Source organism: Entelurus aequoreus, linkage group LG11, assembly GCF_033978785.1.
Source record: "Entelurus aequoreus isolate RoL-2023_Sb linkage group LG11, RoL_Eaeq_v1.1, whole genome shotgun sequence".
In the NCBI taxonomy this organism is placed as follows: Eukaryota; Metazoa; Chordata; class Actinopteri; order Syngnathiformes; family Syngnathidae; genus Entelurus; species Entelurus aequoreus.
This window is the reverse complement of record NC_084741.1, coordinates 35,397,208-35,541,386: the sequence shown is the minus strand read 5'-3', so window position 1 is coordinate 35,541,386 and position 144,179 is coordinate 35,397,208. Positions and strand designations below refer to the sequence as shown.

Genomic DNA, 144,179 nt, shown 5'->3' with positions numbered 1-144,179 from the left:
AGGTAACATAAGAACTCCCTTACCCAGCATGCCACAGTAGTGAAGAGCATTCGCAGAAACCCCGTGTAGGTTGTTGACTCGGGATATGTTTGATGAGCACGCTCTGGAGTAAACTTTAAAGGCCTACTGAAACCCACTACTACCGACCACGCAGTCTGATAGTTTATATATCAATGATGAAATCTTAACATTGCAACACATGCCAATACGGCCGGTTTAACTTATAAAGTGCAGTTTTAAATTTCCCGTGAAACTTCCGGTTGAAAACGTCTATGTATGATGACGTATGCGCGTGACGTCAATGGTTGAAACGGAAGTACTCGGACACCATTGTATCCAATACAAAAAGCTCTGTTTTCATCGCAAAATTCCACAGTATTCTGGACATCTGTGCAAAGAAAGAAAGCTGTAGGTGGGATCGGTGTATTAGCGGCTGGCTGCAGCTAGACCTTCACTCTCACGTTCCTCATCCACAAATCTTTCATCCTCGCTCAAATTAATGGGGTAATCGTCGCTTTCTCGGTCCTAATCGCTCTCGCTGCTGGTGCAAACAACGGGGAAATGTGAGGAGCCTTTCAACCTGCGACGTCACGTTACTTCCGGTACAGGCAAGGCTTTTTTTATCAGCGACCAAAAGATGCGAACTTTATCGTTGACGTTCTCTACTAAATCCTTTCAGAAAAAATATGGCAATATCGCAAAATGATCAAGTATGACACATAGAATGGATCTGCTATCCCCGTTTAAATAAAAAAAAATCATTTCAGTAGGCCTTTAAGAACTCAGCCAACTCGCCTCGCCTGCATCTTTTATGATTAGACAAGACAACACATATATCTGCAAGGTCATTTTCAAGAAGGATATTTAAAGAGAAACTACATCTTGTGAGACCATCTCGGCTAACCCCGGAAGCTCGCTCAGCTGTCGATGAAATGTGAGTTCAGATATTGTATTTCTTTATTTTTTCATGTTTAAATGCTTTTTGCAATTTTAATTTTGACAGTACCACATAAGATATGTGTTTATTGATTTTTAAATGCGCCAGAAAATAACCCTGTGAAAGTCTTTCTTTAGTCAGGGTTCTTTCTAGACCACAAAGACCGGCACAACCGTCCGATGCAGCGTTTTCAATAGTCTTTTATTTTTCCTTTCTCACAAAGTCTCCTGTTGCTTTTCAGCAGTCTTTATCGTTTTCCTTTTTTTAAAGTCTGGAGTTTGCTTTTCAGCAGTCTCCTCTCCCTTGCTCTCCAGCCAACCCCCTCCTCATGGTCTCCGACGCTGCTAATAAAGGAACAGGTGATTAGATAACTCGTTCCAGCTGAGATATCCACTCACCTGTCTGCTTCTTCATGGCCGGCCCCTGCACACACCCCGCCCGCAGGGAACGCGTGAACCACGCCCCTCTCCACAAACCCGTTTTGTACGATGCCCAGTAGTGCGTAAATGTGTTTCTGTATTGTATTTCACCAGCAATGGTCATGTGTGGATCTCAATTATGGTATTTTGAGAGGTAATCATTGAAGTTGGACATCACTGAAGGCCTAGGTGGGACATCACAGAAGGCCTAGGTGGGAAACGCACGGCCCACCACTGGACGCCGCAAAATATAATGTATATATAAATAATAATAATAGATGTGTATTTTACGCACTTTTTATTTAAATAAATATTAAAGTTCTACAGGACAAACCAATATTTAAAACAATAAAACTTAGCCATTAAAACAGATTAAATACTAATTGGAAAACACTATCAGTTAAGCATAAGAAACGTGCAAAACAGTGGGTTTTCTAACAGTGTGTCTATTTATTTTAGTTATTTTTAATTTGAAAAAACTTGGTCAAAGGATATCAGTCTGTGTTTAAGTACTTTTTGAGCACATTCAACAATACCGCAATAGTAATAATAACCGTGATCATTTTGGTCACGATACCAAATTTATATGATACCACTAATTATATATCATATAACAAAAATTTAAATCATCAGTCAGCATACACAAAAAAACGGACCAAAAACAGATGTTTTTTCATATTCCCACACTGGAACCGAAAGTTTCTATTCATGGACTGGCCTGTTAAAAAACTAAACAAAAAAAACAGTGTGGTGGGTCTGTGTACCTCCCGTTCATTCGATTTCGAATTCTCAAATGCAAATCAAAAAACTAATTTCGGGCCATTTTTTTCAATTTTTATTTCTGAAACAAAAGTTGGACAACTATTTAATGACACATTTTTAAAACGACAATAGGACTCCTGCTGAACAAAAGGTGTAAGCGTTATGCTAAAAACATACTAAACGCAAAAGGGACAAGCGGTAGAAAATGGTTGAATGGATGCTAAACGCAAAGGAAAAGCTATAAATATTGCTTCCGGTTCAATTTGTCATCACACAGATAAACACGCATTTTTGCATTTTGGATAAACAGGAATTGGATTTTTGTGTTTATCTGGAAAAATAAAAACCCATAAAAGGAAAACAGCACAAAATCAAATTGTATGGCAATATTTTATTGAAAATCAACCCTTGTTAGTTTTTTTTTCAAATCTGCCATATATAGGAAATATCGAAAAACGGCCCTAGCTTTGTTTTTTGATTTGCGTTTCAGAATTGGAAATAGAATGAACGGAAGGTACACGGAGCTACACGGACCAGGGACTGTTATATATGGTCTGTCTTGTATATTTGCTCAATGGCTTATCATTTTTTGTTGCACACATAAAGGCTTGTTTGATTCTGATTGTAACTATCCCTTACTTATTTGGGAAAATCATATTACAATAGCACACCTGCACTGTGCACACACACTACACACACACATACACACCTACATGTGTGAATTTCGATTGGCATCAATCAATTTCTCACACTTGACAGCACATATAAAAAATAAAAATAAAAACACCCAGGCATTATTTTTTTCTCGTGTTACTGCAATTTCTGCATCATGGCATGAAGGCTGTTTTCACACTGTCACGGTCAGTCAAGGATGGCCCACATAAACAGGAAATAAACCCACAGCGAGAACATGGAATTTATCACTTTAGCTGTGAAAAGAAAAAAAAAAAATCAAAATATATTGTAGTTCCTGCACTTGTGTAAACAGACCCACTCCCACTTGTTATGCCTTCTCTAAAGCCTTACTGTGCTGCGTCTACGGCGTATTTGAGCAAACACAAGCCTGTCTAATGCCAACTTTAAGATTATAATAATAGTGAACATGAAGCACACAGCGAGGACGTCGCCTTCATGCTGCGTCTGTGAATTATGCTTGGCGATTCGATGCTAACTTACCAGGTCCAATGAATAATTCACAGATGCCTGCCAAGATTTGTTCTATCGAAAAACATTTTGTCTCATTAGCACATTCATTGGTACTAGGAAATTATGTGTCAGGCTAAGTGGAGGGTGCTGTTAAAATGACTCTCTCTCCCCCCGACACAGCTCAGATGGTACCTGCCCCCTCAAGCCATCTGAGCATTGCAGACATCTGTGAGCATTAACCTGCCAAGAACAAGTCTAATGTAAAAAATATGAAATATTCTGAAATAGAAAGACAGGCCGAGGAGGTCATTCTGGAGGACTGCAGAAGGTTTTCATGTACGTACGAGTGCTGTTTTTCTAGTGTCAATGTCCAAGTGGGTATGTGTACACAAGAGGGGCTGTGCCGCTGTTTTCCAATTACCTGGCATAAAGAGAACTGGAACGGCATAATTTAGCCACGTTAGTCAGACCCAAAACCTGCCCTTGTAGCTGCAAAACAAAAGGAACTGAAAGTGAAACGACAAATATGGGACAGTCAAAATGAACCGTCTTTAAACTAAAGTTAAAGTCAAGTTAAAGGCCTACTGAAATGAAGTTTTTTTATTTAAGCGGGGATAGCAGATCCATTCTATGTGTCATACTTGATCATTTTGCGATATTGCCATATTTTTGCTGAAAGGATTTAGAATAGAACAACGACGATAAAGTTCGCAACCTTCGGTCTCCCTACCGGAAGTAGCGTGACGTAGTCAGTTGTTCGCCTCCTCATATTTTCCTATTGTTTTCAACGCAGCTAGAGCGATTCGGACCGAGAAAGCGACTATTACCCCATTAATTTGAGCGAAGATGAAAGATTCGTGGATGAGGAACGTTAGAGTGAATGACTAGAATGCAGTACAAGACATATCTTTTTTCGCTTTGACCGTAACTTAGGTACAAGCTGGCTCATTGGATTCCACACTCTCTCCTTTTTCTATTGTGGATCACGGATTTGTATTTTAAACCACCTCGGATACTATATCCTCTTGAAAATGAGAGTCGAGAACGCGAAATGGACATTCACAGTGACTTTTATCTCCACGACAATACATCGGCAAAGCTCTTTAGCTACTGAGTTAACGTGATAGCATCTGGCTCAAATGCAGATAGAAACAAAATAAATAAATTCCTGACTGGAAGGATAGACAGAAGATCAACAATACTATTAAACCATGGACATGTAACTACACGGTTAATAATTCTCAGCCTGGCAAAGCTTAACAATGCTGTTGCTAACGACGCTGAAGCTAACTTAGCAACTTAGCAACCGGACCTCACAGAGCTATGATAAAAACATTAGCGCTCCACCTACGCCAGCCAGCCCTCATCTGCGCATCAACACCCGTGCTCACCTGCGTTCCAGCGATCGACGGCGCGACGAAGGACTTCACCCGATCACAGATGCGGTTGGTGGCTAGCGTCGGCTAGCGCGTCTGCTATCCAAGTAAGTCCTCCTTGTTGTGTTGCTACAGCCAGCCGCTAATACACCGATCCCACCTACAACTTTCTTCTTTGCAGTCTCCATTGTTCATTAAACAAATTGCAAAAGATTCACCAACACAGATGTCCAGAATACTGTGGAATTATGAAATGAAAACAGAGCTAATTAGTATTGGCTTCAATGGGCTACCGATACTCCTGTTTCACTGGCTACGTCACGCGCATACGTCATCATCTAAAGGCGTTTTCAACCGGAAGTTTAGCGGGAAATTTAAAATTGCACTTTATAAGTTAACCCGGCCGTATTGGCATGTGTTGCAATGTTAAGATTTCATCATTGATATATAAACTATCAGACTGCGTGGTCGGTAGTAGTGGGTTTCAGTAGGCCTTTAAAGTACCAATGATTGTCACACACACACTAGGTGTGGTGAATTTTGTACAAGTTGCAGCACTTCGGATGGTGTCCAATGTCAAAACACTTTTTGATTGCGCTGTTCAGGAATGTTTGGATGGTTACAAACTTTTCTTTGTTCTCTTTTCGTGCCAAAGCTTTGACCTACTTTTGAGCGACAGTCACGTGGTGTTTCCCATTGCTATGTCATTTAGGAATCCTGAGAACCTTGTGCATTCTGACACGAGTGTGCGTGCGCACTTTGACGGAGGCTTTTGGACTATTTTTCGTTAAATGTCGCGTATTGATGGTGTCTGTGCAGGAAGCACAGGTAAGGGAAGTCTATTTGTGCAATACATTTGTGTTTAGCGACCAGTTGTATCCTTGTCAGGCTGAGAGGCGTCGTCCCTATGGGCGTCACTTGTCTGTTGGTTTCCTATAGTGTCACAAGGACGTGGCTACGCGTTCAGTGCTTGCAGTGTTTTCAAGAGCACATCAGTGGGAGCTTGAGGGGTCGTCTACTGCAGATTACTTACCAAACCCACTCGTTTACAGTGCATAAATACGCACCGCAAAACTGCTTGACGACAAAACTGCCCACGGCTCTAGGCTCTTTAGCGCCGCCCTCGTGGCTTCCTGGAACTCTTTCAGACATGTGTTGGAATGGAAAAAGATGAAGAAAAAAAAAATTGTTGTTTTGATATATTTTCTGTAGAACAAACATGACACAAACCTTACTAATTGTTAGAAATCCCACTGTTTATGTTATACATGCTTCACTGATGAGAGTATTTGGCAATCACCGTTTTGTCCTACTAATTTAAGCGATCCTTGAACTCATCGTAGTTTGTTTACATGTACAACTTTCTCCGATGCTGCCACAGAAAGACGTGTTTTATGACACTCATTCTTTGTCTCATTTTCTCCATCAAATGTTTTATGCTGTGCGTGAATGCACAAAGGTGAGCTTTGTTGATTTTATTGATTTGCTGGAGTGCTTATCAGGCATATTCGGTCAATCCATGACTGCAAACTAATCGATGCTAACATGCTATTTAGGCTAGCTGTATGTAAATATTGCATCATTATGCGTCGTTTGTTTGTATAATAGAGCTAATTTAATTTTGTTTACTTATGTCCTCTGTGTATTTAATTTATATTTGCATGTCTCATGAAACGTTATCTGTATGTAATATTGTCTGCATTTCTCATAGTTGTTTGTGTGCCATGTTGTTCCAGAACACAGCAAACGTTACCCAGCTTGCAAAGATTGTAATAAATCCATTAGAAGAAGACAGCCTGCCGTTTCCTTAAACTTGGACAACACACATCTATGTCTTTGGCTATTCTAAGATTGTCATTTCCAGAAGTTATCTCATTCTGTGAGAAGCCTCCATCTTACTAATGTTTTCCAATGTTGTAAAAATGTGTAGAATAAAAATTAAAATACAACATTTCTGTCAATGAAGATTTGCGTCAGCCTTTGATAGTAGGCTAATATAGCTAATATAGACACTTAAATTATGTGTTGCCTTCTTATAGAAGGCTTTTAATTTTTTGCGGCTTCAGACAGATTTTTTTTTTTGTATTTTTGGTCCAATATGGCTCTTTCAACATTTTGGGTTGCCGACCCCTGGTATAATCAGACAGGTGTCGTTCTTAATGGGCAGGCATAGATAAGTTACTCTGGTTTGCTGTAATTTGTGGTGTACTACTTAACAGACAACTTCACTGCACTGTTTCTTTTTTGCTGTAGCCCAATTAAAATAAATAAATAATAGCTGTTGGGTGGTTGAGGCTTACGCAGTCAATTGTACTCATTGTTGCGGCCTTTTTGGTACACTGCATGTTTTTTTGGCCTTGTGAAGATTCATTTAGAAGACATTTCGGCTAAGCCGAGTCTTAAAAAACTTGATGGATGCACTAAAGCTCATCTGTTCTGTATTGCTTCTCACTATAAAATACTGTTCTCTAAACAAGATAAAAAGCAGAAATTAAGGCCTACTGAAACCAACTACTACCGGCCACCCAGTCGGATAGTTTATATATCAATGATGAAATCTTAACATTGCAACACAAGCCAATACGGCCGGGTTAACTTATAAAGTGCAATTTTAAATTTCCCGCTAAACTTCCGGTTGGAAACGTCTATGTATGATGACGTATGCGCGTGACGTCACAACGGCAACGGAAAATATTCGTACCCAATGTGTCACCATACAAACTGCTCTGTTTTCACCGAACAATTCCACAGTATTCTGGACATCTGTGTTGGTGAATCTGTTGCAATTTGTTTAATGAACAATGGAGATTGCAAAGAAGAAAGTTGTAGGTGGGATCGGTGTATTAGCGGCTGGCTGTAGCAACACAACAAAGAGGACTTACTTGGATAGCAGACATCTGTGATCGGGTGAAGTCCTTCGTCGCGCCGTCGATCGCTGGAACGCAGGTGAGCACGGGTGTTGATGAGCAGATGAGGGCTGGCTGGCGTAGGTGGAGCGCTAATGTTTTTATCATAGCTCTGTGAGGTCCGGTTGCTAAGTTGCTAAGTTAGCTTCAGCGTCGTTAGCAACAGCATTGTTAAGCTTTGCCAGGCTGAGAATTATTAACCGTGTAGTTACATGTCCATGGTTTAATAGTATTGTTGATCTTCTGTCTATCCTTCCAGTCAGAGATTTATTTATTTTGTTTCTATCTGCATTTGAGCCAGATGCTATCACGTTAGCTCAATAGCTAAAGAGCTTCGCTGATGTATTGTCGTGGAGATAAAAGTCACTGTGAATGTCCATTTTGCGTTCTCGACTCTCATTTTCAAGAGGATATAGTATCCGAGGTGGTTTAAAATACAAATCCGTGATCCACAATAGAAAAAGGAGAGTGTGTGGAATCCAATGAGCCAGCTTGTACCTAAGTTACGGTCAGAGCGAAAAAAGATACACCCTGCACTGCCTCTCTAGTTCTTCACGCTAACGTTCCTCATCCACGAATCTTTCATCCTCACTCAAATTAATGGGGTAATCGTCGCTTTCTCGGTCCGAGTCTCTCTCGCTCCATTGCAAACAACGGGGAATTGTGAGGAATTCTTCCTCCTGTGACGTCACGCTACTTCCGGTATAGGCAAGGCTTTTTTTTATCAGCGACCAAAAGTTGCGAACTTTATCGTCGTTGTTCTATACTAAATCCTTTCAGCAAAAATATGGCAATATCGCGAAATGATCAAGTATGACACATAGAATGGATCTGCTATACCCATTTAAAAAAAAAAAAATCATTTCAGTAGGCCTTTAAGCATGTGATGCACACTGCTCTAGCTGAGGCAATTATTCTTCCTCTTGTTGGCGCTGTTTCCCATTGTGCAGCCGCACCACTTGACTCAGATGTGCGTAAATTAGCGCTAGAAGTGGAGATTAGACGTATCGCATTTAAAGAAAAAGAACTTCAGCATAAATTTGAACTGCATAAATTGGAATTGGAAGCAACTGTCCGACGACAATCTGACAGCGAATTTGATGGAAATAAATGCATTAATACCAGTGTTGGGACTAACGCGTTACTTTGTAACTCTGTAACGCCGTTAGTTTCAGCGGTAACTAGTAATCTAACGCGTTATTTTTTATATTCAGTAACTCTGTTACCGGTACTACATGATGCGTTACTGCGTTATTTTACGTTATTTTTTATGTAGTATCGGCTAGAAACAGAAGCTTCTTCTGAATCTTCCTCTGTCACAAACAGGAGAGAAGAAAAGAGGCGTGTGTGTGTGTGTCTGGGTGTGGGGAGAGGAGGCACACACGTGATCCGCGGTTTGATATATGAAACAAAAAAAAAAGTTGTTTGCACGTTCAGTCACACAGCGTAGTCATGGCGAGCGGAGTAACGGAGGAGCTTGACGCCCCGTGTAGATTATGTTTATAGGTGCATACTCGGTTGTGCAAAACAAGGCTTTTAAACACATACTGAACGTGCTTGAGCCACGTTACGACATCCGTCGAGCACCCACTTCAGCTGCCTACTCATAAAGCTCATACATGATGTCCCAACGAGGTGGAACTCCATTTATGATATGTTGGAGCAGCATGCAGCTATATACTCTGCATTGACCCACAAGACCCTGGAAACAAATGTCAAAGACGTCATCACCCTGTCTGATGATGATGTGAGAGTGGCAGAGGAGGTCCTCCAGGTGCTTAAACCCCTCAAAACTGTTACATCTCTACTGAGCACTGAAACTTCACCATCTGTGTCAATGATCCTGCCACTGAAAACAAGGATTCTACAATCCATGGCTCCAAGTGTGGAAGACAGCAGCATCACTCCAGATGTCAGGCTTTATTTCACTATCTATGTTTCAAGGAAGATGATGTGCCTTCTTATGTTGCACTTTAACTTGTTTTTTATTAATGGTAATTGGTCCAAGTTTAAAGAAAGGAGAAATGCCTTTTTATGTTGCACTGTTTTTCATTAAAGGCCTACTGAAATGAATTTATTTTTATTTAAACGGGGATAGCAGATCCATTCTATGTGTCATACTTGATCATTTCGCGATATTGCCATATTTTTGCTGAAAGGATTTAGTAGAGAACATAGACGATAAAGTTTGCAACTTTTGGTCGCCGATAAAAAAAGCCTTGCCTTTACCGGAAGTAGCGTGACGTCACAGGTTGAAAGGCTCCTCACATTTCCCCATTGTTTACACCAGCAGCGAGAGCGATTCGGACCGAGAAAGCGACGATTACCCCATTAATTTCAGCGAGGATGAAAGATTCGTGGATGAGGAACGTCAGAGTGAAGGACTAGAGTGTAGTGCAGGACGTATCTTTTTTCGCTCTGACCGTAACTTAGGTACAAGGGTTCATTGTATTCCACACTTTCTCCTTGTTCTATTGTGGATCACGGATTTGTATTTTAAACCACCTCGGATACTATATCCTCTTGAAAGTGAGAGTCGAGAACGCGAAATGGACATTCACAGTGACTTTTATCTCCACGACAATACATCGGCGAAGCTCTTTAGCTACGGAGCTAACGTGATAGCAAATCGGGCTTAAATGCAGATAGAAACAAAATAAATAAACCCCTGACTGGAAGGATAGACAGAAAATCAACAATACTATTAAACCATGGACATGTAAATACACGGTTAATGCTTTCCAGCTTGGCGAAGATTAACAATGCTGTTGCTAACGACGCCATTGAAGCTAACTTAGCAACGGGACCTCACAGAGCTATGATAAAAACATTAGCTATCCACCTACGCCAGCCAGCCCTCATCTGCTCATCAACACCCGTGCTCACCTGCGTTCCAGCGATCGACGGAGCGACGATCATAGATGCGGTCGGCGGCCCGGAGACGGATGAAGTCAAGGTGAGGTCGGTGGCTAGCGCGTCTGCTATCCATCTCAAAGTCCTCGTGGTTGTGTTGCTGTAGTCCGCCGCTAATACACCGATCCCACCTACAACTTTCTTCTTTGCAGTCTTCATTGTTCATTAAACAAATTGCAAAAGATTCACCAACACAGATATCCAGAATACTGTGGAAATTTGAGATGAAAACAGAGCTTTTTTGTATTGGATTCAATGGTGTACCAATACTTCCGTTTCAACGATTGACGTCACGTGCATACGTCATCATACATAAACGTTTTCAACCGGAAGTTTAGCGGGAAATTTAAAATTGCACTTTATAAGTTAACCCGGCCGTATTGGTTTGTGTTGCAATGTTAAGATTTCATCATTGATATATAAAGTATCAGACCGCGTGGTCGGTAGTAGTGGGTTTCAGTAGGCCTTTAATTATGTTAAAAGGAAAATAAAAATGCATGTCAAGTTGATCAACAGATTGTGTTATTCTCCAGTGCAATAACAGTACTGAAATGAAGGCTAAAAGGGCATTAATAAGAGCTTTAAAAATAAAAAAAAGAAGAAAAAAATAAGTAACTAAAGTTACTTTTCACAGTAACGCATTACTTTTTGGTGTAAGTAACTGAGTTAGTAACTGAGTTACTTTTGAAATTAAGTAACTAGTAATTGTAACTAGTTACTGGTTTTCAGTAACTAACCCAACACTGATTAATACCCACAATGGAACCTCTAATCTCAACTGTCCGTGAGGCTATACAATTTTTGTGAAATATACGCCTATGAAGGCGCATAAACCTACATTGTTCTAACCACCGGCATGAATGACGTCACAAAAGATGTCAGCATATTACGCAGCTCAAAGGACTTATTTTATGTACAGGCCTGCCTTTTTCTGTGGCTTTTTTGTAGCACTAATTTCCACAAGAAGCCAATTTAATTGGTGCTAAGAGAAAAAGAGGAATATACAGGGATATACATCTACAGCATGGCAATTATTTGTTTAATATAACTGTAAAATACACCACTATAGGGCCAAAGAAAATGTTGAGTGCCAGCACTTTGATTAGGAAGGTAAGAACCACTATTAAATTCAAGATAGAACTTGCAGCAACGTACAAAAGTGGCTCTACCACCTCCCACTCCCTCTATACTCATCGTCGTGTGTCCTGGGCATGACGTTAAAGTGCATCCGGCAGTGGAGGCTCCTCTATGGGGTCTTGGGGCACTAGGAGGTTAACTCCTTTACTACTGTTACCCCAGGTGGCCCTTGGCAAAGGCCTAGTACCTGACTGCCCCCTAGCCAGGGATGCGGTGAAGACCTCAACGGCTGAGCAGGCGGAAGACTGTAGATTTAAGAACTACCACAACGGTTGCAATGGAGGAAGAAGGCTGCAGCAGAAAAGAGTCCACAGTCGTCTTGGACTACTTGCCACTGGACCCTGACCCGATTCTGTCAAGGATCGTGTGGTGACTGTCTGTGCACCAGTCTCCCCACGTAAAACAAAGTCATGCAGCATGACTTTGTTTTACGTGGGGAGACTGGTGCACAGACATCCTCCATAGAAGGATACACCCCTACCAGCAGGATCCTCATACTCGTTCGAGTGACAGCCGATGATGATGACTCATCGTCGTCTTCGCCATCAAGGGTCTTCAATAAAAGTAAAGGTAATGTCAAACGTTCTTTTATTCACTCATTCAAAAGCCGTCTCTCCACGTTTCTAAGAGAGACGTGAACAAATATATTGTCCACGTCTTATTTTGTCTTATTTGAGCGGGTGGCAACGACCTTAAAATGGCCTAAAGATGTTTGGCCACTTTTATTGCAGTGTGTTTTTACGGGTAAGGCCCAGGAGGCTTACGTCTCTCTCACCCGAGTCTGGTTGTGATTATGAAGAGGTGAAGACTGCAGTGTTAAAGTCGTATGAACTTGTTCCAGAAACTAACAGGCAAAAGTTTTGCCAATTTAAAAAAGCAGAAGGGCAAGGTTATGTTAAGTTTGGGCGTGAAAAAATAGCGCCTATTGATCGCTGGTGCTATGGACAAGATGTCAAAGAATTTGAGCAACTTCGCAATCTAGTTTCCATCCATTTTCTACCGCTTGTCCCTTTTGGGATCGCGGGGGGTGCTGGAGCCTAGCTCAGCTGCTTTCGGGCGTAAGGCGGGGTACACCCTGGACAAGTCGCCACCTCATCACAGGGCCAACACAGATAGACAGACAACATTCACACTCACATTCACACACTAGGGCCCATTTAGTGTTGCCAATCAATCTATATCCAGGTGCATGTTTTTTTGGAGGTGGGAGGAAGTCGGAGTACCCAGAGGGAACCCACACAGTCACGGGGAGAACATGCAAACTCCACACAGAAAGATCCCGAACCCGGGATTGAACTCAGAACTACTCAGGACCTTCGTACTGTGAGGCAGATGCACTAACCCCTGTACCACCGTGCTGCCCGCAATCTAGTTCTAATGAAGGAATTAAAAAATTGTCTTTCAGACAATATCTCAACATATTTAAATGAACAAAGTATTAATACTGTGTCTGCTGCTGGTATTTGACCCACAAACTCTATCACAAAGTGGTCCGATCACAGCCAAAGTACGGCCCATGTTCACATACTTCAAGCAACCTGGTCATTTAAAAACGGCTGTTTCTTGTTGAAGATGACCAAACCAAAACCAGTAGTGCTGGTAAAGTCCCTTCAGTGCAACATTCTTTTAAAAGTGAGAGTGCAAATCTGGCTATTTTTTATTTCCCTTTTGTTTAGAAGGGTGCTGTCTCACTGTCTGATAGTACCGTAAAAGTCTCAGTTACTATTTTACGTGATACTGCATAACGAGCTGGTGCGGTGCTATGGAAGGAAATTTGCTAAATTACCCATGCACTCTCTTCAGTTCAAGTCATACTTGGTGTCAGGTCCTGTTTCGGTGGCTGTGTGCCCGGTTTTGCCTATTAGAGGTATTGACTTCCTCTTAGGGAATGATTTGGCTGGAGGAAAAATCTTAGGTAATCCGGAGGTTATTACCGTGCCCCCTTTTCCAAAAACCTTGATGAATTACAGACAAAATTTCCCACCCTGCCTCCTGTGTGTGAGGGGTTTGAGGATAGTTTTATGGCAAACCTTAAAAGAAACACACCATCCAGAATTAGAGCTCAAAACAGCCAGGTAGGACAAAAGTCTCACAGGCTCTTCCCGAATTTTGGCGTTCTGCACATGTCTCGGAAACATCTTATTTAATTTTTTGTTGTTGTTGTTTATTCATTTATTTTTCTGTCCTGTCCAGTCACTCAGGCAAATCATATTGTTGATGTAGATGCCCAAACCTGCTGTACAGATTTACTTTACAAAAGAGAAGTGTGAGATACTTCTCTTGTTGCCTTATTTGTATTTGACTTTATTAAATGGATTTAGGGCAGCACGGTGGAGGGGGGTTAGTGCATCTGCCTCACAATACGAAGGTCCTGAGTAGTCCTGAGTTCAATCCCAGGCTCGGGATCTTTCTGTGTGGAGTTTGCATGTCCTCCCCGTGACTGCGTGGGTTCCCTCCAGGTACTCCGGCTTCCTCCCACCTCCAAAGACATGCACCTGGGGATAGATTGATGGGCAACACTAAATGGGCCCTAGTGTGTGAATGTGAGTGTGAATGTTGTCTGCCTATCTGTGTTGGCCCTGTGATGAGGTGGCGACTTGTCCAGGGTGTACCCCGCCTTCCGCCCGATTGTAGCTGAGATAGGCTCCAGCGCCCCCCGCGACCCCGAAGGGAATAAGCGGTAGAAAATGGATGGATGGGATAAATGGATTTATATTAATGTTTGGCGTAGCCGGACAGGAGCAGGAGAGGATAGAAAGAACAAAAAAAGGAAGACAAAGGGGGAAATTGCAGGTACAAGAGGGGTATAAGACCTAGAGACAACAACAACAATAACATAGAAATGACAATGAGCATAATTACACTACAAATGGAGCAATAAAAATAGCAATATAAATAGCAATATTGATTATGATTAATAATAATTACCTCTATTATCAACAATATAATTGTTGCAATTGCAATGATACATATATGTAATGATAAGTTGAATTACAAAGGAAAGCAGATAAATGGAGGGGAAGAAAGAGAAGCAAACTATATTAACCTTGTAGATTGTTATAGTAACAATTGGTTTAGCTTGGTCAGTGTGCCGTGTTGTAGCCAGTTTCCTCTAGGGCAAGAATGTTAATATATGTTTGATGAAACGTGATTATATGCATGACTGTATGTATGCATATGTGCTTGTATATGTACAGTATGTGTATATGCATGTTTGTATGTCTGGATGTATGTACCATGAGTATGTATGTACTGTATTTGTGTGGGGGCGTATGTACCTACAGTCGTGGTCAAAAGTTTACATACACTTGTAAAGAACATAATGTCATGGTTGTCTTGAGTTTCCAATAAGTTCTACAACTCTTATTTTTTTGTGATAGAGTAATTGGAGCACATACTTGTTGGTCACAAAAAACATTCATGAAGTTTGGTTCTTTTATGAAATTATTATAGGTCTACTGAAAATGTGACCAAATCTGCTCGGTCAAAAGTATACATACAGTAATGTTAATATTTGGTTACATGTCCCTTGACGAGTTTCACTGCAATAAGGCGCTTTTGGTAGCCATCCACAAGCTTCTGACAAGCTTCTGGTTGAATTTTTGACCACTCCTCTTGACAAAATCGGTGCAGTTCAGCTAAATGTGTTGGTTTTCTGACATGGACTTGTTTCTTCAGCATTGCCCACACGTTTAAGTCAGGACATTCTAAAACCTTAATTCTAGCCTGATTTAGCCATTCCTTGCACTCAGCATCAAGGGTTGGAATTGGGGGTTAAATCACCAAAAATGATTCCCGGGCGCGGCCACCGCTGCTGCTCACTGCTGCCCTCACCTCACCACACCAGTGTGTGTGTGACAATCATTGGTAATTTAACTTTACCACTTTTGACATGTGTTTGGGGTCATTGTCCTGTTGGAACACCCAACTGCGCCCAAGACCCAACCTCCGGGCTGATGATTTTAGGGTGTCCTGAAGAATTTGGAGGTAATCCTCCTTTTTCCTTGTCCCATTTACTCTCTGTAAAGAACCTGTTACATTGGCAGCAAAACAGGCCCAGAGCATAATACTACCACCACCATGCTTGACGGTAGGAGTGGTGTTCCTAGGATTAAAGGCCTCACCTTTTCTCCTCCAAACATATTGTTGGGTATTGTAGCCAAACAGCTCAATTTGCCTTTCATCTTACATCACATGGACAAAGATAAGACCTTCTGGAGGAAAGTTTTGTGGTCTGCTGGGAAATAGGAACAGGGAGCTTCCCTAAAGACTGTGATTCTGCTTCAGATTCAGCTCAAAGAGGACAGCAAAACTCTTGGCCTCGGCTACACCCCGGAGGATGACAAGCTTCATTTCATGGTAGGAGTTAACTTCTCCAAAAGGAAAAGGAAAATGAGACTGGGCCAAGACCTTTGGCCAGAGCTGGTGAGAGCCTAGATCCCAGGCCCACTGACACGATGAGAGTTGATAAACCAAGTTTCTGGACTGTATGACCCGATCGGGCTGACGACGCCTGTAAAGCAGAAAAAAGGCCTTTTGATTTGGAGAGCATTTCAGGAGGCCAAAACCAAATGTAGCACTGTCAAAGACAATTGGGACCTTGCTCCATCAGAAAAGCTCAGGGAATATGTCATCTGCCTCTTTGAAGAATATGATCGGCTGAGCAAAGTCAAGTTTCTTAAAGTCCTGACACCATCCGGCGCAGCAGCTGAACCGGATGCAATCACCTTCTCTGATGACAGTGAGCATGCTTATGGTGCCGTCCTGTACCGGGGGGCCTGTGACCAAGATTCGACAGAGAGACTGGTGGAGTCCAAAGCTAAATTGACTCCCCTTGACCACAAAGGGGAAGCAGGCAAGGCAGAGCTGTGTGGAGCAGTATTTTCCGCCCGCTAAAAGAAGTATTTTGAGCAACACAGCCAAATTCAGGTCAATCAGTGTAACCACATTGTTGACAGCCAAACAGTCCTGGGTGCAACTCAACATGAGAGCTATGGTTTCCAGATCTTTTTTGTCAACGGGATTGGCGAAATCTAAAATAGTACACACCTTCAGAATTGGTGGTGAATTCCTGGACCACAGAACATAGCTGACATCATTACTCATGGAGCTGGCCTAAAAGATTTGGATTAAAGGTCATCATGGCAACAAGGATCAACGTTCCTTAGTCTTCCAGCTGCCGAGTGGCCAATTAAGTCTGCAAAGAATGTATCAGCAAAGAGTGTTGGAAAGATGTAGAATAAATAATTTGCTGCTGTACTCACAAGGACTCAGAGTAAGAAAGAGCCACCATATCTGGAGCACTGGGGGTGCTGCTGTCTGACAACTGGTGGATGAAAGACGGTTCAGCAACTTGACTCAACTGGTTAAGATCTGGGTCTGGAGGGCAATGAGGGAGTGGCTGCAACTCTACTGAAGAAAACCAGAGTTAGAATATGTCATCAAGTGATGGGTGATCTGCCTCAAGAGGACCAGGCCAGCGGCCCCATTTGAGTTCACAGCAGTTGACCTGTTTGGACCTTATCAGATAAAAGATGATGGGAAGCAAAGAGTAAAAATGAAGGTTTGGAGAGTTGTATTCTGTTGTAAGGCCAGTAGAGCAATTCACACAGGGCTGGCTAACACTATGTCATTGAAAGGTATCTGATGGCTTTTTAAAGGTTCACGGCAATTCGAGGGCACCCAAAGAAAATTTGGTCAGATCCAGGGACCAATTTTGCTAGTGCCTGTTGTGGAGGAGTTATATCAGTTTCTGGACAGGTCTGCTGTGGAGAAGACTTCAGTTCACAATGGAACTGACTGGCTCTGGAAAGTCCTGCCAGCTGATTCATCTAATTGAAATGGCTCTCCTGAAGATGCTGTTCGGATTGTGAAAAAGGCGGTCCAGAGTCCGGGGAGAGAGTCTGGGCTCAGTTACAGTGAACTTCTGTCAACACTTCAGCTTGCTGCTAATCTTGCAAACAAACATCCTGTTGATGCCAGGGTGCAGAGCCATGAAGACTTGTGCGGTACATCACACCCAACTCACTCCTGCTGGAAAAGGCATCATCAAGTGGTGACTGCATAACATATAACTTTTCAAGCAATCCCTATCAAAGACTCTAGCAAATGCATCACCAGGTCAAAATATTCTGCAAGTCTTGTAGTGAACTACCTGGTTCTAATCACTTTGTAAGGAGTAAATGGCACACTGCACAGAGGAATGTTGCAGTTGGCAATAATGTTTGGCTGTGTGGCCAAAATGCTTTGAGGGGCCATTTTAAGCTTGGGAAAGTCATCAGTGCTAACCCAGACTCCAGAGGCATTGTGCGGGATGTGAATGTCAGAACCGTGGCAAGTTCCTGCCCTGTGGTGAGACTCGCAACATCAGCATCCAAGCATACTGCATCTAAGTGTCATGCATCCTGCCTCAAGCATTCAGTGGGATCGTCAGTACACAATTCTTGACCAGAACGTGCGTTGGTGGTCTGGAGGAGCAGACAGTAAGCCCAAGAGGAGATCTCTGACCGGACTATAAGGCGCACTTTGCCATGTGCGATCTTTCCAGCCGTCTCCTTGGGAAGAAAGAGTGGGAGGTGTTGAGTTGAGCGGCAGGCCGTGTCCCTCTCTGCCAGAGTGCATCAGGTCTGGGTGTGTCTACAATGCAAGTTCATTTCAAACATGCATTGTACATATCATATTTGTAGATGTTGCTCTATTGTTGTTGTTGTTGTTATTGTTGTGTTTGCTGTTGTTGTTTTTGTCTCTCTGTCTTGTCCCCACAATTTCCCCCTCTGTCTTCCTTTTTTTCTCTTTCTATCCCCTCCTGCTCCGGCCCAGCTGCACTAAATGATAATATAAATACATTTATATTAAAGTCAAATACAAATAAGGCAACAAGAGAAGTATCCCACACTTCTCTTGTTGCCTTATTTGTATTTGACTTTCTTAAATGTATTTATATTATCTTTGTATTATCAAAATTGTAGTCACTCAGGTCCTTATTTTTCTCTATTCTCTTGTTGTGGAGCAGACTGGCTCATACATGCACATGCATCCTCCTCTGTTGCCATTTCTAGTACAAAGTGCATATAGTTCTAACTTATATCTGTCAGTAGACTTCATATGAAAGCACTAAAACTACAACATGGCTGACGTGGAGAAGACGCAGTCAAAGGGAACTTGGCCTGGAGAAGGAGCGCAAATTAAGACAACGCATTCTGAAAAGACTGCAAAATGTTCACCAAAAAAACACTATTACATGTTATATAGAGCACAAGGAATTATTATTATTGTTTTTATTTTTTTTGTCACAAAAAATACAATCTTGTGTGCTTACGGACTGTGTCCCTGCAGAATGTATTGCTCTATATTGATATATAATGTAGGAACCAGAAATATTAATAACAGAAAGAAACAACCCTTTTGTGCGAATGAGTGTAAATGGGGGAGGGAGGTTTTTTGGGTTGGTGCACTAATTGTAAGTGTATCTTGTGTTTTTTATGTTGATTTAATAAAAAAATAATAATAATTTGAAAAAAATTGTGCGGCCTAGTACCAATCGATCCACAGACTGGTACCGGGCCGCGGACCGGTACTGGGCCGCGGCCCGGTGGTTGGGGACCACTGATGTAGACCACAAGGAAGTGTTTTACATTTAGAAAAAAAAAAATAATAATATGACTCCTTTAATGCGCCCTATAATCCGGTGCGCCTTATATATGAAAAGAGATCAAAAATAGACCATTCATCGGCAGTGCGTTTTATAATCCGGTGTGCCCTATGGTCCGTAAAATACGGTACTCTATTTGTTAAATTTCCTGTTAATAACTGCTTACTTTCTGTTGTGACGTGGTTCCATCTAGACTTCTTCAACTTTACTAAGCACTTATTTTTTGCTGTTGTTTCAAGCTAATTTAGCACCTTGAAAACAGTCTGCAAAACATAATCTATGCCAAATTTTGACCAAAGAACCACTATTACATGTTATGTAGACCACGAGAAAAAAAAATTATATCGCCTTTAAAACAGACGTTCAAAAGACTCTCTCGTCCAGCAAAATGTATTTTGTTGACGTTCTTAAATTGCCTGTTTTGTTTGCCTAAAATCGTCCTGTGTTTTTTTTCTGATTATAACCATGATGTGTGTTTATTGTTTATCCATTGGTATCGATAATAGTCGATAATTGGGTCGACCCGAAAACTCTCAAACTGACATAACATCTACCTGCAACTTCGTAGTCGCCTCGCATGTTTATATGTGGTAATAATCACGACATTTTCCACCCCTAAATGTCAGTGAATTTGCTTATTTATTGAAATATAAACTCAAACGTGATCACGCAACGAGAGAGTACGAAGTGTTTCAAACAGGGTCTGACCGGTTTGATGGCCATGTTAAAATTAGAAGACGTGTGGGAGGCAAGCTGTGTCTGCGCCACGATGACGAGGCAACTATAAATAGCTGAATTATTATCACTGACAAAAATGACGACCATATACTGATAATGTCCTTTGCGTGGGCCTAGCAGGTTACTTTTAACACCGGGAAATAACATTAAACACCTGAGATGAGACGTGAATGTGGTGTGTAAAGTGTAAAAAATGTTGATTTAACACCAGTTTGCTGCCAGTCACTTACTGTTTTTAGATGCCTTTGTGCCGGAATACAATTATTTGCTTGTTTTACGTCAGCTTGCTGTGTTTTTAGCAATGTTTTGAGCATCGATGCACTAAAGTAGTAGTTGGAGCGTACACGCATCCAGGACTACATTGAAAAGAACACGCTGCCCTCTACTGGTTGTTTAAAGTACTGCACCCAAAACACCAATGGTTGCTGTAAATGTTACTTTTCTGGAACAGATCCATTATAACAGCATCATCCACATCTACAAGAATAAAAATATTGTATTTTGTCAATAAAAATTGTTCATATATAAGATGTTATTTGTGATATGTCTCTATTGGGTCATATTACATTGAATCGGTAGGTATAAGTGAGTAGTACTGAATACACTACGAGGGGTATACTTTTTTTTAGAAACATATGCAGACTATTCCCTTATCTACTCTTATTTTGTATATCAATGCAAAGCTATGCCATAACTTCACATTTCACCTCAGGCTAATACAGTAAACCAGAGGTCCCCAAACTAAGTTCCGTGGCCCGCCAGCGTCCAAAATCCGGCCCACGGGAAGTCCCAAGTTTAAAATAAAAAAAAAATATATATATATATATATATATATATATATATATATATATATATATATATATTTACACTGTTTAATCCAATATTATTATGCAGCCTGAGGATGAGTCAATGAGTGGCCAAGATACTTAGTTTGGTCTCATCTTGTGTCTAATGCTACTGCAGTAGTATTAATATATTATCTCATAAAGTCATTGTTATGCTTGGAAATGCTTCATTTTGGCCAAAAATATGTAGAATGTGCTTAAAAACATTTAAAAAAAAACACAACAAAAAATCCGCAATTTGTCACTGAAGGCATCAAAACTATGACACCTGTGAAGTGAAAACCATTTTAGGTGACTATCTCTTGAAGCTCATCGAGAGAATCAGAATCAGAATAGTTTTATTGCCATTGTTTGAGAACGGGTTCACAAACTAGGAATTTTTCTTGGTGCAATCGTGCAACATAAAACACATATAACACATATTTGGTAATAAAAAGAGCTGTAACTGAGCTATCAGATCTTGTTATAGACTTAGAAGGAATTCAAGGAATTGAAGGAGCTACTGTTAGGAGTTATTGTTCATGTGCCTGATGGCCGAGGGGAAAAAACTGTTCAGGTGGCGGGAGGTGTGGGTCTGGATGGAGCGTAGTCTCCTGCCTGAGGGGAGAGGGGAGAATAGTTTGTGTCCAGGGTGAGAAGAGTCAGCTGTGATCCGACCCACACGCCTCCTGGTCCTGGAGGAGAATGCCAAGAGTGTGCAAAATAGTAATCAGAGCAAAGGGTGGCTATTTTGAAGAAACTAGAATATAAAACATGTTTTCAGTTATTTCACCTTTTTTTGTTAAGTACATAACCCCACATGTGTTCATTCACAGTAAACAGTAAATAGTCATGAAAATAAAGAAAACCCATTGAATGAAAAGGTGTGTCCAAACTTTTGGCCTGTACTGTATGTATATATATATATATATATATATATATATATATATATATATATATATATATATATATATATATATATATATATATATATATATATATATATATATATATATATATATATATATATTATTTTTATTTTTTTTATTTTTTTTTTATTTTTTTATTATTATTAATTTATTTTTTTTTATTATTTTGAGCACGATTATGTCACGTTATCGATGGGAAAATGCATTTTTAGACAGTATGATTTGCCTGAGCGGCTAGGAGACACCGAGAGTAAGAAGCGGTGGAAAACGGATTAGAAAGGATAGATTTAATACATTATAATAAAAACATTTTTTAAATATAAACTTTTCTTTTCTTCTTTTAACTTGCGACTTCCCGCGGGCCAGATTTTGGACGCTGGCGGTCCAAAGTTTGGGGACACCTGCTATAGTCAAAGATCCCGCAGTGGTTCCTAACAAGTAAACGAAATAAATATCAATTTAAAGTGCCCTTTTTTGGGATTGCAATATTATATTATTTTTATATATAACCTGATTTAAACATTATAGAATATTGTTTTTTCTGGATTTTTTTTTGTACATTCTTTTGCTCAGTTACAATTAACATACTGTCTATCTTTGTAAGGGGGTACACTTACATACAAAATGATCCCTACTCTACATACATTTTTACAATCCCAAATACCCCACCCTGGAGTGCCTTCAAGTACCCCGAGGGTTACGAGTACCCCCATTTAACATCCAGTGCCCTACCTGACACCAGAACTCTGTTGCATTTAAGGACCCTTTTGCACAAACACTAGTCATATATATGTTATATGTCATTACTATTTTATTCAAACACATTAAATATGACACTATCAGTCTGATGTTTTAAAAGAGTGATTGCAAAAGATCACACTAGTCAAAGATCCTCTATATGACAAGGTCATTGCTGTTTTTAAACACCTATTGCAAAAATGCTAGTCAAAGATCATATGTATAACAGGAGAGTTCTGATGTTTTAAAGGACTTACTGCTGTTTTTAGGAACTACTGCTTGAAGGGTCTCTTTAATACAGACAACCTCAGCACTTATTTAATATTTCTGGACCTAAAAATTATGTCCACAGTTAAAATTCCTTCAAAAAAGACACAGGCCTGTTTAGAGTTTCAGTACATTATGGAACGACCGTTTTTAGCTCTAAAATGTTGGCATCAGCCTCCTGACGTCACTTAAAGACAACTGGAGGTAATTTCATATCGCGTAGTGTATGTTTTGGTCGCATCTTCATCCTGAATCACAATATTCTTAAGCCAAATTTGAAGTAATGATAAAATATGACTGCCAGATGCCTTGCTGCAAGTTGTCGCAAAACAACTAAAGAAGGGGTCAGCCTGCAAACATTTCCAAATGATGGCAATATGAGGAAAGTATGGACATCTCCACTCAAACTGACTCCTGCAAAACGAAGGAGTGTAATTTGCAGTCATCATTTTAGTGACCCTGACTTTGAAGAAGAAGGGTGATTAGATGGAAAAAATATAACAGATCCCGAAAATCAGGAAAACCCTCAAGGGAAGAAAGACTAAGTCAGTACCTAAGAAAAACAAAAGAAAAATTATGTAAGCCATAGTATTCCATTGTGTGTCCTCTTCTACTGATGTTTTCCTGAAGGTGCTTGAAGAAGCACAGGCTCGGGTGATTATGTAAGAGCAGATGGAAGAGCAGGGAAGTCTGGAAATGGCGATTGTTTTATATTTATTTTGCTCATAATGTTAACCAAATCAGTTTTGAAGCAATTATGGACCTTCCACCCGAATGCAGCTGGGCTAGGCTCCAGCCACCCCCGTGACCCAAAGAGGGATAGGCTGTAGAAAATTTACCAGCTTGACAAAAACATGCATTTAAGTGATCAAAATAATACTTTTACACAATTTTATCCACAGAGTCTATGCGGTAGCATGGGCTCCAGATCTGTAGATGATGTCAAACTAAGAGGAGGCAACATATCGAGTCTGGCAATGGAAATGGGGCATTCCAAGTAGTTAGTTATTTACGCATTACTCAAAAACTCATTGATTTTATTAGAAATTACTGTCAGGTTTATTTCCAGTAACAAAATATATAAAAAATAAAACTTGTTCGTGAAATTTCAGTCATCTGGACGCTATGGGTCTTTTACACGCTAGTCAGAGATCCTATAAATAACAGGAACAATCAATCAATCAATCAATGTTTATTTATATAGCCCTAAATCACAAGTGTCTCAAAGGGCTGCACAAGCCACAACGACATCCGCGGTACAGAGCCCACATAAGGGCAAGGAAAACTCACCCCAGTGGGACGTCGTTGTGAATGACTATGAGAAACCTTGGAGAGGACCGCATATGTGGGTAACCCCCCCTCCTCTAGGGGAGGCCGAAAGCAATGGATGTCGAGTGGGTCTGACATAATATTGTGAAAGTCCAGTCCATAGTGGATCTAACATATTAGTGAAAGTCCAGTCCATAGGGGATCTAACACAATAGTGAGAGTCCAGTCCATAGTGGGGCCAGCAGGAAACCATCCCGAGCGGAGACGGGTCAGCAACGCAGAGATGTCCCCAACCGATGCACACTGGACTCACTTCAAAATGCCTCTATATTAGTATCATTCTGATGTTTTTAAGGATCAGTTGCAAAATCACTAGTCAAAGATCCTCTAAATGACAGGACTGTTGCCTTTTTCTTTACCAAAGATCCCCTGTGTGAAAGGTGTAACAATCCTATATATGAAAGGATCATTCTGATTTTTTAGAGGAAAGAACCCGCTGCTTTAACACTTGCCAAAGATCCTCTATTTAACAAAAATGCTACCTACTTCAAAATGCTAGTCGAAGATCCTGGATATGACCTACTACATTATACTTTATGCCTGGTATATACAGTAAATTGAGTGTTCTGATGTTTTTAAGGTCTCGGTCAAAGATTTATTACAAACCCCGTTTCCATATGAGTTGGGAAATTGTGTTAGATGTAAATATAAACAGAATACAATTATTTGCAAATCATTTTCAACCCATATTCAATTGAATGCACTACAAAGGTAAGATATTTGATGTTCAAACTCATAAACTTTATTTTTCTTTTGCAAATAATAATTAACTTAGAATTTCATGGCTGCAACACGCGCCAAAGTAGTTGGGAGAGGGCATGTTCACCACCGTGTTACATGGCCTTTCCTTTTAACAACACTCTGTAAACGTTTGGGAACTGAGGAGACACATTTTTTAAGCTTCTCAGGTGGAATTATTTCCCATTCTTGCTTGATGTACAGCTTAAGTTGTTCAACAGTCCGGGGGTCTCCGTTGTGGTATTTTAGGCTTCATAATGCGCCACACATTTTCAATGGGAGACAGGTCTGGACTACAGGCAGGCCAGTCTAGTACCCGCACTCTTTAACTATGAACCCACGTTGATGTAACATGTGGCTTGGCATTGTCTTGCTGAAATAAGCAGGGGCGTCCATGGTAACGTTGCTTGGATGGCAACATATGTAGCTCCAAAACCTGTATGTACCTTTCAGCACTAATGGCGCCTTCACAGATGTGTAAGTTACCCATGTCTTGGGCACTAATACACCCCCATACCATCACAGATGCTGGCTTTTCAACTTTGCGCCTATAACAATACGGATGGTTCTTTTCGTCTTTGGTCCGGAGGACACGACGTCCACAGTTTCCAAAAACAATTTGAAATGTGGACTCGTCAGACCACAGAACACTTTTCCACTTTGTATCAGTCCATCTTAGATGAGCTTAGGCCCAGCGAAGCCGACAGCGTTTCTGGTTGTTGTTGATAAACGTTTTTTGCCTTGCATAGGAGAGTTTTAACTTGCACTTACAGATGTAGCGACCAACTGTAGTTACTGACAGTGGGTTTCTGAAGTGTTCCTGAGCCCATGTAGTGATATCCTTTACACACTGATGTCGCTTGTTGATGCAGTACAGCATGAGGGATCGAAGGTCACAGGCTTAGCTGCTTACGTGCAGTGATTTCTCCAGATTCTCTGAACCCTTTGATGATATTACGGACCGTAGCAATAGCTGGTTGAGAAAGGTTTTTCTTAATCTGTTCAACAATTTGCTCATGCATTTGTTGACAAAGTGGTGACCCTCGCCCCATCCTTGTTTGTGAATGACTGAGCATTTCATGGAATCTACTTTTATACCCATTCATGGCACCCACCTGTTCCCAATTTGCCTGTTCACCTGTGGGATGTTCCAAATAAGTGTTTGATGAGCATTCCTCAACTTTATCAGTATTTATTGCCACCTTTCCCAACTTCTTTGTCACGTGTTGCTGGCATCAAATTCTAAAGTTAATGATTATTTGCAAAAAAAAAATGTTTATCAGTTTGAACATCAAATATGTTGTCTTTGTAGCATATTCAACTGAATATGGGTTGAAAAGGATTTGCAAATCATTGTATTCCGTTTATATTTACATCTAACACAATTTCCCAACTCATATGGAAACTGGGTTTGTATACAGTATGAAATAATGCTACTCAAAGATCCTGTATATGACAGGAGCACTCTGATTTTTACAAAACACGCTTGTAAAAAAAACCTAATTTGACAAGTTTGGAACTGAACTGATGGCAGTTGAACAGCCCTTCTACACACTATTTATATTACTCTTTTACTAGGATACCTTCCCAGATTCTTACTGGGTGTATTACATAATACTGGTGAGAGTTTTGGTGAAAAGAACAAGGCTCACAGTGATTAGTCCAGATTATACACAGATTTGTCATTGTCATAAATCCACAGCTGTTCATGGTCTCACATTTTTTTTTGTCACTTCAAAGCATTCTTTTCCAGCCTCTTCTTAGTTTACTGTTAGGCTGGCTGGACAAATGTCTTCCTTCTTGTCTCTCTTTACACGTTTCCCACAGCACCACTCTTCAAATGTCACAATGTCTTCACAGGATGCGCGCAGCTCACTAGGGGTATTAATCCTGCTTGGAATAATTTGAGACTCATTTTATTTGGGATATTGTTACTTGATGCTATCTTGCTAGCAAGCTGACTGTTAGCATATCGGCCAAGTGTGTAGGTATAAAACTAAACATTCACAGATATTAATACTTGGCGCTATCTTGCTAGCAGATTAACACTTAGTAAGTTTACATTTTAGCCAATTTTGTGGGTCTAAATCTCTAAGTCATGAATATTACCACTCTGGCTAGCATGCCAACTTGGGATGGGAATCGAAATCGGTAAGTGTATCAATTCCCTAGAATCGCTTGCCATTTTCTTAAGCTATTCTCTTATTGATTCTTCCGGGTGGGGATGACATCATTATTCAACATGCATATAGCGTAGTGACGTCAGATCTCGAAATGGCGATGCCCGGTCGAAATAAACACAAACATTTTACAAGGAAAGATTGCAATAGCGCTACTTTTAATTCAAGATTCAAGATTCAAGATTCAAGATTGTTTATTGTCATATGCACAGTTAAACAGACAGTTTGCCGTACAATGAAAATCTTACTTTGCTAGTCCACCCTTCAACAAGTCACACGGTACTTAGATAAAAATAAAAATAAAAATGTATATACAAGGCACAGTAAGTAACATAACATTATTGCACATTCTGATTGACAGTCAACAGTATAAATATGGAGGTGACCTTGGGTCACAGCAGCAGTTAAAGTGTCTTTAGTGATCAAAGGTGGAAAGTGTCTACAGTGATGGTTCACAGTTCGGGGGTGGTCATGGTAGCTGTCTTTTGTTCAAAAAGATAACAGTAAACCGGGTGGGGGGGGCTAGCATTCACAAGTTAGCATTCACAAGCCTGATGGCCTGTGGGTAGAAACTGTTTGTCAGTCTCGTAGTCCTGGATTTCAGGCTCCTGTATCGTCTGCCTGATGGTAGGAGGCTGAAGAGACTGTGCTGGGGGTGTGTACTGTCCTTTATGATGTTGTGTGCGCTCCTGGAGGCCCTGGTAGAGTACATGTCCTGTAGTAAGGGGAAGGCTGCTCCTGATATGTACTGAGCAGTTTTAATCACTCGCTGGAGAGCCTTCCTGTCCTTAGCAGTGCAGTTTCCATACCAGACCGTGATTGAGCTGGTAAGGACACTCTCAACCGTACTTCTTTAGAAGTTGCTGAGAATTTTGGGTGGCATGCCAAATTTTCTCAGCCTTCTTAGGAAGTACAGTCGCTGCTGGGCTTTCTTTATTGTTTGTTGGGTGTTGTGATCCCAGGTGAGGTCCTCGCTGATGTGGGTCCCAAGGAATTTAAAGGTTTTCACCCTGTCCACCTCTGTCCCCCCTATGTACAGAGGTGTGTACTGTGCACTCCTTCTCCGTGGGTCAATAATCATCTCCTTGGTCTTGTCTGTGTTCAAGGAGAGATTATTATCCTGACACCAGGCCACCAGTTCCGCTACCTCCCTTCTGTACGCTGCCTCAGCTCCCCCGGTGATCAGTCCGAAGACCGTAGTATCATCTGCAAACTTGATGATACTGGTGTTGTTCTGGGAGGCCACACAGTCGTGTGTGAAGAGGGTGTACAATAGGGGGCTCATAAATATAATGTTGCTATTTAATTAAGAAAAGGACATGCGAGTGATACGCTAAAACATTTGAACACACAGCATGCAATAATTATGAATGAAAGTCACAATTTTGAACCACTTCGATCACATCCCAGGCAGCAGTAACGCTAGCACGTCATCTGAAAACAACAGGTATTAAATCACCGCTTATTATGTTAGTACTATTAATTGTCAAATTTAAATGAAAGCCTTCTCATTTGCATGAGCATGACGAGAAACAGATCTTGACTGGCTTCGCCACTTGCCTATGCATGAAAAGGGCTATATAAAAAAAGTTTGATTAAATTTGAGAAGTGCAAACTTTTGCTTTTTCTTTGACTTTTGTAACCCTTAGACACAAATAAGTTCAATAATGACTCATTTATCAAGCATTAATTAAAGATCCACCGTTGCCACAAGCATTGCTCCTTGTAATAAACTTAAGAGCATTTTTTGATTACCGGTATATGTTTAACAGAGGTTAACTTCTTTTTACCTTGTGTAATAACGAGAATATATAACAACAAGGAGATGTGCAAGGTCGAATCCTATTTGCATGACACCTTCCTTCATTGTTTTGTCATTAAAGTTGAGAATGTACCTTTTATTAATTATGATGAACTTATTTTTACACTTGTAAAACCTTTAAAACAAGTTGACTTTGTATGCTTATTTGTGTTTCATTGTATCTATTAAACCATATCCAATTGTATTTACAATCCGCAAAGTATGTGAAAACAGGTTAAACATCACAAAATGCCACAAATTTAGTCAGCCATTTGGAATATTCTGCTTCGAATACCTTCGGCACTCTGACCATGTTATTAGATCAGTCATACTGGAAATATGCAAAAATTGAAAAGAGATGTGGTGTTTATCATTCACAATCCTTATTTAAGACAAGAACACATATGCTTGGCTTTTTTATGTGTTCAAAATCGTAAATAAATAGCTAACAATTGAGTCAACAGATTGAGGGTTCTGTGTTGTGCTCGTTATACCCTCTCTAAAAACATCCAGAAAGCGCCTATAATACTCCATTTACATGTAATAAAGTTGCATCCGCCTGGTAGCACTCGGCTTCTAAAACTTCATCCTCTTTGTGTCCTGGATCATTTCCCAAGGTCATCGTTGTTGGCGCTTACAAACTCGGCTTGATTAGCATTGTTGTTGATAGGGAAGGGATCTTTGGTTCTTAGCGCGACGTCACGCAATCACGTGACTGGCTACCTCATTATTTCTCAAAATGGCTCAGGAATCTCAGTGAGATTGATACTATTTTGATCATATCTATTTATTTGCACATTTTGAAAGTCTTTAGGTGTCATAAATCAGATATATATGATATTAGCTTCGATAGAGAGGCAACTTGTCCTTCCGCTCTACTGATACTTTAACCTTTTTGACCTCGGGGTCCAACTTTTCCACTATAGGGGACCGGGACCTACTTTAATATTAACACTGAATTAGTAATCTTACGCTTGACTTTAATAGTATTCAATAATTATATTTAACCTACAGTTTATCAAGATAGACCTTGTCAAATGATATAAAAGCGTTTGGATAAAACAATGTCCAAAATATTTATTTTAGTTGTTTATCTTGTGGGCCCAAATCTAAACTGCTCTGAAGACACATTTAAGAACATACATTAAGGTGAGTTGTGTTATGATCCGCTGCCAGGATCATAGTCTGTTTAAGTTTTTTGAGTCACTTCCGTTAGTTTTGGACTCCTTAGTTCCTGTTTATGCACCTCTGAGTTTGTTACCATGGCTACTTATTAGTTTCACCTGCCTCTTGTGTTCCGGACGCACACCTGTTTGTAATCACTGACATTATTTAAGCCTGCCTTTACCAGTCAGTCGAGCTGGCTTATTTATTTGTTTAGTTTTGCTTGTCTCCTAGCCCCTGCTAGTGATCCCTAGTCTGTGCTAAGTAGTAGCCTTAGCTTCAGGTGCGATCGGCACTTTATTCCGTCGGTTTATTTTCTGTTTTGTACCTGTTTTGTGTTAATTTACTATTAAATCATGTCCTTACCTGCAAGTCCTGTCCGGATTCGCCCATTTGCATCCGGGGAGAACAAACCCCGCATCACCATGCGACCCGGTCGTAACAAGTTGAGTTCAGAGTTTGACTGCACATAACTATTAACTGTTACCAAACAACACACCAGTCATTGTTTTTACTTCAAGCTATAGATAGACACTGTTTATATTTACTGTATGCAGAAAAAATGAATAACATATAGGGGTGGGCCAAAGAAAAGGCACACTAAAATAAATGCATACAGTGGGGTGTGGGGACCCCCAGAGGGAGTTGTAGGGTATCCCCTGCTAAATAGACTTAGACTTAGACTTAGACTTAGACAAACTTTAATGATCCACAAGGGAAATTGTTCAACAAATGACAGTTAATAGTAATGGACCCTTATTGGGGCCATTTGCTTCCATATGTACACTCTCAGTTACATTAACATTATTACCTATATAAGTGTTACCGAGCATGCTCATACTGTCATTCCCTCCGCTCAGACCGTGGCCACGCACCTACACAGCTGCGGGCAATCTGCAATTGGCGCACCTGGATCTGATGAGGCTCGACAGTATAAGGACCAACACAGCCAACGAATCCAGCGCCAGAATGTAGTTCTCTGTCTGACATATCTTCTGTCGCCTTGGAAGTGAGCTGTGCGCCTCACTTCCCTGGATCTCCCTCTGGACCCTGACTGCCCCCTTCGATCCTCGACTTCCTTCGCTTTGGACCCGGATCTCAGGATGCCTCTCTTCAGACCCCACGGACCTCCCGCTTGTATCACGGACCTCTTTCTGCCCAGTCCCTTTGGACTTGTTTGCTTCTCCAAACAACACACATTTACAACAAACTCCTGGTAATCCTATTTTGTTCATTCCTGCACATAATCTTGCATGCACACACATAGCATACACTCCACTCACTCATCAAAACTCAATAAACCCTGTTGTCGTACATAACAATAAGAACTTAAAATGTAGAATGTTTGACTCTGTTCCACCGTCAGGAAAATATTTTTACTTCAAATATGTTCAGTTTTATTGATTTCCATTCATGTAAAGATGGAGTTTGTTAAAGGGGAAGTGCACTCTTTTTGGAATTTTGTCTATCATTCACAATCATTATGAAAGACATGTCGACTGATGTATGGTTTTTTTTATGTATTCTAAATATTAAATAAATGCAATCAAAAGTCTGCTTACAATGGACCCGAAGAGAGACGCTCTATTCTGCCTAAACACCTCCATTAAGGTTTTATATACATGATGTAAGTATATATGTAATATAGTTACAGGCACATGTATAATAAGATGTAATATTTAAATATTTTGATCATTTTAAGCATACGTGCACATTAATTTAAAAAACGCATCACAACGTATGCTTTTTTTTACCAACAACATAACTGATTATTATTCACTGAAGACTTCATGAGAGCCAACAAACAAACATAAAACTTCAGTTACTGTATAAGGTCTGCTGTCATTAGGATGTCGACTGATAGAATGTTTATATAATCCCGTTTAGATGAAGAATGACTTAAAATCCTTGCGAAGAAAAGGAAGGTGGAGCCAAGCGTATTTTCGTGTTGATCTTGGGTCTAAATTGGCTGTCAAAATGTACCAACTTGTTGGAATTTGCCTCAGCCTTCTTCTATCCAGGTGCGATTCATGATTTATGATCTACAATAAACTTACAAGGCGCAGGGAAACGAGGAAACAACTGACCACTCGATGATGTAAACCAGTGGTTCTCAACCTTTTTTCAGTGATGTACCCCCTGTGGACATTTTTTTAATTCAAGTACCCCCTAATCAGAGCAAATTATTTTTGGTTGAAAAAAAGAGATAAAGAAGTAAAATACAGCACTATGTCATCAGTTTCTGATTTATTAGATTGTATAACAGTGCAAAATATTGCTCATTTGTAGTGGTCTTTCTTGAACTATTTGGAAAAAAAGATATAAAAATAACTAAAATATTGTTGAAAAATAAACAAGTGATTCAATTTTAAATAAAGATTTCTACACATAGAAGTAATCATCAACTTAAAGTGCCCTCTTTGGGGATTGTATTAGAGATCCATCTGGATTCATGAACTTAATTCTAAACAGTTCTTCACAAAAAAAGAAATCTTTAACATCAATATTTATGGAACATAAAAAAAAATCTAGCTGTCAACACTGAATATTGCATTGTTGCATTGTTGCATTGTTGCATTGTACTGAATGGAATAGCCTACTTGATTTGATGTTCAGTTTATGAACTTACTTTCATATTTTGTTGAAGTATTATTCAATGAATATATTTATAAAGGATTTTTGAATTGTTGCTATTTTTAGAATATTTAAAAAAAAATCTCACGTACCCCTTGGCATACCTTCAAGTACCCCTAGGGGTACGCGTACCCCCATTTGAGAACCACTGATGTAAACATAGCAGCATAAACTGGTGATCACAGTGCCGCTATAAATAGTTTGTCTGTGTTAGCGCTTATAATAACAATATCACTAATACTTGGTTAATATTCAAGTCACGAAATGTAAATTAAGTATTGTTGGCGCTTGTACATTGTACATTAAGTTATATATGTTTGGGGGCGGCATGGCGTAATGGGTAGAGCGGTCGTGTCAGAAAACTGAGGGTTGTGGGTTCGTTCCCCGCCTCTTTCCATCCAAATTTCTGCCGTTGTGTCCTTGGGCAGGACACTTCACCCTTTCCCCCATGCCGCTCACACTGGTGAATGAATGATGAATGAATGTGGTCAGAGGGGCCGTAGGTGCAAACTGGCAGCCTCGCTTCCGTCAGTCTACCCCAGGGCAGCTGTGGCTACAAATGTAGCTTACCTCCACCAGGTGTGAATGAATGATGGGTTCTCACTTCTCTGTGAGCGCTTTGAGTATCTAATAATAGAAAAGTGCGATATAAAATCGAATCCATTATTATTATTATAATAATAATAATAATTATTATTATTATTATTATTATTATTATTATTATTATTATTATTATCATTATATTTATATAATATAGCTTTAATGTAGCAAGCTACTTTTCTCTGTGGTTACTAGGTTACTACATTTTCTAATTAGCTTGCCCATCACTGGTCATTACTGCCATAAGTGGTGGAAAAGTGTATTACAACTGAGTACTGTGGCCCCTACAGACCTCAGTTGAGAAACAGATATGTTTTTGCAGCCCTCTCGGGCTAACTTAAAGCATTTCTTATACAGTTCATTAAGGGTTTGGGATGTCAACATCTTAACCCTGAAACATATAAATTTTATTTATTTATGTGTCTTTAGAGTTGAGGGTTTTTTTTTCCAAGAAATAATGTATTGTTAATATTTTACAAGTTATTTTTAGATTTGTATTTACTATAAATAATAACATACAAACAATAAACTAAAATACTATATTGACAATTACAATTAAGTTCAATCCAATGTTCAATAGACATGTGTTTATATTCCAGATAATGTTCAAAGTTTACAGTAAAAGATTAAAAAAATAGGTTTATAGATCCAAGGAGAAAGAAAAGTGTTCGATATCTCCTGCCACAGTGAAGCTAATTCAAAGCCGCTATGCCACTTTGGTATGAATTGAAAAAGTAAACAAAACACAAAAATGGGCAAACGCTATTAGACATTATCTTTGGGGATAAGGTTTGGCTACAATATAAACTTAAATAGTACGGTCGTTTTAGAAATACGACTTTAACTCTGTCACGATGATGGTGTTCCAAGCAAGGCTAAATAAGCAATCATCTCTATGTGCTTTTGAATAGATGCGGTTGTGGTGCTGCTAAACGGAACTACAACTACAACTACTACAAAGTACATGTTGACTCACTGTTGAATAAAACTTTAGCAGAGACAAAATATAAGTGTATCCATGAGGAAAATCAGTGCATCAAAGTAAAACAAGCAAACACTAACACGTTGATAATCAACTGTTCTGAGGTGACTTGTTGTCGTAATCAATCGGGGTTTTTTTGTATAATTTTTTATCATTTATGTATCCATTGCTCAGTCCGGCCTACCCTTTTCTTCCCAAATGTTATTTTGTGGGAACTCTTCAGTTCCAACTCAAATACCTCTGTGAGAAAGTATTCCCACTGGGGTTTAGTGTGGCCTTCACTAAGTTTTAGCAAGATTAGGAGGACTTATCCTCAGCAGAGACCCATAGCCTATTCCCCTAAAAAACAAACGTACATAATAGCTGCAACAACCTCCTGTACTCTTAATAATGCCTCGAAATATGAAACTACCCTGGAAACACTCATTCTTTCAATAAAACACAATTTTGCAATGCTAGTAATCATAACCATATATGGGTCTGTATACGTTATGTACTTAGAGGCAGGAATTGGATTTAAACTTCAGTATAAATATCAGCTTTGATTGCTGAAACATGGTCATATTATTGATTTACACCAGCGGTTTCCAAAACTTTTCTTTCAAGGGCTTCATAATGAAAAGTCCAAGCATCCGGAGCCTATTTTTTTATTTTTTTCTAATATTTGTTTTAAAAAAAAGTTCCCAAAAAAATTACAAAAAAATATTACATTGTTATTGTTGTTTTAATGTTTGATCTTCTTTCAACAATATGCCGCATGCCAACAAAAATGTGTGACCAAAATTAGATGTGGTGGTCCCACAGCTCGTTTTTATTAGCCTTTAACACAAAGCTGAGATGTAGATGTTTTGTTTATATAGCTTAGCGTTGGGCAATAAAACGAAACCAACAAATATCGCGATAGACACGTACTCGATATCAGTAAAAAAAAAATGTTTCTTCCTCAGAAGAAACCGGAAGTTGTGCAGCAAGGTTGGTTGCATGTACAAAGGCACTCACTCTCTGGTAACCAAGCAAAGCAGGAAGTGATCACTGGTAAGTGGGAGTGACATGCAAACAACCAATCAGGTAACAGTGTCAACTATCAATTTTGGTTGCGCAACTTGTTGTCTCGCAGGTGGTTCTTTGCATGGAGTGATAAGAGAAAGTAAAAGTGAGAGCTACAGAGAGAAAATTGTGCATTAAACAGAAAGAGGTCATCTCGACAGTAAGGGAGTTTTTTGGATTATGTAAAGCGCTCATCCTCACCAAGACCAGGAATACCACACCACCTTAGCCGCGCTCACACTTAAGAGCACAGCTGTAACTTCTTGGCCCTAAACCTGCAGAAAATAGTTATTCTCAGGTTTCTCTCTGTTTACATTTTCACACTTTGCTCTATTTTGTTACACTTTATTAAGCATTTTTACATTTTCCCTGTTTTTGCACCTTAATTTTAAGAGGTCATTGTTGTAGTTATAGTAGTTAATGTTTATTGTGATTTTAGAATTCTGTTTACATTGATGTTTTGAGTGTTTTCCATGGTTGTTTTGACAATTCCTTTCCTTTCTGCCATGATAGCCCAGGGGATTATAATCAGACAAAGGTTACATTTTAAATAATAATGTTCACACTTGACATATTTTTCTCCTGGTCCTTATTTTCAATAGGCCTTAAAAAATACAAATAATTATGGATATCGACCAATATGACTCATACTTAACACTTATATCACGATACAGTTTTCAACCATATTGCCCAGCCCTCATATATTCACCTATACATCGGATTATTTTAATATCATTAATGCACAAAATGTATCTAAGTGTCCCCAGATCCTTTGATTTTTATGAAATGTGAAAGTTTGGCTTAAAGGGGAACTGTACTTTTTGGGGAATTTTGCCTACCATTCCCAATCCTTATGTAACAAAAGAACACTTATATGTTTAAATTTTTTTCTGCATTCTAACTTGTATATAAAGTGAGCTAACACTGTAGTCAATGGGAGGTCCTCTACTCCACCCACCAAGTACTCTAAATAACCACCCAAAAACAACAACAATTCTCCATTTTTAATGCCACTTAAAATTAAATGTAATGCCCATGTCCTAATGCAGATAGTTATTATATATAGTCAAAGCTTACAATTTTTTGTATAAACAACAGAGGTGGGACCAAGTCATTGTTTTGCAAGTCACAAGTAAGTCTCAAGTCTTTGCCCTCAAGTCTCGAGTCAAGTCCCGAGTCAAGACAGGCAAGTCCCGAGTCAAGTCCAAAGTCAAGACTGGAAAGTCTCAAGTCAAGTCCCAAGTCCTGCATTTTGAGTTTCGAGTCCTTTCAAGTCCTTTTAACCACAGACTAATATGTTTACACAGATTGTGTATGCTTTTAAAATGATGTATTTATTTATTAAAACAAGTGCATTTGAAATTGCAGGGAAAAAATGGTGTTGACATTGCACATCATAATAGCACTATTAACCAGTCATTTTAAACATTTAACTCATTCCTTTACAGAATAAACACATTTGAAAAAACAAGTGCAACTGTACTTATTTGTACAAAAGTGTTAACATTGTATTTCCATGGCATATTGCATTGTAACTCGTTCCACAGCAGTTTCTATCCTGTTCTTACCTTATCTCATTGATCTCATCTCATACTGTATGTGTGTTTATGTGTGCATACACATTAAAAACATAACAAATACATGAACATAACAATGAACAGAGTTGTACTTTTTAGATGTCAGGGCCCTATGCAATATGTACACATATTCTTAATATAGTATACATTTTAACTGACCTTTATTTGACTATGTTTGTCTTTTGTAGGTGGTTAAAATATGCGGTGCTGCTGACCGCCGTCTAACATTACGTTACTGGGTGTGATACATTGACTAACGTAACGTTATGTGTAGCTACCTCATGCCACCCTGCTTAAAAAAATCACTTGACAAAAAGTATAAATAAGGTAGCGAACTGCAGTGGACGCAGCAGATTGCCGTGTTTGCAATGACGTTATAACCATAGACATCTTATAAGTAGACGCAGCATTGGCTGCTGTGACGCGAGCAATTTGGCCGCCATCTTGAAGTGGTGATGAGGAGCCGGCGAGCAGCCTAAACTGACAGTTGACAGGTAGAAAACAAAGATGGTTGTTGGTGTTCAGTGTTTTCCTGCTCAAATGAGCGGACTGTTGAAAATAGGAATCGGGGGATTACTTTTCACAAGTAAGATTTAACATTAACGTACAATTGGTTGTATTTTGTGAAAAGAATATTGCCACAGAGTTGAGAAGGAGCAAAGATCTTCAATATTTGTATGTGAAAATCACAAAGAAATCTTCTGGGGGAGGACGACCCCCCTACAGGGGTTTGGTTTACAAACTTTCAGCCCCACCTAAAACAAAATTCACCAGCCGCCACTTTTTTTTGATTGATTGAAACTTTTATTAGTAGGTTGCACAGTGAAGTACATATTCCGTACAATTGACCACTAAATGGTAACACCCGAATAAGTTTTTCAACTTGTTTAAGTTGGGGTCCACTTAAATTGATTCATGATACAGATATATACTATCAAATACTATCAAATATATACTAACATCATAATACAGTCATCACACAAGATAATCATAAGAGTATATACATTGAATTATTTACATTATTTGGGATATGGAGGGGGGGAGGGGGGTTTGGTTGGTATCAACACTTCAGACATCAACAATCCACATCAACAGTTGCATCATCAGAGAAATGGATATTGAAACAGTGTAGGACTGACTTGGTAGGATATATATAGCAAGTAGTGGACACTGATTATGATGTGTTCTCATTTTAGGCAAAGTATAAGACAATACTTTCTTAACAGTATAATTGTAACCAGGAATAAGTCTTCAAGTATCAATATTCAAATACTAACATTGTTGGGTAAAACAGAATTTGGTTTTATTCTGAATCCAGTGAAACAAATTGGTGGTTTTGGCTGATATAAAGACTTTCAGGTGTTTATATATGTTTATGTTAAAGTATTTGGCAGACGCTTTTATCCAAAGCGACATACATAAAAAATACATATAAAACAATTACTGTAAACATTATCATTTAAGGGAAGAATGTAATACAAAATATCAATACAAAGTGTCAAGACAGAATAAACTCTCTGCTGCTGCAGCAACAGAGATACAGTCTATAAGATGTATAGATATCTAATGTATTCATACATTGTTTATGTAGGATATATGCATGTATATATAACCTAATCATATTGTTTCTTGAATTTAAAAATAGCTGACCATTTTTTCCCCCTTCTCTGGGATTTTATTCCCAGTTTTGATCTCGGACGTCTGGTCACTTATAGCATATAAGAATATTCTATTACTGTTAAGAAAACTTAAAAACTTTGAATAATAAAACACGCCAAAACATGTATCCTTTATCATAGCTACACGTATGACAAAAAAAGCGCGTGAAAATCAGTGGTATTCAGTGAGGTAAAATGAATTAAATGCGCTGACAGTTCATTGCTCCTGCCAAATGAATTGCACTGAGTGGAGCGGATCACCACTCCAAGATGGCGCCCCCGCGTCGCGTCAGCGCCAGTAGACAGTAGCGCTCGATGCTGCGTACCCTTAGAAGATGTCTAAGGTTATAACGTTAGCAGTGAGTTTACAGCCTCACTGATTTAACTACACAGAAAATAAAAGTTACGTTACTTAGCCAATAAACGTTAGCTTACATTAGAAACTTACCGTTGTTTGCAACTTCAAATGTCGAACGAAGTTGGAAGTTGTTGCAATTTTTTGTTGACCAAGTCGTAGTTTTAATACCCGAACGAAACTATCTTTGGCGTCATTTTTCCTCACTGGCACGTTGTTTGAGAGCTATTCTTTGTTGGTTGTTCTGCAATTTGATTGGATGAATGCCGTGGGACGAAAACAACATGGATCTAATTTGATTGGCTATTGTACTGACAGACACAAACGCTGACAGAGCGCACACTCCCTGACAGACACACACACGTACATTTTGGAAGATATGGAGCGCTCCCGAATAACTTTTTAATCGTTGGGTTTTGGGAAAAGTAGCAAGTCATGTCAAGTCAAAAGGTTCAAGTCCAAGTGAAGTCACAAGTCATTGATGTTAAAGTCCAAGTCGAGTTGCAAGTCTCTTTACATTTTGTCAAGTCGAGTATAAAGTCATCAAATTCATGACTCGAGTTTGACTCGAGTCCAAGTCATGTGACTCGAGTCCACACCTCTGATAAACAAAATTGTCAGCATTTGACAACGATAATCTTGAATAGCTGAAAGTTTTACATTAACTGTTAATCTCTAGCGAAGTAGAACTGACTCACAAGACTGTTTAACGTGAGAATTAATTTCTATTTTCATTTATTTTATTCAGCAGAAGTTGCTTTGTTGGTCACGTCAAAGAAATTTGACACTGCTAACTACTGCCTGCCTTTAATCGCCGACTACCAAAGCTACTACCAAATGTGATTTCACCGCATTGATGCCCATTGAGCAAAGTTTGAAGGTCTTTTTGCATACATTGTAGAACGCCTCTCTGGGGTGACCATTGGCAGGCTTTAAACAGCGTTCACTAATGATGATAAAGAAAACAAAAACCTGATGGGTCATGGTTAGGGCCTTGCTCGGCAGATCCCGCCATCAGTATGTGAATGTTTGTATGAAAAGTTGAATGTGGAAATAGTGTCAAAGCACTTTGAGTACCTTGAAGGTAGAAAAGTGCTATACAAGTATAACCCATTTAATGAAAACTATACCCACACTCATCCATTCTAAAAGACACAATAAAGACAATTTCCATAAAGGCAAAACATTTTTTTAAAGTACTGTGATGCTTTTGTTTTTTTGTTCTATTTGCATTTGTTGTCCCTGTCACATGTTTCATGTTTCATGTTTATTTTGTTTTATTCTTTCCTTATGGTAGTTTTGTTTCAATTTCTTACTGTTTAAAATTTATAGAGAAAAATGATTGTACATACTTTGAAAAAATGTACAGATACATGTTTACTCTTATGTGATGATTGTTTGAATGTTGTGTGTAATAATGTTAGAGGTGAAAAAAGAGCTGCAATTGGTCAGCTTGTTAATTGTGACATACTTTCCAGGGTTCACACAGCCCACCTCCGCGAACGTCTCTCCTACGGTTTTGAAGCAATGTGCACATTAAAAGTGACCGTTGTTTAAAATGTTTAGTTACAGCTGTAACATTAGAGTGAGTGTCACAACCAGCACTATTAATCAATCCATCAAAGTTTACTTATATAGCCCTTAATCACAAATGACTCAAAGGGATGCACAAGCCACAATGACATCCTCAGCTCAGATCCCACAAACAGGAAGCTGTGTGGAACAGACTTGCAAGTAAGTTCCGCCTGCTCATACCGAAACAAAGATTGTGGATGACTGCCAAGAGGCTTCTTGTAATTCCACTTTAGAACAATTGTTCTCAGGTGCTGAGAGCGATGCACAGAGTGAGACCTCTTGTAAGCCAAAGAAGGAACAACACAAGGACATAGCAATTTATTGATGACGGTCATTTAGTTCATGTTTATTTATCATTCCATGAATTGACTTATTGACGAGCAGTCATGGCCTACAATTGTATTAATTTTTTTAATGCCTCTGGACGTTGGTTTTAATGCTTTTTAATGCCATTTATTGTCTTAATTATTGCAAGATCCATTTAATGACTTTAATGTTTTTTTAAAGAACCGCGTAAACACTAGAATAGAGCGACTCCCATTGACTCTATTCTTAACTGACTTTTCCAAACGTTTATTTACGAGTTAGAATACATTAAAAAAAGAAAAAACAAATGTGTTTCCTCTGACACAATTCCAAAAAAAGTGCAGTTCCCTTTTCGGGGCGCATGTTTTTTTTTTAGCAGTACAGTATCTCCAACTTCAGGCCAGGGTTGTAAACTGCATGTAAAACTAGGCTTATGTTTATGGGATACTGACCATCATCAACATATTTGAGACCGGATAATACTCTGTTACTTTTCCTTAGGGAGTATTACTGTTGTTTTTATTCCAGTTTCATTTAGAATTTAGTTTTTTTCCCCAACCCAACCTTTTTAAAAGCTTGCTTTTATTCACGGATAGGTCACTAGAGGGATACAGTCAACCACTTTGTTTTGTGTCAAAGACAGCTGCTCAAGTGTCAACAATCTTTCTGAAGGTTCAACATGAAATTCAACAATGACTACTAAACCAGCTGGTCTTGTCAAATCCAGCAAATAGTCATATTTATTGAATATACCTTGGCTTAATTTAAAACTTGATCAGGGATGTCATTCTGCAGCTTCTGTTTCAGGCTGATTATAGAGTACAAGCACAGCTTCTGCACCTCCAGGGCGTCTGTGTTTCTCATCATGGACCTCAGTCTGTTCATCACTTTGCTTTTTTTTTGGTTGAACTTTCTTGGGTCTTAGTGTTTTTGTTGGAGCCCAGCCTTTGTTTTCCACATCATATAATGCACTCGGTTTCCCTGGGAGGAAAACATCAATCATGAATAATTATACCAGATTTATATATCTCATTTGGGCTGCATGTCCCATAGATATTCAGTATTTTGAACGCCTATTTTTTTACAGCTAGCAGAAAGTCTAATAAAAAATCAAAACATAAAAAGTAGTATAGTATTGAATAAATAGAGGGAGTTTCAGTATAGTTTTTATTTACTAAATATTTGTTATGCAGAAAAAACGAATTTGTTTGTTGGCAATATCAAGAAGATACATTATGCCGTGACTTGTTGCTGTGGGGTATTCAGCATCGTTTCAAGTCGGATATTCACCAGACTCCATGATTTATGATCCAGGCCAACAGTTTGACAATTTGTCCCCGACATCAGAAGCTCCTCAAGTGGTTGCTAATCCGTGCTGACGTAATACATTAGTTTAAGGGACTGTCGTTAAATTCACTAGTCAATGGCTCATAGAGAAATAGTCAATGGTCAATTGGTCACGTGACCTAGAACCCTAAAACTACTGAAACCATATTGTTTGTTCCTCATTATTATACTCGGCTCACGTGATGGTTTTCCAAGTTTTAAAAATGTTTTCAAACTTCAATTGTTGTTTTGGAGTTCTTGGTCACATGACTAAAAAGCTTTTGATGATTAGAATTTTAGAAAAAAAAATTGAAAACCTGGCAAAAACAACCTGTGAACTCACTGTAATAATGTAGAACAAACAATATCAAAGTGTTTTTGAGTTCTGGGTCACATGACTAAAAACTATGGCTGATTGAAAGTGTAAAATTAAAAAAAGGAACACAAAACTGAAAAAAAGTATGCATGAGCTAAGTATAGTAATGTGGAACAAACAATATGAAAGAGCACAATATGAAAGTTCTCTTTCATATTGTTTGTTTCACATTACTACACTCAGTTCATGCGTTGTTTTTTCCAATGTTTCGATTTTTATTAGAAGATTTCAATTGTCAATAGCTTTTGCGGCATGCTAAGCTAACAGTTTATTAGTACTGCTGTGATTCTCTTGAAACTAGTGATGTGCTATACCACTGATTTTCTTTCTGATCTGATACCCAGTAAAATGTAGGCTGTTATCAGCAATACTGTTCCGATACCAATAATTTATGCAACTATACCTAATGTGTCTGGTAAAATGTAAAACGTAGTGTATTTCAACCAGGGGCGTCACTAGCTATTAAGGACAGGGGGGGCTTAGCCCCCAGAAGATGCACAGGATGCGAGCGAACGTAGCGCACGAGCACAAAACTTCACAAACGGCTAACAAAGACTTAGAAATTATTCATTGTTATTATTATTATTTTAAAAAATGCACGGGATGAAATGAAATGCTCCCCGGGACGATGGCTTTTTTCTTTTTCTTTTTATGTATTTATTCATTTTACATTTTATATTAAATGTCTTGGTTTTTCCTCCCTCTGAAAATCCTATGAAATGTTTAACAAACCATTCTATAATAATACAACAGCTATTAATGTAACAATACAATAAAACAAATATATTCAATTATGTTTTTTTCATTATTTTAACTATAGGCTAATGTTTATTACTTTATATCGATTCTACAAGAAACACAAAACTAAAAAACTAAATTATTTACAATTGCAGACACAAGGTTTTGTGCAGTTTGCCGATGATTTCAACTGTTACTACCCTCGGGGAATCATCTTCAAATATCAAATCAATCCATCAATTAAAGTTGATTTATATAGCCCTTAATCACAAGTGTCTCAAAGCGCTGCACAAGCCACAACGACACCCTTGGCTCAGATCCCACATCAGGGCAAGAAAAAAACTCAACCCAATGAGAAACCTTGGAGGGGGCCGCAGGGGGAGAGGGGGTGCAATGGATGTCGAGTGGATCTAGTTTAATAGTGTGAGAGTCCAGTCCATAATGGGGCCAGCAGGGGATTCACTTGAGTGGAGACAGGTCAGCAGCGCAGAAACGTCCCCAACTGATGCAATGATGAGTGGTCCACCCCGGGTCCTGACTTTGAACAGCTAGGACATCATCTGTAGTCACCTAATAACCTTTATACGCAGGAGAAATCACAGGGCAAAATAAATGATGGCGTTATTCTGTACTGTTATTGTATTTGTATTCAACTATGTATGTAGTGTCTCCAAATAGTAAAACTATGCATATACTTTTTTTTATAATACTGACTGACTCATTTTAATGGCTTGTAAATTTCTTTAACAAATTAATGAGACTGAATATAATAGTATAGTGAAGATAATAGTATTTAGTCTCTCCAGAGAGTGGTGAGGACCGCTGCCTGACCAGGGCTCAGAAAATCTGCAAAGACTCCTCCCACCCCCACCAAGGACTGTTTTCACTGCTGGACTCTAGAAAGAGGTTCCGCAGCCTCCGAAGCAGAACCTCCAGGTTCTGTAACAGCTTCTTCCCTCAGGCCGTAAGACTCTTGAACGCATCATAATTAAATTATCCCCTCAACTCCCCCCAAAATGGATTAACTCGCTGGAATAAAAAAGACAATATAACATACATCCATAAACGTGGACGCATGTGAAAAAGTGCAATATATTTATCTGTACAGTAATCTATTTATTTATTTATATATAATTATATATATATATATATATATATATATATATATATATATATATATATATTATTTATATATATATTTATTTTTTATATATGCACCTTATTGCTTTTTTATCCTGCACTACCATGAGCTTATGTAACGAAATTTCGTTCTTATCTGTGCTGTAAAGTTCAAATTTGAATGACAATAAAAAGGAAGTCTAAGTCTAAGTCTTATATCTGTATCATGAATAAAGTACTATCTATCTATCTATGAATCAATTTAAATGGACCAAGTTGAAAAACGTATTCGGGTGTTACCATTTAGTGGTCAATTGTACGGAATATGTACTTCACTGTGCAACCTACTAATAAAAGTTTCAATCAATCAATCAATCAATCAAATGACAGAGCACCGCACAGCGTGCTGCTGCGCTTGCGCAATACGTACTGACCTCGGCGGAAGAAAAAGGAGTTCCCACCAATCACGTATCATTTAGACAAAGTCTCCATGACGTAGTTACTGCTAATGATACACAGTATCATAAATGACAAAAACAATCAAAAGTATCAACATTTTGTTTTTATTAAAGCATATATATCTGGACATCCGGTATTGACATTCCAGTATCGATCCGCACATTACGACATGAGACGTCACGCCATGCGTTTAAGACACAAACCCATTCCAAGATAACGTTTCTTAAAGAAAACGTCTTGTGTGTAAATATATGTATAATAAGACAAGACACGAATAAACAGCTTTCACATTTAATTTCAACATTGGCTCCACGCGACAGGTTCAGAATTATTTTTTCTCTGCGTTTTGTGGTTATGTCGAATACTTTTTACCCCATCACTTATGATTTTTTTTGTAAGAACTCGTATATATGCGGCATTTTTCACAATGTTTTTACTTAGCTTACCGCTACGTCGTAGCTACGAATACGACACATTAGTTGTTTTTTCTTCTATTAGTTCAACAGCGGGTTGCATGGACGACTTTAAACGTTTGTTTGCTCGAGTCACAGGCGACAGAAACCGGACGTGACGTCACATACAACCCGAGCAATAGCGTTCTTTCTTTCTCGTAGGATATATTTGACCAATAGGGTTGCATCTTCTTGGGAGGCGGAATATGGCGGCGCTAATGTTATGGGCTTTCCGCTACTCGTTCGCTTGCATGCAACCAGGCCATGGGGCTAGCGAGGGAGCTAAACTAGCATCAGGCTAGGCCTCCAGCAGAGCAGCCGCCGAGGGAGCAGCAACACGATCTAACACATTTATGTCAGGAAGAAGACAAACACCCCACTGCAAGTCTGCATGAGAGCACTTCAAACCACACAAATATGGTGGTTCTCAAAATTCGAGACCAGGTAAGGACGCTGTGTTAAAAGTCGGTTAAAAAGATAGCATAGGGACTCGAATTAGCATCGATTTCAGTTTTTCTTAGCGAATCTAATTCAAATATGTGGCTAATCTATTTATCGCCAGCGATTTATGCAGCATTTGAAACTGGAATAAAAAATATAAATGTATGTGTTTCCCGAGCTAGTTTGAGTTGGTCAACGTAAACCTGATCACAGCTTTTGTTGTGATCGTGATAACCTATCACTTATGCATGGGGACTTACATGAAACAGGACTGCTTATCTCCAGCAATTAGCCAACCCCCCTGTCTACGGATAAAGAGCTAATAGATGCGGATTTTGCAAACAAAAACAACAAGAAAAATATGTTTATTTGTCGTTTAGACTCACGAAGGTTCTGGAGACTACACAATGACAATCACACCAATGTGCTTGTTGTAACTATGGAATGCTTGTGACATATGCATCATTTGCTGTTTACCTTTTGTAACAAATACAAGTGCTGCATTAGCAGACAAATATATTGCAGCATTTTTAAATCACCATCCCAATAACCTGACTTTATTGTAATCAACGCGTTTACTGTGCACATTATTTTCCTCTAGTACAGTGGTTCTTAAAGGCCTACTGAAATGATTTTTTTATTTAAACGGGGATAGCAGATCTATTCTATGTGTCATACTTGATCATTTCGCGATATTTCCATATTTTTGCTGAAAGGATTTAGTATAGAACAACGACGATAAAGATCGCAACTTTTGGTATCTGATAAAAAAAAGGCTTGCCCCTACCGGAAGTAGCGTGACGTAGTCAATTGAACATATACGCAAAGTTCCCTATTGTTTACAATGATGGCCGCATGAAGTGAGAGAGATTCGGACCGAGAAAGCGACAATTTCCCCATTAATTTGAGCGAGGATGAAAGATTTGTGGATGAGTAAAGTGCAAGTGAAGGACTAGTGGGGAGTTGAAGCTATTCAGATAGGGAAGATGCTGTGAGAGCCGGGGGTGACCTGATATTCAGCTGGGAATGACTACAACAGTAAATAAACACAAGACATATATATACTCTATTAGCCACAACACAACCAGGCTTATATTTAATATGCCACAAATTAATCCTGCATAAAAACACCTACGTGTTTGTTATGCTAGCTCCTAGCTCCTCTGCTAGCTCCTAGCTCCATAGAACACGTCAATACAATTCAAACACCTGATCAACACACACAATCACTCAGCCCAAAAGACCGTTCACCTAACCCAAGGTTCATAAAGCTTATATATTTTAAAAAAGTTACGTACGTGACGCGCACATACGGTCAAGCTATCAAATGTTTAGCAGCCAAGGCTGCATACTCACGGTACCTGATATTCAGTTGGGAATGACTACAACAGTAAATAAACACAAGACATATATATACTCTATTAGCCACAACACAACCAGGCTTATATTTAATATGCCACAAATTAATCCTGCATAAAAACACCTACGTGTTTGTTATGCTAGCTCCTAGCTCCACTGCTAGCTCCTAGCTCCATAGAACACGCCAATACAATTCAAACACCTGATCAACACACACAATCACTCAGCCCAAAAGACAGTTCACCTAACCCAATGTTCATAAAGCTTATATATTTTTAAAAAGTTACGTACGTGACGCGCACATACGGTCAAGCTATCAAATGTTTAGAAGCCAAAGCTGCATACTCACGGTAGCACGTCTGCGTCTTTGTCATCCAAATCAAAGTAATCCTGGTAAGAGTCTGTGTTGTCCCAGTTCTCTACAGGCGTCTGTGTATCGAAGTCAAAAGTCCTCCTGGTTAGAGTCTCTGTTATCCGAGTTCTTCCATCTTGACTGCATCTTTCGGGAATGTAAACAAAGAAGCGCCGGCTGTGTACTGTTGTTGCTGACTTCGTTCGAAAAATACGTCCGTTTCGCACAGACAACTTTCTTCTTTGCTTGCTCAGCTTCTTTCTCCGTAATGCAATGAACATAATTGCAACAGATTCACAAACACAAATGTCCAGAATACTGTGGAATTATGAAATGAAAACAGAGCTTTTTTGTATTGTATTCAATGGGGAAGGCATACCCGTGTTCCCCGGGCTACGTCACGCGCATACGTCATCCTCAGAGGCGTTTCGAACCGGAAGTTTAGCGGCAAATTTAAAATGTCACTTTATAAGTTAACCCGGCCGTATTGGCATGTGTTATAATGTTAAGATTTCATCATTGATATATAAACTATCAGACTGCGTGGTCGGTAGTAGTGGGTTTCAGTAGGCCTTTAACCCTGTTGGAGGTACCGAACCCCACCAGTTTCATATGCGCATTCACCGAACCCTTCTTTAGTTAAAATTAAAATGTTGTTTTTTTTCAAATTCAAGACAAAGTTATGTTTTTGGTAACACTTTAGTATGGAGAACATATTCTAAGTAACAAAGACTTAATTTAGAGTTTTTTGGACACTAGGGGAACATATTCTAAGTAACAAAGACTTAATTTAGAGTTATTTGGTTAGGGTTAGAAGGTTCGGGCCAGGGTTATAACAAGGTCATGCCGAATAAGGCATTAATAAGTACTTAATAATGAATAGTTAAGAGCCAATATGTTACTAATTTGCATGTTAATAAGAAACTAATTAATGGTGAATATGTTCCCCATACTAAAGTGTTACCATGTTTTTTTTACTGGTGCACAAAATGAACCGTGAATGAACATCACCTTGTTCAAAGAACAAAACCAACACAGTGCATAAACTCACAAGAAATTACACACCTGCAAATCAGTGTGACTTCTGCTGTTGCCGTATCCGTAATACGCCGATAGGGAGAAGTTTGTATTTACACGATGAGTCGGGTGTGTCTTGACCTCCGCCGAACCCCTGAGCCCGACTCACCGAACCCCTAGGGTTCGATCGAACCCAGGTTAAGAACCACTGCTCTAATATATTTATGTCTATGTAAGTCATCTGGCATGTAATTATTAGACTTAGACATCCTTTTATTGTCATTCAAATTTGAACTTTACAGTACAGATAAGAACAACATTTCGTTGCATTAGCTCGTGGTAGTGCAGGATAAAAGAGCAATAAGGTCCAGATATAAATAAATAGAGATAAATATATTGCACTTTTTCATATGCATCCACGTTTATGGATGTATGTTATATTGTCTTTATATTCCAGCGAGTTAATCCGTTTTTTGAGGGGGAATTATTTTGATGCATTCAAGAGTCTTATGGCCAGAGGGAAGAAGCTCTTACAGAACCTGGAGGTTCTGCTACAGAGGCTGCGGAACCTCATTGTAGAGTCCAGCAGTGAAAATAGTCCTTGGTGGGGGTGGGAGGAGTCTGTACAGATTTTCTGAGCCCTGGTCAGGCAGCGGCTTTTTGCGATTTCCCAGATAGGAGGAAGAGGAGTCCTGATGATCTTTTCCGCCGTCCTCACCACTCTTTGCAGAGACTTCCAGTCTGAGGCACTGCAGGCTCCAGTCCAGACAGAGGTGCAGTTGGTCATTTAGCTCTCTATAGTGCCTCTGTAGAATGTGTGAGAATGGGGGGAGGGAGCTGTGCTCATTTAATCCGACGCAAAAGTCGTCAGTATATGAAACGCTTATAAATGCGGACACAAACATAGCTAGCTTGATAGTAGTACGCTGAAGTGCTTTTGCATACCATTGTTATTTCCCGCAACATGCATCAGATGATCTTGTTCTTCTGCAAGCCAGGTGTAAGTTGCTTGAAGGGCCGTCTCCATGGTGACAGTGTTCAAGGCTTTGCATGAGACAAGGAGCATAGCAAATCTAGTGCAGCATTTGAGCTGTGCAAAATGAGACGCAGTTGTAAGAAGCACAGCCGTTGACTTGTTGGTGTGAATCGATCCTTTTAGCTGCAGAAATTCACGGACATCACTGAGAGAGATAATTGTTGTGCTATTAACAGTGACTGTAAGAGATGAGCCACTGGTGTTGTGGTGTTGCCTTGCCTACATGCTTTGCATCAATTGAGCCATTCAAAATGTGACAGTATTTAATTTGATTAGAATGGTACTCATTGTGGTATTTCCACACAAGATATAAAGTACAAAACCAGTGAAGTTGGCACGTTGTATAAATCGTAAATAAAAACAGAATACAATTTCATGTTTGCAAATCCTTTTCAACCTATATTCAATTGAATACACTGCAAAGACAAGATACTGTGTGTGTGTGACAATCATTGGCACTTTAACTTTTAATACTTAACATTCGAACTGGTAAATTTTATGTTTTGCAAATGTTAGCTCATTTGGAATTTGATGTCTGCAACATGTTTCAAAAAAGCTGGCACAAGTGGCAAAAAAGACTGAGAAAGTTGAGGAATGCTCATCAAACACTTATTTGGAACATCTCACAGGTGAACAGGCTAATTGGGAACAGGTGGTTGCCATGATTGGGTATAAACTTCCATGAAATGCTCAGTCATTCACAAACAAGGATGGGGCGAGGGTCACTACTTTGTGAACAAATGCGTGAGCAAATTGTCAAACAGTTTAAGAACAACATTTCTCAACAAGCTATTGCAAGGCATTTAGGGATTTCACCATCTACGGTCCGTAATATCATCAACAGGTCCAGAGAATCTGGAGAAATCACTGAACGTAAGCGATATTACAGACCTTCGAACCCCTCAGGCGGTACTGCATCTAAAAGCGACATCAGTGTGTAAAGGATATCATCACATGGGCTCAGGAATACTTCAGAAAACCACTGTCAGTAACTACAGTTCCTCGCTACATCTGTAAGTGCCAGTTAAAACTCTACTATGAAAAGCGAAAGCCATTTATGAACAACACCCAGAAACGCAGCCGACTTCGCTGGGCCCAAGCTCATCTAAGATGGACTGATGCAAAGGGGAAAAGTGTTCTGGGGTGTGACGAGTCCACATTTCAAATTGTTTTTGGAAACTTTGGACGTCTTGTCCTCCGGACCAAAGAGTAAAAGAACCATCCAGACTGTTATAGGCGCAAAGTTCAAAAGCCAGCATCTGTGATGGTATGGGGGTGTATTAGTGCCCAAGACATGGGTATCTTACACATCTGTGAAGGCACCATTAATGCTGAAGGGTACATACAGGTTTTGGAGCAACATATGTTGCCATCCAAGCAACGTCTTTTTCATGGACGCCCCTGCTTATTTCAGCAAGACAATGCCAAGCCACATTCTGCACATGTTACAACAGCGTGGCTTCGTAGTAAAAGAGTGCGGGTACTAGACTGGCCTGCCTGTTGTCCAGACCTGTCTCCCATTGAAAATGTGTGGCACATTATGAAGTGTAGAATACAACAACAGAGACTGTTGAACAATTTAAGGTGTACATCAAGCAAGAATGAGAAAGAATTCCACCTGACAAGCTTAAAAAATTGGTTTCCTCAGTTCCCAAACGTTTACTGAGTGTTGTTATAAGGAAAGGCCATGTAACACAGTGGTAAAAATACCCCAGTGCCAACTTTTTTGCAATGTTTTGCTGCCATTATATTCTAAGTTAATGATAATTAGCAAAACAAAAATTTAGTTTCTCAGTTCGAACATTAAATATCTTGTCTTTGCAGTATACAATTGAATACAATTTGAAAAGGATTTGCAAATAATTGTATTCTATTTTTATTTATATTTACACAACGTGCCAACTTCACTGAATTTGGGTTTTGTATATTAGTATACTGGAGGGTATTGCATATAGCAATGGCACGCAGGGTCCATCTAGTGGTACGCCAAATAATCACTTGTTTAAATATTCAAATACAGTGTTACTGTTCAAACGGTTGCAGTAGCCAAAAACCTATCCATCTATTCATCCATTTTCTACCACTTGTCCCTCTCTGAGTCGCAGGTGGGTTGGAGCCTATCCCAGCTGCACTCTGGTGGAAGGCAGGGCCCACCCTGGACAAATATTAAATATGTTTGTTAAATAAACTTACTGCCTTGTTTTTGCTATTGCTATTGTATTTAAATACTGGTCTATATTAGGGGTGGTAATCTTTGGCCACCACACAATTCGATTATGATTCAGGAGCTACGGTTCGATTAAAAGTCAATTATTGATGCATCTTTAATTGATGTATATTAATGCAGTTTTACATTTCTTTTCGTTTTACTAAATAAGTGTTTATCACTTGCAACTTAAAAAAAAAAAATTAATTTGGAATAAGAAACAGTTGAACGAATTCCCACATTTATTAAATTAATGAAAATGTTTGCAAAACTGGACCATAAGTGCCCAATAGTAAAGGAGCTGGTAGGATCTCTTGGTGAGGTGGCTTGCTGCCGTCAGACACATTTTAGAACTGTGTGCATTACTTTATTTACAATAAATAAATCGATTATCCATCATTGACGTTAACTAATCGATTCTATAGTCGTGCTTGTCCAAATTGCGATGCATCTAAAAATCGATTGGTTCCCCCACCTCTAGTCATTATGGTGGAAATTGTGGAGCCAAGTGTTTTCTGAAGTGGTACTTGGTGGAAAAAAAGTTTGAAAGCCACTGGCTGGTGGATTTTGATTAAACTTTCAGGAAGAGTCTGAGATGGAATAAGGAACAAGGGATTAGATTATGGGTGTGATCTGGATATAACCATCTGGGTTCAGAATTTTTCTAAAAGGATTCTCTACTATTGGGAGAAAGGGTCTGGCAAAAGTCTGCGCTCTCGGAGTGCCTTTCTAGTAGGGATGTAACTAGGGTTGGGTATCGAGTATCGAGTATCGATTGGAACCGGGACTAACTTTCAGATTCTCCTGGAATCGTTCAAAAGTTTAAATTTCGATTCCTAGTTTCGATACCCAGTCCGCCGACCGGAAAAAAAGAATAAGTCCGCCGACCGGAAGAAGAAGCCGCTGAACACCAACGAAGAAGCGCCCACCGCCGGAAGTGTTAGCATAGCCGAGCCTATGTAGCCGAGCGAGTTAGTCAAGCATGGATAGCGGGCGTCGGCGGTCGAAAGTGTGGCTTTATTTTACTAAAAAAAATGAAATATCGGCGAAATATAACACATGCATAGGAGGGTGCACGTCGAACATGATGAAGCACCTCCGAGTTCATGAAGTACAAATATATGCATGTCCCGTCTTCGACGCGGTGCGCCGACCGTCCTCCTCCTGCTGTCAGATCTCGCTTTCTCCTATTTATGCCTTCAAGCTTCTTCCACACCCAGCGAACGTGTATGTTCCACAGCAGGAGACACTATCTGTCCAGAACGCTCACGCATCCTGCCTGAGAAGGCGGATATGGTCATTTTCCTAAACAAGAACTGTCTCTGATTTTATACTGTACCTGCTGCTAATATGGACTGGGTTTTGCAAGTTGTTTCTTATTGTTTATTTGGTTTTCTACACAAGGTTAGCCCATCAGTGGGAGCACGGTAACATGTTTAAGTACCTGCAGCATCATACACTTGTGTGTGTAAATGTGTTTTCATGAGGTTTCCTGCAGCATCATACACTTATGTGTAAATGTGTTTTCATGAGGTTTTCAAAAATAAAGCTCTCTTGAAGAAAGTGTACCCTGTGAAAATGTATTTATAATATTTATATTCAAGTTCATAGATTTGATATTTATATTGTAGTTGAAAACAGCCCTGTGAGGAATTTATAGTAAAGTTCATAAAAAGTTAATAGAATTAAAATTGATGGAGAATGTCAGACTATTTCATTCAGAAAGACTGTATGTAGGTTAGCTAGCTCATTTAAAATATCCAAAACTTTTTTTTGACCCTGCCTCTTAAAAGAATCGGAACCGAGAATTGTCAGGAATCGGAATCGAAACAAAGAATCAGAATCGGAATCGTTCGAATTCAAACGATACCCAACCCTAGATGTAACGATAGAATGATTTATATTTCTCAAATTCAAGTATATGGATCTGTGCCCAACAAGTTTGCCTTCCAAGAGATAGGTATTTATCCAAGATTGCTTTAAAAGGGAATCGATCGATTTTATCGATACTAGAAAAAGGAAAACATCAGATTTAAAAACGGAAGACTTTATATAAAGTTTAGCACTTTTAATAATAAAGAATGTAAACATTAAGTCTAATTTCCCATCTGCGGCTTCATCAAAACAAAAATAGCAGATATCTACCGTGGTCGATAAAGGTCATAACAAACGCAACAAGACAATAGTATAACCTCTGTGATATGTGTGTCTGTGTTCCTTTTAAGAGGTGGTGCTGTTGTGTGTGTGGTGTGCGAGAGTGGCAGACAAGTGAACAGAGTCCCACGAGAGTTTAGATGTCTGTGTGTGTCTTAACGTGAGTTGTGGCGAACAGCAGCTCTTGTTGTATAAGTGTGTTTTGACTCCTTGAGTTTGTTACTACTTGTAAATAACGTGTCTGAGAGTGTATCTCCGACTGTCTCTCCTTCTACACTGCAGGTCACTGCAATATTGTAACTTTGTCAGGGTATCCGCGGCGTCCTAAAAAGTCCCAAAAAGTCCCAAAAAGTCTTAAATCCAATAATTTGAATTTAAGGCCTTAACATTTTAAGTTTTCTTAAAATTTAATAAAAGGTCATAAATACGATTTTGAAAGGTCTTAAAAATCTATTAACGTTACTTTTATTTAAAACATGGAAAAAAACGTCACTCTTGCTTTTAAATGTTTAGATTTATGAATAAACTATAACGGAACTAAAGTAGGCTACCTGTGCCAGTGTTTCCTATAAACTGCCAAGATACCTGTGGAGGTGGGGGCGTGGCTATGGGCGTGGTCACCATGACATCATCGAGTAATTTGCATAATTTACTACAATGATATGATTTTTTCTAAAAAGGCTAAAAAAATGTATACTTACTAATTAATAATAACAGTTTTGTTTTAAACGTCCATCCATCCATCTATCCATCCATTTTACAATATAATTACAACACTTTATGTACATATTTATATACAGATTTGAACAATAAGTTACTCACTGAAATATATTTATTAATTGTGGTTCTTACAAAAAGTATATCTTATAAAATATAAAAGCTAAAATGTCTCTTAAAGCTCTGCCCCTTTAATTAGTGCATACTAAATAATTTAACTTTAGCCTACTACTACAACCATATTATTTACCAGCAACATAATAATTTCTCTCTTTCTATCCCCTCCTGCTCTAGCCCGGCTGCACCAAATGATAATATAAATACATTTAATAAAGTCAAATACAAATAAGGCAACAAGAGAAGTATCCTACACTTCTCTTTTGTAAAGTAAATCCGAACAGCCGATATGGGCATCTACATCAACTATATGATTTGCCTGAGAAGCTGGACAGGACAAAAAAAAAAAAATCTATTTGTGGCGGACGTAATTCTTTCGTGGCGGGCCGCCACAAATAAATGAATGTGTGGGAAACACTGTGTGCTGCCCGGTGCAAATTTATCAAGCACCACCAGCTAGTGTGCTGTGCACTCGCAGTGGTGTGTTGTCACAGCTTAGCATAGCAGCGGAGAAAACTTAACAAAAGCCCACAGCAAAGCCGAATTACTTGCGTAAGATGGGTAAGTGCAAGTTGAAGGATTTGTGGCTCCAGAAAAAACTATTTAATGCATGGTTGAAGCCGGTGGATGGAACTGTATAAAGTGTTTGTGGAGCCATGGAGGAGGGAAGCATTTGTAAACATTGTAGTGAAAGTGAATGGAAGAATAATGTAAAAGTCAAAAATCCAGGATATGTCTGTATCAAAAGATGCTGAAACGCCATAAACACTTGTACAACTTTACAAGGATCAACTTCACTTTAGAAGTGTTATGTGGGTAAAGTGGCACCAATTGCCGAAGGAGACCAATATGAAATGTTGACGATACATACAGTAAATACACTATTTTTTCTGTAGTACTCACAGCAGTAAACCAAAAAAACAACATAATTCTCTTACATTATTTCTAATAATTATTCCAATAATTTCAGGTCAGCTTCTTATGCCTGATCTTTTCTCCAATTTTATACAGAAACTGCATTAAATGCTATTAAGGTCTGTTTAGTGTACATTCAATTTATGGTTGGGTGAGGAAAGCAAGGAAGACTTATTTTGTCATGCTTAAATACAAAATAGTCCTTGTTTATTAGCTATATGTTTTTAAAAAAAAAAAAACACACAAAAAACAGGTAAAATATTTTCATACACACCAGATACAAAATGAGCTTGAATGGAATCCTCATTATTCACATCCAAATTCTGTTTCAGCCTTGCAAGCCATAATCGCCTTCTTTCTTTTTAGACATTCGCTCTATCTGGACTCTCTGTTTTTCACAACTTTGTGCAGAAACAGTATTAGTACTGCATATGTTTTTATCTGTTTGCTCAATTCTGACAGGTGCAACTTTTTAAGTTAACCAATTAGCTTGAGCAGAGATGCTAACAGTCCCTTTCACAGACAATATATTGTTGTACTTTACCATTGCTGACGTCTTGTCGTTACATGAAAACACTTCATGTGAAGCACCTTTTGCAAGAAAACCGTTTTATGGCAAATTTGAAAAAATGGCTGTTATGTTTGCTAATATTTTTTTTCAGTTAGTTTACAATAGAGAGATTTCTGGTGTATTTAGTTAGAGGGTTTTCTAATGTGAAAGAGTAGTGAATTAATTTGCATACTTACAATTCCTCCTGGTCTCTGATTTTATTTTATGTCTTTGTACTTTTTTGTCCATATGGATGTGAAATGGTCTTAAATCATATTCACTATGGTCTTAAAAAAGTCTTAAAGTCTTAGAATTGACTTGTTGAAACCTGCAGAGACTCTGTTTTCTACAACAGTGCGATTGCAAAAGCCACGACAAATACAAACGACCCAACACAATGACAAACCCGCAACTCAACTTTAAACTTCGTAAGACGCGGCCGAGCCAACAGAAGTGACAGCGGAGCAAGTTACCGCAACACATCAAGTTCCAGAACACAAGGAGAAATCATTTGATAAGAAAGAAAGAAAATACAAGAGATGGATGAAGGAGGCTATGGAATTTAGGAAGTCAGGGACCAACACCATCAACTAGGGCTGGGCGATAAAACACGGGTTTGTCTCTGTGCGATATAGAAAATGACTTTATCGTGATATTCGAGTATGCGTTCTCACGCAGTTGCTTTTAGCTGCGGGGCATTACACTACAGCAGGGGTCTCAAACACGCGGCCCGCGGGCCAGTTGCGGCCCGCGAGACGTTATTTTGCAGCCCGCACCTTAATATGAAAATGTAATGTTAGTGTGGCCCGCAAGTTTTATATGAATGGCGCTTGACAGCGTCAGACTTGTAAACCCTCCCGAATTTTCCGGGAGACTCCCGAATTTCAGTGCCCCTCCCGGAAATCTCCAGGGGCAACCATTCTCCCGAATTTCTGCCGATTTTCACCCAGACAACAATATTAAGGGCGTGCTGTGACGGCACTGCCTTTAGCGTCCTCTACAGCCTGTACAAACAGCGTGCCAGCCCAATCACACGTTGTATTTGGCTTCTGTAGACACACGTAAGCGACTGCAAGACATACTTGATCAACAGCCACACAGGTCACACTGAGGGTATCGTATAAACAACTTTAACACTGTTACAAATATGTGCCACACTGTGAACCCCCCCCCCCCCCCCCCCCCCCGCTACCACCAAACCCCTCCCCGCCCCGAGTTAGGGCTGCAAGGTGTTCTGGGTATTTGTTCTGTTGTGTTTATGTAGTGTTACGGTGCGGATGTTCTCCCGAAATGTGTTTGTCATTCTTCTTTGGTGTGGGTTCACAGTGTGGCGCATATTTGTAACAGTGATAAAGTTGTTTATACGGCTACCCTCATCGGGAGGGTTGGTAAGTATGTTGCTAGGGCGGGAAAGCCATTCAAAGAAGGTGAATTCATTAAAAAGTGCATGTTAGATTTTTTTAAGAAATCTTTTCTTACGGCCCAGCCTCAGCCAGTTTCTGCATCCAGTGGCCCCCAGGTAAATTGAGTTTGAGACCCTTGCACTACATGCTCTCCTCGCTCTTTCCTGTCTCTCCTTCTCACAGACAGCAAGCGCAGCTTCTACACACGTCACATACTGTCACGTCATACGTCACATACGTATACGCCCTCGCGCAGCAAAGAGGTAGCAGCATGGCTGACGTTAGCTGTGATGCTAGCGTAGCCGTGTGAGCGGTAATACGAGAGAAAGAAGGTGCGAATCTGGTAACAAATGAAGGAATAATTAATTCCCCCAAAAAACGGCAGGGGGTTCATCGTCTGGCGGTGGTTTGGCTTCAAGTGGGAATATGTCGAACAGACAACCGTAATTTGTCAAGTTTGGGGCGAAAGCGTTGCTATAAAATGTAGCATTACTGCTAATATGTAGCATCATTTGAAAAGTCACCTGCTAGAGAATGAAGAGTGCTTACTCCGCATGTCAACATCTCCGTTCGGTGCCACACGCCCACACCATCAAAATGTCGAGGCAAATATTTCCAGATCAACACCGTATGAAAAAAATAGTGATTTTTTTAGTTGTGATTTCCTTCTCTGCATGAAAGTTTTAAAGTAGCATATATAAATGCAGTATGAAAAATAATGTTTTAATGTAGACACATAGAATCATCATACTGCTGTGATTATATGCATCAAGTGTTCATTCAAGGCTAAGGTAAAATATCGAGATATATATCGTGATATTTCAAGGCCATATCGTGATATTAAAAAAAGGCCATATCGCCCAGCCCTACCATCAACAAGGATTAGGAGGCATACATGCTTCTGCACACCTGGGACACTGTCCTTCATTGGCAACGCCAAGGCGGGGAACTTTATTTAGCAAGTAATTCAACTGTTAAAATGTTGGTTACTGTACTTTTTTGAAAATTGCTTGAATATTTTAAATGTGAGCAGAAAAGGTTTCCTCTTGTTAATTCAACCTAAAGTGTTGGTAGCACTTTAGTCAAATAAGATGTGAATGCATCGGTCATCAATTGTTGTTTACTTGCTTGTTTGTATCCATAATTCATTTAAACATAATTCCCTTACAATAAATAGCAGGAATATAGGAAACTTCACCCGCAGTGTGCAGTACCCGGTATTTTATTATTTCACAGTAAAACTGGTTGATTTAAAAAAAATTGTTAAAATTACTGAATCAATTTCAACTCACTGAATCCTTTCGGATCGTATGGTTCTAAAACAATGAGATTGTCCCTGAGTCGTATCGGCAACCTCAAGTATCGAATTGTTGTTAAACCCTTACTTTCTAGTTATGTATTTGAATTGTTTGTACAGTTTGACCAACATTTTGGTGGAAAGTATGCCTCTAAAGTCACACAGACATTGAAGAAGTCGTGACCTGGAGTATGTCACAGGACAACAAGAATGAGAAAAAGTATTGTCAAGAGCAGAAGTGGCAGCAGTAGTGGTAACATTTGAGTGGTTTCATGTAGCCAGCACCCCCCGCGGCCCCGAAAGGGTTAAGCGGTAGAAAATGAATGGATGGGATGTTTTAATGGTAGTTCAATCAATCAATCAATGTTTATTTATATAGCCCTAAAACACAAGTGTCTCAAAGGGCTGTTAGTTAACTTATTACACTTACATCAGAGTTCTTAATGTTAAAAAAAACAACTAAAAAGTATTAAGTGTAGACATTAGTGCATACTTGCCAACCCTCCCGTTTTTAGCGGGAGAATCCCGATATTCAGCGCCTCTCCCGACAGAGATTTTCTCCCGACAAACTCCCGGTATTCAGCCGGAGCTGGAGGCCACGCCCCCAAAAAAAAAAGTCTGCCGCAGCTGCGATTGGACCTGACCAGCCTCCGGGTACAAGTACTGGAGTACCAATTGCTTGCCAGGGAAGATCTTCCCCAGGAAGCAAGGATTGACCGGTTTTGGGCCATGCTAGGGAGAGATGGAAGATTCCACACTCTCGTGCATTTGATGAAAGCACTTTTGTGCGTGCCACACAGCAATGCATCATCAGAGACTGAGAGGGTGTTCAGCATGGTTAGAAAAATAGTGACAGAGAATAGAAAGAGGATGGACAATTCAACCCTTAACAAAGCATTGTACTTTCAAGTACAACAATGAGTAGATGAGTGTTGTGTGTGTATATGTGTAAATAAATGAACACTAAAATTCAAGTATTTCTTTTATTTATATATATAATTTAAAAAAAATATATATGTATATATATGAAATACTTGAGTTGGTGAATTCTAGCTGTAAATATACTCTCCTCTTAACCACGCCCCGCCCCGACCACGCCCCACCCCCGACCAAGCCCCCCCCCCCCACCTCCCGATATTGGAGGTCTCAAGGTTGGCAAGTATGCATTAGTGTGGTAGAAAATTGTGGTCTTCATATCGACACAGTAGATGTTTAGGGATGTGTACATTTTACATTTGAACTAATAATGTTCCAAGTCCTGGTACCTCTGTGTAATTTAACTGTACCAATTTTTGGTACTTTTTTGTGTTTATGTGGTTATAAATGCTAATTAGTTTATTTTTTTTTAAATAATTTAACACCGAGCTGATAATAATTATCAGTTGATATGTCTTTTTTTCTTAGAGTCTCGTTTGCAAGTACCGGGTATTCATTCAGTTTGTCCCGGGTATTCATTCAGTTTGTCCCGGGTTTGTTGCTGTAGCCCAGGAAGTAAGTAGTCTGTTATCATTAGGTGAATGTGCCCGTCTTGTCTGTTGTTGAGTCCTACAAAGTGTTTGCCTGTAAGTATTATACTTTTTACACACAAGCTGTTTGATTGCAATGTAAATCTTTAGTTGTAGTTTTAGTTACCACCAGAGGTGGGTAGTAACGCGCTACATTTACTCCGTTACATCTACTTGAGTAACTTTTGGGATAAATTGTACTTCTAAGAGTAGTTTTAATGCAACATACTTTTACTTGAGTATATTTATAGAGAAGAAACGCTACTTTTACTCCGCTCCATTTATCTACATTCAGCTCGCTACTGATTTTTATCGATCTGTTAATGCAAGCTTTGTTTGTTTTGGTTTGTTAGACAGACCTTTAAAGTAGGTTCTAGCGCATGCCTGCGTTTCACCAATCAGAAGCAGTCACTGGTGACGTTTGACTTCGTTTCACCAATCAGATGCAGTCACTGGTGACGTTTGACTCCATTTCACCAATCAGATGCAGTCACTGCTGACGTTGGACCAATCAAACAGAGCCAGGCGGTCACATGACCATCACACGTGGACCTCTACTTAAACAAGTTGAAAAACTTATTCGGGTGTTACCATTTAGTGGTCAATTGTACGGTATATGTACTGTACTGTGCAATTTAGTAATAAAAGTTTCAATCAATCAATCAAAAGTGTGAAGGAAAAAAGACACTTTTTTATTTCAACCGTACCTCTCTCAAAAGCCTAAAGACTGACCTCACAGTTCCTGTCTTCACAATAAAAGTGCCGCTCCATCGCGCCTGCGCTAACAAAACAAGAGTCTCCGAAAGCCAGCACAAACAAGCTAGCAAGCTACGGAGTTTGCCGCCAATGTATTTCTTGTAAAGTGTAAAAAAACGAATATGGAAGCTGGACAAATAAGATGCCAAAAACCAACCACTTATATGTGGTATTAGACAGAAAGGAGGAACTTTTTTTCTCCTCCATTTGAAAACGTGGACGTTATCAGCACTACTGTCTGATTCCAATCAATGCAAGTCATCAGAATCAGGTAATACACCAACTTATATTCTTGTCTTCATGAAAGAAAGGAATCTATATGTTAAACATGCATGTATATTCATTAAAACATGTTTAACATGTGAACAAAAACGGCAAAAAAAATAAATATAAATTATATACTGTATATATAACCTCGACTTGGTCATTTATTAAGTAATTGATTAACGTTGAAAAACTTATTGGGGTGTTACCATTTAGTGGTCAATTGTACGGAATATGTTCTGTACTGTGCAATCTACTAATACAAGTTTCAATCAATCAATCAATGAATGCCTACTGAGCCTATGGTGCTGTTAAGTTATTGTGGCTTAATTTGCCTTAATTTTATTTTATTTTAATGTATTATTATTTAATATATATTATTGTTTTAGTTGCTTAAGAGATATTCCTGGCTCTGAATTTGCTCATTGCTATTTTTATGTTTTTGTGCATTATTTGTTGCCATCATCATTAAACGAACAGGTTACTCATCAGTTACTCAGTACTTGAGTAGTTTTTTCACAACATACTTTTTACTTTTACTCAAGTAAATATTTGGGTGACTACTCCTTACTTTTACTTGAGTAATACATCTCTAAAGTAACAGTACTCTGTGTTTCCCACACATTCATTTATTTGTGGCGGCCCGCCACGAAAGAATTAAGGCTGCCACAAAAAACCATTTTATTTTTCCTTTTTTTTATTTTTTTATTTTTCTGTCCAGCTTCTCAGGCAAATCATATAGTTGATATAGATGCCCATATCGGCTGTTCAGATTTACTTTACAAAAGAGAAGTGTAGGATCAAGATTTTTGGAGCTCTTTGTTCAGTGGATCAGATGTTTGATGAAGCTTTGTGTCTATCTACCACCACTACTGTTTTCTGTTTATTTGTTACTGACTGTGGCAGGACACCTCTGCCTCTGTTTCACTGTATGTTGCTGGTAAATAATATGGTTGTAGTAGTAGGCTAAATTTAAATTATTTAGTAATACTAAATTAGTATGCACTAATTAAAGGAGCAGAGCTTTAAGAGACATTTTAGCTTTTATATTTTTATAAGATATATTTTTTGTAAGAACCACAATTAATAAATATATTTCAGTGAATAACTTATTGTTCAAATCTATATATAAATATGTACATAAAGTGTTGGAATTATATTGTAAAATGGATGGATGGATGGACATTTAAAACAAAACTGTTATTATTAATTAGTAAGTATACATTTTTTGAGCCTTTTTAGAGAAAATCATATCATTGTAGTAAATTATGCAAATTACTCGATGGTGTCATGTGACCACGCCCATAGCCACGCCCCCACCACCACATGTATCTTGGCAGTTTATGGGAAACACTGACTCTTACTTGAGTACAATTTCTGGCTACTCTACCCACCTCTGGTTACCACAGGTATTGAAATTGCCAATGCCATTAAGTAGCACGTACATGGCATGTCCAATGTCACTTAGCATATGCCTTTTCTATAGGAACGTTTCTTGTTGTATTGTAAATGACAAGAAATTACCTTGACCTGTTGATGGCCAACATATTGTGCAGTTACAACTTAGGTTCATTATGTGTTGAACAACGGTTGTAATTATTTATTCACAAAGATAAAGACAGTTATAGAACAACTATGCTTCACGAGTAGAAAGTCCCAGCACACTATCTACAAACATGAAGTGTTTACATTAAGTAAACATTGCCAATACATTTTGTATTAGTATTCTCCTGATAGCATGCAAAAAGTGTTCATTGGTACTTTCTGTTGTTTGTGTATATACCTGAAAAAGGTGGAGTCATAATCCAGGCTTTTTTAAATAAGCCCAGAAGTGTGTTTTGTCAATATTAGTGTTGTGATCCGATGCGCGGATCGTGTTCTGTTTGGGTTTTTGGGTCACTTGTGTTTTTCTGTTAGTCTTGGTCTCCTTCTAGTTCCAGTTTACGCACCTCTGAGTTGGTTACCATAGCAACGTATTACTTTCACCTGCCGCTTGTGTTCCCGACGCGCACCTGTTTGTCATCACTGACATTATTATTTAAGCCTGCCTTCCCAGTCAGTCTGTCTTGCTTCCTAGTTTGTTTCCATACAACAGATGACGACTTTTGTTTCCTGCTCTGAACCTTCTAGCTCCCACGCTAAAAGCTCTGTTTACCTTCTAGCTCCCACGCTAGCTCCTTTTGTTTCTGCCTTAGGTGCTATGAGCACGTTTTTGTTTGTTCCAGTATTATTTATTTCTTAAATAAATAATTTATTACCTGCAAGCTGTGTCCGAAGCCCGTCTGCATTCCTGGGAGAACAACACCCGCATCATCATGCGCCCAGGTCGTCACAATTAGTCTTCACTACGTTTGGGTATTGTTTACATTTTAAACAATACTAATACCATATAGGCACTTTTGAAAAGGTTTCAGTGCCTAAACACAGCCTAAACTGGCACATAAAAAAATGGAAAACATACACATTTTTCTAAAAGAAAAAACATTTTTATTTTTTTTATTTTTATTTGTGACATTAAAATTGAACATACTAGTTTCAATACTTAATGTAAATCAAATGATTAGTAATTCATAAAAAATTCAATTCCCAAAGAATTGTAATAGATATTGCAACAAAACCAACAAAGATGCAATACCTAGACAACGTGCAAAAAACGACATGCTCGTGTTGTAATGTTGATGCTAACAGTTCCGGGGTTTGTGAATGCACCTCGCTCGCCTAGAGTTTCATTGGTGCATACAGACTGCATAATGAGGACGTGCTGTGTTGTTGTTGTGGTTAGTGGTGCTGACGGTGTTGTGCAGCAGTTGGCATGTTAATGTTGGTAATGTTTAATAAAAAAGGGGGTCAGACTCTGTGTGCCTACTTGCACAATATCACTGTTAAGCACTTGCTGCAGGTGGCTCACTGCATTTATTTAGCGCCAAAATGAGGCACCAATATTTACTACTTCTTTCTGTGTGTTTACTACCGTTGACGTCCGTACCTGTGTCATCATGGAACCAAGTTCCAGTACCCATCCTTACTTTTCACCATATTATGGTCCAGTCAAGAGAGCAGGGGATCAAAATACAGTACAGTTAAAGGATGTGGTTGGGCCACTTTGACACATGTTGTGCATTAAAGATGATAAAACCAATTCAATGTAGGTCAAAACATCAACATGTCAGCTTTGGGTTTAGGCAACCACAAAATTAGCATGTTGTCTCATTGATATATATATATATATGGTTTGAATATGCTGTGGGTCGATGAAAAACGAATAGTGGGCCGATAATATCTCCTGGGCTGAACTTGGATGTAAATAGTCAATGCAGGAGGCAGGTTTTGCAGCATGGTCTCTTTCAGAGTGGAAAACAAGTGAAGATGGGCCGTTTTATCCTTCAAACCACTTTTTGAGCTTGTGTCTGAACTTTTTTGCATACAAATCTTAAGTATTTTTCTGTGCTGGGTGGGATGCTCAATGCTTTTCAGTCCAGACACTTTATTAAAATTTCATCTTATGATTTTGTGAAATAATTGACATCTAAAAACGGAAACCAGCCTATTAATAATAATAATAATGGATTAGATTTATATAGCGCTTTTCTAGACACTCTAAGCGCTTCACAGAGAAGTGAGAACCCATCATTCATTCACACCTGGTGGTGGTAAGCTACTTTCGTAGCCACAGCTGCCCTGGGGTAGACTGACAGAAGCGTGGCTGCCAATTTGCGCCTACGGCCCCTCCGACCACCACCTATCATTCATTCACCGGTGTGAGCGGCACCGGGGGCAAGGGTGAAGTGTCCTGCCCAAGGACACAACGGCAGCGATTTTGGATGGTAAGAGGCGGGGAGCGAACCTGCAACCCTCAGGTTTCTGGCACGGTTGCTCTATCCACTACGCCACACCGCCCCTAAATTTATAATTATTATATTATTATTATTATTTATATATAATATTTGAGTAGTTCAGCCTCATCCCCAGCCAAATATTTATTTTGTTGTTGGGGCTTCTGCTTCTTTTACATTGATCACATTGAACAGATGAGTCGGGCATCAATAGTAATTTCTGAGGATGAGGAAGGATCCTGTAAATCATTCCTCTTTCACTGAGGCCCATATGTTCTACTTAAATGTCTTGACATGTCAACCCTAAAATCCGTTGATCTTAACTTGATTATATATTTCCTTTTTTAGCCTGCTTTGCTGAAAGCCATTTTCAATGTGGATCCCGATGAAGTGCGGTCACTCATTTTCAAAAAGGAGGATGTGAATGCACAGGTAATCCCTGCAGCTTTTATTCTCTTAGTTTTGTAAACTTCCCACTTTTATTGTACTTGAATTGCTTTACTGTTGCAATACCTTTTATTTTTTTGCATTCATCTGCTTCTGGCTTGTGTTCTGAGTAGCAAACTGTATTTATTGCACTTTAGTTGGTAATAAAAATATCACCATACCCAGCATATTGTTTTTCTTGTCACAACATAGTAGCCCCATAACATTGTATTGATTTGGTTTGGATCACTGCAGTTTTCTCTTTTTTTTTCTCATGACAGGACAACGAGAAGCGAACGCCACTGCATGCTGCTGCCTACCTTGGAGATGCAGAAATTATAGAGCTTCTGATTCTTTCAGGTGTGTTTTGTGTTACAAGGCAACAGCCAGCGTACAAGTTTTGTTGCATAAAACACATTTGAAGTCGTGTTATGAGATGTATAGTGCATGACTTATGTGGTCACGCCCTTCATACAAATACAGTGGAGCCTTCAAAGTCAAATTTCCAGTCTAATTCTAATTGGAATAAATGTTAAGTAAATTAATTCAACTGAGTATTAACTAAACATTTTATTAACTTTGCAAACAATGTTTGAAGTAAAATTTTCAATCAGAGTTGCAGCTATTTATTATTTTAATATTTAATCTATTGGTTTGCTCAATTAATTGGATCTTCAATGTGTATTTTAGAGAAAACGCTTGCCATAACTTTATTTTTTTATTTTTATAAATGCACATCAACATTGAAATTGCACTTCAAACGTGTGCATTAATTTAAAAAAAAAGTTGAATACATTATATTTATAAATAGATAAAATATTTGTTTATATTTTTATATACATTCATGTGTGCTCTATTGCAGCGGCTGTACGTAAACTATGTAAACGTATTTTAAGTTCCCAGCACTATGCAGTTTGGATTTTATCAGGTTTTTTAAATGTACATTTCATTAAATTATTATTCGAAGCTACAAAATAGAAATCAAAACTTTCTTCTAATCAAATTAATCGTTGCAGTTGTATATTTTAAATTAAAAGATAAAATAAAGTAAAACTACTCATTCTTTAAAGAGGCCTGGTAGACTCATAATGGAGAGGCACCAGGATGTTTGTGTGGCGATTCTGTTACACAGTATTACTAGATTTAATAATTAATTTTGTTAACATCTCCTGACATTCTCAACACACTTAACATTTTTTTCCTGTTTCTATGGATATCATCACATCACACGTTGGTGCCCAACGTGGCATCAAAAGAAATGTATACAAAAGAGGGAAAAAAAGCTAAACCCTTGTGGATGGAGATAATATGCTGAGTGAATATGAATATTTACACAAACATATGGTTTGTAACCAAGGTTGTACCTCATCTTATGAGCTTAATTGGTTCTGTGATGAACTCTTGACTCAAAAGGCTTGTATCTCAAACCAATGTCTCCCATTTAGATTAATTGAAATCAATTTAATTGGCGCTTGGCCTTTGCAAAACAGCACAATTTTACATGAAACAAGTCTTTTAAAAATAAAAACACACTTTTGAATATTGTATGAAAACAATAGAATAGAATATAGTAATGAAAAATACAGTAGTTTTTTTCTTTTTAAAGTACATTTATTATAATGTATAGCATTTACCTTGGAGATTGGAGTTCTACGGCATCTCCTTCCAGCTGCTTCTCCGTCAAACACGCTATTAGCAGCTTTTCCATATTTCCATGGAAAAATGTCTGTCGTTTAGATATTATTGTAATACTCTTGACTGGCTTTAGACTCATTCTGTTTCAGTACAGTGCAGACGAGCAGTGTTATCCTCGAATTGCTCTGCAAAGTTGGCGACACGTTCGGTCATATTTTTTATGATTTCTTTCTTTCTTTTTTCTTCTTCTCAGCACTGTCATTCACATTAACTTTCACAAAGTTACATCGATCTCTAGCCGTAAGCCAATGACTAAAAGCTAAGACCGGATGTTTTGGGTGGATGTTGAGGGGGTCACTGTTACATTTGCTACACCAACTAATGGCGGCGATGCTTGCAACTTGAAGCATAACAATTAGCAGAAAGAACCTCATATATCAAAACACTTAAGTTAGAGCACTGTTAAGTTGAGGTAATACTGTATATGATTTATCCGGTTGTTGTCCAAAGCTTAGTTTCAGTTTGTTACTTATTGTGCAAGTTGCTTCCAAATGTCCTCAAGTAGTCTGATTTTTCCCTGTCTTGTGCTGCAGGTGCCCGAGTAAATGCCAAAGATAGCAAGTGGCTCACTCCTCTGCACCGAGCTGTTGCCTCCTGTAGCGAGGTATGCGAAGTGAATCTCTTTCGGTTTCCTCTCTCTCTCTCACATGCACACACACACAGTGCACACCAAAGAGAATGATAAACAAAGTGACAAATTCTAAACTGTGTGTTCGTAACATTTTTGTGGCAGGAGGCAGTGCAAGTTTTGCTGAAACACTCTGCCGACGTAAATGCACGAGACAAGAACTGGCAGACGCCACTACACATCGCCGCGGCCAATAAGGCGGTCCGCTGTGCAGAAGCACTCGTCCCACAGCTCAGCAATGTGAACGTGTCGGATAGAGCCGGACGGACCGCGCTGCACCATGCAGCTTTCAGTGGTCATCTAGAGGTGATATTGGTTTGATTAAACCTAAACTCTGATGTCATTAGTGTGACCCATGAAGCATGATCTTACACCCACTAGACAAAACCTTAAGTACCCTTGCATATCCATCCATCCATTGTTTGCCGCTTGTCCCTCTCGGGGTAATCTAATGAAATTCCAGACCTGTCATGGTCAATTTTGATTGACACATATATTGTATCTTACTGAGGCTATATTAGTGGGCAACATAATGTGCTCAATTTAATGCTATGCAGTTCTACATTACTCTGAACTACAACCACAACTATCATGAATTTGGATGAATTGTGATCAATCTCAGTAAATGACTTGCTTACATAATTTGAAGGGGAACTGCTCAATTAAAAATTCTGCCTATCGTTCACAATCATGAGAGACAACAAATCTTTTTTTTAGGATTCTAAAGCTGATAAAAAAACGCTTCAATGATGTGGCTAATGGGAGTCACCATTGTAGCCTTCAAGGCCCTCTAAAACAACTTCAAAACCTCCATCAACGTTTTATATCCATCTATCCATTTCCTACCGCTTATCCCTTTCAGGGTCGCAGGGGGGTGCTGGAGCCTATTTCAGCTGCATTCGGGCGGAAGGCGGGGCATACACACTGCAAATATATATATATATATATATATATTTAATAGTAACAGTCACGTTCATAACAATATAGCTCAGTTACAGCTCTTTTTATTACCAAATATGTGTTATATGTGTTTTATGTTGCACGATTGCACCAAGAAAAATTCCTAGTATGTGAACCCGTTCTCAAACAATGGCAATAAAACTAAAACTATTCTGATATGTAATATGTACAATATTTACCTTATTTTGGTCATTTTATGCATTACTGGAACTTATTTCCTCAGTGCATTTATTTCCGTTCCCATAGCAAGGCATTTCTGACAACAATTGCGTGTTCCTACTTCCGTGTTCTAATCATGGCAGACCTAGTAATAGACAACAAAGATGGCTATTTTTGTACAAATGAGGATTGACAACCTTTAACCTGAATATACGGAGGATGAACTGTTGGTTATAGAAGTGAGCGCGAACAAAGGCTCAAACGTTGGAGCAGACAGAAGCTGAGAGAGTTTGACGCTGTAAATGTGGAGCTTGTAGCCAAGCTATGCCGACATAAATGGAGTGCTTACCCAAAATCAACTGGGAAAAACGTCCCCAGCCAGTTTAACCGAACAGACAACTGTCCATCGAGTGAGTCACTATAATATTGATCATGATACATGCAGCACACCATGCTTGTTATTACAACTACATACATTGTCGAGCTAGCTGTGAACACACAAAACATGAAATGTGGGCTAATACTTTACAGATACTGTAATATGATTGTTCACGTTTTTCAGTCTGTACACATTGGTGTCCTATTGCATTGTGTTGTGCACTACAAACTCAAAAGCCATTCAGGTGCTGAGACATAAGGTAGCTTATGGCTAATTCCGTAGCATGCTATTGCAAGACTGTGTTCTTACAATAACAATGTTGCTACAGCTTGGTTATCATAAAGGTTATTGAACAATGACTGAAGTATTTTGGCGTTTAGATGATGAATTAATCAGAATCCTCGATCTTCGGATAAAAAGAAAGGGTGGGTGCCAACGAGCATCTTTTCATGTCTTTCTCGCAATGTCTTCAGATCTAAATTAAATTTTAAAGTTGACCAATCTCTCTGCTTGTGGCCATAACCTTGTACTAGCTAATTACATTGCTGTGATCAAGGCGTCACTAAAAGTAGTTCCTTGGCGTTAGCTGTTATTATAACCATGACGCTAATACTTTGTGAATATGCAGGTCACGACATGTAAATGGGGTATTGTTGACGTTTTTTTAGAGGACTTTATGGGGGGAATATATAATATATTACTCCCATTAGCTACATTGTTAGCCATCCAGTACGAGTCGTATATTATAAATTAAAATACAAATAAGTTTGTACACACTTGGTTTGTAAATAATGGGCAAAATAAAATAAAAAAGCACAGTTCCTCTTTTAAGTAGAGGTGCATGTTTCCCCTAAAATAAATTGTGTGATTAATCTGCTACTACTAATTATAAATGCAAAATGTTTTTGTGATTAATCACATCAGTCAACTTGTTATTTTTGACTACTCTTGTAATAATTTTAAGTGTTTCTTTTTAGGTAAGTGAACCAATGCAGACAAGTGCAACAGTAACTACAGGATTGTATCTGTAGTAAATTATATTATATTATTGAATGAAATGCAGCAATAATAGATTTCAGTTTGTAGCCTCGCTCCCAATCTCTACTTAACACTGCTAGCACAATGCTTTAGTCTTACCCACATGCCTAATTTAAAGCGGGAAGGCAAAGTGTGCCCAAACAGGAGACTGACAACAGAAGAGGGTTTTCAAGTTCTTGCTTCTCCTTCGCACCATTGCTAGCCACGACTCCTGCTAGCCAGGGCTGCACTGTATTTGTTTACGGAGTAGACTCTATGACTAGGCAGTTATTGTGCCTGGCACTCACTTAATGTGTACCTTGTGGGAACTCTGTGCGCCTTTGTACTTTACTGAAAATCAAATTACAAATGTATCATTACATCCCTAATCCTGGTAAATTATATGCCACTATTACATTTAAATATAAAATACACTCTGCTAATCAAAATATTAATTATTTGTAAGAATAATTGCTGTATTATTGAGGATGAAAACCAAACCTTTTAAGCTGCGAGTCATTAACACACCCAAACGTCATGGTGAACTTGGAGTCGATTAAGTCTTTGTACCTGGGCACATGTGCTTCCATGTGGATAAGTTATTTTAGGAGAGGGAATGCCTGCTCTAATCAAGTATTAATAGAGCTACTGTTTGGGGGGCTGTTTCACAACTATCAGCATCCATCCATACATTTTCTACTGCTTGTCCCTTTCTAATGTCAAACACTTTAATGTTTTCAGATTCAAGGGATTAGGTCCAGTGAATAAGCCATTACACCGATTTGACCATATTGTATATTTATGTATTAATGTCCACTCTTAAAATGCAGAAACATTGGTTTTATAATGTTGATCGCCTCATGACTCATTAATTGTTTTGGATCACATTAGATGGTGCGGCTTCTGCTCTCCAGAGGGGCCAACATTAATGCCTTTGACAAGAAGGACCGGCGTGCGATCCATTGGGCAGCCTACATGGGTAAAAATATATCCACTTATGTCATTTTGTTAGTTCTCTGTGTTACCTAGATTTAAAATAGACACTCCTTCACTTGCATCCTATGGATTACACAGGCATGTATTAGTAGTGACAGACACTTATTACTGTAAATCATTTACATAACGGGAGACGATTTGTGGGCCATTTGCTTGCTGTAAAGTTCTCAAAACAAACCTAAATTTCTGTCTTTTAACTCTTAATCTAATATTACTCTTACTGAACTACTCAAAATGTTTATTCTGTGGTAAACATGACTTATTTGAGTAACAGGACTCAAAGTAATGAGTGAGTTTTTTAGCACAGAATTAATTATCAAATGCATGAATTATATAACCACATGTCATTTATGCCAACATACACATGATTGAACAAAAAACTAATTTGAAAATAACTTTAAACTTTAAAAAATCATAGGTAAAATATAATCAAATAAAATGAAACATTTGTAAATTAACTTCCTTTTGGCATTTTTAGAGGGGGTAATGTGTTCGGGTAACACGGCCGAGTGAAAGCCCAGGGACATGACTAAAGTCCGAATTTAATTAAATGTTTTTTTTTTTCAAGTCAAAAAGTTGGGATATGGAGTAGTAATATGAACATACATAAATAACATTTCTGAAGGATTTAAATTAAAGTCAAATTTTAGGAAGTGTTGACAGGCATTGAATGCTATTTCCAATGTTCAGGGTACCCTATTTTCCAGACTGTAGAGCACACCCGTATATAAACCGCACCCACTAAATTGTAGAAGGAAAAAATATATAAATCCCCATATTTTAGCAGCACCGGACTATTAAGCCGGAGTAAAATTGTGAAATTAGTTATTTACACAGAAAGATTTTGTAAATGTTTATCTACACACCTTAATTGTATCCAAACGTTGCCTGTAACACGGCAGTAACACGGCAGTAAAACGGTGGATCAAACAAAACAGAAGTCATCGTCATAGAGCTAGCTCTCCAATGAGCTGAACAGACTTAATAACTCCACTGTGATGTTTTGGTGAATTTACTGAAGAATTTGTGAAACTAAAACAATACATACAGAATGCCGTAAACGTGTAAGCTTTTTTGCTAATGCTTACAACGCTAGCTTCATTACATTACGATCGCACGTACAAGTATGCATGAAAACACTCCCACAGACATCACACATGAGACGGTTTAGTCAGTGTGAATAGTTGTAGTTATATTGTAAAACTTACAAACGTTGCTTGGAGTGATGAATGAAGAATCCATACGAGTATAAAGGTTATTTAAAACTGGAAGACGGAACAGCACTTGTCCTTCCGGTTTAAAGTTCTAAACAGAAGGGAATACTGCAGAAGTTCACCCTGCAGCACCTGCCAAAGATGGCGCCATAGCACAAACAATAACACACCTTTTGTCTCTCTGTGTTGAAAACAAAACATTATGGTCGTCAGCGAAGAAAAATCCATAAAATTATCTGCACCGTTTTACAAGCCTTAGGAAAAAAGTAGCGGCCTATAGTCCAGAATTTTGTGGGACGCAAATGTTAGTGATTTGGTGGATTTGACTTTATTCAGTTTATACATTGGCAACCGCTGTAGCTGCTCCGATAAAGAACATAATCATGTTGTGTGCATGGCCATCTTTAAACTGCAGGTCACATTGAGGTGGTAAAACTGCTCGCATCTCATGGAGCCGAAGTAGCCTGCAAAGATAAGAAATCATACACACCTCTTCACGCCGCCGCCTCCAGTGGGATGATCAGCGTTGTCAAATACCTCCTGGACTTGGGGGTGGATGTGAGTCCCACTCACTGTTAGACTCTTGACAACAGAAGCTTTATTCTCAGTATGCAATAACAATTAATAACTGGTGATGATGGTTTCCAGATCAATGACCCTAACGCATACGGCAACACGCCACTTCATGTGGCCTGCTACAACGGGCAAGATGTGGTGGTAAACGAGCTAATAGAGTGCGGGGCGAACGTCAACCAGGTGAACGAGAAGGGCTTTGCTCCTCTCCACTTTACCGCCGCCTCACGTCACGACGCGCTGTGTCCAGAGCTGCTCGTGTGCAACGGGGCCGACGTCAACATCAAGGTAAATTTTCAGGGAGACTTCTGAGAATGGCTTCACATTATAGTTCATGCTTACGCCCACACACGGCTGTATTACTCCAGAGTAAGGACGGAAAGACTCCCCTCCACATGACTGCTATCCACGGAAGGTTCTCAAGGTCTCAAGCGATTATTGAAAACGGTGAGCTCCCCTAAAAAGCATTTTTCTTTGGACAGTGAAAATACACAGGTTGCTTAAAGGCGTGCGTGTGTCTTCCCCTCTGAAGGTGCTGAGATTGACTGCGAGGATAAGAACGGAAATACGCCGCTGCATATCGCCGCACGATACGGACACGAGCTGCTTATCAACACACTTATTACCAACAGAGCTGACACAGCCAAGTGAGCAAACAGTTACCTTGATTAAAGGACTGTTTATATATCAGTGCAGATTTTAATACAGTGCACTCCAAAAACTATACTGTCTAATTAGTTGTGTATGGCAAAATAGCAATGATCATGATGTTGTTCTTTTTTTCTTTTTTTTCTTACAGACGAGGGGTCCATGGTATGTTCCCATTGCATTTGGCTGCTCTAAGTGGATTCTCAAACTGCTGCCGAAAGCTATTGTCTTCAGGTAACTCCTAAATAAAAGTTTATCACTTAGAAAAGAAGCACAGTGTGCTTTAATTTTTGAAATTGTTCAATATTTAGGGATGGGAATTAATAAGGTTATTACTATTCCAATTTTGGTTCTGTTTCACGATTTGTTTCTTTATCGATTCTCATTTGGACAAAAGGATGACAAACAGGTTAATTAAAGATCCACAGCCTTGACAGAAAAAAACATTTTGTAATATAGTAATAAAATACATATTCCACTGTAATAATTAACAAAACACAACATGAACTGTTTTGTGAAACAATATAATCACACAAGAATGTACATTTTTTCATTTTGTTTTCATTAATTTATTTATTTCAGGCAATGACAAAGACGTACAAGTTGACAAAACATAATAATATAAATTAATATAGTGCATTATTGTCCAGTTTTGCCTGAAAGGGAGTGGGAAGAAGATCATTTATTTAATCCCACCCCCAGTTCTCCATTCAGTGATTATTCACATGAGTTTCACTCTCACTTTGTTCAAGGATTATAATACAGATGTTGTATCATAGTGGCATTACCACAGGTAACAATAATTATTACACTGTAACAATCATTTGTATCAACAATGTAGGAATAATGAATATACCAACAATGGTAATAGACATCATAGCAATAATGGTAATAGACAACATAGCAATAATGGTAAGGAAACATTGAGCACATGTTACACTTTGAGACAGAGTACAGCAGCAGGTCAAATTAAAGACCCTCATCTCTATATTTGAACCAGACCCCATGTTTGTATAATAGTTTAAATCGATTAATAGTTTGGCATTGCTTGTGTTGTAGGTCCAGTTTGTTCCATAGTTTATGTTCAGTAACATCTTTAAGTTTGTTCTAAAAGAAATGTAATTAAATCTTTTTTTAAATAAATATGAGCTGAGCAATTAAAAGTATGTAAAACGACATCAGTCATTGACAAATACAAGCAAGTCATGTCCTTTTTTAAGCAAGTCAAGTCAAATAAAACTGCATTGTGCAATTTTGCAAATTAATTGGAAAAATTTAGAAAATTAACCATTGTTTTGCAGGAAAATATCTGCTTCAGAAAGCATACACAATCTTTCTGGCTAATTACTAGGGTTGTTAACGATAAACCAATGCGACCAGATATCTGGTTTGAGAAGCGGCCGGTTCGGCTAAGATGGTTACAGCCTCCTCAATTGATAAGGTTAAATTGTGAATCTTTAGGTTATTTGAGTGTAAACCTATAAACGGGTTATCGCGCTGAACTAAAAATCAGTTGACCGTTTTTGTCTTTAAAATGCACCACGCATCACACCTTACTTATGGGTGTGTAACGGTTTTCTAGATACCGCGGTACTTTGGTTTCAAAGTCTTCTCAATAACACGTTGAAGCCTGACTGTATCAAACAAAAACTTGGTCTGTAATTTTTTTCTGGCGCTTTAGCATGGACTGGGTCTGAAAATAAACTACACCTCCCAGAATCCTCTGGGCAGCGCGGGGCGAGGTGGGGCCATGAGCAGCAAGTGAAGTGTGTTCGTAGTATATGAGAGGAATTGGTTTTTTTTTTACATTTCCTGAAAAATGTCATCAAAATATATCCATTACTATTTGAGTTATGTTGCTAACTAACACACAAACAAACTCCGGTGAAAACATAACCTCTTTAGCGGATTTCAGAAAATGTGTGTTCTGTAAAGCGAAACGCGGCACTTTCGTTTTGGCGACTTAAGAGCCAACCGATCACGGATCGAGGGAATCGGCCCAATACATTTTCAACGCGGTAAATGTGACAAAACTGAAAAACTACTTTATAAATCTTTAATCCATCTATACTTGTTTCCACCGCTTGCTTCTCTCGATGTTGCGTGGGTTTGGAGCCTACGATCAGGTGGAAAGCAACTTACCTGGACATGTTGCCTTGCTCACTGTCATCCAGTAAAGATATTTTAAGCCAACGAAGCCAAACATCAGTTTGTGAGGTATTTACATTATTAAAAGTTAAATTGTTAGTTTACTTTTCTGAGAAACAACATTTTCCAGACTGATATAAACATGTCTATTGTCTACTGTGGAGGACACTGTTTGTCAGAAAGTAAAAGTTGAAAGACAAAGTGAACATTATTCTTACACTGGATGTTTACATTATCACTTTAAAGACATGCAACCTTAAGTTTTTTTTTTATATTTGCTTGGAACAGTGGATGTCCCTGCACTATTCTTTGCACCTTAAAGTCATATTTGTAGTAATAAATATGATTAGAACATTGGAGCATTATCTTTGTGTTCAATTACAGTAAGTGTGTTTATCCTAAACATTCCTTCCACTCCATTTTACATACTATAACATTTTTATATACCACAACAATATCATACAGTGGCCTTGATACTGTGATAATATCGTACTATGAGATTTGATACCGTTACATCCCTAGTTAGTTATGTAACTGGAGACAAGAATAGACATAGATACAAGGACCGGGTGTCGCGAGACACTAGCAATCAGTAAACAGTTTAAAAAGGCGAGAAACATGGCTGTTCGCAAAATAATTTCCCACAAGATACGTAACTTCAAAACCGCGGACCATCTCCGTGCTGTGCTGTCTTGTCAGTATTTTAACATCCCAACTGATGGCGGGCTTAGACAAATTACCAGTTTGTCTTTTTTTTATTTCACAAAACCTGTAGGCGTCTGTGACAACACTGACTTGACTTGACTCGTGGAAAATAAATATATTTGAAATGTGCCATGTGTTTGCCTTTTTACTTTAACATCTTTGGGGATGTATGTTGTGTTTGAAAACATAGAAAATACTGTAGGAATATAACATTTATAGAATGTGTTTTTGTAATATTTGAAGATGAATGTGCCTATGGATGTTCTCATTCATCAAGTTATTCTTATGCTCATGGCATTCAACTGATCGTTGTCTTAGAAGATCTGAGTAGTTTTTATCAGTTCATGTTAATAGACTAAGCTTGGACAGATCTAGTCTGAGCGCTTCGTACTAAGGTCCTAACTATTTATCCTCTAACATTAGGAGCGTATGCACAGGAAATAATTATTTTGTTCTTTTATGGTGTAAAAAAAGAATGAGAGAACACTTCTCAGACAGGAAGGAGGCATGCGGCCTCTGAACGTTTAAAGTTAATAATAGCTGTTTTTTCAATGATGCGCTCACACGAAAAATGGATAGATGTTGATAGTCCAACACATTCTGACTGGTATACACAAGCTATGGAGATGATATCAGTAGAAAAAACTGCATTTAGTTTTGATAATAATGAGTCATATATTGGAATATGGCATCCATTATTTCAATTTGTTTTAACTATTAAATGAACCAAAAATTTGACTTATTATATCTTTGTGGAAAATATTGGACACAATGTGTTGTCACGTTTATGAGATGCGATGCAAGTGTAAGCCACTGTGACACTGTTGTTCATTTTTTAATTTTTAATTTTTTTATTAATGTCTGTAATGATAATGCCAATGAGGGATTTTTAATCACTGCTATGTTGAAATTGTTACTAATATTGATACTGTTGTTGATAATATTCATTTTTGTTTCACTACTTTTAGATTGTTCTGTGTCGTGTTTGTGTGTCCTCTCAATTGCTCTGTTTATTGCTATTCTGAATGTTGCTGGGTCGGGGTTGGTTTTGGAATTGGATTGCATTATTATGGTATTGTTGTGTATTGTTTTGTTTGATTGATTTAATAAATTCTTTAAAAAAAATAAAAAATGATGCGCTCACATGATAGCCATTGTTAGTTATTTAATTATTATCCTGCAGTGTAAACAGACGACATGCTGCTGGGGTAGATTCACTTCCGGCTTGAAGAGAATTAAAAACGCGTCATTCATTGGTGTTAATATATTGAATGTTATTATTATTATTATTATTAAATATTCCAAAATGTATCGCATATAATAATTAATAATATGTTTACAAGGTTCCTCCTTTGACTATTGACGTATGCAGTATTGTGTCATTTCTGGTTTCTGGAATAGTGTGCACAGCATAGAGATGTGCGTACGTGCACGAAAATTAGATATGGGAGAACTATTAGCCTGCTAAATAGAAACAATTTAAGTCCCTACAGAATGGCATCCTTTATTTAATTATGTTTTCTAAAACCACAGAATGTTCAGACACTTTGGGTCCAGTAGCCATAAACTTGTGGCTCAAAGACGTGTGTCGTCTAACTACTCATTCATATCTATGGCTGACAGACGTGTTGCTACACTGTATGGATATTATTGTCTTTCCTGACTTATTAATGTACTTGCTAATTTTTTCTTCGTAGCTGTTTGCTCTCTGCTGTGACGTAGTTTCTTTTAGCCTTCCGTGGAAGTGTACAAAGCATATATTATTTTTCTTGTTTCACTACTTCACATTCAAGCTAACTTAGTGCTACAACTCGCATAGCTTGTCCTCTCCTGCTCCCCCCTGCGTCTGTGTCCGCGCTATAGTAGTACATAACATTAAAAGAATGTTAGCCAATATTTCTCCCAAGGTTAGATAGAAGCAAACCTAAAACTAACTTTTAGAGAACATTAGCATCAATGCTGCATTTTAAAACCGCCTGTATTACTTTATTTAACATACGTAAATAATTGATATTTGGACATTTGCCCATCTATTCATGAATTGCCCAGGTTCTAATCGAAATGCATCAGAGAATCGATCATTATTCCCTTCTCTATTTGCCCTGTTGTCATCTTTTCCCATGAATACAGTAACTCTCCAGTGTTTATGCCGACAATCGGCGCTATGCTTGGTGACTTCATTCTTGTAGGCCACAAGAATCGATAAGGGCATCGTTAACAAAATTGGCAAATAATTCCCAGGAATCAAAACACTAAGAACCGGTTCTCAATTCCCAACCCTAATCAATATTTGGACTTTACAACCATGCAAAGTAATTAATTGTGAGTCTTATCAGGTTTTGATATAGACACTCCTGATGACTTTGGAAGGACATGTTTACATGCTGCGGCTGCTGGAGGGTGAGTGTGGTTAGGGCTGATAGTGTTAAATGTTTGGATCAATTCCTCACCCCAAGCAGCGAAATTATTCATGATGTCATTCTTGGGTAATTCTCTGCAGAAACCTGGAATGTCTCAATCTACTTCTCAACACGGGTGCAGACTTTAATAAAAAAGACAACTTTGGCAGGTTCGTGGTGTTTTATTAATGGTTGTGTCGCTGTTGCATTTCAACAATCAGCTAAGCAACATTTGTTTTTCCAGGACTTCTCTACACTACGCTGCTGCCAACTGTAACTACCAGTGTCTGTTTGCTCTGGTGGGTTCAGGGGCCAGCGTCAATGATCTTGATGAGAGGGGCTGCACTCCTCTCCACTACGCCGCTGCATCTGACACAGATGGAAAGTCAGTATTGCTCTGAATGGCCCTCAACATAAATGACACATCTAACTGTTGTTTGCATCAAAAATCTAAAAGTTCACTTGCACTATTATGAATGCTAATAAACATTTGAATACTTTGGTAAAATATATTTTTATTTTGGCTATAGGTGCCTGGAATATTTACTGCGAAATGATGCAGATCCAGGGATCCGGGACAATCAGGGCTACAATGCTGTGCACTATGCCTCTGCATATGGACATCGCCTCTGTCTGGAGCTGGTGAGAGCATCACCATTGAGTGCAGGCCTTTTGAATCTTATCTGTATTAATACATGTATTTCTGAATCCCCTTGATTGTGTTAGATTGCAAGTGAAACTCCATTAGATGTGGTGAGTAGTATTTGTGATTTTCTTAGTGTGCTTACTGCATATTCTCTAATAATGGCTGTCCCCCAAAACGTCACCAGGTACAATATCTGCTTCAACAAATAAACTGCTCTCATTTGGTTTTAGAAAAAAAGAGGGCTTCATTTTTTATACAAACCAATTTATTTGAAGGGGCTTGAAAGTTGAAAGGAAATCATTTAATTAATTAAATGCAGGACAAGCAAAATACACGCATGGTCTTGCAGGCCTGCAGCAAGTTCGAGCTTGAATAGGTTGTGTTGTTCAGGCAAGGTTGTCAATATTAAGTGATAGTCAGAGAACCAACACAAAACAGTTAGTGCCACTTTACATAGACTGCATTATTGTTTAAAATGGACATTTTTGTGAGGCAGTTACTTTTCCCATTGTAACATAGAAGTGACAATGTACATGTAATAGTAGCATGCAGGAACTCTCTAGAGTTGAGTAAATAAACACCCCCAGACACTATTTGAGGAATTACGGTATTACGTGTGTCACTCTGCTCCTCAGCTCTAGAGTTAAGCAAATAAATATATATTTGTATTATTTGACTAGTTAATGGAAACCTCAGGGACAGACATCCTGAATGACTCTGACGTCAGAGCTCCCATCAGCCCCCTGCACCTTGCTGTGAGTGGCGCTTATTGGCTCTCAAGACTAACATTGATGTTTTTTCTTCTCAAAGCTAAAATCTGCCGTTTATTTTGTGGTGTTCAGGCATACCACGGTCACCATCAAGCCATGGAGGTCCTGGTGCAGTCCCTGTTAGATCTGGATGTGAGAAACAGCCAAGGACGCACGCCTCTCGATTTGGCTGCATTTAAGGGCCATGTTGAGTGTGTAGATGTTCTAATCAACCAGGGTGCCTCTATCCGTGTCAAAGATTTCACCTTAAAGCGCACCCCCATCCATGCTGCAGGTAAGGGCCTGGAATCAATCAGTAATATCATTAGCTTTTGTTTTAATTAATTAATTTTAGGCCGTGTCCACAATTAATCAAGTCATTTAGAAAGTTATTTTTCTTTGCATAAGTTCACTTTTTTTTGTATTATTGTAGTTAACAAAGGCAGAATATCCTTATTTGGGGTGGGTTTGTCCTTCTTCTTACATAAGACAATTGAATGGATGCACTTGCAAATGTGTGAATGCTGTGACATTTTTTAAATGTACACAAATATAAATGTAGACTTGCCGATTTCTTTTTTTACAATACGGTGATTAAAAAAGAAATACTGTACTAACTACGATAAACACACAAGGTTGGTCTTTTCTTGTGTTTTACTGAAGTCTTTTGCAAAAGGCAAACATGGTAGGCTATTTATAGACTACTAGGAGCTAGCAGCTACACAACAAATACACAACTGAGCCCACACAAGCGAGACCATCCATCCATCCATTTTCTACCGCTTGTCCCTTTACTTTTTTCACCAAGTACCACTTCAGAAGACACTTGGCTGTCCAAGTGCCACCATAATGACCAACATCTAAATGCAGTATCGTAGTAGGCCTAAGCATTCATTAAAATCAAGACAGAGGTTTTATTTAACAAGTATGTTTAATATTTTTGGCCACTTTTAACATTACACACAGTTTGAACAGTAACGCTGTGTTTGAATATAGGAAAATAAAACACTATCCTTTATTAATGAATCAAATATTTAATTAAGAGATTATTTGGCGTCCCACTACATGAAGCCCGTATACCACTAGTGCTACGCGTGTCATTGTTTGAGAATCACTGAGCTAGACCTACAGGTAATACATGTTTTTAATTGAACAATATTGGAATGTAAAACATGGCATTTGTCATTAGGATAGACTTTTTTAGACTTGTATTTATTCCGCGATGGGAAAAGTATCAAAACTTATAATTGCATAGTACTCAGGGATACAAAGTTTCAAGGCAGATGCGTATTACAAAGTATCCAGTTAACAAAAATGTCTGCATATGTCAACTAACTTAGTCAACTTAAGGAATTATTTTAGTCATTAGGTGTCGCCAAAAACACTTACCACACACCACTTCAACTTGAAGACAGCATAAGTCCATTGAGGATGGTTAATAATAAATAGGTTAGAGTTTTTTTATTGTTTTCTCTCTTAGTACTTTCACCTGATCAAGCCTTTTCTAACTTTTCACACTACAAAATATTAAAGGGATGTATGATTCATCCTGATATTGTATCGGATCAGTATTGTTATTGGCCAATACTCAATGTCTTAACGCCTCTGGTTATTTTAAAGAAGAACTGCACTTTTTAAAAATGTTGCCTATCGTTCACAATCATTGTGAACGACATGACAATGGATGTCTTTTTTTAATGCATTCAATAGTAAATTAATGCGATCAAATGTCAGCTTACAATGGAGCCTCTATGGGAGCCGCTCTATTCTGCCTATAAAGCCCTTTAAAAAAAACATCCAAACACCTCCATTGAGGTTTTATATACATGATGTAAGTATATATGTAATGTAGTAACAGGCACATTTATAATAACATTTAGAATTTACGTATTGTGGCCATTTTAAGCATACGCGGCGCATTAGTTTAAAAACCACATCACAGCGTTCCTTTTTTGTGTTACCAATATGGTTGCAAAGGGGTGGAAAGTTTCCGGTAAATTTCCGGAAATTTACCACGGGAAGTTAAGCTCGGGAAGTTTGGAAATTTTGACCATTTTTTGATTATTCAAAGTTGGACACCGTCCATCTTATTCTGTAGAATAAGATGAGAAGCTTGTAAAACACTAATGCAATGCCACACACAGATATAAATAGTTAGCTAAACAACTACAGTAGTCTTTAAAAATATTTTACTGATGGACAGATGAATAGAAATAGGCTAGATGAATAAATGAACACTCAATCAGCATGTTGAATCAAACTATAACCTACATTCTTGTATGACAACAGAATGGCTATCAGAACAGAAGGCAGAGGAAACTACACGTTTTGATTTAGTATTTGCTAGTTGAACTTTACAGATCACAAAAAAGGTAAATTCGGATCGCTAACGTTGTTAGCATAAATGAATTGGATGTAACATAGAGAAATTAGCATCACGGCTAACGGAGAAATATTTTCGGTTCATTATGAGACTCTGGAGGTACATAAACCTAGCTAGCTAGAGATATTGGCCCCAAAATCATTTAACAAGTACAGGAACAGCTAGCTAGCTAGCTTGAGTGGAAGTCATACAGTAACAAGCAATTACACCTCTATTAAACTTAAATACCATAGATCAAATATGTTTACCCCAGTAATATCATCAAAACTTACCTGACTGGATGAAGTCCTGTGGCTCAAATACTAGTGTGGCCCCAATAGCCTTGCTGTAGTGTGTAGCATGCTGGGAATTATCTGGGCATGTGATGGAAGAATGTGCTGCACATGTGATGGAGGAATGCTCAGTGCAGGGTTGAAATTCAACTGAATTTGCATTAAATCAGGTTGTTTTAGCTAATAATCATGCTGCAAGATCTAGCATGTTGCATTCAATGTTTATTCCCATTAATTCCCATATATTCCCGTTAATTCCCATGGAAAGTTTCCAACTTTGAATATTCCCGGAATTTTGCAACCCTAGTTACCAACTACATCACAGATTATTACTCACTGTAGACTTGATGAGAACCAACAAACATTAAAAAAATTATCACTTACTGTACAATGTCTGCTGTCATTAGGATGCCGACTGATAGAATCTTATTATAGTCCCGTCTAGATAAAGAATGATTCATAATCTTCGCAAAGAAAGAGAGGTGGAACCAAGCATCTTTTCAAGTCGCCATATCTGGGTCTAAATTGGCTGTCAAAGTGTACCAACTTGTCAGAATACGTCCTTGTCCTTCTACTATCCAACTGAGAGGCACTAATTATGATCTAGAATAAAGTTTGACGAGGAAGCAGCTGATCAGTCGATCGTTACAACATTGGCACACAAGTTCATGATCACGGTGCTGCTATAAATAGTTTGTCTGCGTTAACAATATAACTAATACTTGGCAAATATTCAAGTCACGAAATGTAAATGGAGTATTGTTGGCGTTTTTTGGATGTTTTTTTTATTGGATTTATGGGCGGAATAGTCTACCTCGCATTGACTCCAATGTAAAAGGATTTTTTTTTACGTTTAAAAAAACATCCGTTGTCATGTCTTTCATAATGATTGTGAACTATACTATAGGCAAAATACATTTAAAAAAAGTGCAGTTCCCCTTCATTGTCATGCACAATTATGTAGATTAACTGTTGGTCAACCCTCTGCAGCTACTAATGGTCACTCAGAATGTTTACGGTTGCTGATTGGAAATGCTGATCTTCAAAGCATAGTAGACATTGAAGATGGTAACGGACAGTAAGTATTGCATTTGATTCTTTTCCATTTTTCACGAGAAATGTGTGGTAAAATAAATTAACATTTTGTGATTTTTTTTTTTTTAGAACCCCTCTGATGCTGTCGGTTTTAAGTGGCCACACGGAATGTGTATATTCTCTGCTTAATAAGGGGGCCCGTGTAGAAGCCAAAGACAAGTGGGGCAGGACGGCGCTACATAGAGGAGTGAGTTAAACTTTCCCTTCTTTCTCTGTGAAAGTCATCGCAATGAAAGCTTTGAAGGCTGCCATTTGTAACAACACTCATATATGTTCTTGTTTTGTTTGTTTTTATGACCAGGCTGTGACTGGTCACGAGGAATGTGTGGAGGCCTTGCTTCAGCACGGTGCCAGCTTTCTGGTGCAGGATTGTAAGGGCCGCACGCCGGTCCACCTGGCAGCAGCGTGCGGACACATCGGTGTACTGGGAGGCCTACTGCATGCGGCCCAATCAGTGGAAGCCCCGCCAGTGTTGACAGACAGCCGAGGCTACACACCTTTACACTGGGCCTGCTACAATGGTATGTGGATTGCAGACGTGCAAAAGAAAGTACTGTTAAAGTGTTGCTAAGAATTTGACCCTCTCTTGTAGCTAAATAAATCTGAATGCACAAAATGATAAAAGTGAGTCATAATGTTAGGCAAAATGTTTGCTCAACTTTGGATAATAGAAGCCTATTTTTTTGCAGGCCATGATACTTGTGTTGAGGTTTTGCTGGAACAAGAGGTTTTCCAGAAAGCTGAAGGAAATCTATTCACCCCTCTCCACTGTGCTGTGTAAGACCGTTAATTTACTGCAATGTGAATTATATTTTTTATTTGTGACTTATGATGGGTGAGAACAAAAACAAAACATTTTTTCTCCCTCTTTAAGGATCCGTGACAATGAAGGTGCTGCTGAGATGCTGATAGACACGCTGGGCCCTTCCATTGTCAATGCCAAAGACGGAAAAAACAGGTGACCTCTATTTGGATTGCTGGTTAAACCTCCTCAGTGAAGTTTGTCTAACTTGTCTTTGTCCTCATGTCATTTGCTCAGGACGCCCTTGCATGCTGCAGCCTTCACTGACCATGTCGAGTGTCTGCAGCTGTTGCTGAGCCACAGCGCTCAGGTCAATGGTGTGGATGTCGCGGGGAAGACCCCACTCATGATGGCTGCTGAGAACGGCCAGACCAACGCTGTCGGTATGCAGGCTGCACACCAACAAATGTTACCGATTTATTCAAATATTACAAATAAAAATGAACTGTTTTTTTCTTGCGTGTCATTAAAGAGCTCCTGGTGAGCAGTGCAAACGCAGATCTAACCCTGCAGGATGCTGTGAAGAACACTGTACTTCATCTTGCCTGCAGTAAGGTCGGTATATTTTAACCACCAGGGGGCTCTGTTGCACTCCCGTTTTACAACAAAATACACTGCTGCTGAATGATTTATTATCAATCGTCGTGCTAATCATGCATCCGTTGCTTTTACACAGGGACATGAAACCAGTGCCTTGTTAATATTGGAGAAGATCACAGACAGAAACCTCATAAATGCCACAAACGCGGCCTTGCAGACGTACGTATAATTTGTGTTACTTATCTAGTTTCTGGCATCATTGAATTGAGGAGTTGACTTGGAATTGCAACTGTGTTATACACACAGATTGCCAACACTCCCTGTTTCCCGGGAGGTCCAACTCCCTGTATTACAAATGTCTAATACATTCTGCCGATAACAAAGTAACAACATGTCCTTCATTATCAGCATGTGTCAGAATGTTTGCTCACTACACATTTTGGCGGCACGCCCTCCTTTTTGCATTACTTAGAAAAAGGTCAAAGAACACAGTCCACTTTCTCATGCACAAGCACACAACATAGACGTGACATAGCTAGTGATTGGTAAATGATGCCTCAGTGAGCGTATGGCACACATTAGCTGTGTTGATACTGTTGGATTAATAAAGTGCTGCTGTAAACAAAGTGAATAATTAGCAAATATAATTGTTTGCGGGGTTTTAAGCATATAATGAATGAACAACTCTGGTCAATGAGCTAAATAATAAGCAAGAAAATAAAAACATTTACAATTGTTTGGCGCGATAAAATCATAATAATCCCACACTTTGACATTTTTCCTGTTTCGTAGTTCCATTCATTTTTTTGTGTACTTTCTTAGCAACATTTAGATCGATGATGGTGATGAAAACTTAAGTGCGGCACGCCAGTCTCCATATAGTACGAGCTGTCACTCGTGAGCGGAAGTGCTTCCTGATCAACACAGTTTGGTGCTTTGCAGTCAAATGACACAGCAGCTGTATTGGCCACATGTTTTTTTTCTTAGTGACACACACATCGAGGCTTCGGGGGACACAGTATCACGACCTATGTTTCGTAAGGCGTCGATGCTTCAGTATCGTTTGACCCATCCCTACATATACCTATTGCATTTGGTCCAATGTGACTGGCCTTTAATTTATGGAAGCACAGAAAATCACACACAAATTAAAATATAAAGCATGCACTCCTAATAGGAAAAGAACACAGCTCATTAAATTATTTCTCTTATTTGCAAATGAAAATGATTTATTAGTATCAGTAGCTTGATTGATTAATGACTTGATTGTTAACAAACATCCTTTTTATCATTCCTTGCCAGGCCTTTGCACGTAGCTGCAAGGAATGGTCTGACTGTGGTGGTGCAAGAGCTGCTTGCGAAGGGAGCCAGTGTCCTGGCAGTGGATGAAAATGGTATATCAACTCTTCTTGTATACATCTGCATGGAAACCATAGAATACATCTTTATTGTCCACTGAGGTGGAAAATTGTCTTTGGCTCACTAGCATAGGAGACAGACAGCACTAAAATACAAACTTTGTCATACAGAAAAACATTTAATAGACACAATAAAAACAGAGGTTAGGTAAATATAGGAATAATGTAAAGATAAGATCTAAAAAAGTATCATTAAAACACAGAAAAGGGACTATTAAACTGGCGCACTGGGAATAAGAGCAATACATTTTACCTACAAGGTGCCTTTCTAGGCGCTCGGGGACACCGTACAAAAACCCAGGGACTAATAAAATCATTAGATAAGAAACAACATCAAAGATAACTAAAATTTACAGTGAACAAACTGTCTAGAATAAGTGTTTTTTGAGTATTGATTTGAAGAGGGTCCACATTGCAAAGGTCTGGGGGTAGTGCCTTCTAAAGTTGAGGGGCCGAGCGGCTGAAGGCTAGGGCTCCAATGGTGGACACACAGTCTAGATAAGGGGACTGCGAGATGAACGGATGACGAGGATCTTAGGGAACGTGAGGCTGTGGTGACATGGAGCAGGTCACAAAGATGTGACAGGGCAAGGTTATGGAAAGCTTTAAAAGTGAGGATAATTGTTTTAAATTGGATGCAGTGTTTGATTGAGAGCCAGTGGAGTTGCTGCAGAACATGGGTAATGTGCTCGATTAAAGGGGGTTCTGGTGATTATCCATGAAACATGAAACCAATATGTCGGCAGTATGTGGGGTAAAGAATGACACCATACCGGCCACCGAGTTCAGTTCAAAACTTGAGAGACAATTTTTTTTACAGCAAATTCCTAAAAAAGAATAGCGTGCTCTTGTTGTATAGACTTACTTGGACCGCTGTTAACACATTGGCAAATCCTTGCATTGACATGTTAACCTTGCTAGCAAACATAGAACACTGCGGTCCAAACTTGTGATTTACAAACTGATGTGTTCCTCAAGTCACCCCTTTAAGTGCTCTCCTTTTTTGCAGTTAGAAATGTTTTTCGTAAAGTGATTTATGTAACTAAGGTGTTGCTTTGGCTAGTTTACTTCAGATACAGTCAGTAGTCATTTCTTCAACTTCTTTAGTTGTACTAGTGATGTTCCTCAAGGTTCTATTTTAGGTCCTCTCCTTTTCATTCTTTGGGCTACTCAACTGGAGGCCCACAAATTAAGTTAGAAAACTTTTGAGGGACTCACATTTCTGCAGCAGATTCTTAAAAACACTAGAGTTCTGTCATAAAGATGATCTTTGACCATTTTTTTGCAGAAGGTCCTTAAAAACCTCAGAGCAATCCTGTAACTCCGACAAAGTAGATCAAATGTCTGGTGTAGAGGACGCTGGTTCTAAGACGAATAGTGAAGGGTTAAATCCGGCCCCCCAGTCCTTAGCTTTCTTAAAATGTGGCCCCCAAAACAATTTAGTTGAATATCCCTGATGTCGAGGTAGAGCAGTTTAGGTTATGCATATGGATTGTTTACTTTGTCAAATGATATTACATTAGATTAATGCAGGTGTGTGTTTTAGGGCTGTGAATCTTTGGGCACCACACAATTTGATTTGGTTCGATTCTTGGGGGTAACGATTCAATTCAGAATCTATTCTCTATTCAAAACGATTCTCGATTCAAAATCAATACTTGTTACATAACATTGTGTGCCAGTTTTATGATTAACATTCCTCTATAAAATAGGTAAACAGCTCTAATCAATTTCTATGTTACTTAAAAGAAAATCGGTTTTGTTTAATAAAATTATACCCAAACATTTAATAAAGTGGCTGGACAGGACAGATTTTCTGGGGTTTTATTTTATTTTTTTAATAGATTTTCGATTTGTTTTAATTGATTAAGTATCGTTACACATAAGAGTCATTCGAAAATAGATTTTTTTTGACACCCCTAGTGTCATTCCCCTTTAGGTTACACACCCGCCTTGGCTTGTGCCCCCAACAAAGATGTGGCTGACTGCCTCGCACTCATCCTGGCCACCATGATGCCTGTGTCCCCCTGCACCCCGGCGCCCACCCCTCCTTTCAGTGCCATCAACCACTACACCACTAGCCCCTCCAAGAGCGCCACCTTCGACAGTCTGCCTGTGCTGCGCGGCCAGCACACCACCTACTGCAGCTTCAACAACATCGGCCATCACGATGGCTTCTACAAAGACGAGGAGCTCAACGACTCGGATTCAGAGACGTACTGAAGGACAGCAAACTGCGCTAGAACTTACACAACACACACACTGTGTCTTAAGATTCACCCATGGCCAGCTTGGGAGGGTAGAAGAGACGAGCCCCGTGCAGGAGCCTTAAAAGTTATCCCCTCCCGACCTCACTCAGCACCAGGTGTCCTTCCAGCTGAAAAAGAGGCTACACTGACTCACTACTTGAGTGATTGCACCTGATAGGAAAACCTTTTAACTGCAATAACATGCTGACGAAGGACAGTAGCACCTCACGGAAAGCTAAACCAGCATGGACCAATTGATGTGGATGCATTTTAAATGAGGCGTGAGGCTATTTTTTTTCGAGTTGTTTGTTTTCCTGGGGGAGTGCGCCACATGTTTTTGAGATGTTTGTGTGAATTATGAGGTTGATCTCTAACATGACATCATTCAGAATGCACTTGTCCTTCATGTCTCCATCACACAGGAAGAAAATGTTTCTTTTTTGTTTGGTTTGAATGTTTAATTAAGATCAACAGTTTTAAATATCCCTGTCCGTTAAAAACAAAAAACAAAAAAAAAATCACACTTAGTGACATGAGTTATTTAAAAATGATTATTTACGTCAGTTTATTTTTATGTTGATCAACCTCACTTTTATGGATCGGCCTGTCCATTGCGGTATAGTCTCAAGAATAAATTATTTGTGTACTTTTGATTCCTGTTTATGTGCTCATTTTGTGCCTTTACAAGTAACTGATAAATAGTGTGTAGATGCAGCTGTAAAAAACACAATGATTTGCACTAGATAGATAATGGAGCATTTTTGGGGAAGAACTGCGTTGATATTGAGGCTCTACTTTGGAGACGTTAATATTTTAATCATGATAATGGATCAATGTTGACAAAGTGTAGGCTATGTAGCATTAAGAAGTGGACACATTGAAATGGAGGACAACACAGTTACAGTTCCGAAACCATAAGATGTGCTGACTGCTTTGAATGGGGAAAAAGTACTATCTGGGTGGAAAATATGAAAACAAAACAAAAATGACAGTAGGCCAAATTCAAATCTAAACATAAGATAGTTTGTTCTAAGAAATATTTGTGATTATATATATTTTTTTTCATTTCACCAATTGATTTCAAAGTTGCGAACAAACATATCCAATATATCTTCATCTGCAAAATAAACAATACTAATACTAAAAGAAAATGTAGAAATAAACATGGTGTTTCCTAAAAGAAGCAAATTAGTTTATATTGTCCTGCCCCAAGGGTAAAAAATAGTTCTTAAAATGGTGGGAATTTTTTACAAATGTAGAATTTTGTGTAGTATTTCCATTTTGGCTGTAGCGTTTCAAAACAAAGATGACAATTATAAAGAAAATAAATCTCTACTGTGGTTTAATTTCTCCTCTGAGTTCCCACCTTATCGTGGTAGAGGAGTTTGAGTGTCTCAATGATTCTAGGAGCTATTTTGTCTGGGGGCTTCTATGCCCTCTGGTAGGGTCTCCCAAGACAAACAGGTCCTAGTTAAGGGACAAAGAGCAGCCCAAGGAACTCTACAAAAATAATTCCCTCCCCCCCGATGTGGGTCACTGTGGCCCCCCTTTAGAGGTGGGGCTCAATGGCGAAGAGACAACATGGGTTCACTGGGCTCAACATTCATAGGAGGTGCAAAGAGGTCGGGTGCAGTGTGAGCTGGACGGCAGCCAAAGGCAGGACACTTGGCAGTCCGATCCTCTGTTACAAATCCTAGCTTTTGGGACGTGGAACATCACCTCACTGGGGGAGACGGAGCCTGAGCTGGTGCGCAAGGTGGAGAAGTTCCGGCTTGGTCTAGTCGGACTCATTTCGAACCACAACAATGGCTCTGGAACCAGTCGTCTCGAGAGGGGCTGGACTCTCTTCCACTCTTGTGTTGCAAGCTGTAAGACGCAACAGGCTGGGGTGGATAGACGTGTTGCCTTGTGGCTCAAAACCTGTACATTGGCATTTAACCCAGTAGACCAGAGGGTAGCTCCCCTCGCCTTCGGGTGGGCGGACTGGTCCTGACTGTTGTTTGAGTCTACGCACCAAACAGCAGTCTAGAGTACCCACCTTTTTTGATTCACCCGAGGGAGTACTGGAGAGTGCTCCCTCAGGTGACTCCCTTGTTCTAATGGGGGACTTCAACGCTCATGTTTGCTACGACAGTGAAACCTGAAGAGGCGTTATTTGGAGAAACGGCCGCCCTGATCTGAACCTGATTGTTTTGTTATTGGACTTTTGTGCTAGTCACAGATTATCCTTAACAAACACAATGTTCGTCGTAAGGGTGTCCATATGTGCACTTGGCACCAGGACACCTAGGCCGCAGTTCGATGATCAACTTTGTGGTTGTGTCATCGGATTTGCGGTCTTATATTGGACACTCGGGTGAAGGGGCAGAGTTTTATACCGATCACCACCTGGTGGTGAGTTGGCTCCAATGGTGGGGGACGATGTTGGTCAGACCTGGCAGACCCAAGCACATTGTGAGGGTCTGCTGGGATACATCTAGCAGAGTCTCCCGTCCTACTCGTACCTCTGGAAGAACTGTAAACATGTCACGAGGGAGGTCCTGGACATTGAGTCCAAGTGGACCAAGTTCCGTGCCTCTGTTGTCGAGGCAGCCGATTGGAGCTGTGGTTGCAAGGTGCCTGGTGCTTGCTGTGGTGGTAATCCCAGAACCAGGAATGCTGTCAGGCTGAAGAAGGAAAACGACCGGGTCCATAGATCTTGCCCAAAAAACAGTGGAGTGCCATCTCCGGGATGGAGAGGAGATTTTGCCCCATTTGGAGGAGTTCAAGTACCTTAAAAGTCTTGTTCACGAGTGAGGGAACAGTGGCTCGTGAGATCAATAGGTGGATCGGTGGGGCATCTGTATCGATTTGTCATGAAGAAGGAGCTGAGCTCTCAATTTACTGATTGGTCTATGTTCCTATCCTCACCTATGGTCATTAGCTTTGAGTTGTGACCGAACAGACAAAATCACGGGTACAAGCGGACAAAATTATTTCCCTCCGTCAGGTGAAAGGCTCTCCCTTATAGGTAGGGCGAGAAGCTCTGTCATTCAATAGGAGCTCAGAGTAAAGCTGCTGCTCCTCCGCATTGAGAGGAGCCAGATGAGGTGGTTAGGCCATCTGGTCAGGATGACCCCCAGACGCCTCCCTGGGGCACATTCAACTGGTAGGAGGCCCCAGGAAACATCCAGGATAAGTTGGGGAGACCATTTCTCTCAGCTGGCCTGGAACGTCTCGGGATCCCCGGGAGGAGCTAAACCAGGGGTGTCCAATTGATTTTAGCTCAGGGGCCGCATGGAGGAAAATCTATGCACACGCGGGCCGGACTATTAAAATCATGGCATTAAAACTAAAAAATAAAGGCAACTTCAGATTGTTTTCTTTGTCTTACTTTGGCCAAAAATAGAACAAACACATTCTGTAAATATTAATAATTATAGAAAAAAATACCGGCAGCGGTAAAGTTTAGATCCATGACGGAAATAATTTGTTGAAAGGACTAGTTGGTACAATCCCTGGGGACTCTGCATGGCAGGGGCGTCCTCCTCCCTGAGCCAGGCTTGCACCTGACCGCATACCTAAGTGAGGCTAGGTGACTAGTGAATGAATGTTTATAACTGAATACTAAGGCTGCAGCTAACGATTATTTTTCTATCGATTAATCTATAGATTATTTTTTCGATTAATCGGTTAATCTATAGATTATTTTTTCGATTCATCTATAGATTATTTTTCCTTTTACCGATTATTTTTTATTTTATTTAAAATGAAGATGAAAAAATAAAAGTAGGCCAGTTTTTTCAAAAGGCATGGCTTTTATTTACAAAAAAAAAGTATGGCCACTCAGTCAACATTGACAACAACATGACAAAATATTCTGTAACAATGTAAACATTTAAAACTTTTAACATTTAACAAAATTAAAAGTAGCTTATTTGCTTTTTAATGTGCAAATATAAAAGTAAACATCCAGTGCAAATCTTAAGCATTTCAAAAGTAAAAGTATTGCTTATTTTGCTTTAAAATGTGCAAAAATAAAGATAAACATCCAATACAAAAAAGTGCAAAACGAAATATTTCTGTAACAGTGTAAACATTTCAACAAAAGTGAAAGTATTGCTTATTTGCTAAAATGTGCAAAAATAAAGATAAACATCAATACAAAAAAGTGCCAATCTAAATATTCTGGAGCACTGTAAACATTAAGTATTGCTTTTAAAATGTGCAAAATAAACATCCAGTCCAACACAGTACACAATAACCAATTCTACTCATTCCAGTGAGTGACTAACAGTTGTAATGAAGAAAGGTTAGCATGTCTACATGCTTTGGTTCTTTTCTTGTTTACAATATTCCCAGCAGCTGAAAATAGGCGCTCAGAAGGGGTCGATGTGGCTGGAACTGAGAGGTAATTAGCCTTCACCTCAAGCCAGGACCGCGAGTGAGCTGAGCTGCAGTTTAAGTTTCTAGTAGGTCAACGGGCTCATAGTGATGTTACTAGTAGTTGACTGGGAGGTGTTTATTATCATTTGGGGAGAGTCCGCTGCCTGATGCTCACCTGCTAAACACCTATCTGCTCGACGCTGAAGCGCTGACTACATGCGCTCTGAATACGCACTGCTGATTGGCTGATAATGCTTCGTGTGTACCAATCAAATGGTTGTGTGGGTGGGACAATGCTGCGTGTGTACCAATCAGATGGTTGTGTGGGTGGGACAATGCTGCGTGTGTACCAATCAGATGGTTGTATGGGTGGGACAATGCTGCGTGTGTACCAATCAGATGGTTGTATGGGTGGGACAATGCTGCGTGCTGAGACAGAGGCAGCCGCAGAAGGAGCAAAGCAACTTGTTAAGACTTTAGCAGCTAAAGTTAGCTTTAGCTTAGAAACTCGTTCGGTACACCCCCGTACCGAACCGAAAGCCCCGTACCGAAACGGTTCAATACAAAACACATAACGTTACACCCCTAGCAGATACAAATGACACATTCATGTTTTTGTGTAATGATGACAACGTATGCTAACGCGGACGATTGACTAGTTGATGGTTTTCTTTTCAAATGTTCGTTCATAGCCGTTGTGCTGCTATGCTCGACACTGTGCATACAACAACATTATTAGGCTGTGTATTGAAATACTCCCACACTTTTGACGACTTTTGGCGTGCGTTTTTCCCCTCGCTCGCACAGTCTGCTTTGCGCTCCGCCATGACGGTAGTGTGACGTAATTATGCGACGCGTCGACGCACAAAAACGGCGTCGACGTATTTACATAACCGATGACGTCGACTACGTCGACGCGTCGTTTCAGCCTTACTGAATACATTTACATATGCATAAAAAATTGGTTTCTTTTGTATACATTTTTTTTTAAATGAATCAAGTAACGTTTATGACAACATTTTTCCAAAACACAATATAGAATGAGATATAACAGGATACATTTATAATTTGTTTTCAAAACTGTTACAAAAAAGTGGGACCCCAAAAATTTACTGTGGGACCCCGTTTTTATGACTTAATGGGGTCCCTGGGACCCCATTTTGAAAATTCCTAGCGCCAACACTGATGGAGTATTGGTGCATGCAAAACAGCAGCAGGCCCTAACCCTAACCCGATTCTAATACTAGTCAAATATCATCCCGGGGGCCATAGATCATTCATTCCAGATCCGGCCCGCTGGCCTTGTCTTTGACACCACTGAGCTAAACGAAGTGGCTGTGGAAAGGGAAGTCAGGGTTTCTCTGCGACCTCGACCTCAGATAAGCAGAAGAAGATGGATGGATAGATGGGTTTTCATTTGCACTGCATTTCTGGCTAGCACAGGGGTGCCCAAAATTTTTGTCCACAGCTCGCTTTTTATTGGCCCTCGTCATAGTGTAAAAATAAAATGTTGCTATATTGTGATATATTAGATATACTAATTTGCTTCATCGCCTACAACACAAAACTGGTTGTTTTGTTTAGATAGCTTAGCATACATTGCTTTTAGTATATTTAATGTGCAATACGTATCGAAGTCGCCCCCATGTCATTATATTTTTCTGTATGTGGCACTTGACAGAAAATGTTTGGACACCTGGGTTAGCATATTGGCCTCACAATTAAGAGTTGAAGTTGAAGGTTTGAAGTTTGCGTGTTTTGTTCTCATGCTTGCGATGGTTTTCTCTGGGGTAGTCTTGGTTCCTTCTTGGTTTTGGTCTAAATCAGTGGTGTCAAACGTACAGCCCGAGAGCCGGATCAGGCCTGCGAACAGGTTTTATCCGGCCCGCGGGATGAGTTTGCTAAGTATAAAAATTAACCTGAAATTTTTGAATGAAAGAAACAGCTGTTGTAAATGTGTCCACTGGAGGTCACAATAGCAATTACTTGTATCTTTGTAGATTATGCTACATATGTACAAAATAAACCACAGTATGTTAGTACATCAGTCAAGGAAAATGATCAAATTACATAAATAACATCCTTTAATTTAATTTAGATATTTTTTTTATTTTAATAGACACCAAATGAGTTGACTGATAAACATTATCACATAATTCATTCAGAAAATATGAATAACGACAAATAAATGATTAACCGCAACATGTAAGTGTAAAAAAAAACCTAACATTATGAGTTGTACATCTGTGCTTTTTCTTTTGTTAAACAAAGAAAACAATGTGAAGTTGTCTTTATTTTTAAGTTATCGTGCCGTGATTTTACCAGTCCGGCCTACTTGGGAGTATATTTTTCTCCATGTGGCCCCCGATCTAAAATTAGTTTGACACCCCTGGTCTAAATGGTTATCTACGCAGTATGTGGCCTGTGATTGGCTGGCCACCAATACTGGTGTACTCCACCTCTTACCAAAAGTCAACTGGGATAGGCTCCAGCTCATCTGTTAAGTGACCATAATATAGGGATAAGTGATGTAGCACGCCTTCCGTCCGACTACAGCTGGGATAGGCTCCAGCACCCCCGCGACCCCGAGAAAAACAAGTGGTAAAAAATGGATGGATGGTATAGAAAAAAATTAATTAACGAAAATTAATTTAACATAGCAACAAAAAAATTGAAGAATGGCACATATTGTCTTAATAATCTAATGGTTAAACATGAATTATAGCAATACAATTATTATTATTATTATTATTATTATTATTAAGCTTGACAATACAACATTTAACAACGAGTTGGATCTTATATCTATGAAAAAATGCAAAGAACATTGAGAATTTTGAAGGAAAAAATGAAAATGCGTGATTAAATGTAGAAATGAATTAAAACACCTGATGTGTCTGTCGGAACTTTAAAAAAAAAAAACGTTTGTCATAGATAAATCCTGAACCAAATCTCTCACTTCCGCTTTCATAACGACGTCACCTTGGCGTCACCCTTGTCAAAAATGTGTTAATTAGAAGTAGGAATTAGTTAAAACACGTCACTTTACGGTAACCCTTGCCAAAAATGTATCAATTAAAAGTAGAAATGAGTGAAAACACGCCAGAACTTTAATTAAAACATTAGTCGTAAATACATCGTAAATCATTCCCGACTTCCGCCTTCCTATGGCTGGGCGACGTCATGACGTCAGCCTGGCGTCATGACGTCACCCTGGCCAGACCAAACAACTTTTCCAGACTGCACGACTAAACTCCACATCACGACTCGTCCAGCTGCGCTACGCGGAGAGGCTGAGATTTATCAAGATTGTACGGAGAAAAACAACCGAATCCCTCCAGCTATATACTTTAAAGGATTTCACCTTGATTTAAGTGTGTACACATTTCTTTTTGGCTCTTTAAATTGTTTTTTTTCCTCCCTTTACGTTACCGCCGCCTAACTGAAAATTGAGATGAGGACTTTGTGGTTGTTGTTCCTGGTCGGGCTGGCAATCAGCGAAAAGGTACGTTTTCTTTTACTTCACACCTACAATTAAAGTTTATACGTTAAGTCCTAAGTTATAATGTTGGCCTGTTCTGTTTTTGTCGAAAAAAGCAGTCACTTTCCTCTTGAACAACCTTTCTAATCAGTCCACCCGGACTATTAACTTTATTCCAAACATCTACAAATAACTGCTTGTTAGAAAAAAAAAACCTAACAATGAGTGTTTGCTTGACGAATATTTATCAAAAGCATTTTCAGTCCATGTATTAGTGCTTGGGTTGGTGTCAAGTTCACACTAGGCCAGTCTGCTCTTTACTTTTTGTAAAAAAAAAAAAGTGCTAACCTCACCCATACACTTAGAATAAGCTTTTACTTTAACCCAGTTTAGTCCACATGGGGCCTAAGGCCACTTTTTTCCCCCTCAAGAACAATAAAAAGCTATCTGTTTTTCCCTCTGCATCTGTAGCAAAGCTGGAAAACACATGGAAACAGGCTGAGGTTGACCTTTTTCAGCACAGGACAAAATAAGATCTAAAAGATAGAGGCCGGCAAAAGTATTTGGAAACAATGCCACCTTTCGTGATAATTCAATCACTGGCTTTGTTTTGTTAAAAAAGCTAGCCAGCTGAAACTTAAGATGGGTTTATAAAGTTCACCACCGACACTAGTCTCTATAAGGCCGTTGTAGCTTTATGTGAGTCTTGGAAATTAATCTTATTTTGGTGAAGCAGTCTTTTAGATGCCTCACGTCCTGAGATCCCAGTCCTAAAATTGCTGGGCCTGATGGCTTATGTCGTATATTCAAATTGTTGGCAAGTGTAGCTGTAGAATGGCTGGTTAGTCAACAGAGCGATGCGCCTTCAATGTGAATGACGAATGTTGAGAGAGAGGCTTTCAGCTGATGACAAGATCTGAACTGGGGTTTTTTTTTCGTCTTCTGGATGGATGACTCATGGCGAGTCCCTCTGGGCTAGCCCAGGCAAGCTTGGAGCTGCGTGGGCTACATGTAGAACATTTCGGAGCGATCGCAGGACACCTGCTTTTATTGTTGATCTTACTTTGTAAACAATGAGATATATTGGATTTATTTTTGGTAATACCACATAAAAAAAATTGACTATGTTTACACTGCAGGCCATAGTGGACCAAATTAGATTTTTTCAAAATCCAATTTTTTTCCAGCTACCTGTTTGGACTGCAAGTAAAATGTGATCTTTACCAGACTCCAGTATAAACGCACACAGACCCCAATGTGGACTCTGTCACTTGCATGCGCAGTCCGATAAATTAAAAACAAAAGAAGTTCACCGGATTCCGTAAATGAACAAGGAAGTCGCTATACTACCTTGCAAAATAAAAGTTGCTACGCTTTAAAAAAGGGTTTTATGTGAAAATAAATTAATGCAATATATATATATATATATATATATATATATATATATATATATATATATATATATATGTATGTATGTGTGTGTGTGTGTGTATATATATATATATACACACACACACCAGGGACGGCGTGGCGAAGTTGGTAGAGTGGCTGTGCCAGCAATCGGAGTGTTGCTGGTTACTGGGGTTCAATTCCCACCTTCTACCTTCCTAGTCACGTCCGTTGTGTCCTTGGGCAAGACACTTCACCCTTTGCCTCTGATGGCTGCTGGTTAGCGCCTTGCATGGCAGCTCCCGCCATCAGTGTGTGAATGTGTGTGTGAATGGGTAAATGTGGAAATACTGTCAAAGCGCTTTGAGTACCTTGAAGGTAGAAAAGCGCTATACAAGTACAACCCATTTATCATTTATTTATCATTTAATATATATATATATATATACACATTAGGGCTGCAACTAACTAATTTGATAATCGATTAATCTGTCGATTATTACTTTGATTAATCGATTAATAATCTGATAAAAGAGACAAACTACATTTCTATCCTTTCCAGTATTTTATTGAAAAAAACCAGCATACTGGCACCATACTTATTCTGATTATTGTTTCTCAGCTGTTTGTAAATGTTGCAGTTTATAAATAAAGGTTTATAAAAACATTTTTAAAAAACAATAAAAATTAATAAATTAAAAAGTAGCCTCTGCGCATGTGCATAGCATAGATCCAACGAATCGATGACTAAATGAACCGCCAACTATTTTGATAATCGAATTTAATCGATTAGTTGTTGCAGCCCTAATATACATACACATACATATATATATATATATATATATACAAACCCCGTTTCCATATGAGTTGGGAAATTGTGTTGGATGTAAATATAAACGGAATACAGTGATTTGCAAATAATTTTCAACCCATATTCAGTTGAATATGCTACAAAGACAACATATTTGATGTTCAAACTGATAAACTTTTTTTTTTTGCAAATAATCATTAACTTTAGAATTTGATGCCAGCAACACGTGACAAAGAAGTTGGGAAAGGTGGCAATAAATACTGATAAAGTTGAGGAATGCTCATCAAACACTTATTTGGAACATCCCACAGGTGAACAGGCAAATTGGGAACAGGTGGGTGCCATGGTTGGGTATAAAAGTAGATTTCATGAAATGCTCAGTCATTCACAAACAAGGATGGGGCGAGGGTCGCCACTTTGTCAACAAATGCGTGAGCAAATTGTTGAACAGTTTAAGAAAAACCTTTCTCAACCAGCTATTGCAAAGAATTTAGGGATTTCACCATCTACGGTCCGTAATATCATCAAAGGGTTCAGAGAATCTGGAGAAATCACTGCACGTAAGCAGCTAAGCCTGTGACCTTCGTACAGTAACATTACCATATGTAAACGTTCAACAATACATCATATATGGCTGATTTAGTGTGAACAAAAAATAGTCAGAAGTGCTGAAGCTTCTATTATTGTTTACACTCAGAGCAGCCATCTTTGAAGCCGACTCAGGGGTGGTGAGGGCTCACCGACTCTAAGAGTAGGAAATCCGACCTTTGGGGGCTTTCCAGTTTACATTTCCGACCAGGAACTCTGAAATTTCGACTTCCCAGTACCAATGGAACGCACATTAGTAGCCTGTTTAATAGAGGTAGGAATTTTTGGGCACCTCACGATTCGATTACGATTCAGGAGCTACGATTTGATTAAAAATCGATTATTGATGCATCTTTGTTTATTGATGCAGTTTTACACTTTTTGTTTCACTAAATAAGCGGTTATTACTTGAAACTTTAAAAAAAACTGTACATTTGTAATAAGAAACAGTAAATTGATTCCCACATTTATTAAATTCATGCATGCTAGATTAATGGAAATGTGTGCAAAACTGGAACATAAGTGTCCTAAAAAAAGGAGCTGGTCGGATTTCTCAATGAGGTGGCTCGCTGCAGTAAGCCAAATTTTAGAACTGTCTGCATAACTTTAATTTACAATAAATACATTGATTATTGGGGCAGCACGGTGGAATAGGAGTTAGTGCATGTGCCTCACAATACGAAGGTCCTGAGTAGTCCTGAGTTCAATCCCAGGCTCGGGATCTTTCTGTGTGGAGTTTGCATGTTCTCCCGTGACTGCGTGGGTTCCCTCCGGGTACTCCGGCTTCCTCTCACCTCCAAAGACATACACCTGGGGATAGGTTGATTGGCAACACTAAATTGGCCCTAGTGTGTGAATGTGAGTGTGAATGTTGTCTGTCTATCTGTGTTGGCACTGCGATGAGGTGGCGACTTGTCCAGGGTGTACCACGCTTAGCTAGCTAACGGGCGGCAATATATCCCTGTTAGCCTCCCCGATACAAATGCTCATTTTGTTCCTGGCTTTGTCATGAATAAGTTGATAATTGTAACAACGCCTTTTAGATTTACTAAGGTCTGTAATGTTTAGTAACTTTACCAGTGGCAGTAGCTAGACGAAGGTGGCGGTGCGTAACTGGCAACCTGGATGTTACACACTCATGGACTTTTTAATTGGTCAAACGATGGAGGGCGGGGCATTGAAATGAAAACAATAACAATATTTTGGGGCTGTAAAAATAATTTTGAAATGAGCATATTCAGACTGAACTGCTGTTATCAGTTATAAAGGTATTCGAAAAGAAGATGATTTATTAATGCATTTTGACATATCGGGGCCATTTAATGATGACTTGACATTCAATTATTACACATGGCACCTTTATAAAGTGTGCTAAGCACTTATTCCTTTGTTGTTTCACTGCTCTTTCTTGCTCGGTGTGTTGCATGTTAAGATATTCACTGTTCTCCGGTGATAAAGTAACCTGAAATAAATGTAGTTTATTTGCCACAATGGAGGCGAGGATTAGTATTATAGAAGCGGCTCCACACTGTTCACAGTTCAGTTTCAGTTTCAGTTTACTGTGGATGGACATACAGTATTTTCGCCGCGTGAGCCAGCTACACCAATTGCAGCAGTAATATTCAGCAAAATTCAAGGGACAGTGAACAGTTTGTTTTGAAAACACTCTAATATTACAACCTGTGCTGGCTGATCGGATTCATTATGGTCGTTTACATACAACCATGTCTTTCTACTTATCCCTAACCTAGTGGCCAATGTATTACTGTAAGTAAGCTATTGGGCCTGTAAAGTAGCAGGGTTGTTCTGTGCTTTGTTTTTGGCTACCAAAGACAAATTATGACACATCCTTATTTAAGTATTGCCAAATCTGTATTTTGTACCCACCTGTGAGTGTCATTGGACTCATGTGCACACAAGCCAGCTGACTCTCTGGATTTTGTTCTTACTTTGTTATTGGTGAATTTTCACACTAGTGTGCTACTAAAACTGAGGGGTTACCAATGCCAACCCCTTTACATTATCCATCCATCCATTTTACAATAATTTCATAACTTCAAAGTCTAGATTGGCGCCACCTCACAATTGTTTGTCATCACAATGTAAATAATTTGATCAGGATCCCTGCCCTGGGTGAGTTGGAGTTTATCCCAGTTGACTTTACGCAACAGATGGGGTACACTCTGTGTCAGTCCCAGGTCAAATATAGATAAACTACTTTTCACACTTACGGACAATTTAGAGTCTCCAATGAACCTAACATGCATGGTTTTGGAAGTACTCGAAGAGGAGACAATATCATAGAGATGATTGTCATTGGTTGAACACATTTGTCATTGCGGCATATTGTTAAATTAGAGCAATGACAACGATACAGATGTGTGCTAATGTTTGCTTACCCTGTTGCCAGGGTGCTGTAGTGTTGTATTTCAGTCTCCCTTTTGCTGCAAAGGCATGTTTTTGTATTGCCTTTAGACAAAAGACTAGGGAAGAATACCAAATTTGCTACTTTAATAGGCACAGGCAGAATTCTGTCGGTACTACCAGGCAACTGTTCGCCTAAAATCAAACGGTGCCATATTTCGATGCCATTGTTTTACGTTATATCACGCACGGTTGATTGCAATCGGGTGAAAACTAACTTGGACTGCCTCAAGGTAATGTTACAATTTTTCATGCCAACAAAGGAATAAGGCCCTCAAAAGTGCATTATTAAGGCTCCACCTTTCAAATTGCGCAATCTCAATGCTAACTATCTATAATTACATTAGAATAGCATTATCAATTTTTCATTGCGATTTTAACACCTCCAAATTTGGTAATCAAAACTACAACTATGACACACGTTACAATCAAACAGCTGGTGTGTAACAAGAACAATACTTTAAAATAAGCCAGGCCTGTCAAATGATGATTTTTTTAAATTACATTTTGAAATTTAGATTAATCACAGGTGATTACTCGCTTGCGTAATTACATTTTGCTGATGAAAAGCCCCCAATATTTGTAAACCAATGCAGTTTTCTTGTTAGAATGTCACCCAGGAATGTCTTTTAAACATTTTTCTTGAATGCATTTAATTTATTTGCACAAAACTTGATAACAGTTATTTCTAAAGTTCTTTCAGGTTCTATTTTGGAGTGAATTTACCAGCAAGCACACCAGTAGGAGTCTCCTCACTCATTTTTGTAGTAACATATGCACTGATCTTATCACTGACCGTATAGTGGTTAAGGTTGAAGAGCTTTTATTATTGCCAAAATAAATTGCATGACTAATATAAGTGTGTACATGTAGTGATTTATGTGATCATTTTTTGTGATAATTCATGAGTTATTGTTGAAAGTCCCAATCTAAACACTAAAAGAAAAGAATGACACATTAAAAGACTACTTCTGGCTATGGCAACAGACTGTAGCCTATTCACTACTACTGACTAGTTAAAAACCCCTTAAATGCTTGTTTTTTGGAAACTCAATGCCTTTGAAAGTTGTTAAATTAAAATTCAGTTTTTACATTATTTAAAAAAATACAGTCAAAGTATACAGTGTTGTACTTACAAAATGCACAGTTACAAATCATGTCTTGTCAAAGCATTATCTGGTGCTGTAAAATGTTGTGTAAGTCAAGCCAATTTCTGTTCACGTTGCAATTAAAATCTAACAGTTTAAAATGGAAAAAATAAATCTTCAAATGCTGAACCCAAAATAGGTGGGGGTTTCTAGTTCTGCTATTCACGAGCATACTGTAGTGTTTGATGGTGCTGCTATATAATGCTGGTGATGACAGCCTTGTTGTTTACTTAAAGAGGTTACACAACCATGCTTCTATCCTGCTCAGTCTATATAACTGATTTGTAGCCCATGGGAGGAATATTTTACTGAATACACTATAAGGCCTAGTGGTAAAAAGGAATTATTTATTGCAGAAGTAAAATTGTGCATTTAGCCAACTGCACTCACTTTTAGGCTGCTATACAGTATGTGCAGAGTTTTACTGTGGCGATCGAGCTTTTTCCAGCACAGTCTTCTCGTCATGAGGGCGCACCAGGCTACCAGATGGGTATATATTCTATGGTGTGTGTGTGACGCCATGTATGTTTTCCAGATGTGTGCTTCTCTTATACTAAACCCACATGCATTATAGCAACTTTCTGGCACAGGGGCAAGACGGTGAAACATTTTTGTTGCATTTTATTCTGTTACACTGTCCCTGCAATAAATCTGTGAAAGCAGTTTTGCAATATGTCCGAAGGCCTCTTTAGCATTCTGTCTTTTATCTATTTGGTCATATATTTATGTACACTTACTGTATGATAGGAACAATTTGAAAGATGGAAGGCAGTTTCATGCCCTTCAGCTGATAAAATAACCCGAGGTCACAGTAAGACTAGTCTTTATCACCATAAAAGGGAATTCAGCTTTCACCACATGCTGTATTAACTGTTTCCTCTACACCAAGAGAGTCTATCCAGTAAGTAGTCCATAGTGTGAGCTGAACACGGTGGAGATTGCTTTCTTTTAGTGAAAGCATTAGTACATTTCAGTCACTTGCAATCCTCCATCCTTTGTCAATAGAAAATTCCTCAAACATCTTTTTTCCTGGGTGGTTAAAATGTCCTGCATAAAGCTTTAAAGGTATTGTTTTTGATTGATTGAAACTTTTATTAGTAGATTGCACAGTTAAGTACATATTCCGTACAATTGACCACTAAATGGTAACACCCGAATAAGTTTTTCAACTTGTTTAAGTCGGGGTCCACTTAAATTGATTCATGATACGGATATATACTATCAGATACATACTATCATCATAATACAGTCATCACACAAGATAATCATCAGAGTATATACATTGAATTATTTACATTATTTACAATCCGGGGTGTGGGATGTGGAGGGGGGGGGGGTTAGGTTTGGTTGTTATCATCACTTCAGTCATCAACAATTAAGAACAGAGAAATGGACGTTGAAACAGTGTAGGTCTGACTTGGTAGGATATGTACAGCAAGTAGTGGACATAGAGAGAAAGAGATCAGAAAGCATAAGAAAAAGTATCTACATTTGATTATTTACATTTGATTATTTACCATCCGGGGAGGGTGTTAGTTTAGGGTTGAAGTTGCCTGGAGGTGTACTTTTATTGCGGTTTTGAAGGAGGATAGAGATGCCCTTTCTTTTACACCTGTTGGGAGCGCATTCCACATTGATGTGGCATAAAAAGAGAATGAGTTAAGACCTTTGTTAGATCGGAATCTGGGTTTAACATGGTTAGTGGAGCTCCCCCTGGTGTTGTGGTTATGGCGGTCATTTATGTAAGGAAGTAGTTTGACATGTACTTCGGTATCAGGGAGGTGTAGCGGATTTTATAGACTAGGCTCAGTGCAAGTTGTTTTACTCTGTCCACCCTGAGCCAGCCCACTTTGGAGAAGTGGGTAGGAGTGAGGTGTGATCTGGGGTGGAGGTCTAAAAGTAATCTGACTAGCTTGTTCTGGGATGTTTGGAGTTTAGATTTGAGGGTTTTGGAGGTGCTAGGGTACCAGGAGGTGCATGCGTAATCGAAAAAGGGTTGAACGAGAGTTCCCGCTAGAATCCTCATGGTTCTTTTGTTGACCAGAGAGGAGAAAACTCATTCGTTGGTTGACCTTTTTGATTACCTTGGTTGCCATTTTATCACAGGAAAGATTAGCCTCTAGAATGGAACCTAGGTAGGTGACCTCATCTTTCCTGGTGATAACAATGTCACCCACTTTTATAGTGAATTCATTGACTTTCTTAAGGTTAATGTGGGACCCAAACAGGATGGATTTCGTTTTACCCAAGTGTATAGATAGCTTGTTGTCAGCGAGCCAGGTGCAAGTTCTACAGAGTTCAGCACTGAGGATTTTCTCCACCTGTGACTTGTCCTTGTCTGATACCAGCAGGGCCGAGTCATCCGCAAACAAGAACAATTCACAGTCGCATGCTGATGACAAGTCGTTTATGTATAATAGGAACAGTAAAGGCCCTAATATACTGCCTTGGGGGACTCCACAGCTTACTGAGAGGGGGGGGGGGGACACGATGCCGTTCACCTCTACCACCTGTTCCCTCCCCTCCAAGTAAGATTGAATCCAGCTCGATGAGGTTTTGTCAAATCCGATTGCTCTGAGCTTATCCAACAGTGTAGCGTGGTTAACGGTGTCAAAGGCCTTCTGAAGGTCCAGCATGACCATGCCGCAGTATTTGCCCGCGTCCACCTCATGTTTGATGTGGTCGGTCAGATAGAGAAGGCATGTGTCAGTGGAGTGGTTAGTTCTGATGCCGGATTGGAATTTGTACATGAGTTTATTGGTGGCAAGGTAACTATCGACCTGTTCATAAACTATTTTTTCCATTACTTTCGAAATGGAACTGAGAATAGAAACAGGTCTGTAGTTGCGAGGTTCCATTTTGCTTCCTTTTTTAAAGAGGGGAGTTACTCTTGCTATCTTAAAATCTTTTGGTACTTGGCCTTGTGAAATTGAGAGGTTTATTATGTGCGAGATGATTGGGGCAATGATGGAGGCAGAGTCCCTGAGAAATCTGGAGGGGATATTGGCAAGGCCGGTGGCCTTGTTTGGGTGGAGCACGCTCAATTTTTTAAGCACCTCATCAGCCGAGACCATTTCTAACTTGATATCGTTGTTGGATAATCCTAGCTTTCTGTAGAAGGCTTTAATGTGTTCTACACCAAAGCGACCAGAGTGGTGGGACAGCTTGTTGACAAGAGTTGCGGCTATGCTGGTGAAAAAGGTGTTAAATCTGCTTGCTACCTCCATTTTGTCTGTAATGAGGGAGTAACCCTCCTTGATGCTGATGTTGGTGAGTCTGGTTTTAAGTTTTTCTGGCTGCAACCAGGAAGCTGGTTGTTGAGGATTTTCCAGAGCTCACGTGGCTTATTTGTGTTTTTCTTTATTTTGTCGCTAATGTAATTTTTTTTTAAGGATTTAGTCACGTTGGTTGTCTTATTTCTTAATTTATTGCATTGTTTTTTGAGAGTTGAAAGGAGGGATTTGAGGTTATTATTGGGTTGTTTATCTACTTCAGTTTTACACTTTTGGTATTCTGAGTATTTTCTGTCTCTGTCTTTTATGGCAGGTAATAGGTCCGTATTCATCCATGGTTCAGAGCGGGCATTGATCCTGACTGTTCTCACGGGAGCCATGTCATTTAGTATCTTTAGGAACGCTGTTTGAAGCAATCCCAAGCAACATCGACCAGGTTGCTCGTGAGCACAAGGGACCAGTCCCACTCATCTAATTTTAAGTTGAAATTGTCATTAGAGTATTTTTTAAGGGATCCGGATTGGGCTGTTAAATGGCCATTGCGGGTGCAGAAAGTTAGATAGTGGTCGCTAAGACCACAGATCATGACCCCACTATTTTTTATTTTAGGCCGGTCTGAAGTGAGAATGAGATCTATGGTTGACTGGGTGGAATCACACACCCTTGTAGGTAGTGCTATTAGCTGGGAAAGACCGTGTAGATTACAAAACTTGCTGTAGGACCTGAAGACAGGCGCATCTCTTTTTTTTTTGTTTTGGTTGCTGTTGGCGTGTTAGCTAGCAGGATTACACAACTGCACAGCAGATGTACATGGAATGAAGAATCTACTATTTGTTTTTGTTTTTTAAGTATTTCTTTCATTGGCTACGACAATGTTTGGATCTCCCTTTTTTAATGCCAGTGATGTATTTAGCAAAATAATGCTGTGTCTATCTGTGTTGGCCCTGTGATGAGATGGCGACTTGTCCAGGGTGTACCCCGCCTTCCTCACGAATGCAGCTGAGATAGGCTCCAGCACCCCCCGCGACCCCGAAAGGGACAAGCCTTAGGAAATGGATGGATGGATGCTGTGCCATAGTGGAGTTTTTTGTCATGTCAAATTACAAACGTGTTGAGATTAAATCAGCAGCGTCTCTTCTGGTTGCAGCGAAGTAGTGCACCCACTTTGTCCTTTGCAGGCTTTTTTAATAGTTTGTAGAGACTCTGGCCTTGTTCACAATGCAGGTCAATTACAATTTGTTTGGCCAGATTTTTTCATGTCAATGTGAACAGTGCAATTCAGAATTTTTCAAATCCGACCAAGGCCTCTTTCATATATGGATACAAATCAAATATGTACCCAATTTCCGATAAGCGCCATATTTCTTCGCCAAATTAGATGTTTGAAAAATGAATATGTGATGAAAACAGATGAAAATAATGAACTTGCGTCAATGCTCCACCATCCCTGTCTTCGACTGCTCGCGCACATGTTCTTTGAATTAGACGTCGAAGAAAATGTCCCTCAAATACGAGTGCCAAATTTATTGTCCTCTTTCTTCTAAATCTTCTGCACGCAATAATTTGGTTTAGAAAATGTTGACTTTAATTGCACAAAATATTTGACATTTCTACAAATGTGGTAGGACTGACTGACACCTACTAGAACTGGAGCAATGGTTAATGCCAGTAAACCCTGCATGTCTGCATGCGAGTCAGCTTGCCTTCACATTACACATCAGATTTTTTTGTAACGTTAACGATTACATAAAAAGATCGGATTTGACAAGAAAATCTGATTTGGACATTCTGCCCTGCAGTATGAACATACCCTAAGATGCCTGAATTTGTAGCTGCTTTTTCAAAGAGTTGCTGCAATGTTTTTAGGCTTATTTTTCTTTTCAATAACATTGCATCAGCCTTTGACGTTACCAATTTGTCATTTGTTTTACTCTAAGAGGCAGTTAATTTGACACATACTGTATTTGGGTTGAAACATTTGAACGATGTACATTAATTTTAACTCTGACACTCGCTAACTCCTGTGCACATAGATCATTTTAGATGCAGACAAAAAAACAAAACTAGTTTTACTAATATTTTCCACATTTTGAGTTTTTTTTAAAGTTACTTAATATATTAAGTGCATCAGTCAGTCAGTCATGGTCAGTTGTCATGTTTGTCGACACCCTGCGGGCATGACTTGCGGTTAAAAGTGACGGTCAAGTGTTGACTCAGCTTGTGTTCCTCCACAATGTTGCACATGCAAAACAATTCACCACCACTTTCTTTAGCTGTCATCTTTGGTGACAAATGTGATGACTAACATTCTCATGTCTCATGTTAAGAGTCCATCCACAGCTTTATTATAACAACATATCAAATGGGGTAAAATACTCTGAAGCACCGAAGTTGTTAACAAGGAACTACATCTGCGTCAAGGGGCAGACTTACTTTCCAAGTGAAATTTGTGGTAACGGGGAGATTATATAAAATTGCAAGGTTTTGAAGGAAATTTTTAATTAAAAAAATATAATACCCAAGAACCAGGAGGTAGGTAGCTTAACTACAAAATAACCAGGCAAAAAGACATTACGTTTTTTTGGTAATATTAGTTAAATATTTGTATTTATTATGATTTCCATATGGGGATAGGTTGATTGGCAACCTAATGGTCCCTATTGTGTGAATGTGGGTGTGAAAGTTGTCTGTCTATCTGGGTTGGCCCTGCGATGAGGTGGCGACTTGTCCAGGGTGTACCCCGCCTTCCTCACGAATGCAGCTGAGATAGGCTCCAGCACCCCCCGCGACCCCGAAAGGGACAAGCGGTAGAAAATGGATGGATGGATGGATGTTTACCATATGGTCACACTAGGATTGTTCTCCATACCCAAGAATAACAAAAGGTATGGTCCTGCCATCTGAAAAGTGCAGATTTTAACCGTTGGGGGTTAAATCACCAAAATGATTCCCGGGCGCGGCGCCGCTGCTGCCCACTGCTCCCCAAGGGGATGGGACAAATGCAGAGGACAAATTTCGCCACATCTAGTGTGTGTGTGACAATCATTGGTACTTTAATCTTTAATGAATGAATGAATGATCTTTATTGTCATTGTGCATGAAAGAAATTTAGATTGCTTCCCTGAGGTGCTTTGCATTTTTTTAAAAAGAAGAAACCACACAATATACAAAAACAACACAATATACACAATATGCAATATACAATGTGGCCTAAGACCACTCTAGGAGGCAATGTAAAAGAAAACGAGACAGTAAAAAGTATAAAGTGACTAGAGAGGAGTAATGCTGAATCCCAGTGTGCTAAGGGGGTGGGAGTCAGCATTTCCTACCTCCTAGGCTGTGCAGGCTTTTTATTGTGGATTAATTGTGTGAATAAATATGATAAATATTGTCCAGTTGGCATGTAATCGCTGATTGCACAGTCCCGGATCGTGATTGACCGGTGGCTTCCTCATGTTGCACGTGAGGGAGTTTTTGTTTTTTGTTTTTTTTACAATTTAGCTGCGTTTAGTGCAGTTATGGCCCGGGGGTAGAAACTGTTCCTGAGTCTATTTGTGCGGGTTCGCATGGTTCTGAAACGTCTGCCGGAGGGCAGCCGATCGAAGTGGCTGTTGCCGGGGTGGGATGGGTCCTTGAGTATGTTGGCTGCCTTCTTCAGGCAGCGGGAGTTATACAGTTCTTCCAGGGAGGGGAGGGGGCACCCGATGATTTTTTGGGCCAAGTTGACGACCCTCTGGAGAGCTTTCCTCTGCTGCTGTGCAGCTGCAGAACCATACGCAGATGCAGTATGTGAGGATGCTCTCCACAGAACAGCGGTAGAAGGACACCAGCAGATCCTGTCTCAGGTGGAGATTCCTGAGTACTCTCAAGAAGTAGAGCCTCTGCTGTGCCCTCTTGACGATGGCCGTGGTGTTGGTCCTCCAGGACAGGTCCTCATCCAGGTGAACTCCCAGGAAGCGTAGGGATGAGACTCTTTCCACACAGCCCCCGTCGATGTACAGGAGCTGTATGGTAGTTTTTCTCCTCCTGCTGTCCAAGATCACTTCCTGGGTCTTGAGCTGGTTCAGCTTCAGGTTGTTCACCCTGCTCAACACTGCCAGCTGCTCCACCTCGTCCCGGTATGCCGTCTCGTCGACCCCAGAGATGCAGCCCACCACCGTTGTCATCGGCAAACTTTATGATGTGATTTCCGGGGTGGGTGGCTGTGAAGTCGTGGGTGTAGAGTGAGTAGAGCTGGGGGCTCAGCACGCAGCCCTGAGGTGAGCCGATGCTGAGGCTGAGGGCTGTGGAGGTGTGGGTACCCATCCTCACCCTCTGATGGCGGTCAGTCAGGAAGTCTTTAATCCAGAGACAGGTGGGGTTGGATATTCCGAGGTCTGCTAGCTTGGTCACCAGTCTGTCAGGTAAGATGGTATTAAATGCAGAGCTGAAGTCTACAAAGAGCAGCCGTACATAGCTTCCCCCCCCCCCTCCATGTGGGACATGGCGGAGTGGAGAGCCGTAGCGATGGCGTCCTCCGTAGACCTGTTGGCTCGGTAGGCAAACTGATGGGGGTCCAATGCGGGCGGTAGGGATGAGAGGATGTGGGTCCGGACCAGTTTCTCGAAACACTTCATTGTGATGGAAGTGAGTGCCACTGGCCGGTAGTCGTTCAGACAGCTCACAGTGTTTTTCTTTTTGGGGACCGGGATGATGGTGGAGGTTTTCAGGCAGGATGGGACGGTGGCCTGGGACAGGGACCGGTTGAAGATGTCTTTAAAATCTTTAAAATGTGTATCATTTCTATAGTTTGAAAACATCCAGCCGGCCGCATTGAAGTGTTTATCATGTTGTATTATGCCCATGTAGCCCAGTGCTTTTTTTATGCTGTTTTGCAAAACCCGTGTCACGTGACTTCAAACTGAGACAGGATTGATTGCTTCAGTTTTATTTTACCAGAAGTGAGTCTTGCTTTTTGAAGAAGCTAATTTTTCCACACTGAACTTTTGTGCACTGAAGTTTTATACACTGAATTTCACAACACTTAGTTTTTTAAATTAATTTGTCATCATAATTAGATGTAAAAAAAAATAATTTCACAAGATTCAAATGCAAAAAATGTAGTTACATAAATTTGGGGTCCAAAAAAAAGCTGAATTCTGTTTGACCAAATAAATGCTGCATCACATTTCTTGGTAACCACATCTCTCACCTGGTGTTGTAAACTCCTGACAAAGTGTGTGAGTCATTTCACATTGTGAAGACACACATTTGCTTTGTGCATTCTACTAAATTGCTACCCTCTTAATCAGACAGCTTATCATGCAATATTTATTGCTGTGTCTTCTCGTTTGTTTTCAGCACCTGTTTTATAAGAAGCTCCATTCCCTTCCTTTCTCCGTGTTAGCACCTGTGTTACTGGAAGCATAGCATACATACCAGACATGCATATTTCACGTCTCAATGGGCCACATTCATTCGTGTGTGTGTGTGTGTGTGTGTGTGTGTGTGTGTGTGTGTGTGTGTGTGTGTGTGTGTGTGTGTGTGTGTGTGTGTGTGTGTGTGTGTGTGTGTGTGTGTGTGTGTGTGTGTGTGTGTGTGTGTGTGTGTGTGTGTGTGTGTGTTGGTGCGTGCGTGCGTGCGTGCGTGGGGAATGTCAGCTCCGTATTACGCTGTAATCGGTTTCAGTAACCGCATTGCTTCTGTAAAGTGTAAATAAAAATGATTGAAACTATGCACTTCCTGTGTTCAATAATAATAGGTGTTTTATGTTTCAACTATTTAATGACTTTCTCTGAGTGTGGACGACCCTTTCCTCTTCCTACAGTCATTTGAGTAGTGACACTGATTTTCCTCTCTCAGATGCTGGTCTCGTCCCAGTCGCTCTCATTCATGGGAGATGACATTTACATTGAGGATCAAACATCAGGGGACTTCCCAATAGATGATGAAGATGGGGATGACTACGGCTCAGGCTCGGGATCCGGAGATTACGGTAAGGATGATGATGATTTCTTGCCAGCAGACAGGTGTGGCCTTCACAGAAACCAGAAAGTACATTTGTATTATTGTTAATTGGACTTGGTTACACCTCATGAATAAGTACTGCTTTTTTGTCTTGGGGGTGATATATACTAGGTGGGGTGTTTTTAAAAGCGAGCTAATGCAAAGTGCATTTTACTTTGTATTCAAAATGAGTCATCTTGCCCCCCAGGCGGAGGATGTGCCCTAGCATTTTTAGTGTGATCAGAGGACAAAATTGTGGTTTGTCAAATCTGGGTGTACTTAAAGCCTGGTTGCGTATCCAAGCAACCATGTTGTAAACATTTTCTAACGCATTTTGATGCCAGAATGAGGTTCTCTCTAACTGTTGAAATTACTGTGCAAAAATCCTGTTCTAATTATCTTTTTCATGGCGGGCCTTTTTGACATGTCATAAAATAATAAGTAGCTGGGGAAATAGTTTACTAAATTACGGTATCAATGGAACCATCCACGCCGAAGTCATAATTGCGTCACCCTTGTTTTTCTAGATAGATTGATAGATAAACTTTAGTAATCCTCTAAAAAAGAGGAAATTAATTTTCCTTAGCGTAAAAACATAAAACCCACAGAAGAAAGAAATTAATAAACTAAAGAAATGGTTTGAAAAAAACAAGATATCTTTAAATCTCAGTAAAATAGACAGTTGACATTGTCAGGGTACTTCAAATCACATTTGTAGGTGTAATAATAGATGATACAATGGAATTGGAAATCTCATGTAAAATATATAGCCAATAAATATGTCTTTATAAATAAATAAAAAATATGTACTGGACAAAAAAATCACTATTTTCTACTGCTCGCTTGTGTTACCATATCTTAGGTATTGTGTAGAAATATGGAGAATTAACTGCCAAAGTACCCTTCATTCACTAACCGTGTCACAAAAGAGATCAGTTAGAATAATACCTAATGTTGGATATAGAGAACACTAAAAGCCTTTGTTTATTGAATGAAAATTATTGAAATTCAATGATTTGGCACATTTGCAAACAGCTAAAATTAGGTAAATTAAATTATGTAATGGATTAAGAAAATAAAACAAACTTTATTAATAAGATCCAGTTTTAAAAAACGATTCTTACTCAGTGTTTACAAAGTAAACATCTTGAACCTTATTTAAGAATAAGATAGTCTTATGTATTCTATTTTGTGAAGCACAGCTTATTAACCTTTTATATACTGTATGAGAACCTTATCATTTATTAATTCTTTATTTACTCATGTATTTATTTATTTATCTCTTTGTGTTACAGATTGAGTGTCATGACCTTAGTGACACTTTTGGATTTGTTGTTTTTTATCATGTTTGATATGGAAATGATAAATAATAATGATAAATAAATAATAAATATAAAAAAGTATTGAAGAGATTTCAGAACCTTTAACGTATACAGTGGGTCTGGGTTAGTTCTTGGCTTATCCCTAAAGCGTTTCGTGAAGAATGCCTGAAATATGCACTACCGACCTGATAAGTCAGAAACAGAAAGAGATGATACAGTATTATCTGCGCACAGATGCTACCTGGTAGGTTATTTGAGCACACTGCAATTAGTCCTGGATAGTCCCAGTCCTTAATGCATTGGTTACATGCAGAGTTATTACAGGCATGAGGTCAAATACATCCTTACCTACTGTATCAGCAACCTATCATTTCAAACGGGCAAATTCCCTAACAAAATGAAAATAGCAAAAGTAGTACAGATGTATAAGACTAAAGACAAACACCATTTTACAAACTGTAGATGTGTTCCCTTCCACAATTTTCTAAAATTATTGAAAAATTGTTTAACAATAGATTAAACACATTTGTGAATAAAAGTGGAACAGTTGCGGACAACCAATACAGAGCCAACATTTCAACATCAATGACTCTAATTAAAATAACGGAGCGATTACCAAAGCAATAGATGGTAAACTGTGTGCAGCTGTAGTGTATATATGGATCTAACAAATATATTTGACACAATTAATCACATCTTCACTACCAAATTAGAACAGTATGGCTTGGCACCTTGTTGAACTTGATAAAAAGCTATTTAACCACAGGAAGCAATTCGCGAACGTCCACAGAGCTAAACATATCTTGTGGCGTACCCCAAGTATAAAATCTGGGACCAAAATTGTTCAATCTTTATATAAACGTTGGTAAAGTTACAAAGTTAGTATTTGACAGATGACACAACTGTGTGTTGTTCAGGAGAGAACACACAGCAGCTAATACAAATATACACAGAAGAAATGATTTAAGATTTAAGAGATGGTTTGACAAAAGCAGATTATCCTTGAGTATCAGTAAAACTGAAATAATGCTATTTGGTAAAAGTAGAATAAAAAGTCAAACACAAATACAAATAGATGGAGTAGATATTGAAAGGGTCAAATAAATCAAGTTACGGTAGATGATAATAGGTGATAAAAATGAACTGGAAATATTATATAAAAATATACACCAAAGTGGCATGAAACATGTCAATAATAAGTAAAGTAAGTAAAATATGTTCTGGACAAAAAAAATCACTCAGTATTCTTCACTGCTCGCTAGTGTTACCATATCTGAGTTAATGTGTCCAAATATGGGGAAATAACTACAAAAGTACAGTTAAGACACTAACCGTGTTACAAAAAAGGTCAGAATAATACATAATGTTGGATATACAAAACACCCAAACACCCCATTTGACCTGCGAGAGTCCTGACAAGATTTATTTTTAAAAAGAAGAGCCTATAGAGACACTCCATCTTTTGATAAAATGTTGTTTTCACAGAGAAATACGTAAACCAAGGTTGTCTAAAGTTCGCCTTGGGGGGGGCTACTTATGAATCGGTGCTCATTGTTTCATTTAACTTTATTTCACATTGTGGAAATGCAATTAAGAAGAGGAACATTAATGACAAAAAGGCACTTCAAAGACTGCACAGAGAAAAATATTAACACTATTAGGAGTGAACAATATTGGGACAATGTACACAGTGAAAATTATGTAGATGAAGCGTTTAATCTTTTTTTTTTTTAATCAATACTGCGACCAAAATTATTAAATCTTTATATAAACAATATTTGTAAAGTTACAAAGTTAGTATTTGCAGGTGACAGGACTGTTTTGTTCAGGAGAGAACACACAGAAGCTAATACAAAAATACACAGATGGTTTTATAAAAGCAGATTATCCTTGAATATTAGTGAAACTAAAATAATGCTATTCGGTAACAGTCGAATAGAAAGTCAAATACAAGTAGATGGAGTAGACATTGAAAGGGTAAAATAAATCAAATTAGATGATAAATAATAGATGATACAATGAACTGGAAACATCATATAAAAATATACAACATAAAGTAGCAAGAAACACATCAATAATGAGTAAAGCTAAATATGTTGTGAACAAAAAAATCACTCTATATTCTCCACTGCTTGCTAGTGTTACCATATCTAAGTTATTGTGTAGAAATATGGGGAAATAACTACAAAAGTACAGTTAAGTATCTAACCGTGTTACAAAAAAGGTTAGAATATTACATATTGTTGTTGGGGGTTAAATCACCAAAATGATTCCCGGGCGCGGCGCCGCTGCTGCCCACTGCTCCCCAAGGGGATGGGACAAATGCAGAGGACAAATTTCACCACATCTAGTGTGTGTGTGACAATCATTGGTACTTTAATCTTTAATATAGAGAACACCCAAACACTTCATTTACTGTCTCAAAAATAATTGAAATTCAATGACTTTGTGCATTTGCAAACAGCTAAAATAAAAAATATTTAAAATAAAATATAAACAAAGCAAACTAGAACCCCGCTACCCAAGAATGTACAACAAGTATTCTCAACAAAAGAGGAGAAATATAACCTTAGTGAAAAATCTAATTTAAAACATCTGTATGCATGTACAACACTTAAGATATTTAGCATATCAGTATGTGGAATTAAATTATAGAATGGATTAAGTAAAAAAGTCAAACAAAGTACCAAAATGATTCAGTTTAGGAAACGGTTCAAACACAAATTGTTCACGAAGTACAAAGAAGAATCCTGAAAAACATATTGAACCTTATCAAAAAATTAAATGACCTTATTCATCTCATAATGCAAACCATAAATTACTTTACCATTTAGTTTTGAGAACTTTTATTAATTTATATATTTTCAAAATTATTTACTTATTGTCTATTAATGTATGTATTCACTCATGTATTTATTGTATCACTGTTGTGTTACAAATTGAGTTGGGGACGGCGTGGCGCGGCTGGTAGAGTGGCCGTGCCAGCAACCTGAGGGTTCCTAGTTCGATCCCCACCTTCTACCAACCTTGTCAGATCCGTTGTGTCCTTGAGCAACACACTTCACCCTTGCTCCTGATGGGTCGTGGTTAGGGCTTTGCATGGCAACTCCCGCCATCAGTCTGTGAATGAGTGAATGGGGAAATAGTGCCAAAGCGCTTTGAGTACCTTGAAGGTAGAAAAGCGCCATACAAGTATAACCCATGTTTAACCCATGAGTTCATACAAATGATAAATAAATGATAAATGGGTTATACTTGTATAGCGCTTTTCTACCTTCAAGGTACAGTATTTCCACATTCATCCATTCACACACACATTCACACACTGATGGCGGGAGCTGCCATGCAAGGCGCTAACCAGCAGCCATCCGGAGCAAGGGTGAAGTGTCTTGCTCAAGGACACAACGGACGTGACTAGGATGGTAGAAGGTGGGGATTGAACCCCAGTAACCAGCAACCCTCCAATTGCTGGCACGGCCACTCTACCAACTTCGCCACGCCGTCCCTAAATGTGTTCAAATTGCTGTGAATAAAAAAGGAGTAGTATTAATAAGATCTGCTTCCTATTCCTTTTCGGACATACTTAAAAGGACAAACTGGAACTATGTTATGTATTGTCATTGTATGCATGTTCGACACCACCAAACTGACACCATGACCATAGTCAGTGCTGCCCTGCTGAGAGTATGTTAATTTCCTACATGTTCTGTTGCTGTGCACTTCCTAGCTGCTATTATCTTACTTTGCAATTAAGTATACTTTTGCCTGCATTCCGCCTGCTGCTCTCTGCATCCTTGGGGTCACGTTGCAAGCACGGCCTTTCCAATCGTTACAGGAGGGGGGCCCATATCGGCGGTCCGCTCCAAGGCTTCTTGTTGTCCCATTGGGTTGAGTTTTTTCTTGCCCTGATGTGGGATCCGAGCATAGGATGTTGTTGTGGTTTGTGCAGGCTTCTGAGGCATTTGTGATTAAGGGTTATATAAGTAAACTTTGATTGAGTACAGGATGTGAACAAACAATTGTGTCAGAAATTGCTATAAAACGGAAAAGGGATATGATTAAATAAGCTATGCTTCTTCCTACTCCTTTTCGGACATGTAGTAATTAGGAACTCGAAATATGTCATAACATTTTGCAACTATATGCATGTTCGAAATAAACTAATACCATGGCCACAACTATATGTAAAAACACGTATGAATGGACTTCTTAAAAGAATGTCTATGCATGATGCTTCTGGATGCTACGTGTGAATTATAAAGTCTGATCGTTTCTGGCTATTCTTCATCCTCCTTTAGACCGGAAGCATCCTAACTTCACTTTTTGATACAGTTCATTCGCACCTGCCAGAGAATAGAAAGAAGTTGCGTTGCCAGGATCTGCGTTGCCAACTTAGCGGCTTTGTCGCTATATTAACAAATATTTAGACACATCTAGATGTGTAACTAATGGTTTGGGGTTTGCGGTAAAGAGTCTTTGGTTCGGTACAAAAGCGTACCAAATTTCTCGCACTGCACGTCGCAAAAGTGAAAGAAAGAGTGCTTGTTGCGTCATGCATTTACTCTCTAATCAAATACTAGCGGGAGCGGAGAAACAGACATGCAGGGCACTTGCACAATCCAGGGGACTGCATTACCACCGTCATGAAAGAAAACACCTCATTTGACCTGCGAGATTCCTGACAAGATTTGTTTCTAAAAAGAAGTGCCTAGAGCAGACCTGGGCAATTATTTTGACTCAGGGCGGCCAAATTTTGAGAAAAAAATGTGTCTGGGGGCCGGTGTATCTGATTTTTAGGAACACTAATACAAAACCTCACAATGATGTCTGATTGAATGCTAAAAACGTTATGACAGACCGCCTTTAAAAAATTGAATGGAATTTTAAATTGTTTTTACTAGAAGAGACACCCACAATGTACATGAAAATAAAGAATGTGAGATTTACAATATTAACTATGAACGATAAAACACTGAATTTTGACAACATATGAACGTCACACCCACTCTCCATCGACATATTTTACAATCAAGCGAAACGCAACAAAAATGCAACAAACACAGCGAAATATGAATGCGAAGGGTAAAAAAAAAACACCTACAATCTGATATATCTGATACATCACTAAGCTTTAGAACTTTGTTGTAAAAATCTTCTTCCGCGTCTGGCCCTGACACCCGCATTTCAGGCTGACACTCTGTGGAAACGCCCCCCACCCACACTGCTTGGTGCCTCGTCTGATCTGCTGTGATTTAGATTACCCTAGTAACTAATTAGATTGCCATAGTAACTAGTATATCATGCTAAAGCGCAGATTCCAACCATTTAAATACTTATAGTAATTTAATAACATCACTGCACATCATAATGGCAGCTAGTTTCCATCTTAAATATCTAAAAAAATAATTTGGGAATGTCCGGCGGGCCTTAATTTGCCCAGGTCTAGTCTAGAGACACTCCATCTTTGGATAAAACGTTGTTTTTACTGAGAAATACATAAACTAAGGTTATCTAAAGTTCGGCTTGGGTGCTCATTGTTTCATTTTATTTTATTTCACATTGTGGAAATACAATTAAATCTTGAAAAAAACATTAAAAACACACACCATAAGGTACACACAGAGCAAAGAGAGTTTCTCTATCAATTTTATGACTGTCACTGCATTTTTCACTATGGCGTGCCTCCATCTTGTACTGCCATGTGACATTTCACGTGAAAGGCACATGACAAGTGTCCCCACAACTTTTCTGTCATCCATCCATCCATTTTCTACCGCTTATTCCCTTCGGGGTCGCGGGGGGCGCTGGAGCCTATCTCAGCTGCAATCGGGCGGAAGGCGGGGTACACCCTGGACAAGTCGCCACCTCATCGCAGGGCCAACACAGATAGACAGACAACATTCACACTCACATTCACACACTAGGGCCCCAATCAACCTATCCCCAGGTGCATGTCTTTGGAGGTGGGAGGAAGCCGGAGTACCCGGAGGGAACCCACGCAGTCACGGGGAGAACATGCAAACTCCACACAGAAAGATCCCGAGGCCGGGATTGAACTCACGACTACTCAGGACCTTCGTATTGTGAGGCAGATGCACTAACCCCTCTTCCACCGTGCTGCCCATACTTTTCTGTCATATTTTCCCAAAAGTTGAATGTGTAGACGAGCATTAAAACATGACCATAACAACAAATGTAATGATGTGTAGAGCAGGGGTGTCCAAACGTTTTCCACTGAGGGCCGTACACGGAAAAATTTAAACATGCGGGGGCCATTTTGATATTTTTCATTTTCAAACCTTAACAAAATATATGGATTTTTTTTTAACCTTTAGGGCTCCCGAGGACTATAAAGGGTCTCAGTCATTAAACTGTTAAAAATAAGTCAAATTATTATTTTTTTTAATTTAACGCTTACAGTAAATCTCTATATCAACTTGAGGTTGATATAAAGTAAAAAAAAAAAGGTTTTCTGTCAAAGACAACTGTGTTTTTTATAGTAAAACTGAAAAATGCAGTATTTAGTAATTAGAGCCTTAAAAGATCAATAATGCAGGACACCATTGATTTTAATTATTTAATATTTTTGAGTAATCACAGTGAAAAGTTAAATAAAATCCTACTAAATATATTTGGGATCCAAAAGGTCCCCCACTCATAAAGTGATACATTTTTATTAGGTTTTTTTTACTTTTAACACTTAAATTACGAGATCAACTGCAGATATATCTGTCGATTTTACGTTTGAACTATTATTTTTAGTTTTATGCTCTTTTGTCGAATAAATCTTTGATGTTTTTATATGGCAACCACACAATATATGCAATATTTTTTCCACATAAAACATTTTAAAGTGATATTTTTTAACTAATAATTCATTATAACATAGATTTTTAGTCTTTTTTTTAAATTTTTTTAGCAATGGCAAAAAAAAGAAAAATAAACAAAGACAAAAGAAAAAAAACAGCCTGCATGGCAGCTTTGTGTCAACATTGCAACTTTTTCTTGTTAGATTTCACCTCATTCCACTTTTTTAAAATGTTTTTTTTAATTTTTGCAATATTATCAATTTTGCAATTTTTGCCGAATGTGTGGCGGGCCGGTAAACAATTAGCTGCGGGCCGCAAATGGCCCCCGGGCCACACTTTGGACACCCCTGGAACTGAATGTAAAACACTGGAAAGTGACTCACGGAAATCTGTTGTACAGACAAAGAAGACAAGGAGACTATAAACATCACAGAGTACTTCAATGTGGCCGAGACCGAAGAAACACTTCCAACAAAGTCGGCGGTGGACCCTGCTAACAATCCAACAACCAAAGTGATGGACGCTGATACAACATCGTTCACAAAGGTCACCGAAGCAAAGGAGGTAAAAAATACTGGTCATACTATTACTGCTGCTGAAAGCCTTTATATTCATTTTTAACGGCCGCTTGTCCCTTTTAGGTGCCGGATAAGGACCTGGTTGCTGATTCGGTCACTCATTCTCCCAGTCTGAGCACCACCTCTGAGCCCGACAGCCCGAAAGAAGCAGAGGAGGACAACAGCCTGGATAGGTGGGACGACTCCTCCAAAACCAAAGTCAAAGACAACAAAGACGACAATGGAGTTCTGACCAATGAGATCCCCGATGGTCATGGCAGCAGAATGTTTTACTCTCCTGATGACGTAACATCTGAGAGCATGTGGGAGAGGACGGAGGTGCTGGCAGGTAAGCACATATTAGATCAAGTAGGCTACTCTCACGGGAAAGAATCCAGAATGTAACATTTCACTTCTTTCTTGCAGCGGTGATAGCATGTGTGGTGGTTGGATTGCTCTGTGCCATCTCCCTGCTGATCCTCCTCGCCTACCGCATGAAGAAGAAGGACGAAGGCAGCTACGATCTAGGCGACAACAAACTGTCCACAGCAGCTTATCAAAAAGCGCCCAGCAAAGAGTTTTACGCCTGAGCGGACCAATAGAGACTCAGAATGGAAACCATCAGCCGCCAGTTTAGACTGAGAACGGCCCGATTCCATCTTTATTTTTGCAGTCTATCTTTACACATCTCAGTCTCCAGTCGGCACAATTGTCAGCATTTGTGATGGACATAAACTCACAAGATGGGTGAATTATATTAACTATATTATTGCAATCCTCAGTGGCATCAGTAAGAAAGAAAAGGTCTCGAGAGAGGATCACAGCCATTCTAGTCAGAGAAAAGTCTATTCCACTATGTGCCTTATAAACCCACACTGCCTACCTATGATGGACTTGCTTCTGCAGCTGATAATAATATTAATAACAAGTAATGAGAATGTTGGCTGAAACCAAAGAGTGGAACAGCTTCAGTGTGGTTAGAATGCTCTCATAAAAAGGTACCACATATGACGAGTATTCCAAAAGTTTAGTCCTTCCTCACTTTTTTTTCTTCAAGGTCAGATTTCATGTGTTGTTACATTTCATTTATCGCTTTTTGCTTTGACTGTAAGAATGTTATTTTGCTGCCATGACATTCCTTATGTCCATTTTTTGGTATGCGCAATTTGGTTTCCCTGCAGGTACTTTTTTTTTGTCTTATAAATCTTTTATTGTAATGGTTCAATAGCAAATGTCTTTATCTTGTCTTTGAGAATTGTAGCTTGTTTTTGATGAAGTTTTTTGTATCGTTTCTTTGAAGATTTTGATTTCCCAATACCATTTAAAAAAAAAAAAAAAAAAATTCCATAGAATTCCATTCTATATATTGTCTTTGCACAAACACAGACACAGCATGTCAGTCATGTCGTGACATTATTAATATTTACAGGACTATCTTATGTGATGACTGAGTGCAGCAAAGCCAAACCACATTCCTTTGTGACTGCCAACTCTATGCAGCTATAATAACAGGTTTGGCCGGTGTTCCGCAATCCCGAGAGTCTTGGACTTTCTGCACAAAAAGGTATTTTAGAAAAAAAAACAACTCGGCTGTATGTTGCCCACGTTCTAATACAGTTCTTTTTAGTTATTCTGGCATGTATCTATCTTGGCATTTACTCATGCAAATTGTACGTCATAGCATTTTCATCTTTTCTTTTGTTTTGTGGATGTATTTTGGAGCAGCTAAGTTTGTTTTCAACTTCCTATGTTTTCAAAGTTAGCTTATAGCTTGAACCGCTAAAAAAAAGGGGGGAAAGATTTGTTTGCTAAAACATGGAGCGTGTTTCTTTAATAAACCTTCTGGAGTAGAAGGAAATCATCTCTTTTCAGGTTTCACTGTCAAAAAAGTGTAGTTTAATTTCAAGTACAGTACCATGAATTTTTTTTTTTAAACCAGTTTTGTTTTAGTTAAAACTTTGATTTTAATTTTTGGTTGGCAGTAGGGGATGTTTACAAATTTTCTGTCTACTTGCCAGGCGTATTTCAATGTGTGGAAATCCGGTGAATTACCTACATTTCATGGCTAGAATAAAACAATGTTATGAACATTAACCGTGTGATTTACTCCCTCTAATTAAGACCGTAAGGATCTCAGTTGATAGAACCAAAGCTCCAGGTCTTCACTGGCATGGTGCAAAAAACCACATTTTAGCCTCAAAATTAAAGAAAAATCCTAGTAATCAATCTCAAGCAGTGGTCAACTCCTGCAACATTAATTGGAGAATATTTAGTCTTGTGTATTAATTTATGATATTTTAGTTTATAATATATGTCAAATGTACAATACTTATTTTAAGTCATTTTTGTACCTACAGAACAAATATTTTAAATGTAGTTTGTTCTATCTGAGAGGGACAAGTGGTAGAAAATGGATGGATGAAATCAATTATTTGTTATATATATGGATATATTTAATAAGGGCTATGAAAGCTGCCTATCTTTTTTTTCAAAGCCTAATGATTTCTATAAATGCATATACAAAATCTACAAGAGTAGCATGGTGGTGAATGTTTCATTCTCTTTCAGGCCTCAACTATTTTGTTGTGTTTGCACATAACTGCCAGCATAATGTGAAAGGAACCAAATGGGCCAATGTTGTTGTTTTTTCAAACTCAATGGTCCATAGAGGAAAACACAAATGGTTGCGTTCACGTTTTTAGTGCACACAGGTCATTTGGAATTCACTTGAAAAAGCACGGAATCAACAATTGCCTTTCTATCAGGATGATGTGCATAGTATGGGGTGCTGAATGTAAAAGTTCAGTCATATTTTTCTAGCTGATAAATTTCTCAGATTTAACTCATTTTTGTCAAACTTCACTCACTAGTCTCAGGTTTAACTCGCTTTTGTCTGATTTAACTCACTTTTCTCAGATTTAGCTAATTTTCATCACTTTTGAGTTGAAATTAAATGTTGACTCTAAATATAAAATCCAAATGTCAAATCTAAACCTAAATCTTAAATCTCAGCCTAAATGTGAGCACTAAATGTTCAATCTAAACATAAATGTTTAATATAGATTTTAAAGTGAACGCTAAATGTTCGAACTAAACCTAAATCCTAAATCTAAATGTGAGTGTAATATTTATAGGATGACAATATTCCACCAATCCGACGCCTCTCAGCCACCAACATCTCTGCCTCTCTGTGCACACACTCCTACACTTTCACACTATCACTTTTGAGTTTAAATTCAATGTTGACTCTAAATCTTAAATCCAAACCTAAATCTTAACTCTAAATGTGAGCGCTAAACGTTAAATCTGAGCCTAAATGTTAAATCAAAATGTAAACGTGAGCGCTAAATGTTTGATTGATTGAAAAAATGGTATTAGTAAATTGTACAGTGAAGTACATATTCCGTACAATTGACCACTAAATGGTAACACCCGAATAAGTTTTTCAACGTTTTTAGGTCGGGGTCCACGTTAATCAGTTCATGGTAGGTTCAATCTAAACCTAAATGTTAAATATAGATCTTAACGTGAATGCTAAATGTTCGATCTAAACCTAAATCTTAAATCTAAATCTAAATATTTCTTACTGCAGAAGAAGGAAACATGACTAATGCTTAATGACAAATAATGCCAATAAAGATGCATATTAAAACACACCAGCGTGTTGCATAAAGACAAGTAGACACTCAAAAACGTTGACGCTGGAATTTATTCTTACCCCGAAGGATGCAGTCTGTTGGAATACACCTATATTTCTATTCGTATGTGTCTTTCATCATTTCGCTGCGTTCTTACTTCATGATTGTGTCACATATGAACGTTACATTGCTGTAAACAACACGATCACTCTCATATAAGTTTGCTGCAAGCAGCCTGACATGCTCACTTTGGATTGGTTCTAAACAATGTTTTACTTGCAAGCTAAATGGTAAAAACATGATCATAGTGAAGTCATCATTTGTTCAGAGGTTCGGATGTGCCTTTTAATATGCTTATTCTGCATCTTTCTGTTCCTCACAGCACGACACATCACCGCTATCCGGGAAGCGTGATTTAAAAGGAAGTAAGATGAAGGAAAGGTGACTTTAAAGGCCTACTGATATGAAATGTTCTTATTTAAATGGGGATAGCAGATCCATTCTGTGTCATACTTGATCATTTCGCAATATTGCCATATTTTTGCTGAAAGGATTTAGTAGAGAACGACGATACAGTTCGCAACTTTTGGTCGCTGATAAAAAAAGCCTTGCCTGTACCGGAAGTAGCGTGACGTCGCAGGTTGAAAGGCTCCTCGCGTTTCCCCATTGTTTACACCAGCAGCGAGAGCGATTCGGACAGAGAAAGCGACAATTACCCCATTAATTTGAGCGAGGATGAAAGATTCATGGATGAGGAACATGAGAGTGCAGTGATAAATAAATGATAAATGGGTTATACTTGTATAGCGCTTTTCTACCTTCAAGGTACTCAAAGCGCTTTGGCAGTATTTCCACATTCACCCATTCACACACACATTCACACACTGATGGCGGGAGCTGCCATGCAAGGCGCTAACCAGCAGCCATCAGGAGCAAGGGTGAAGTGTCTTGCCCAAGGACACAACGGACGTGACTAGGATGGTAGAAGGTGGGGATTGAACCCCAGTAACCAGCAACCCTCCGATTGCTGGCCCAGCCACTCTACCAACTTCGCCACGCCGCCCCGGTGCAGGACGTATCTTTTTTCGCTCTGACCATAACTTAGGTACAAGCTGGCTCATTGGATTCCACACTTTCTCCTTTTTCTATTGTGGATCACGGATTTGTATCTTAAACCACCTCGGATACTATATCCTCTTGAAAATGAGAGTCGAGAACGCGAAATGGACATTCACAGTGACTTTTATCTCCACGACAATACATCGGCGAAGCACTTTAGCTACGGAGCTAACGTGATAGCATTGTGCTTAAATGCATATAGAAACAAAAGAAATAAGCCCCTGACTGGAAGGATAGACAGAAGATCAACAATACTACCAAACTCTGGACCTGTAACCACACGGTTAAAGCTGTACCGCCTGGCGAAGCCTAGCAATGCTGTTGCTAACGACGTCATTGAAGCTAACTTAGCTGCGGGACCTCACAGAGCTATGCTGAAAACATTAGCTCTCCACCTACGCCAGCCCTCATCTGCTCATCAACACCCGTGCTCACCTGCGTTCCAGCGATCGACGGCGCGACGAAGGACTTCACCACGATGATCGGTGTGGTCGGCGGCTTGCGTCGGATAGCGCGTCTGCTATCCAACTCAAAGTCCTCCTGGTTGTGTTGCTGCAGCCAACCGCTAATACACCGATCCCACCTACAGCTTTCTTCTTTGCAGTCTTCATTGTTCATTAAACAAATTGCCAAAGATTCACCAACACAGATGTCCAGAATACTGTGGAATTTTGCGATGAAAACAGAGCTGTTTGTATTCAATCAATCAATCAATGTTTATTTATATAGCCCTAAATCAAGTGTCTCAAAGGGGGATACAATGGTGTACCAATACTTCCGCTTCAACCATTGACGTCACGCGCAAACGTCATCAGACATAGATGTTTTCAGCCGGACGTTTCCCGGTAAATTTAAAATTGCACTTTATAAGTTAACCCGGCCGTATTGGCATGTGTTGCAATGTTAAGATTTCATCATTGATATATAAACTATCAGACTGCGTGGTCGGTAGTAGTGGGTTTCAGTAGGCCTTTAATTCACACTCACTATGATCATGTTTTTACAATTTAGCTCACAATTAGGACGTATTATTTGGAAACGGTCCAAAGTGAGCGTGTCAGCTGGCTGCCGCAGCAAACTTATACGTCAGTGATCGTGTTGTTTACAGCAATGTAATGTTCATTTGTGACACAATCATGAAGTAAGCGCACAGCGAAATGATGGAAGACACATACAAATAGAAATAGGTATGTCTTTACACTGCATGCCTCGGTGTAAGAATCACTAACATGTTTGGATTACACATTTAAAAAAACATATGCAACTTTATTGGCATTATTTGTCCATATATATATATATATATATATATATATATATATATATATATATATATATATATATATATACACTACCGTTCAAAAGTTTGGGGTCACATTAAAATGTCCTTATTTTTCAATGAAGATAACTTTAAACTAGTCTTAACTTTAAAGAAGTACACTCTATACATTGCTAATGTGGTAAATGACTATTCTAGCTGCAAATGTCTGGTTTTTGGTGCAATATCTACATAGGTGTATAGAGGCCCATTTCCAGCAACTATCACTCCAGTGTTCTAATGGTACAATGTGTTTGCTCATTGGCTCAGAAGGCTAATTGATGATTAGAAAACCCTTGTGCAATCATGTTCACACATCTGAAAACAGTTTAGCTCGTTACAGAAGCTACAAAACTGACCTTCCTTTGAGCAGATTGAGTTCCTGGAGCATCACATTTGTGGGGTCAATTAAACGCTCAAAATGGCCAGAAAAAGAGAACTTTCATCTGAAATTCGACAGCCTATTCTTGTTCTTAGAAATGAAGGCTATTCCACAAAATTGTTTGGGTGACCCCAAACTTTTGAACGGTAGTGTATATATATATATATATATATATATATATATATATATATATATATATATATATATATATATATATATATATATATATATATATATATATATATATGAAATATATATGAAATACTCGAGTTGGTGAATTCTAGCGGTAAATAACCACGCCCCCAACCACGCCCCCCGCCCCCAACCCCCCTACCCCCCACCTCCTGATATTGGAGGTCTCAAGGTTGGCAAGTATGCATTTAGATTAAGATTTAGGTTTAAATCAAACATTTAGCGTTCACGTTAGGATTTATATTTAACATTTAGGTTCAGATTTAACATTCAGCACTCACATTTAACATTTAGGTTTAGCTTTAAGATTTAGGTTTAGATTTAACATTTGGATTCAATATTTAGAGTCAACATTTAATTTAAATTCAAAAGTGATAGTGTGAAAGTGTGGGAGTGTCTGCACACAGAGGCAGAGATGTGGGCGTGACTTTGTGGCTGAGAGGTGTGGGATTGGTGGAATATTGACATCCTATAAATATTCATATATTATATTATGTATAAATATTCGCACATATTACACTTAGCGAGAGATTTAGCTCTAACATTTAGATTTAGGATTAAGGTTTAGATTTAACATTTAGCGCTCACATTTAGATTTAAGATTTATATTTTACATTTAGTTTTAGATTTAACATTTAGGTTTAGATTTAACATTTAGCGCTCACATTTACATTTGGATTGGTTAGATTTAGATTTAACGTTTAGGCTTACAGATAACATTTAGATTTAGATTTAACATTTAGGCTTAGAGTTAACATTTAGATTTAAATTTCACATTTAGGCTTAGATTTCACATTCAGATATTATATTTAGAGTCAACATTTAATTTAAACCTAAATGTAATGCAAATGATCTAAATCTGACAAAAGTGAGTTAAATCTAAGAAATGTATCTGCTAGAAAAGTGTGACTGAACTTTTACATTAGGCACCTCATACATGTGTGTTTACATGTATTAGAAGTTGCTGTATGCTGTGGGATACTTTCAAAAATTGTGCAAGTAAAATCATCTCCACAAGACTGATTTTTTTAACGTTTTATAGACAATATAAGAATAATCCAATGGATGCTATAATTACATCTTTTATCAGGGGATTGGAGATTGTGATCTTCATCTAAACACAACATGGGGAAAAATGAAAGTGTGTCGAGGGAAATTGATCTTAAAAAATCACTTTCATCATCTTGTGGAATACGATCGGACCACTTGTGTCTGCAGCAATCACTTTGTAAAATGTTTTTCGAACATATAAGTTCTTTGAGAAACTTTATGTGATGCAATCGAGTTTATTCTCTACTATATTAGTAGTGTTTGAGAGCAGAACTAAACATAAAGAAAGGACAAGAGATCACATTAGTTTGTGGTTGCTATGCCTAAATATAACTACGAAGACCTTGTTGTGCAAATAAACTAACGTCATGTTAAGTCCATCCATCCATCCATCCATTTTCTACCGCTTGTCCCTTTCGGGGTCCTAGTAATAAATATTGTTATTGTTGGTCCAATCCATCATATTTTCATTGTCCATTTTCATGACAGATACTTAAAGCTTAGTTGTTGGCAAGATGGCGGCGCCCTAAAGGCAGCGGCTTGCAAACGCTCTTGGGAGTGTAGAGCGATTTGGCAAAAAACACCCATCATTTCTGTCAATTTCATGGCTGGCTCAAAGCGTAAACACTCTGTGATCACATACGACCGACAGACAATTCCGGATGTGGATGGATCGGGTCGTTATAGACTGAAAGATGCATGTACGGTGGACCTCCTCGCTAGCATGGGAATACTTCGCGGGCTACATCGAGCGGCCTTTGTAGCAGCGGAGTCAAGTATTAGCGGGGACCGCCAATGGAGGCGACGTAAGCGGTGTGAGCGGAAGCAGAAGCGGGGATGCCGAGCGGGGCTATCAAACAAAGGGAAAAGCTAACCAAAGAAGCGTGGAGTGTCCGGGTAAGAAGTCTTTTAAACTAGAACTAGCCGGCGCCAGGCTGGATAATCCCTGCACACATAGCAATTCTCTTAGAATAAAACACAACTCACATAATGTTTTTTCTTTTGTGACGGTGTCAGAGGCAGACATACATTGTACTGAGGTGGCTAACTATGATGCGTTCAGTTTATCGCAACATGAAGCAAACAATCTGAAAATTCCCGTCGTATCAATTCCTAGATATGGTCGAAACTATTTAAAGTGCACTACGCATAATAAACGCAACATTATTAATATTGCTACTTCGGATAATTTCAACAAACAATCCTCAAAACAGCCCACTACCTATAATATGGGCTTTTTAAACATAAGATCATTATCTTCCAAAACGTTATTAGTTAATGAGGTCATTAGAGACAACAAACTTGACGTCGTTGGTCTCGCCGAGACCTGGCTCAAACCAGACGATTTTTTTGCGCTAAATGAAGCATCTCCTCCTAACTATACCAATGCGCATGTTGCCCGTCCTCTTAAGAGGGGAGGGGGTGTCGCACTAATATACAATGAAAACTATAATTTTACACCTAACCTAAATAATAAATATAACTCGTTTGAGGTGCTCACTATGAGGTTTGTCACACCGCTGCCTCTCCACCTGGCTGTTATCTACCGCCCCCCTGGGCCCTATTCGGACTTCATCAGTGAATTCTCAGAGTTTGTTGCTGATCTAGTGACGCACGCCGACAATATAATCATAATGGGGGACTTTAATATCCATATGAATACCCCATCTGACACTCCATGCGTGGCGCTCCAGACTATAATTGATAGCTATGGTCTTACACAAATAATAAATGAACCCACGCATCGCAACGGTAATACGATAGATCTAGTGCTTGTCAGGGGTGTCACCACCTCTAAAGTTACGATACTCCCGTACACTAAAGTAATGTCCGATCATTACCTTATAAAATTCGAAGTTCTGACTCATTGTCAACAAACTAATAATATTAATAATAACTACTATAGCAGCCGCAACATTAACACTGCCACAACGACGACTCTTACTGACCTACTGCCTTCGGTAATGGCACCATTCCCAAATTATGTGGGCTCTATTGATAACCTCACTAACAACTTTAACGACGCCCTGCGCGACACCATTGATAGTGTAGCACCGCTAAAGCTAAAAAGGGCCCCTAAAAGGCGTACCCCATGGTTTACAGAAGAAACTAAAGCCCAGAAATTATCATGTAGAAAGCTGGAAGGCAAATGGCGTGCGACTAAACTTGAGGTTTTCCATCAAGCATGGAGTGATAGTTTAATAACTTATAAACGCATGCTTACCTCAGCTAAAGCTAAATATTACTCAAATCTCATCCACCTCAACAAAAATTATCCTACATTTTTGTTTAGTACAGTAGCATCGCTAACCCAACAAGGGACTCCTCCCAGTAGCTCCACCCACTCAGCAGATGACTTTATGAATTTCTTTAATAAGAAAATTGAAGTCATTAGAAAAGAGATTAAAGACAATGCATCTCAGCTACAACTGGGTTCTATTAACACAGATATGACTGTATATACGACGGACACTGCCCTCCAAAATAGTTTCTCTCTCTTTGATGAAATAACATTGGAGGAATTGTTAAAATGTGTAAATGGGACAAAACAAACAACATGTTTACTTGACCCAATTCCTGGGAAACTTATCAAGGAGCTTTTTGTATTACTAGGTCCATCAGTGTTAAATATTATAAACTTATCACTTTCCTCTGGCACTGTTCCCCTAGCATTCAAAAAAGCGGTTATTCATCCTCTACTCAAAAGACCTAACCTCGATCCTGACCTCATGGTAAACTACCGGCCGGTGTCCCACCTTCCGTTTATCTCGAAAATCCTCGAAAAAATTGTCGCACAGCAGCTAAATGAACACTTAGCGTCTAACAATCTCTGTGAACCTTTTCAGTCCGGTTTCAGGGCAAATCACTCTACGGAGACAGCCCTAGCAAAAATGACTAATGATCTATTGCTAACGATGGATTCTGATGAGTCATCTATGTTGCTGCTTCTTGATCTTAGCGCCGCTTTCGATACTGTTGATCATAATATTTTCTTAGAGCCTATCAAAACACGTATTGGGATGTCAGACTTAGCCTTGTCTTGGTTTAACTCTTATCTTACTGACAGGATGCAGTGTGTCTCCCATAACAATGTGACCTCGGACTATGTTAAGGTAACGTGCGCAGTTCCCCAGGGTTCGGTTCTTGGCCCTGCACTCTTTAGTATTTACATGCTGCCGCTAGGTGACATCATACGCAAATACGGTGTTAGCTTTCACTGTTATGCTGATGACACTCAACTCTACATGCCCCTAAAGCTGACCAACATGCCGGATTGTAGTCAGCTGGAGGCGTGTCTTAATGAAATTAAACAATGGATGTCCGCTAACTTTTTGCAACTCAACGCTAAGAAAACGGAAATGCTGATTATCGGTCCTGCTCAACACCGACATCTATTTAATAATACCACCTTAACATTTGACAACCAAACAATTAAACAAGGCGACTCGGTAAAGAATCTGGGTATTATCTTCGACCCAACTCTCTCGTTTGAGTCACACATTAAGGGTGTTACTAAAACGGCCTTCTTTCATCTCCGTAATATCGCTAAAATTCGTTCCATTTTGTCCACAAGCGATGCTGAGATCATTATCCATGCGTTCGTTACATCTCGTCTCGATTACTGTAACGTTTTATTTTCGGGCCTCCCTATGTCTAGCATTAAAAGATTACAGATGGTACAAAATGCGGCTGCTAGACTTTTGACAAAAACAAGAAAGTTTGATCATATTACGCCTATACTGGCTCACTTGCACTGGCTTCCTGTGCACCTAAGATGCGACTTTAAGGTTTTACTACTTACGTATAAAATACTACACGGTCAAGCTCCTGCCTATCTTGCCGATTGTATTGTACCATATGTCCCGGCAAGAAATCTGCGTTCGAAGAACTCCGGCTTATTAGTGATTCCCAGAGCCCAAAAAAAGTCTGCGGGCTATAGAGCGTTTTCTATTCGGGCTCCAATACTATGGAATGCCCTCCCGGTAAAAGTTAGAGATGCTACCTCAGTAGAAGCATTTAAGTCTCATCTTAAAACTAATTTGTATACTCTGGCCTTTAAATAGACTCCCTTTTTAGACCAGCTGATCTGCCGTTTCTTTTCTTTTCTTTTCTACTCTGCGACCGCTAGCCTGCGCATCGGATGGGGACATCTCTACGCTGCTGACCCGTCTCTGCTCGGGATGGTTCCTGCTGGCCCCACTATGGACTGGACTTTCGCTGATGTGTTGAACTTTCACAATATTATGTCAGACCCACTCGACATCCATTGCTTTCGGTCTCCCCTAGAGGGGGGGGTTACCCACATATGCGGTCCTCTCCAAGGTTTCTCATAGTCATTCACATTGACGTCTCACTGGGGTGAGTTTTCCTTGCCCGTATGTGGGCTCTGTACCGAGGATGTCGTTGTGGCTTGTACAGCCCTTTGAGACACTTGTGATTTAGGGCCATATAAATAAACATTGATTGATTGATTGATTGTTTTTATTTGACACGGATGACCACATTATAACGTTTTTGGTGCTATTTGTTAGTATCAAGAACATAACCTTAATATTTTTAATAAACTAGATGAAAAAAATATCCCGTAGGCTCAACAGCATATCCTGAACCTTGATATTGCTAGCAAACATTGCTGAATAACAGGGACATTCATAGCTAAATAATGAGACAAAATATGAACCTCACATCATAAAAACAACTGCACACATGAATTGTAGATGACAGACTAATATTTGTAGCAGGAAATCAACTGCCAACCAACGTATCCTTTTTCTTATTAGCGTCATGCTCACAGCAGCATGGCACTCGTTATGTCAATCAAATACGTTACTTACCGATGCAGGAATAAGTCTAACTTTGTCTTTCGTCGATTAATGTTTAATTTATTAGTTTTTTGTTTTTTTCTCTAAATCTGTGTGTGTCCAAGGAAGTGAGGTCGTAGAGAGCAGTGAAGTCTTGTCGATGTTGAAAGATTTAAACCATCCATCAATTATTAAAAAAAAAAAAAAAATTAATTTATAAATTATTTTTTTCCGAGATGTCGTCGCTGTAGTGGCTGCTGGTGGCAGGAGCTCTGTGCTCTTGTGTCATCCTTTTGTGTTCCCGATGTTTCCCTCTTGTTTCCATGTCTGGGTTTTTTTGCCTTGTGGTTCGGCACCCTTTGGGACTGTGTGACAAGGGGTGGCACTTTGATGACTTCTGCGGTGCTTTTTTGTCAACTTCTGGATCTGCCTCCCGGGAGCCTTTTGGCCATGGAGACCAGCTTCTGGGTCTCTGCCACCCCAGAGTCCGTTTGGAGAGACTGGAGGAGATGCGGATGAAGAGACAGGGCTGCGGAACTAGCACTGAACGCCGGGGCGGACAAACTTCACAGTGTCTTGGCTGAGTGAGCAGGTATCGGACACCTCGGTCTCTTTAGACACCAATTAGCGTTAGTGGGCGGCCGTAGGTGCTCTCTTGGTTGCTTTGTTGGGTCTGCTCCTGTCTCTGGCCATGCTCACCCCATCCCAGCAGACGATGGCGTGGAACACCGCAGAGGCCACCACAGTGTATGTGTTTTTGTCTTTTGTTTTTGTTTTTGTTGTTGTTGTTGTTTTACTTTTGTAGCAGTATGTAGAAATGGCTGGTTGCTCTTTTAAAGTCTTTTAATGTCCTTTGTGTTGTTTGATGTTTCCCCTCTTACACACATTATCTGTGTTGGCCCTGCGATGAGGTGGCCACTTGTCCAGGGTGTCCTGGGCATGACATTAAAGTGCATCCGGCAGTGGAGGCTCCTCTATGGGGTCTTGGGGCACTAGGAGGTTAATCCCTTTACTACTGTTACCCCAGGTGGCCCTTGGCAAAGGCCTAGTACCTGACTGCCCCCTAACCAGGGATACGGTGAAGACCTCAACCGCGGAGCAGGCGGAAGACGGTAGATGTAAGAACTACCACAACGACTGCGATGGTGGAAGAAGGCACCCCCACATCCATGTGGGCCCAGTTATGGGGAAATAACAACTCAAGACCTCAACGGTGGAACAGGCGGAGGATGATTGCTAACCCTATGGAGCGTCACAACGTCTGGGATGGCGGATGAATGCTGCAGCAGAAAAGGGTCCACAGTCGTCTTGGACTCCATGCCACTGGACCCTGACCCGGATCTGTCAAGGATCGTGTGGTGACTGTCTGTGCACCAGTCTCCCCACGTTAAACAAAGTCACTCACAGGCATCCTCCATAAAGGGATACCCCCTACCAGGAGGATCGTCATACCTGCCGATGATGATGACTTGTCCAGGGTGTACCCCGCCTTCCGCCCGATTGTAGCTGAGATAGGCTCCAGCACCCCCCGCAACCCCGAAAGGGATAAGCGGTAGAAAATGGATGGATGGACACATGTTTATTTGTGCTATGGCTATGATGTTTTTTTTTCTTCCTTGGCCTCAGTCGGAACCCCCTCACCAGGGGCCCAGGCTAGACTGAATATTTTTTGTTCCTCGCCTCCCCCCACCCCCAGCGTTTACCTGTTTCTCACCTTTTTTGTAAGGGGCGCCGGAAGTTGGCAGACCTGTCAGCGATCCTGTTCTGTCTCCCTGTAATGTTTGTCTGATCTTGAATGGGATTGTTCTGAAAATCTTAATTCCCCTTGGGGATTATTAAAATATTTCTGATTCTGATTCTCTAAAGGTTGCATATATCCATTCCATCCCATTTTAAATCTTTTTTTTTTGTGATTGCTTGTATATTTGCCTCTAAACCAGGGGTCGGGAACCTTTTTGGCTGAGAGAGCCATAAAAGCCAAATATTTTAAAATGTATTTCCGTGAGAGCCATATAATATTTTTTAACACTGAATACAACTAGATGCGTGCATTTTTAAGTAAGACCAACATTTTTAGAGTATAATAAGTTTATTATTCTTTTTAATAACATTGTTATTCTGAAGCTATAAATAAAATAAAAAATAAAAATAAATAAAATACTTCTTACCATTAATGTGACTTCTTGAACAGGTGCGGTAGAAAACGGATGGATGGATTAAAATGCATGAGAATGTTTTATATTTTGAACGTTATTTTTAACACTGTGATTACCAGTTGAATTATTCATTACTTATCGTGTTAAGCAATGTCAGCTAAGATTGATCTGAGAGCCAGATGCAGTCATCAAAAGAGCCACATCTGGCTCTAGAGCCATAGGTTCCCTACCCCTGGTCTAAACCTTTCAAAATATGCCTGCACTGATGCAGGTAAATAAACAGTAGCCTAATAGGACTCAAGTCTAGACCATGCCTGAAACCTGGAAGTGCCTCTCGGTCGGTAGAGTGCCCGTGCCAGCAACTTGAGGGTTCCAGGTTCGATCCCCGCTTCCCCATCCTAGTCACTGCTGTTGTGTCCTTGGGCAAGATACTTTACCCCCCTTCTCCCAGTGTCACCCACACTGGTTTAAATTTAACTTAGTGAATGGGTTTAACTATGTAACGCGTTTTGAATCACTAGAGAAAAGCGCTATATAAAAACAAATCACTTCATTTCATATGCTTTTATTGTGAAAACGTCCCGAGCGGAAGTTAGCATATGCGAGAGGAGGTGTATGATTAGCGCAGCTCTCAAGGCTGTTTAGGTTATTGTTTACTACCCTTCGTCCCCATTTTACTTCATCGTCAAGGCACCGTATAAAGCCCTCAACCACAGCAAAGAAAAGGTTCTTCTCCTGGCGTGAAAGGGTTTGTGTTTTTTTTTTTACCACTTATAAAATGAAACATTATTAAATGTATCATGTATGGAGCTGAGCTGCTAGTATGTTTTGACGCTAGTTTCCATTCATCCAATTTATTGTTCAACTGTGATGTGTGCAGCTGATATATTTTACTTTTGTTTAGCTCTATTATCAGCTGTTCACTTTCGTTGTCTTTAGTGAAAATTCCTCCCTCGTACGTCACCAAACAAATAACCGTGTAGACGTTTTTGTTTCATGGAAATTGACAATACTGTTTGCTTCTAGCTGGCTAGAAATGCTAAACTATTACTAACAAAGTTGCATCCTCAGATGGCGAAGGTTGGCAAACTGGCATTCCTCCTCTCCATCCTTGTGGGTGTTTCCATGCTGACCTTTCTGGATGGGCGACCCCAAAGCTCAGCTGTGGTCATATCTGCTGTCAACAATACTGCTTGGAAAGGTAACACAAACTCTCCTTTAAAGGGTCAGCTTTATTGCCTTAGTTCCGTTACTTACGGTGGCCGACAGGGGTAAACGTGCAGCAATGTCCAAAACACATGCAAACCCTCAAAACACGTGCAATACGGGGGAAAAACACAACGGAAGTACAATGAAACGGGAAGTTAGCATGCTAGTAAGAAATAACGGTGCGTTTCATTAATCTCGGAAGTTGGATGTCATAGCTGCGAATGACGTCACAGCCGTGTTGTGAGCATTACAGTTAGGAGTTTGAACATCCAGATGAAGATGGCTGCATCCACAAAAGCTATTCTTGCGCTTTCCTTATCTGAATATAAACAACTTATGGAAAAATTGTGCACTCTTTCTGCAACCTTCAAACACGGTGGAAGTAGAACATAAAAAACGGTAAAAATTTAATTTACACTACAGTAGCATAACAGTGTTGGCGCCAACGGTGTTTTTGTGTCTTTTTACGCATTGAAATCAGCACGGTGGAAGTAGAACATAAAAAACGGTAAAAATTTAATTTACACTACAGTAGCATAACAGTGTTGGCGCCAACGGTGTTTTTGTGTCTTTTTACGCATTGAAATCAGACAGGACGGGAAATTCCGGAAGTCTGTGCATCCCCGGGGGCCGGATTTTATTTTATTTTTTTTACTGATTATCGCTTTCCGAAGGGGTTTTGTTTATATTTGCCGGGTCAAATTATTAATGATTATTTATTTAATATTATTTTATTGATTATTAATTTTAGAATTGATTTTAAATCCTTGCTGTTTGTTTTTAAAGCTTTACATGGACTGGCACCTCAGTATATCTCGGACCTCATCCAAATTTACACACCTGCACGCGCTCTGAGGTCCGAGAGCCAGCTCCAGCTCGTGGTGCCCAGGACGAGACTTAAAACCAGGGGAGACAGGGCCTTCTCTGTGGTCGGCCCTAAACTCTAGAACACTCTGCCCCTCCATGTTCAAACTGCTCCCACAGTGGAGTGTTTTAAGTCTCGTCTTAAGACCCACTTTTATTCTTTGGCTTTTAACACTACGTGAGTTGTGTGGTCTTCTGTCCTCTGTTGTCCTGTGTGGTTAGGGTTAGGGTTATAAATTTTGATGTCTATTTTACTGTTTTAATTGGTTTTACCCTTTAAAATCGTTTTTAATCATATTTATTTTTTATATTGTCTCCGTATTTGTTTTCTATTCATTTATTCTTTTTTTTTATTCAGTCATTGGTGTAGCATAATATTGTTTTTAATATTATTTTTAATATCGTTTTTAATATTGTTTTTAATATTGTTTTTAACATGGCTGTGCAGCACTTTGGAAACATTCTTGTTGTGTAAATGTGCTATATAAATAAAGTGGATTGGATTGATTGGATTGATTAATTATTGGTCTACTTCAAAGTAATGCACTTTCCGGTACAATTTCTTAAATTTTGATTCGCCGAAAGTTTTATTGATCACAAATACTGCATTTCCAGTATTAGGACTCCCGGGTGTTATTGTTTTCATCATGGCGAGCAATAAACCCAAGAAGCGAAGCTTCAATGAAAAGTGGCTTCAGGAGCCACTTTTCAGCAAACGGCTCTCTTATGACGATGGAAAGATGTTTTGCACACCATGTAAACGGGCTAATAAAAAGAACACCTTTACAACCGGGTGCACTGATTTTCAAAGATCCAGCCTCACCAGGCACCAAGAAACACCCTCCAATTTGGGTTTCTAAAATTCCGCTCTTCGGTCGGAATGACGAGGCCGTCGATTTTTACAACTCTTTATTTATGGTTTCCACAAAGCCAACCGGACGTCCACCATGCTGTTAACACTCCTGAACATGCTAGCGCTCCCTTTCCTAACTTGCCCACTCACTTACACACGTCACTCAACCTTAAAGGGGAACACACATCTTATGGCCATCACTAAACCAGGGATGATATGATAGAGGCATGAGTGCCACTGTATTAAATGACATTGAAACTAACTTGCAAAATTCAAAGTTTGTTGGCATTATTTGCCATGAAAGTGTAGATGTGGTGGTTTTTAAACAACTGATGATCTACATACAGGTGAGAATAATCAATTAAATTTGTATGCCATGGCACACCATTACCATAATTTCATGACCGAAGCAAAACACTTTTTACGCTTTTATACTGAAATAAATACACCTACAACTTATTAAATAAAAATATTGAAAAAAATACCGGCAGCTGTAAAGTTTAGATCCAAGAAGGAAAGAAGAAAGTGAATGAATGTTTATAACTGAATACATTTCCATATGCATAAAAATGTGTTTTCTTGTGTATTATTTTTTTAATGAATTAAGTAATGTTTATGACAACCTTTTTCCAAAACACAATATACAATGTGAGATATAACAGGATAATGCATACATTTATAATTTGTTTTCAAAAGGGTTACAAAAAAGTGGGACCCAAAAAATTTACTGTGGGATTTTTATGACTTGATGGGGTTCCAGGGACCCCATTTTGAAAATTCGTAGCACCAACACAGCATAACAATATATAACATCCAACAATACATCGAACACGACTGATTTAGTGCGACAAACAAATAGTAGATGTTCTAATAACAGATAATACAGAAGCTTCTAGGGACGGCGTGGCGAAGTTGGTAGAGTGGCCGTGCCAGCAATCGTGGTGTTGCTGGTTACTGGGATTCAATCCCCACCTTCTACCATCCTAGTCACAACCGTTGTGTCCTTGGGCAAGACACTTCACCCTTGCTCCTGATGGCTGCTGGTTAGCGCCTTGCATGGCAGCTCCCGCCATCAGTGTGTGAATGGGTGAATGTGGAAATACTGTCAAAGCGCTTTGAGTACCTTGAAGGTAGAAAAGCGCTATACAAGTATAACCCATATTGTTTACATTCAGAGCAGTAATCTTTGCAGCCAACTCAGGGGTGGTGGGGACTCTCTGACTTTCTGGGTAGGAAGTACAACCTCTGGGGCGTTCCAGTTAAAATTTCAGAGGAGAAACTCGGAAATTCTGACTTCCCAGTACAACTGGAACGCACTAAGTCCCAATGATATGAATACTTAGATGCGGCCTCTGTAGCGCTTGTTCATTGGAACAATGCATCAACGCGACCGTTGTCTTGAGCAGGGGGACGCCATATCGATTTACAGCATTAGCCAAGTGAGACAGAAGTCTATCAATGATTACAATTTTAGTGCCAGTCAGATGCACACCGGTCTGATCGGTCTGACGAAACCCCTGCGCAAGTTGGCAGCCGTTTTGTCGTGCCCAGTTACATAAGCCCTACCAGTGGTGCCATTTCTGAAAGGGATATATACCAACACATAAGCGGCATACCTAGAAGAAAGTTAGCTAAGTGCAAAGGTTTAATTTTCTGTATTTATTCAACTTTTTGTACAATATTTTACATAGAACTACTGATTCAATGAGTTGTGGTTTCCCGTTATTGCATGTGTTTCAGGGGTTTGAGTGTGTTTTGGAAGTTACTGTGCAATTGCCCCTGTTGGCAAAAAAACAAACACTTAATGCTTACAAAATGCTACAATGTCATCCCTATTTGCAATGTGCAACCTCAGACACTGCAGCAGAGGTGTCGAGTTATGCCGATGTGGCTAAACAGATCATCGACCTTGCTGTGTTTGGAGCAGCCCAGAACCGCTCATACAGACGCCTCGCTGACTTCACCGACACCATTGGAAACCGTGTCAGCGGTTCAGCTAACCTGGAGATGGCTATTAAATATATGAACAAAGCCATGATGCAGGATGGTTTGGATGTACATCTAGGTGAGTCTTTGTGTTAACTTTCTGTGTTAGTGCTCCTCCAAATGCAAGAACATCTCATGACTTCAGCCATTTTCCCAGCCTTCTTAAATGTTCTGCTCTGAGAGGTCCAACCTATGTTTCTGACTTAAAGGGGACCTGTTATGCAAAACCAACTTTTATTACCTATTGGGACCAGTTTTTGTGTATTTTGGATCTAAAAAAGTCCTGAAGATGTGAAATCAAACCATGGAGGCATTGTGGTGATATTTATAAAACAGTCTTTTCTTCTTTCATTCTCCCTCCAAACAAGTCATTTGGAATTTGCACATTGTGACATTTTTCCTAAGTGTGACGTCAGCTGATTTTTTAATATAAAAGGTCAAGTTTCCCCCAAAGAGCATTGCTCTAATCCGCCAATGTAGTCCGAAAATGTGTCAATAAATTCTAATAATTTCAATAGGAAATCGGAAATATGCAATGTACCATACTGTAACAGTATGCATGTTCGAAATAAATCAAAACCATAACAAGAAACTTCAGAACTGAGGCTTAAAATGAACACATCTCAAAGGTTAGTTTATTAGCTTTCTCTTTTAATGCCTTTCAGTGCCATAAAGCTATAAACATACAGGCTACATGTTATTAGTAAGCTACAATACTACATCGCTAACATGTCATTACAAATTGTCAACATACTGTTATTAAGCATACCACTTTTTGTACACACCTTTGCCGGTGCTGGCTAATAAAACCATTTTAGGTTATCTGTCTCACCATGAACATATTTTTTTTGGTTTACAAACAAGAAATAAAAACGGCGGACTCGTGCCATTGTCAAGCGCAAAACATTTACCATGTCTATGTTGGTCCTGCGATGAGGTGACGACTTGTCCAGGGTGTACCCCGCCTTCCACTCGAATGCAGCTGAGATATGCTCCAGCACCCCTCGTGACCCCGAAAGGGACAAGCGGTAGAAAATGGATGGATGGATGGATGGAAATATCCGCTGACATAACAAGTTGGCATCCGTCCCTGGGGGCAAAAGCCTGATACGGCTCATTTAGAATAATGACAAAATTGTTTTATAAATGTACCTGCAACACATCTGATATTTTGCATTTGTAACTGAGGTAGATTGTTTGTGTGCACATACATAACATTGACCATGACATAAACATAGACCATGACATACTGTATTTGGCCAGGTCCGATACATAGAAAATCATATCCTTTACTCAAACCGCCTCGTTTAGCAAGTCATATGTCAATATTGACAACTACCTGTTCTGTTCTTCTGTGCAGTAAGGAGTGCATGTAGAACCAAAGACTTTCTCATTTTATACTGTCTTTGATGAGGACTGAGCTCATACAGTAGGTAAAGAGTCTGTCGAAGTCCCGACTGTATTGTAGTCTATCTAGGCATTTTTTACTATGTCCATGAAACCCAAACTATCAACCTCCTTGGTTTAAATTCAAATTGTCAGCACTTATGGGAATCCCAACTTCACAAAAACAGGAACCAACAGGCAAGGAAGGTTTTGGCATACAATGACCCCTTTTGCGAGGGTGAAAGACCGCTTTTCAAGTTTCTATCTCTTCGATTTGTTTTTGTGTCTCACCAGAACCAGTAAAAATCCCACATTGGGTGAGAGGAAAGGAGAGCGCACAGATGATTTTGCCCCGAGTGAAGAATCTGGCCATACTGGGACTGGGTAGCAGTGTAGGAACGCCAACTGAAGGTCAGTCATATTTTTAAGTCTACTAAATGTATAATCCGTCATGGCCTACATTAGGTGTTTGTACAAGTCTGCTTGCTGCCTCAGTATTTTTTAAGAAATCATTTTACTTGTCCGTTATGTTCTGAAGAAACAACTAATTTTTGTGGTGATCTCAAAATTAAAAAAATAAGCAGAAAAGTTGTGTTCAAAACTTGTGGCCATGAGTGTACAGTGGGACTTCTGAATTTCGGATACCTCTATGGTCATACAATCTGGAATTATTTTTTGTCAATCACACCATCAGCAACTTTTCCATATTTTTATCAATAAATGTCCGCTGTTTGCAAAATATTTTAAGATCTTTGGCGGGCGTAATTAACTCATTTTGCTTCTAAATGGTGCAGACTAGCAGTAATTGTAGTCCCTTTGGAACATCCCACGGGTAGGGTTGGGTAACGTTTGAATTCGAACGATTCCGATTCCGATTCTTTGTTTCGATTCCGATTCCTGACGATTCTCGATTCCGATTCTTTTAAGAGGCAGGGTCAAAAAAAAGTTTAGGATATTTTAAATGATTTAGCTAACCTACAGTCTTTCTGAATGAAATAGTCTGACATTCTCCATCAATTTTAATTCTATTAACTTTTTATGAACTTTACTATAAATTCCTCACAGGGCTGTTTTCAACTAGAATATAAATATCAAATCAATGAACTTTAATATAAATATTATAAATTATGAATACATTTTCCCAGGGGTACACTTTCCTCAAGAGAGCTTTATTTTTGAAAACCTCATGAAAACACATTTACACACAAGTGTATGATGCTGCAGGAAACCTCATGAAAACACATTTACACACACAAGTGTATGATGCTGCAGGTACTTAAAAATGTTACCGTGCTCCCACTGATGGGCTAACCTGGTGCAGAAAAGCAAATAAACAATAAGAAACAACTTGCAAAACCCAGTCCAGATTAGCAGCAGGTACAGTATAAAATCAGAGACAGTTTTTGTTTAGGAAAATTACCATATCCGCCTTCTCAGGCAGGATGCGTGAGCGTTCTGGACAGATAGTGTCTCCTGCTGTGGAAAATACACGTTCGCTGAGTGTGGAAGAAGCTTTAACGCATAAATAGGAGAAAGCGAGATATGACAGCAAAGGATAAGTCTTTTGTTGGTTCCACCGGACCACCACCATGCAGCAGGGTCGTCAGACATAAGTATCGGTGGAACGTCCTGGTACATCTGCAGTTCTCTCTCCACTCGTTTCTTGATGGACATGGAGCTCTGTTATTTCGCGGTTATTTCATTTTTTTTTGTAAAGTAAAGCCACACTTTCGACCGCCGACGCCCGCTATCCATGCTTGAGCTTGACTGACTCGCTCGGCTATGCTAACACTTCCGGCGGTGGGCGCTTCTTCGTTGGTGTCCGGGGCTTCTTCTTCCGGTTCGGCGGACATATTTTTTTCCGGTCGGCGGACTGGTATCGAAAATAGGAATCGAAATTTAAACTTTTGAACAATTCCGGGAGAATCGGAAA

At 39.2% G+C, this 144,179-nt stretch overlaps 3 protein-coding genes across 4 annotated transcripts in view; all 3 read left to right on the top strand.

The window, feature by feature from the left end:
• Positions 1 to 45,273: 45,273 nt before the first annotated feature.
• On the top strand, positions 45,274 to 89,835 carry ankrd28b (ankyrin repeat domain 28b). The gene is made up of 28 exons (XM_062063089.1): positions 45,274 to 45,603; positions 65,430 to 65,513; positions 65,789 to 65,867; positions 67,736 to 67,806; positions 67,936 to 68,136; positions 71,237 to 71,324; positions 72,971 to 73,113; positions 73,204 to 73,416; positions 73,497 to 73,575; positions 73,661 to 73,775; positions 73,928 to 74,010; positions 78,966 to 79,029; positions 79,130 to 79,198; positions 79,273 to 79,413; positions 79,559 to 79,670; positions 79,755 to 79,781; positions 80,355 to 80,429; positions 80,517 to 80,718; positions 84,069 to 84,156; positions 84,243 to 84,360; positions 84,475 to 84,694; positions 84,863 to 84,950; positions 85,048 to 85,131; positions 85,213 to 85,358; positions 85,448 to 85,530; positions 85,652 to 85,734; positions 86,818 to 86,909; positions 88,873 to 89,835. Exons 1-28 carry the CDS (start codon positions 45,577 to 45,579, stop codon positions 89,154 to 89,156), a joined length of 3,159 nt encoding a protein of 1,052 aa, XP_061919073.1. The 5' UTR covers positions 45,274 to 45,576; the 3' UTR covers positions 89,157 to 89,835.
• Positions 89,836 to 96,770: 6,935 nt separating this feature from the next.
• On the top strand, positions 96,771 to 122,641 carry LOC133660041 (syndecan-2-like). The gene is made up of 5 exons (XM_062063088.1): positions 96,771 to 97,052; positions 112,463 to 112,595; positions 121,138 to 121,301; positions 121,379 to 121,643; positions 121,721 to 122,641. Exons 1-5 carry the CDS (start codon positions 97,002 to 97,004, stop codon positions 121,882 to 121,884), a joined length of 777 nt encoding a protein of 258 aa, XP_061919072.1. The 5' UTR covers positions 96,771 to 97,001; the 3' UTR covers positions 121,885 to 122,641.
• Positions 122,642 to 136,539: 13,898 nt separating this feature from the next.
• The window catches only part of LOC133660040 (carboxypeptidase Q-like), a 28,943-nt gene continuing 21,303 nt past the window's right edge, over positions 136,540 to 144,179 (top strand). For both annotated transcript variants that reach the window (XM_062063087.1, XM_062063086.1), the window contains exons 1-4: positions 136,540 to 136,696; positions 137,020 to 137,149; positions 140,730 to 140,939; positions 142,541 to 142,657. In XM_062063087.1, coding sequence (XP_061919071.1) covers positions 137,020 to 137,149; positions 140,730 to 140,939; positions 142,541 to 142,657 — 457 coding nt within the window. In that variant the 5' untranslated portion in view covers positions 136,540 to 136,696. The remainder of the gene's footprint in view (positions 136,697 to 137,019; positions 137,150 to 140,729; positions 140,940 to 142,540; positions 142,658 to 144,179) is intronic.

Bases quoted from the DNA above. Each gene is read 5' to 3' on its own strand.
- ankrd28b (XM_062063089.1), top strand. From the start codon at position 45,577: ATGGTGGTTCTCAAAATTCGAGACCAG. The intron at 79,671-79,754 runs GTGAGAGCATCA...TGATTGTGTTAG, and splicing joins ATCGCCTCTGTCTGGAGCTG to ATTGCAAGTGAAACTCCATT. The intron at 84,157-84,242 runs GTAAGTATTGCA...TTTTTTTTTTAG, and splicing joins ATTGAAGATGGTAACGGACA to AACCCCTCTGATGCTGTCGG.
- LOC133660041 (XM_062063088.1), top strand. From the start codon at position 97,002: ATGAGGACTTTGTGGTTGTTGTTCCTGGTCGGGCTGGCAATCAGCGAA. The intron at 97,053-112,462 runs GTACGTTTTCTT...TTCCTCTCTCAG, and splicing joins GGCTGGCAATCAGCGAAAAG to ATGCTGGTCTCGTCCCAGTC. The intron at 121,302-121,378 runs GTAAAAAATACT...TGTCCCTTTTAG, and splicing joins AGGTCACCGAAGCAAAGGAG to GTGCCGGATAAGGACCTGGT.